This window comes from Coptis chinensis, chromosome 7 (genome assembly GCF_015680905.1).
Source record: "Coptis chinensis isolate HL-2020 chromosome 7, ASM1568090v1, whole genome shotgun sequence".
In the NCBI taxonomy this organism is placed as follows: domain Eukaryota; kingdom Viridiplantae; phylum Streptophyta; class Magnoliopsida; order Ranunculales; family Ranunculaceae; genus Coptis; species Coptis chinensis.
In genome coordinates this window covers 12,572,404-12,716,582 of record NC_141462.1, presented here as the reverse complement: position 1 = coordinate 12,716,582, position 144,179 = coordinate 12,572,404, and the positions used below count along the sequence as shown (strand labels likewise).

At 37.3% G+C, this 144,179-nt stretch overlaps 3 protein-coding genes, 4 long non-coding RNA genes and 2 pseudogenes across 30 annotated transcripts; 6 read left to right on the top strand and 3 right to left on the bottom strand.

The window, feature by feature from the left end:
• The first annotated feature begins 42,701 nt into the window (after positions 1-42,701).
• On the top strand, positions 42,702-62,500 carry LOC147486080 (uncharacterized; annotated as a pseudogene). Its single transcript, XR_015200827.1, has 18 exons — positions 42,702-43,758; positions 44,206-44,461; positions 45,238-45,405; positions 51,171-51,298; positions 52,317-52,454; positions 52,601-52,726; positions 53,852-53,950; positions 54,587-54,728; positions 54,785-54,842; positions 57,154-57,208; positions 57,294-57,418; positions 57,624-57,697; positions 59,049-59,098; positions 59,691-59,777; positions 60,304-60,354; positions 60,430-60,513; positions 62,051-62,101; positions 62,200-62,500. The product of XR_015200827.1 is annotated as an uncharacterized LOC147486080 (transcript).
• A 976-nt stretch (positions 62,501-63,476) lies between these two features.
• On the bottom strand, positions 63,477-69,635 carry LOC147486079 (ribonuclease MRP protein subunit POP4-like). The gene is made up of 9 exons (XM_086571735.1): positions 69,579-69,635; positions 68,571-68,843; positions 67,021-67,074; positions 66,831-66,907; positions 65,808-66,058; positions 64,972-65,040; positions 64,786-64,847; positions 64,204-64,305; positions 63,477-63,942 (listed from the first exon to the last, which is right to left on the bottom strand). The coding sequence occupies exons 2-9, from the start codon at positions 68,827-68,829 to the stop codon at positions 63,845-63,847; spliced, it is 972 nt and encodes a 323-aa protein (XP_086427861.1). The 5' UTR covers positions 68,830-68,843; positions 69,579-69,635; the 3' UTR covers positions 63,477-63,844.
• Positions 69,636-77,641: 8,006 nt separating this feature from the next.
• On the bottom strand, positions 77,642-83,152 carry LOC147486078 (ribonuclease MRP protein subunit POP4-like). 3 transcript variants are annotated; one of them, XM_086570616.1, is made up of 7 exons: positions 81,309-82,656; positions 80,275-80,634; positions 79,978-80,174; positions 79,131-79,199; positions 78,945-79,006; positions 78,363-78,464; positions 77,642-78,102 (listed from the first exon to the last, which is right to left on the bottom strand). In XM_086570616.1, exons 3-6 carry the CDS (start codon positions 80,106-80,108, stop codon positions 78,364-78,366), a joined length of 363 nt encoding a protein of 120 aa, XP_086426742.1. In that variant the 5' UTR covers positions 80,109-80,174; positions 80,275-80,634; positions 81,309-82,656; the 3' UTR covers positions 77,642-78,102; position 78,363. The 3 variants fall into 3 exon arrangements, with proteins under 3 accessions (XP_086426742.1, XP_086426740.1, XP_086426741.1); XM_086570614.1 differs by lacking the exon at positions 80,275-80,634 and having other exon boundaries at positions 79,978-80,167; positions 81,309-83,152; XM_086570615.1 differs by lacking the exon at positions 80,275-80,634 and having other exon boundaries at positions 81,309-82,654.
• A 2,255-nt stretch (positions 83,153-85,407) lies between these two features.
• LOC147486077 (iron-sulfur cluster co-chaperone protein HscB homolog) lies at positions 85,408-95,615 on the top strand. 20 transcript variants are annotated; one of them, XR_015201025.1, is made up of 9 exons: positions 85,408-86,905; positions 87,959-87,992; positions 88,121-88,441; positions 88,539-88,635; positions 88,731-88,816; positions 89,477-89,542; positions 93,119-93,190; positions 94,896-94,964; positions 95,176-95,615. XR_015201025.1 is itself a non-coding variant. In XM_086570613.1 (9 exons), exons 1-5 carry the CDS (start codon positions 86,901-86,903, stop codon positions 88,800-88,802), a joined length of 267 nt encoding a protein of 88 aa, XP_086426739.1. In that variant the 5' UTR covers positions 85,408-86,900; the 3' UTR covers positions 88,803-88,816; positions 89,477-89,542; positions 93,119-93,190; positions 94,896-94,964; positions 95,176-95,615. The 20 variants fall into 20 exon arrangements, 14 of the variants coding, with proteins under 14 accessions (XP_086426739.1, XP_086426737.1, XP_086426734.1 ...); XR_015201026.1 differs by having other exon boundaries at positions 87,959-88,011; positions 88,383-88,441; XR_015201027.1 differs by having other exon boundaries at positions 85,408-86,934; positions 88,383-88,441.
• Positions 95,616-97,228: 1,613 nt separating this feature from the next.
• On the top strand, positions 97,229-99,085 carry LOC147486076 (uncharacterized). Of its 2 annotated transcripts, none has more exons than XR_015201020.1 (2): positions 97,229-98,644; positions 98,877-99,085. It is a non-coding gene; the product is annotated as an uncharacterized LOC147486076 (long non-coding RNA). The 2 variants fall into 2 exon arrangements; XR_015201021.1 differs by having other exon boundaries at positions 97,229-98,710.
• A 4,381-nt stretch (positions 99,086-103,466) lies between these two features.
• Positions 103,467-104,917, bottom strand: LOC147486075 (protein NRT1/ PTR FAMILY 4.6 pseudogene; annotated as a pseudogene).
• A 9,497-nt stretch (positions 104,918-114,414) lies between these two features.
• On the top strand, positions 114,415-114,798 carry LOC147486074 (uncharacterized). Its single transcript, XR_015202744.1, has 3 exons — positions 114,415-114,482; positions 114,578-114,640; positions 114,736-114,798. It is a non-coding gene; the product is annotated as an uncharacterized LOC147486074 (long non-coding RNA).
• A 2,107-nt stretch (positions 114,799-116,905) lies between these two features.
• LOC147486073 (uncharacterized) lies at positions 116,906-117,433 on the top strand. The gene is made up of 3 exons (XR_015200816.1): positions 116,906-117,008; positions 117,097-117,261; positions 117,357-117,433. It is a non-coding gene; the product is annotated as an uncharacterized LOC147486073 (long non-coding RNA).
• Positions 117,434-117,446: 13 nt separating this feature from the next.
• Positions 117,447-118,200, top strand: LOC147486072 (uncharacterized). The gene is made up of 4 exons (XR_015200815.1): positions 117,447-117,462; positions 117,734-117,803; positions 117,886-117,981; positions 118,076-118,200. It is a non-coding gene; the product is annotated as an uncharacterized LOC147486072 (long non-coding RNA).
• The last annotated feature ends 25,979 nt before the right edge of the window (positions 118,201-144,179 follow it).

The window sequence follows — 144,179 nt, the reverse complement described above, 5'->3', positions numbered from 1 at the left end:
TGAGCTAGCTACTATAATATGTTAGTTTTGTTTACTCTTCTATTTGTAAACAATTGCTAATGTGATTTCTTTTAGGGCTCTATATTTTGTCTTTGTTTTGATGCATCTGTTTGTGTAAATATATGTATTGTTGTGGCTCACTATATGTTTGGTGTTTTTCCAGACCGAGTGCGAAAGGACCTTTGTTAGTGATTTGTTGTTTTGCTACAAGTTTGTCACTAAGGTCCAGTGGTTTGTTGTATTGCTTTAAGGGGAGCAATTGGCAACATCTTAGGATAAAGTACTATTGTTTGAGCTTAAGGTGCATTAAGATTATAATAGGTTTGTCTTAAACACGGTTGTTCCATTTTTTAAAAGTTGTCGTTGTGCTTTGCTACTTCTATTAGCTTCCATTTGTATTAGACTTAGACCACAACTTGCTTCTCTTCTTTCCTTGATTCCAGCTTCTTTACTGATGCACGATAGTTTTTGTATCCAATATTGTTGCTAAGTTTAATATCTATTTTCATTGTGAAAGCTTCACAAGTTGCCCATGAGTTCTAAAGGTTGTCGTAGGTTGTAATACAATTTTCCCCTCGCTTTTACCAATCTTTGATACTTAATTTTGTTGTGTCCAGTCTTAACAGTTATTTTTAAAATAAATAAATTGTATATATGCATGTATATCGTAAATCAAAACAATTTAATAAACACATCCATACCAAAAGCATCGGCATTAACTAGTATATATATATATATATTTAGGGGAGCGATATTGGCACCCCGATAAATGGGACTAGCACCCTTTGACAAAAAGTAAAACAATAATGGTTATTTCTTATATGTCCTTTTACACCCCACATGCCCATAGTTCTACGGCAGGCAGTTGCCGCGAGATCTCATATCTCACGGCAGGCAACTGCCGCGAGATCGCATATCCCACGGCAGGCAGTTGCCACGGCATATTTTTTTGTTTTTTGTTTTTTTTTCACTTTAAATTTTGTATATTGAACACACACGATATATGGATACCTCATTTTCTTCTTTAAAGTTTCTTTATACACTCCAAGAACAACACCAAAACCATGACAAAAAAAATATACAATTGAGCCATAATTTTGCTATCTCACGGCAAATATTTTCATATGCTATAAAAAAATTTGTGATCAAATTAATGAAGAAGAGTTTTGATAATTAACACAAGCAAAGACTCTATTTTAGTAAACAAAATCATATCGCGGCAACTAACTTTTTTTTTATGGTGACTATTAATTTTTTTTTTTTTTTAAAAAGACCCACGGCAACCACCTTCCATAGGATATGGGAATCTCGCGGCAACCCAATGTCGTGGATTGTGCAATCCCGCGGCAGGTGCTTGCCGTTAATATTTTTGTGTATTTAATGGAGGAATGCTAGTACCGTTGAATTGGTCAAAGGGGTGTCAATACCACGGCCCTATATTTATTGGGAGGGATAGAGCCACTCCCTATTTCGCAATTCATTTGAATATATCATACGGTGGACTTGTTGAATAAAATCACTTGAAGACAAACAAAAAAGGGAGGGTAAACTTGTAATCACCTTAACCCATCATTTTTTTATCAAAAATAAAATGACGTGGCTCTCCCAGATTCACATGTGTCGTGGCTCAGAAGTCAAAGACAAAAGAAAGAAGCGTCTCTCACCTCTTTTAAGTCTCACTATTACTTGTTCCCAAAATTTTCTCATGCTCTAACTGTTTCACTGACAATAACAAGCACTGGTTATCTTACTATTATTCTTCCCAGAAAGACCAATATTATATTTTGATTCCACTCCAATTTTAACAAAACGTTATTTTTTGGGTGTATTAACTGTTTTTAAAAAATTTTATTTCTCCTTTTTACCCTTTCATTTGTAACTGTCAATTTCTTCTACAAATAAATAATATGAAAATCTAATGTGCGCAGGCTATAGGTGTGTGTGTCAATCGAGGCCACTCATCAAGCAAGGGATGTGTGTGTATTGCTCCAAGATGTCTTTGCAATCAAATAATACAATTGTCTTATAAAAAAAAAATCATTTGTCCTTTCACAATTTCACAATTTGAATTACATCAAACAAAGTTTAAACATGTTATTCAAAATGATCATAAATGCATTTTAAATTGTTAAAGCTGTATTGAAATTAGTTGTAATCAACATACATTTTTTCCGTTTTTGAAGTTGATGTTTTCCATATTGTTTTGGTCTCTCCAGAAATTCATCTCACTTTTAATTGGAATTTTGTAAATTTCTGATGAATTTTAGTTATTTTGATTAACCCACTACTTTTTTGGCAACTGATTTAGTTCGTAGTTTTTTTTTTGTTGGTAGTTGGCTTTTTTAGTTAGGACTAATAAAAGAGGTCAAAATTGTAAAAGTCAGTCTGAAATTTGAGACAGATATCAAATTTCAGTTTTTATGGAAAAAAAAAAAAAAAAAAAAAAAAAAAAATTGCTATTTCCTCTGAACTTAAGAAATTTGGGTCTGTGTACCTATACCCAATTTTCTGATTATTCTTCTGTTAAATATTTTGTTCCCTGCAAGTTAAATGATTGTAAGTGTATTACCAATTTTAACAGTTATGGTAAGTCCAGATTTGAAAACATGAATGTTAAAAAAAATGAATTCCCTCTCAACCTTAATTGAATATAATATTCGACTCAAATATAAAAAAATCTGGTGGTTATTTACTAATTTTTCCATCGTCTTCTTCCGATTAGTAGTAGGAAGTTGAAGAACTTCATAAACAACATGTTTCTTCACTCAGAAAATTATAAAATTGGACTGAATTTAAGTTTATACTGATTTCTTTTATGCTCTTGTACTGAAAATTTGATATTGTTACGATGATTTGAGATTGGTTGTACGGAACCATTAAGAAGCAATGGATGAGAGAGAGAACGAAGGGAAATTCTGAGAGAGTAATCTAGAGAGATAGAACTTGCAAATATCAACTTTTTTGAGATAGAGAAAGTAATGGAGCTGCTTCGAAAGAAGGATATAATTTTTTTGGTGATTTAATTGGGAACTCGTCAAATTGGATTGGGCAACCCCAAAAAAAAAAATTTGATAAGTTTGCCATGTTACAAGTTTACCATCAAAGCCCAGGCCCAACAACTAATTCAACCGGTCTCGCCAAAACGAACCTCTCGGGCCATTTGAGTGTACACGCAAACGATACCGTCAGTCCGTCATGTCGTTTGAGTATACACGCAAACGATACCACCTAGGGCTGGCAATGGGTCGGGTAAGAACCGAAACCGATCCGGTCTGAACCAATAAAAGCGGGTCTGGAACAGGTAGTTAGCATATTGGACCGGTTCTGGGTCTTGAAAATCAGAACCGGACTCTTATTGGATTGGTTCTGGATTAAGTATGTACCGAACCGTTATGGGACTAATCCAATTAAAATTTTTAGTCTTATTCTTTCTAATTTTCCTCCACCATATATTTCTATTACCTTATACAACATTGCAATATTTAAAGTTCCAAAATAAGATATGCAAAATACATATGTAATATTACGATATTTTTTTACATAATAAAAAGATGGTTTCTATTACAAATTTGGATTTCAAATCATTCATTATGCCTTTTTTATTTGTATATCTTGTTTTTGTGTTTAGCAAAAAAAAAATTATTTAGTATTTATATAACAAAAATTAGGATCCAATTATTAAAAACTCGGTTCACCGGGTTGAAATTGAGCTTATTGGTTCGGAACGGATCGGATTCGGAATCAAAAAAAAGTTTTCAGTTCGGTTCTGGTTCTCTAACTCAAATATCCATTCGGGTCGGGTCCGGTTCTAGGTCTATATTGTTAAAAAGCGGATCGGTTTTGGATTTGCCTATATCCGGACCGATCCAACCCATACCCACCCTAATACCACCATATCGTTTGAGTATACACGCACTCGGTCTGAGCCTATCGTTTGAGACTTGGCTCTCTGGAATCTCCATGGAACGGTGTGAGCATGTTGTACACTCAAACGGTACCACCATATCGTTTGAGTGTACACTCAAACGACTTGACCACATCGTTTGTGTGTGAATTGAAATGGCTATGCCATGCCGTTCGGTATTACATGAAAGCGGTATGGCTGGGTCGTTTGGGGCTTCTATGAGGCTTCTATGATGAAGTCGTTTGGACTAAAATAATTGAGAAGTTCTCAACCAAGGAAATTCCTAATTAACCAATGATTAACTCGATTAACCAATAAAAATTGATTACATAAACACCAATTACACTTTTCTTATACATAAACACCGAACACTTTTCTTATAATACAAATCACTAATCGATCATAAGTGTACAATAATTTATTTAAACAATTATCATTGAATTAGTAATGATCAATTATCAACACATCCCAATTGAATTAGGAAAATTGAAATCCGATTTAAAAAATTGGGTTAGGAACAACACAATTAGTTACACCAGCACAATTATATGCACTCTGCACTATTTAACTGTTATGACATAGTATCTATATAACCAAGTTAAAACATATAATCAAAATGCCAAAATCTAAAATAATGTAATCAAACATGCCAAAATATAAAATAATAATTTGTTTTATATCTAAACTTATTATTTTTCATTTTTTTTTCAATTGTGAATCATAAACTAGTTTGGGGTTCAGGTTTCAGGGTTTACAAATTTCGTACCAACATATTTCACTTAATTATTTGAAACAATAATTTGTTTTATATCTAAACTTGTTATTTTTTATTTTATTTTTCAAATTGTGAACCATAAACTAGTTTGGGGGTTTGGGGTTTGAGGTTTAGGGTTTAGGGTTTACAAATTTCATACCAACATATTTCACTTAATTATTCGAAATAATAAATTGTTTTATATCTAAACATGTTATTTTTTATTTTCTTTTTCAAATTTTGAATCATAAACTAGTTTGGAGGTTTGGGGTTTGGGGTTTAGGGTTCAGGGTTTACAAATTTCATACCGACATAAATTTTTTTTAATTTCAAATATATTTCACTCAATTATCGAAATCTAAAATAATAATTTGTTTTATATCTAAACTTGTTATTTTCCAAAAAAAAAATTCAATTGTGAATAATAAACTACTTTGGAGTTTAGGGTTTACAAACATATTTCATTCAATTATTCAAAATATATCAAAATTTCAAATATCTCTACATAGAATACTCAAGTTTCTCATTTACTTCTCCTTACTCATTTTTTCATCAAAATCCTTTACTCCTTACATAGAATACTCAAGTTTCTCTACATAGAATACCCAACCAAAATCCTAAATGGAACATGAAGATGAAGAAGAAGCATTTGAGGTAATGCTTGAGGTGCAACAACAAATTAGAGAAGGAGAAAATAGAATAAATGTTGAAAGTGAAGAAATGGCACAAAATATTGAAGGTGAAAGTGAAGAATTTGAAGAATTAGAAGATGTGACTAGTCGAGCAAATGAGATGCCGAGAAATCGTCGACGACAAAGTACAAACCTAAATAATGAGGTAACACTTGATTATAATGAATACAAAAACACTTGATTGATTGAATTTAATGAATGAATGAATCTACAAGAGAGCATTGATTAGAATGAATACAAATCACTTGATTGATTGAATGAATGAATGCAAAACCCGACCTCAAACAACATGGCTGGGTCGTTTGGGGACACTATAGAACTACATGGCTGGGTCATTTGGGTACACTAGGGAACTACATGGATGGGTCGTTTGGACCCTCTATGGAACTACATGACTAGGTCATTTGGACTAAATTTAGTGAGAAGTTCATTTTTTTTGGTGACTTTGAAATCCCTCATTACTTTAAATGCAAATTGTTTGAGACTCTTGTTTTATTATATATGTAGGATTCTTTGCCGCTATCCGAGAACCGATCCTTTACAAACTTGAATGACGTGAATTGTCAACCGATTTTAAGTGATACAACATAAATTTTTACTACGGAAGAGGTATGATGGAGTAGGCATTGATTTCATTTTTTTTAAAAAATTCTAAATATAATTTTATTAGTGTATTAATAATAGTTGTTGTTTTTTATGTGTTTAGGTCTTTCATGCACGTAGCGAGGTAATCGGTTGGGGAACCGCTAGAGGAAAACAAGTTAATGTTGTTGTGGCCATTGAAAAGTCGGAGTGTGCCAAGGGAAACCGAGTAGCAAGATTGAATTTGGCTTGTGAGTGCTCGAGTCTGTATCGATCACACAAGAAGGAAGCCGAAGGGATGGCTAATAAGAGAAGGTCAGGAACCAAGAAATCGGGATGTCCATTTAAGTTAAAAGGTGTTTTCCAACGCGACACTGTTGATAATTGGAAAATAGAAGTTAGAAATAGTATTCACAACCATGTATTGGTGAAGACCCTTGAAGGACATGCATTTGCTACTCATCTGACCATTTCAGAGTTCGAGTATTTGTCAAAGATGAGTGAGTGTGGAATAAAGCCTAAACAAATTTTGGATTCCATCAAGAATAGGTATCATGAAAACATATCTAGTATATCCCAAGTCTACACTGCAAGGCAGAAGGTGAGGAAATTGGATATGAACGGTCTCACACAATTGCAGAGATTGCGTGAGTTGCTAGCAAAAGAACATTATTTTGAGGAGTTGAGAGGATGAGAATACCGAGGAGATAACAGGGTTGTTATGGGCCCACCCAGAAGGTGTTAAGTTGGCTCGGACTTTTCCAACAATTTTCATGTTAGACGTTACCTACTAAACTAACAGGTATCGGTGGCCTTTCGTACAGTTTGTTGGGGTGAGTTCAACGTGAAAGTCTTTCACCGTGTGTCAAGTGTTGCTTTAGTCTGAAACAACAGTCGACTATGAGTGAGCCCTGCATTAGTTTAGTGGCTTGCTTGGTGACATAAGCTCATTCATGATCGTGTCTGACAGGGACTTGGCCATGATGAGTGTCGCTGACAAAGTTTTCCCTAACGCACACAAGCATCTATGTAGATAGCATATCGCGACGTGGGTCCTTTCAAAATATTACGATATTTTTCCAACTACAGAACTTGTAGAGAAGGCCCAGTTCTCGTGGAACACTGTAGTCAAATCGAAGACAGAGGTTATTTTCCAGCGTAGATGGGATGCTTTGGAAAAATATTACAGGGTTGAGTACTCCAATTTTGTTAGTTATTTGCAAGAGACTTGGTTTCCTCACAGGGATCGATTCGTATGTTGTTGGACTAACCAACACATTCACTTTGGGAGTATAATGACCAATAGAGTTGAAGGGTCTCATGCTCAGGTGAAGCGTGTACTAGGAAATACAAATTGTCATGATTTTTTGAGTATGTTTAGCTTAATCTACCCGATTCTAGAGATCCAGATGTCAGAGATTAGAGCTACCTTCAAGAGGAGTATGATTGTAACCCAGCACCACCACCAGATTCTTTTGTTTCATGAACTCATAGGCCTTGTCTCACGCAAGTGTTTGGACTTGTTATTTGAAGAAATAGATACCCGCATAAAGCGTGTTAAGATGGAGAGATCAGGTGTTGGTGCTATTTGCACACGAGCCATGGACTACCATGTGCTAATAAATTAATTGAGTTTGGAGAGCAAGAGCGGTCCATCCCTTTGACTGCTATCGACCCCTTTTGGAAAACATTGTCTGTTTCTCCCAATGTGTCAGTGGGTGTTGGTCCTGATGTTACACCTTCGATGGACTTGCTCATGAAAAGGTTTGCAATGGTTTCTGAAGAAGAGCAGAGGGTTATGATTAGGAAGCTTATGGAGATTGCCGTACTAGAAAGTACATGGCTAGTACTGCCTCATGAGGAAGCAAAAACCAAAGGTCGGCCGAAAGGTAGCTATAGGAGAAAGCTTCCAACTGGAGATGAGAACTCTTCAAAGCGAGATCCATCTCATTTTGAACATTCTTAACGTGACCATGAGGAGTGGGTCTCGTCACAACCAAACATTATGCCCACCCAAAACACCCATACCACACCAAGAAAGAAGTCTTCTCCAAAAATACGAACCTAAAACACCCACACCACACCAACAAATAAGGCTTCTCCAAAAACACAAAAAACAACCACACCAAGAAATAAGCCTCCTCCATAAACACCAAAACAACCACACCAAGAAATAAGGCTTCTCCAAAAACAGCCACACCACGAAATGTGAAAGATGGGTTAGACTTTGGAAAAACAAGGGATCCTAAGGATTACGGGTTGGATATTCCTGAAGAAATGCATAAATACATTGTTAGAGTAGATGACCCTGTTGGCGATGGCAACTGCAGTTATAGAGCTTTCTGCATTGCATTAGGAAGAAGTCAAGAAGAATGGTCACAGATAAGAAAGGACTTGTACCAAGAGCTTATTGACAACCTCCCCCTTTATTATACTTTGTACAGTCAAAGTGAGGTTGTTTATGCAATGAAGGAAATTCTACATGAAGAAGGTTACACACCCTTAAATAAGTGGATGAGCATGCTCTTTGTTAGATACCTATTTGCTTCAAGATTTAATATTGTCCTCCTGTATTTAGGAGCTCGTCAGTGCTTCCTTACCATGCCGCTGAGAACCCAAACAAATCCTGAGAGAGTGAAAAAAGTGTTGGGTAGCACACATGTTGGTGGAAATCATTTTGTCAATGTTGAACTTATTGAAGATTAATGTCCAGTTCCTCCAGTAATACGCCAATGACTTAGAGCTCGATATGATATTGCTGAAAGTTGAAATTTGGCATTCACAATAAGACAATTGTAATTTATGGTATTGAACATCCACAATCTAATATGGGAAAAGCGAGCCCGTTGAAGACCCAATAGTACATGTTATCGACTAAGTTGTTCGTATGTTGTCGATATGATATTTTGGAAATCGGACGGCAATCGAGTAATTTGGAAATAATGTTGTCGATATGATATTTTGATGTAATTTGTAAATTCATTTTGACATGTTATTTTGGTGTAATTTGGAACAAGTATAATTTGATTTGATTTTTATGTTATTTTGAAATAATGTTAGGGCTTTTATTTAATTTGATTTGAAAATCGAGTGATCGACTAAGTTGATTCAGATGGCAATCGAGTGATTTGGAATAAGTGTAATTTGATTTGATTTTTATGTTATTTGGAAATAATGTTAGGGCTTTTATTTTATTTGATTTGGAAATCGAGTGATCGACTAAGTTGATACGGACAACAATCAAGTGATTTGGAATAAGTGTAATTTGATTTGATTTGATTTGTCAATATAATATTTTGATGTAATTTGGAATAAGTATAATTTGATTTGATTTTTATGTTATTTGGAAATAATGTTAGAGCTTTTATTTGATTTGATTTGGAAATCGAGTGATCGACTAAGTTGATTCGGACGGCAATCGAGTGATTTAGGATAAGTGTAATTTGATTTGAATTGATTTGATTTGATTTCAATATGTTATTTTGATGTAATTTGGAATAAGTGTAATTTGATTTGATTTTACTTGATTTTACCCAAAACGACATGGTCAAATCGTTTCACCTTTGAACCAAACGATATGGGCTGGTCGTTTAACCTTTACACTAAACAGTCTGAGCTGGTTGTTTGAGACAGAGCTCTCTGTTTTTACACCAAACGGTCTGAGCTGGTCATTTGGCTTTTATACCAAACGATGTGGCTAGGTCGTTTGGCCTTTATACCAAACGACATGGCTGGGTCGTTTGGACAATTTTTTTTTCGAATTTCATTTTGTTTTTACAACACTTTCATATCCAAAAAACAAACAAATTTCATTTTCCAAACATCAAATTCATATACCAACACATTAAATTCATATAAACTTTTAAATTCATTTTAAAACATCAAATTCCACTTCAAATTCAAATACATCAATTTCCACATCAAATTCAATTCCAATCATCAATTTCCACTTCAAAAATACATAAATTACATCAACATCGGAGGAAGCCGCACTCAAAAATTAGTTATGTCTGTACCGCCCACTACTATACTTGCACCTAGTCAAGTTGTACACCTCCTCGAACGAGGACCTTGCTTATTCGGGAATATTATTCCCACCCAATTGCATACCTCTCTCTAGCAATTGACTCGTTTCATCAATGACGTTGTTATGTCGAAATAAGAATACAAAACAATTATTAATTACCATTTTAAAAGACCGTAACCAAAACACAATTAGAAAATCACAATACTCACAATCGGTGCATAAGATGGAAGTGTCTCCAGGGAGAAATGGATAGGAAGCTGCTCGCGATTTATCTATCAAATGTGAGAATGCCTCACATACCACTCCATGTACTCTGAATAACACTCTCATAGGTAAGTATAGATGGGTCCTCGATTGTTGGGTTGGATCACGTGATTCTGCCACAACTCCCAATATACAAGTCCAACAGTTGTCAATGTCCATTTCACTTCATACCCGCGTTACAGTCCTGGTCGTGTAATTTGGTGTTGGAGGAGCTGCATGTATAAACTGCACATGACCCAACTGACGCATGACCCTTGCAACACAGTAAATCTTCACAAACGTCAAAAAAGCATATTACTCCCTTAAAAAAGGCAATTTCATCGACTGGGCATATAGCTCTGACATTCTCGTATGGACACCAATCAACCTTAAACAAAATAAAATGTGTCATTAACCACATACTCAAATAATCAATTACTATATAAAAAAATTGAAAAAAATTGAAATACTTACATTGAACACCGTCATATCATCAATTATCGCTCAGTAATACTACAATGCATGACATGAGATCTCATAGTGCACAGCGCTAACTGCGTGTCTAAGAACACGCGACCCACCCAACTGATACTCCAAGTTTGGGATTGGCCTAAATAGCGGGAAATACTCATAGATCCACGCCTAGATATATACACACACAGTTAACATACTAATAGAATAATATAATTAACATTAAAAAAATTTGCAAAATATTTAAGTTTTACCTGTAGAAGAGTCAGGAAGCCCGAAACACCTTTCACCTTCGCACACATGGCAGTCCGAAGTCCTTTATACAAAAAGGCCAAAATTGCTGCACCCCAAGAATACTCGCCGATCTCTTTGAATTTCAGCAACTTGGTCAAATAATAAACAGGCACTCCAGTCCCAGACTTGTCAGTGAAGATGGTACATCCAAAGAAAAACAGTAGATAAGCTCTTACAGCCCTCTGTACCTTTTCCAAAGTCGACACCTTCCCTTTTATCGCGGACCTTCCTAGCAAACTGGCTCCACAGGAATTCCAGCCTTACCTTTGAAATGATCCGGCTCGCGTCCATCTCTGCTTTAATCACAGGCTCTGAGACACCCAGAGCACGGTGTAAGAGACTCTTTGATTGTGAATGGGTTAACTCCGTGTTCCCTCTCACTGCTCTGCCTCTAATTGCAACACCTAGGATTTGGGAGACATCATCCAAAGTCACAGTCATCTCCCCAAATGGCATATGGAAGGTGTTGGTCTCTGGATGTCATCTCTCCACAAACGCAGAGACCAACACCGGATCTTGATGTTTGTAACACCCAAATACCAGATCATAAAACCCAATCCTCTTAAGTTGATTTTCAAATATGGAAGATCTTTTGAAATCATTCTTGAGATCCCATTGGCTTAACTTGGATAGATGCGGAACATACTTCAACACTCCACACTCCGTCTAAAACAACAAAGACTCAATGAAAAGAAGCAAAAGGTTTTGTAAAGACAAAGGAAAATCAAGATACTAAGTCTATGATAATACCTTATTTTCCCAAATATCATGAGCCACATGCACCGAATAGTCATACAGAAGCTCTGACTCAGTAGGGCCATCACTATATACACCTCGTGTGTACTCCAAATCATCCTTGTATTTTTCTCACATAATTTACCACTGGAGGTGCTTCGACTTTGACCGGTGCTTCAACTTCCATCAATTCTTCTTCTTCCAAATCATCATCCTCCTCCTCTTCATCACCATCATCATCCCCATCACCTCCATTCTCACCATCATCATCCCCATCATCATTAACTATACTCTTCCCATGATCCATTGCTACATTTACATCTACATCTAAATCTTTATCTACATTAATATCACCCTCAATCTCAGTTTCACTCTCACTCTCACTCTCAAGATCTACATTACTCGAAACAACCTCATTGTGGTCCCCTTTACGCACTGAGGCCGAGGTGCCCGCACTCCTTTTTCTCTCCTTTTACATCACCTACATTTGTAGGATCATCATCTGCTTTTCTATCGCCTCTACGTACTGAAGCCGTTGTTTTCGACCCCTTTTCTCTCTTCTTCTCAGGCTCAGGCGCGTCACCGCGACCCAAAGAGGAACCACCGCCACCAAACAACTTCTTTACACCCTTGAATGTAGTTTTCACTACATTTTTGACATTCTTTGATCGAGAACTCATTGCTACAAAGAAAAATAAAACAAATATTAGTAACTATAATAAGTTTAATCAAATCTAAATCATAATTCTGATTTTTAACACTACTATTACTGTTCCAAAACCTCCATAGTCTTCCATGCATGCTGGCATAGCATGCAGGCGGGAAAAACAGGTGAAATAAGGAATACTTCATTTAGTCCCTCATTGCAATACAATCATTTTGCAAACTAGTGGTATCATTCCACTGCTTTTCCCCAATCAGTAAAATAAGATTTCATTAATACAAGAACTATCAGCACGATAAACGACCAGCAGCAACAAATGTATACCTTGCCTCCAAAACAACCAACTTATTCAATCTTCATCTTGAGCTTTACATTTTAGAATATATCTTCAACCATTATACCCACGAGAAGTATATAGCTAGACGTGTTTAAACCATATATTCTAAGTGTCGGGGCAAAAACTGATCTACCTAGACACTCTTAAAACAGAAACTGACCTTCTGAATATCACCACCTTCTCTAAAACAATTTCCAGAACTCGCGCACCTTGTTGAACTTGTTGCTTAGGAAAAAATGTTCTTGTTGTTGAGACTGAACCACTTTTTAGTTCAGTGGTTGCCTACATACCCCAGAGGGATCAAGTCTCTAAAAATCTCCGGAGTATAGAGTTTTTTCATGTAGTTCTGTTGTTCAAGACTTTTCAATATGTAACCATCCCAAAAACTAGGGAATATCTGGATATGGATCCTTATCCCTTGTTTTCAGTTACATTGGATAGAATCAAAGTATATCCCTAGTTTGGAGCTGATTATGGGCTTATAGTGAGGCTTAGCCCACATGCCATGTTAGGCCTCGGCTCTGAACGGGGCTAGGCACTAGATATGTAGGGTCCAGTCTGAGTGTCATGTCCAGAGATCATGCCCAACTGGTCCCTAGCGGCATTGTGCTGTTGAGCATTCCGTCGAGTTGGATGTCTCACTGCACAAGTCGATCCAACGAGGCCACAAAAAAAGAAGATCAGGTAATGCCATGTGGACCATTTATGAGGGTCCACATTATCGCCCATCTCTCATCGCTGAGCGGGCCACCGTGGCGAGAAAAGAAAAAGAATCCAATAATCTTTCGAACAAGCATTCCGATGCTGATATACCCGTAATATATTCGATAAGCTTTTGTCCGATGGATAAAGGTCAAAACTCAAAATATATCCCTATCATAACTAAGAATAGTCATGAAGAATATTTCTATTCTTAGAAGATGTGAATGATATCCATCTAATGGAATTGTCCAGTGGTTACTTGGAGTGAAGACTTTCACTTAACAAAAACCCAAGTCAAAAAGAAAAAGGATTCTCAGGGGTATGTTCATCTCTTCCCAAAGGCTTAGACTTCCATGACAAACACAATGGAAATCTTAAGAGACATGAAAGGTGGTGAAGGTGAAAATATAATGATTAGAAATGGGGTTGTTAATGGAGGAAGTGGTAGTGTTAATGGAGATAAAGGAAAGAGGGTTGATGGTGGTGGTGGGCGACATGGCGGACATGAGGTGATAGATCTACCTCGTCGGAAGTCTCGGCGTCTAAGGAGGACCAATGGAGGCCATGGTGTGGCTGAAAAACCAAGGTATGGGGTCGGAAATTCGTTTCCAGCACCTTCCCCTTCGTCACTTAGCCTTTTCATTCCGTAAGTAGAAAATAGGAAATAATGATTCCATGTTTCTCCTCAATGATGCCACACGGTCTGGCTTGATCCATCTACCATCAGATCTGCTTCTAGATAAGCATGTATCTAGATGAATAATGATAATGTAGCCACCCTAGTCATGGATGGACCACTTAACCCTTTTTAGACAAATGATTTGGTGCTGCTCCATGTTGAGGCTGGATGGTCTTCCCACGTCTGACTTTGACCCGTCAAAGATTGACTTTTTTTTTTTTTTTTTTTTTTTTTTTTTTTTTAAAGATTCTCATAGACTTAGAGAATACATGGTGTTTGCTTGATGCTGGGAACATGTTCACTCTAACCGATGACATGTTGCTTTGTAGGGCTCAGATCCCGAGGCATTGATTCGATGATAGCGGTGAGGATGATGATGAAGCTAAAACCGAAGCGAGCCCGCCGGGCAACGCGTTATGCCTATGCTTTCGGGTGGATCTTTGGAAGCAATTTACCACTCAACCGGGTCCTTCATTGTTCGTCACGAGCGCCTTTACAAGAGTTTTGGTATACCCGAGAGTGTTGTTATACATAAGCATGATGACTTGGCACTCCCGGTTGTCGAAAATGACATAGTCGTCTCTTATGCTCAGCTACAGTATGGTCTGAGACTTCCCTTGGGGAAGGTGATGTCTAGATTGTTGAATTGGTGGGGGCTTGCACCTGGGCAGATGATGATCCTGTTTTACTTGGTAATGAGCCGAGTACGCTACATCCGTCAATCTTATGGCATCAGACTTGGATCAACAGAGATGTATCTTATGCTCAGGCCTAAGAAAAGGATTTTGAAGGACATTCCTTTCTTCACCATCGACTTTGTTTCTTCGGATAGGAAGTTCACCTATCCCCCTACTCATTACTTAACATGGCATACACCAGCCTACAGAGTTCAGGGCTGGGCAGGCCGCGGAATGGATGTTCCAAATAATTTCTCAGGTGAGCTCCTTAAGAAATTATCTTCTTCGTCCACAGTTTTCTTTGTTCTGCAGCTCAATTTAGTTCTTTCTCTAATAGATATCTAGATTTCTGATGATGTGGTGAGTGAAGTTGATGAGAATGCGGTTCAGCATAACCTTCAAACCTTGTTTGGTCTCCCAGAGATTATTAGGGACTTGAGTTACCCTGATATAATCGTTACATGGGCTGCCGCATACCTCGTTCATCCTCTTCAGTCTGTGATGCCTGACACTGCTAGAGCTTCAGAAAAGGGAAATGAAGTACGTGTTAAACCTATGGCATCGAGGAGTCTTCCACGTATTGCTCCTTCAAATATTATCTTCCTTGGCTCATTGGGTGATGGCACTCAGAATTCTAACATAGGTGATAGAGTAGAGAATCCTGCATGGCATCGATGTTACATCTATTATTCCTCTGACAAAGACGATGTTCCACCGACTATCATGAGGCATCTTGATCCTAGCTTGAGATCCCGTAGCTCGGGTTTGCATTCTCCACGAGCCACCATTTCCAAGTCTACTTCTATTCCACCTTCTCCAGTTGTTATGCAAGGCTCTAGAGAACATCCACATGCTGAGGGTGTTGTTAAGGTCACCGCCTCTGGTGTCGTCGCTGAGCAGAACCATGTTAGTGTCGATGTGAATGGAGGGGGCACTCCTTATGTTATTCCTGATACTGCGGATGATGTACAGTGGCTCACTCTGTCCATGTCTCTAGTCACTCCAGGGACCACAGAGTGAAAGACAAGTCTACACATAATTGCTCTGCTAAAAGAGTTAGAAAAGACCCTTGTTCCAATTCGGTACCATTTTCACTATCTTTTCAGCATGCCGAGGAGGTCTTGCTAAAGTCCTCCACCCTTTTTCGTGAGGCTTGTGTCGAGGCTGAGCTAGAATCTCAACGTTCACGAGACCACGTTACCACTTTGTTAGAGGAATGTCGTCGACTTAGAGAAACAATGTTTGCTCGGGATGAGATGATTGTGTCTAAAAACTTAAAACTGATTACTTTAGCTGATAAGCTCAGGGAGTCCTAGAATGTTGTACGAGCTATGGAAAGTGATCGTCGTCTGAGTGAGGAGAATACAGGTTGTGTGGTGCAGGAAAACTAGCATCTAGTTAAGGAGTTGCGCCTGCTTAAGAATCGTGTTACAGACTAGCCAGCTTGACATTTTGCTTTTCTTATTATGTATCTTCCGTTTGTAGTTGGACATTTTGAAGGTTCCTGCACTTTAGTTATCTTGAATTACCGTGATGTGGCATGTAAGGATATTCTGAAGGCTCCTGTACTTTAGTTATCTTGAATTACCATGATGTGTCCTGTAAGAATATTTTGAAGCCATGGACTTTTCTGAAATGAAAAATCTTCAACAGCGGCTTGGCAATAAAATAGAACTTGAAAAGTATTGCCCTGAATATTAGCAAAGATATATACTACCGCCCCCCAACATTACATGTGGATATGATTCACTTGTAGTGTTGAATAAGAAAGTTACTGTGTATACTGGTAAAACTGGGGATTTTCACCAGCATAATGTGAAAAGAAAATAGAATTGATAAGGAATTGACGTTTGGCAATTCACCAATAGAATTCCATTATAGAATAACTCGGTTGAACAAATACAACCGGGCTGAGCATGTCGCCATACTCAGAATATATATCGAACGATATTGTGCTGCATTTATAGAATGACCCGATTGAAGCGTAATCGGACTGAGCAATTTTGTAGTAATGCTCAGATATAAATTAGTCCATATAATCAAACCTTTGAAGGTGTTATCTTGGACAGTTTCAGAAAAGATTATCGATTAGCTGAAGCGTAAATTGGCGAGCTTTTGCTATGAAACTTCGAGATGATGGCGTTAATGCCGAGTCTGATTCTATGCATATTGTTTTCGGTTGAGAGGATCAATGTCATTCAACCGTACCAAGAGATGTTCTCTATCCAAACTTGGCAGCGCCTCCAAGGGATAGATTGCATCCAGCACCTGGGTTTTTAAAGTCCTAAAAGTTCGGAGTTATCCAGTTCACAAATAGGACCGAGCCAGAGGGTTGACGCCATTTACTCGGACCAACACATAGTGCGCTTCTTTATGTTGGCTTTTTGAACTTCGGGGATTTGTGTTTCACGCCGAAGCCAGGTAAGAGGGTCAAAGCCATATACCTGGACCCGATACTTTAGTCGTACGGGACATTTTTCAAGCCTGGCACACTCGCAGCACTTGCCTTATCACTGGCCTCAGTCAATTATAAGGATTTGAATAGGCGAGAGGGACACTCTAGTCTATACCAAGCTAGACAATTGATGCCATTCAGCTGGGCTTCGGAGTATGCATTTAGTATTCAATGCACTTCCAAGTGCAAAAATGTTGGAGCTTGGAATTTTTGCAAGCAAAAATGAGGCTTTTTCACTTGACCGGGCATGCTGAGCATTTGAACCGGGTTTTGTAAAGTTGATAGAGATTTGATACGAAGTCATCTATACCAGCTAGGTCCTCTTAGGTTTGAACCTGCAGTGTGTCTAGTTGGAGGGGTTAACCACCAGTCCGAACTTGACCAGGCGCTGTGCGCTTGAACCTGGATTTCGTAGTGCAAAATTGTTTGTGCTGAAAATTCATAAAGACGTTAATAAGAGTATCACATTAACTTCCAATGAGGCAAATAAGGAATGACAACAAATGATCATTAGACTTAGTGTTATTCAATGACTCTGTACATGATGTAAAGAAAAACTTGCTAAAATGAGAAGCCATGCTTTACTCGGGACATTGCCAGGGAAAGATTTTCATGGCATTATTAAATGATTTTAGTGCATCATTTATTTAAAAAACTTCCTAAGATGAGAAGCATTCCATGTTTTACTCATGACATCGCCGGCTAACGATTTTAAGTAATAAGAACCTTTAGATGCCAACCTATCCACAATGAATGGCCCCTTCCAATTTTCAGAAAACTTACCCGCGCTTGGGTTATCAAAATTCTTGGCTTTTCTGAGGACCCAGTCACCAGGTTTGAAGACACGTTCTCTGAGTTTTCTATCATGACTGCGCTTCATGTTTTCTTGATATTTGACTAATTGCTGAAGAGCTATATCCCGGCGTTCATCAATAAAAGCTTTGTCATAAGCTAAGACTTCATCTTCAACCCCGGATCTTATTGCTTCAGTTCTAGCTGTTGGTGCCATGATTTCTGTTGGGAGTACTGCTTTTGCACCATATGCTAAAGAGTATGGTGAAAAACCTGTGGACCTTCTAGGAGTAGTTATATATGCCTATAGGACAGCAGGCAGCTGACGAACCCAGTTGCCTTTAGCTCCAGTAAGCCTTTTCTTAAGGGTATCCAGGATTACCCTATTAGTAGCCTCTGCTTGGCCATTTGCTTCAGGATGGTAAGGAGCAGAAAAATTGTGCTTTATGCTCATAGACCCACAGAATTGTTGCATCTCTATGGAGCCAAATTGGGAACCGTTATCTGATACTAATTCTGAAGGTACTCCGAACTTGCAGATAATATCACGCCACAGAAATCGCTTTACATCAGCAGTAGTTATTGAAGCGAAAGCTGTGGCTTCGACCCACTTTGTAAAGTAGTCGGTAGCCACCAACAAAAAAGGAACTCTTCCAGGCACCCTAGGCAAAGGTCCCACGATGTCGAGCCCCCATTTTGAGAAAGGCCAAGGGCTAAGAATTGGGTGCAGTTCTGTGGCTGGTAATTTTCCAACTTTAGCGTGTTTCTGGCACGGCACACAAATTTGAGTGATTCGTTTTGTGTCTCTTTGCATATACGACCACCAATAACCCTGCGTTAAAGCTTTTGGGCAAGACTACGACCTCCCGAGTGATTCCCACAAACACCTGCATGAATTTCTTTAAGTATCATTTCGCCTTGCTCTGGGGGTAAGACATCTTAACTGTGGCCCGAACCCCATTGGTCTTTTGTAAAGTCGAGCGACTCTTTCTTTAGTGAACAATACTGCGAATTTCCATGCCTCTCGCTTAACCTTCTGAGATAAAGCTTTCTTTATGGGGAGATTTCCCGAGTTCAGATACTCGATGAAGGGCAACCTCGAATCAAATTGTTCTAGTGCCAAGATTTCTAAGTCCCTTATCTCCAAATCATCAAGAGTTTCCTCTTCAGATTTTACTTCAAATTCAGACATTTCGCTTTCAGTGGGGATGATGTCGCCCCCAGTATCTTCATGGTCGCCCCCAATACTGCCAAGGTCACCAGGGTTCATTCCTTGATCTGAATCATTTAATGTGGGATGCTTTCTTTTGAGTTGTTTGCGTAAGGATGCCAAAGTCTGACAATCCTCAGCATCAACTGGATCTATAGATTCTGAAGATGCCCGATCTGCCTGTTCTCTTTTTCTTCGTCAAGTGTTAACAACACAAACTTGCAATGCGTTACACTCTATAACATATGCCTCATGAAGTCTCATTGGTTTTAAATTGATAATCGACTTTTGCTGGAAATCAATCTGGATTTCTCTTGGTTCATCTAGCTGGACAGCTGCAGAGATAAGCTAGTGCATCAGCGTGCCTGATTTCATTCCTTGGCCTTTGACTGATGGAGATTTTGTCGAATTGCACAGCCAATTGGTGAATGACTGTCAAATATGATGCCATCCTTTCATCTTTTGCTTGAAAAGTACCACCAAATTGATTAGCCACCAAGTGAGAATTTGTTAGCATTTGAATGTTCTTTGCTCCCAGCTTAAGTGCGGCATTCATACCATAGATAACAGCTTCATATTCGGCTTCATTATTAGAGGCCGAAAAGCCTAGTCTGACTGACCTTTCAATTTTTTGTCCTTCAGGGCTAATAAGTACACAACCTAGACCAGATCCGGATGCATTTTTTGAACCGTCAGTGAAGATGGTCCAGAGAGCTTGATTACTGTCAAGAATGCGCTCGCCCCCAGAATCAGATGTTCTGGGTGAGAATTCCTCAGTTTGTGCAGGGAACTGAACAGAATGATCAGGAAATTGTTCTATTTCTGCTAATTCTGGACTTAGTTGGATGTCATCCACAGGAAAATCTGCCATAAGAGAGGCCAGAGCATGCCCCTTTTCTGCAGTCCTTGGGTCATAAACAATATCATATGCGCTGAGGTAACTCGACCATTCAATCAGCCTATTTGATTCCTCCTGTTTGCCGAGGGTCTTTCATAGAGGATACTCAATATAAACCCTCACCATTCTCCCCTAAAAATACGGCTTCAACCGCCAAGCTACATGTACTAAGGCCGACGTGACTTTCTCAATTTTGGAGTAACGACTTTCTGCTGCGGTTAGTGTTTTGCTAACAAAATGAACCGGCTTTTCTTCAGAATCATCAACAAAAATGACTGCACTGGCTACAGAGTCAGTTGCAACAAGATAAATTCCTACAGGTTCTCCAGCCTTTGGACTAACCAAAATTGGGGGAGAAGTAAGGTAGGCTTTGACTTCAGAGAAAGCCTTTTCACAGTCTTCATTCCAGGTGGATGCACCTTTCAGAATCTGAAAGAACGGCCTACATTTATCAGAGTATTGAGATATGAAACGACCAAGAGCCGCAAGACGACCTAAGAGCCTCTGTACTTCCTTTCTGCAGGTAGGGGGTGGCATGTCGAGAATAGCTCGAATTTGCTCCGGGTTAGCTTCAATTCCCCTGTGGGTCATCATGAACCCTAAGAATTTGCTTGAAGATAGGCCAAATGAACATTTGGCGGGGTTAAGCCTCATTTTGTATTTCTCTAGTCGATCAAATACTTTCTGCAGGTCAGCAAGATGATTGCATTCTTCACTTGACTTCACAACCATGTCGTCAATATAAACCTCCATAATAACCCCAATAAGATCAACAAAGATAGTATTAACAAGCTTTTGGTATGTGGCCCCAGCATTCTTTAGGCCGAATGGCATAACAACATAGCAATATAGGCCTTTGTCTGTGATGAATGATGTATACTCCTGGTCATCATAGTGCAGTACAATCTGATAATATCCTGAGCTTGCATCCATAAAAGATAGTTTATTGAAGCCATATGTCGCATCCACCATATCTGAAATTCTGGGTATAGGATAAGGATGCAGTGGGCAAGCTTCATTCATGTCTGTGAAGTCGACACAAATTCTGAGCTTCCCATTCTTCTTTGGTACTGCTACAATGTTGGAAACCCAAGTTGGGTATTCAATTGGTCGAATAAATCCAGCCTCCAATAACTTGTCAATCTCCTTGTTCACTAAGAGTTTCCTGTCTGGGGCCATTCTCTGCGGTTTCTGCCTTACCGGTTTGACTTTTGAGTCTATGTCTAATCTGTGACAAGCAAAGATAACTCTGTTACTTTTCAATAAGGCCACCAAAGCTTCTTTCTCTATTTCAGAAAGTTCTTCAGAGATGAAAGTGGTCTGACTTTCTTCTTCTCCTATCTGCACTTCCTTCAGCTTATCGACTGTTGGAGGTCCCTTGGTTGGTGCCTCCCGAGGTGCTTTGGCTGCCCTTATTGGTGCTCTGGTCCAACCCTGCTGTAATTGCTATTTCTGCTCAGTGTTGAGAATGGTGTGTCCTCTGACCTCAAACTTTTTATAATCATCCATCGCATGTTCATGGCATTTCAGGGATGCAATCTGGTCACTTCGGATCTTACAAGTTCCCTCTGCTGTTGGAAACTTAACAGCTTGGTGATAAGTGGACACCACTACATGCATTACATGAAGCCAATCTCTACCTAAAATGACATTATATGTGGATGGGCAGTCTACCAGAACAAAGTCAACTCCTACAACCTTAGGACCTACTGTGACTGGTAAATTAATTTTACCAACCTTTTTAGCTGGAGCCCCATTAAAGCCGATAATTGGAGTATCATCTTCCTAAATAAGATCATCGTCGAGATTCATGACAGAATAGCATCCAGAGAATAGGATACAGGCAGAGCTACCAGTGTCTATCAGAATTCTTTGGACTCTGCGGATGCCAACCCATGCTGTAATCACCACAGCATCATTGTGAGGATAGTAGACTCCTCGCTCATCTTCTTTAGTAAAAGTTAGTCCTCCTTCTACAATAGTCTCAGCATAGAACCCAGATTTAAAGTTGATACTGTTTACGTGATTCCAACTACCAATTTTTTGAATCTTGCGCTTCATGCTCCATTTTCTTTCACGGTTGGATGAGCAAACAGCCGCCTGAGCATGACATACAGCTATCACATCGTTCTCGATCAGATTTACATGAGCCAGCTTTTGAGTACCCTTTAGATACTCCTTCAGCTGCCCCCCATCTGCCATTCTGGAGATCTCCTTCTTGAATGCATAACAATCATTCAAAGTATGGCCGAAATCATTATGATACTTGCATTTCTTTGACTTATCTTTTCTTCCCTCAGTATCAGGTTTCATAAGGAATGACTTGGAGAGTTTTCCTTTAAGCTTGTCATACAATTCTGAGAGACTGACGCTAAGCTCTGGAAGAGTAAGATCTTTGCTTGGGTGGCCATCTTGTTTTTGACTCTGTGAGACGCCAGTTTTGGCATCTTTGTTATGTTTCTTTCTATCTTTGTCACGCTACTGTTGTTCCTGCTTTCCTCTATCACTTGAAAAATCCCTTTGCTGCTTGTACTTTGAATCTTCCTAAACAATAGCATACCTTTCTGCTCGCACCAGCAAATCCTGAACTGTTTCTAGAGGCTTCAGAGTTAGTGAGTTGTATAGACCAGACTTATCAAAAGGAAGAGCATTTTTGAAAGCTTGTGCAACAACGTCATCTGGGACATTGTTGACCTCCTTAAGCAGCACTCTGAGTTTTCTGACAAGGTCTCGAATGCTTTCTCCTTTCTCCATGTGGAGGTTGAAAAGAGTTCCAGAACCTTTTATGGTCTTCCTGTTGTAGCGATAATGTTTTGAGAACTTGTCGGCGAGCTGCGGAAATGTATGAATTGAATGAGGATGGAGCTCGTTAAACCATGTCAAAGCTTCTCCGCTAAGGGTAGCTTGGAACATTATGCACATCATCGCATCATTGTTATTAAAAAGAGCCATAGACGATCTGTACTTCATCAAGTGCTCATCTGGACAACCATCTACATCATCGTAGGTTGGGACTAAAGGTTGTTTGAAAGAACCAGGGGAAATGTAATCTCTGATTTCATCTATAAAAGGAGATTCTTTAGGTCCTTTGATTGCCAGTTTATGTCGTTTATCTTCCCGAGTAGCTTTGGAATCCATAGCAGTTCTAATGAGTTCTTGGACTCGCTGTTCATTCAAGCTGTCACTATTTTCCTGCAGAGCGACATTGTTCGTGCCGACTCTGTAGGTACGATTTCTCCTTTCAGGGCTCCAACCAGGCTCAACAGAGTCTTGCCTATGTTGCCTGAAATTTACTTCAACCCTGCGTGGGTTTAGCTCTCTGGTTCGAGCGTAACCACCCACAGAATTGTGGAGGGCCCCGGTTCTGTGGTTTCTGGCCCATTGTTGACTACCCCTTCTATCTCCAACCATCTGATAACCTCCATTAGTCCTCCGACGAGTGTTCCTCGAACCATTGTATCCTGATTCTGAGGAATCTGAACCTTCAGGACTACGATCAAATCTTCTGTTACCTCGAGCTGGTCTATATTGTCTTCTTTGTAGTACCGGACTGCGAGAGCGTTGCACGTCACGCTCTAGATTGAATTGAGCCGTAGAGGAATATCCAGAAACTGACATTGATTGTTCCTTGGGGTACTGGGAACGTCTTGACACTGATATGCTTCGGTGACGCTGTGGGCTACGAACCCGTCCTAGTACAGCGTCAGCACCACCTAAACGCTCCACAATTGGAGTTCTGTGGTTTTGGGTGCTACTGGAGGCATGGCTCCTTGGATGAGGCCTCCTCTTTTGAGACCTGCTCTCCTTTGGTGCAGAAGATTCCTGCTGAGAGTTTTCTTCCCTAGACCTTTTGTCGTCATTTCTCCTAAGCTTATTGTTTTCTCTGGTCAGCTTAAGCAACATAGACATTAGAGTTTCTTCATCAGATGGGTGAGCATTGTGGCTTAGATCCTGAAGGCCCGATCCAGGCCCAAGGAGGCCTTGCAAACGCCTAGGCAATATAGACGGTCCAGATTGGGTGGAAATAGCACCCTACCTAGGCCCAAGGCGTTGCTACAGACGCTGAGGCAGCAGTGACGGTCTTTCCCCAGCAGATGCAAATCCGTCTCTGTGTGTGACGACTCGAGTATCCCTAGTTGCATCTTGTTCCCCTGCTAGAACAGTAATTCGCAAGGTCTCCACCAAATCTTCTTCTTCATGCTGGGCGTCCAGATTTTGTGAGGGAATCTGACGTGTATATTTCTTCTGAGCATGAACCTCTTCAACAACTATGTGTTGTGCTGTCTCAGCATTAGGAGGCAAGTTTTGTGCAATTTCTGGAACTTGACTAGTGTCATCCACCTTTTGATTTGTTTTGGGTCTACCAGCAACCATTGATCGTGATATTCAATATAATAAAAGAGAAGAACGTAGTCGTGGGTTGAATCCCCACAGACGGCACCAAAAGATGTCGGGGCAAAACTGATCTACCCAGACACTCTTAAAACAGAAACTGACCTTCTAAATATCACCACCTTCTATAAAACAATTTCCAGAACTCACGCACCTTGTTGAACTTGTTGCTTAGGAAAAAATGTTCTTGTTGTTGAGACTGAACCACTTTTTAGTTCAGTGGCTGCCTACATACCCCAGAGGGATTAAGTCTCTGAAAATCTCCGGAGTATAGAGTTTTTTCATGTAGTTCTGTTGTTCAAGACTTTTCAATATGTAACCATCCCAAAAACTAGGGAATATCTGGATATGGATCCTTATCCCTTGTTTTCAGTTACATTGGATAGAATCAAAGTCTATCCCTAGTTTGGAGCTGATTATGGGCTTATAGTGAGGCTTAGCCCACATGCCATGTTGGGCCCTGGCTACGAACCAAGGCTAGGCCTGTAGATATGTAGGGTCCAGTCTGGGTGTCATGTCCAGAGATCATGCCCAACTGGTCCCTAGCGGCATTGTGCTGCTGAGCATTCCGTCGAGTTGGATGTCTCACTACACAAGTCGATCCAACGAGGCCACAAAAGAAGAAGATCAGGTAATGCCATGTGGACCATTTATGAGAGTCCACACACTAATCAAGCATTTGCCATGAGGGGGGTCATATACCCCTCCATTTATACCAAAAATTGACCCAAATTCGGACAACTTATATCTCCATTTGCAAACAAGTCACCATACATACTCCTACAACATAAACCCTACGAAGTCAAAAGCTTACCTACTCCTACAGCTGGGACTCAAGGCTCAGTCCTTCCACCTAACCCCTAGCCAGTACCACTTGGCTATTACTGCGTAGCTTAGACCTAGCAGGTATTACCTTGTTTAAACCAATGACAACCGATTTTCAATATTCATAGTAATGCTAATTGCACAGACTGCCCAATATTAATGGAAAACACTACAATTATTACAAGGATCGAGATTCTCAATCAGAATAACTGAGAAATCTTCTTAACATCTAATTTCCCTATTGGGAGAGGGATCAAGGAACCCACTGCATTGATTGGTATTCCTATCATAGTACAAAATATCCCGATATATCCCAATATTTGGGGATATCTATCCATATTCCAGAAAAAGATATATAAATATCACGATATGTTTAGAGATATATACGACTGTAAATATCGGTGATATTTCAACGATATTTGCGATATTTGGAGATATTTTGCGATATTTGGGGATATTTTGTGTATATAATAATTTTATTTAATATTTACTATTATATTTCAAATAAATATAAATAATGTATCATGATATATCAAAAATATCTACAATATCCACGATATTTTTCGATATTTTGGATATATCCACGATATTTGCATGTGAAACAATGTCAAATATCCCCAAAGAGGGGGATATATCCACGAAACATATCCAGATTTTGAATATCGATAAATACTCATATCCTGATATTTTGTACTATGATTCCTACTACAACGGAATGGCACATTCTTTCAGTCAAAGGACCAAAACCTAGATGTTACCCCACGCATCCAGCTATCGTGGGATTAATTAGAGACTGTCATATAACAATCAATTTAATCCTTCAAAAACTAATAACAACTATCATTTTGATTAACGGATCATGCGGAATGTTGTGGTTCAGTGTGAGATACAAATGCAACAATCATTAATCATCACACCGCCAAAACAATTTCCAAGATCTCCATATCTCACAATGCTTAGAAATCCTAGCCAAATGTTAGTCTAAAGTCTAAACCATTAACCATCAACAAAAATAAATTAAACAAGCAGATCCCAAAACTAATAGCACCACATCACATAACAAAAACATTTCACAATCAGTAAAAATGGGCAAGACAAACAAGTAATTTTCTAGAAGGCATTTTATCAAACGAATTCTAATTTTGTGTTTTCAAGCCAACAAACAAACAAACAAAACAAGCCAACATTAAAAAACATCAACATTACGAAGCCAACATTCAAACCATATTTAAAGAAACATCAACATCACACACCACACCACACTAGCATAGACACAAAATACCACCCGACAAACCATTCAAAACTCGACCAATTGATGCAGAGGCAGTAAAAAAAAAAAATATATATACAAATCCAAAAACGGAAAAAAAAAAAAAAAAAAAAAAAAAAAAAAAAAAACAATATACTGGGCTAAGTAGATCGATACCTTATAGTGTGGAAGATAGATCTATACAAGAAAACAAAGGTTTGGTTTTGAGTTTTTTTTTGTTACAAAGCTCGAAGGGTTTTTTGGGCTTGCGCGAGAGAGATGATACCGGTGGAAAAGGTTTTCCCAATTTTGCGATTTAGGTGGGGGGTGTACTGGGCTTTCTTTTGGGCTTTGCGTGTTTGGGCTTGGGCTGGAGGCTGTCCAATCCAATTTGTGTGGCACCCAATACAGGACCCTTTTTTTTAAGGAGAAATCGGATTGTAAAGAAGGAAGAATGAAAGGTCAGCTTTGTGGGGCCGAAATGTGTTTTTCATTATGGATAATTGGATATACATAGTGTGACTATTTTACCCCTCTTTATTTTCTTGTTTTAAGTGGTGGCTGACCAACTAAGTTCACCCGTTGGATCAAGGAGAATGAAAGGCCAGGATAGGGAGTCTCTCTCTCTCTCTCTCTCTCTCTCTCTCTCTCTCTCTCTCTCTCTCTCTCTCTCTCTCTCTCTCTCTCTCTCTCTCTCTCTCTCTCTCTCTCTCTCTATATATATATAGCAAGTTCCGTTTACCATACTTTTTATACCATAGTTTATACCATGCCCCACAACTTTGCATACAACATGAATTATAACCTAATTTTTTGTGGATGTGTTCAACCAACCATAAAAATCATCTCTACAAAATTTCAACTCATTTGATAATGTTTAACTATGTTAAAAGATGATTGCAAAATCGAAAAATATGAGCCGTTTAAAAAAAATCAGAATTGAGAACAATTTTTAACTAGGTTAGAAATTTCTAAATGATACGAATTTTTGTGGAGATGTCACCAATGGTTAGTAGATCATATCCACAAATTATTAGCACTTAACTCATTTTTAGAGGGTTGTGGTATAAACTATGGTATAAAAAGTATGATAAACGGAACTTGCTAGTATATATATATATATATATATAATATATATATATATATATATATATATATATATATATATATATATATATATATATATATATATATATATATATATAGTTGGGTTATAGTGACACTCTTATTGTGTCACTCTTATCTCACACCCCTCCTGGTCCGTCAGATCTAATTCTGTTAAAAAATGCGAAATTTTGAAATTTCAAAATATTTCACATGGGGGTATTCACATCATTTCGTAAATTCTTCTCAAATCCAAAATTAGATTTCGTAGCTTCTTCTCCAACAAAATTAGATCTGAATAGTACCGTCTTGCATATTGAAGACACCTTTATCCACACCAGATATAATCAAGCCCACAAACGTGGGGGATGGCCAACGAATAGTTTTTGTCAAGTTTGCAATAATTTCCCCAACAGATGCTAAGATGGTTCCAGCATCATCAATTCACCATTTTAAAAGAAAAAAAAACGTATAAAAATGGTCGACAAGTTCTATTCTTCAGCCAAAGCGTCTGCGCATTCTGAATGTGTATTAGAAAGGCACATGCGCGCTTTGTCTGTACAGCAGCAGAGTAATATACGGACATCTCAAAAGTCCAGGCCAACAAGTTTGGAGACTTCTTGGAGCAATTCTGTCTAGACCCAATTCTTACTAATAATCAGGAAACAACCATTCCCAAATAAATTTAGTACATAGAATGATAACCATTGACAATAAGTTAACAATAAAGACAGAACAAATTCAATTATTTAGTTTTATCAGTCTGATTTGTTATCAATAACAAATCAACCTTCTCATTAGAAAACACAAGGAATGATTATTCCATGGTTCAACATATAATCTGAAAGAACAACAGGAAATGATAGACGCACTACAGAGTTGCCAAAGCCTGAAGGATATCTGCTTTCAGATCCTCGAAGTTTTCAACAATGCAATACCTCACAACAAATCATAACACAACTGCTTGATTTGGGTTTGTTTAAGTGGAGATCAGGTTTGCTGGAGAGAAGAAGGGTTGCTGGAGAAGAAGTCGACCAAAATTTTGGATTTGAGATTTTGGTATAAAATGACCGATATACCCCCACTTGTTTTTGTATTGGGCCAAAGGTTTTTAGCTTTTAGATCGTTTAAGATCATGATGTAATCTGACGGTTTGGGAGAGGTGTAAGATAGGGATGTCACCCTAAGAGTGTCACTATAGCCAAACCGATATATATATATATTGGCATTTTTTTCAATGCGCCAAAAGTTAAATGCACTCACTGTGCACTAATCCACACCCCTCATCCACTCAAATCAAGGGTTGATGATGTATTGCACAAAGGACAAATTTTTTTGAGTGAAAATTTTCACAAAAATCCAAATCTCAATGAAAGAGATGCCAAATCAAAGGCAACGAATTGTGCTCATTAAGTCTACTCAATGTGATGCACATTGAAGAAGCACTCATATATATTAGAACTAGTGTTTGCCCATGCTGTACGACACTACTGTAAAAAGCCCTGCCCAAGTCCACCGACACAGAAAGCCCATACCAAATGGTTAGAGTGTCTAGTCACAAAGTGTAAAGGGGCCCATCGTTGTAATAACCCAAATGGTATAAAGTGGCCGGATGTAAAAAGCCCAACCCAAAGAGTTAGTGTCCAGTCCATGCAACCTTTGTTGACCAAGAGAAAGATATTATAGGCCGATTTGCGTTAACTAAAACAACATACCACCAAAGAGCCCTACATTCCGCCATGTCACAAGCATCATGAAAACCTACAAATCTGTTTCAGCCATAGGATGGGAGGCCCTACGGGCCCTACACGTACTTAATTTGTTATATAGATTTAGAAATTTTAGAAAAGCCTTATGCACAAGGCAAAAACATTTCAGATTGGATTCACTACCAATGAATGCCAAAAAAGTTATATTTTGGTTACAACTTACAAGCCATGCAAACTTTAGTTCAATAGGAAGACTTCACAATTGGATTTTTTGTTTTTTTTTTTAAAGATTTTTTTACTTTTTCTTATATAAGGAAACTTTAATCAACAAATCGTAAAACAAATGTCATATTCTTCCAATTGTTATAAAAGGTGTGGGCCTTATGTGGATGCTCACCATTGAGTCCTGTTGATGTAGAAATAGAGGAGTTTGAGGTTCACCATGGAATGTTCAAGATGAAATAATGAGAGTTTTGATGAAGGGGGAAAGGTAGTTCATTGAGTTGATCTTTCTAATTCCTACTTTGATTGGTTTTGTAAAAGAAAATGACTTATGCTAAAGTGAAGACTTGAATGAAGAAAATGAATTGAAAACTTGAGTTAGGATTGAAGAACTTGATAATAACAAAAATGAAATAAGCAAATAAAGACTTGAATTGAAATTTTACACTACTCCTAATAACCATAGATTAGTTCTAGGTAGCCATGATCACAACCTTGGGTTGTCAAGCCAAGAATTGGATCCCCCTCTCTCTCTTTACTTTTTGGTTTATATACCACACCTTTTAGGGCATCTCCAATAGGGGGTGTAAAATTACACATCCACATAGGCTCCACCTAGGTGCCATTAAGATTTTACAACTCCAATTGCAAATTATTGTATAGCTCATAAATATCCATTCTCACTACAAGAATACTGAGTATTTGCCACGGCCATTAACAGTGGCTAAAGACCTTTTGCCACGATCAAAAGTCGTTGCACGACCGTACCTTCTACCACAGCTGATGGCCATGGCCAAAGCTTGCCTTGTTCCCACGGTTTTGAACTATCCCAAGAGCCGTGGTAAATACTCCTTTTGCCGCAGTTGATGCCCGTGGCTAATCCTTACATGAATCGTGGGGATTTATTTTTCGATAACTGAATGTATTGTTTTGCCATGGTTTAAGGCCGTGGGGAATGTTTTAAATTATTTTAAAAAAATTTGGTCCCACACTTTTTTATCACACCTGTTGTTCATACAAAGTTCTAACAATCTAAGCAAACCCACAAGAACAATAATTATCCACAATTAAACATGGGTTTCGTACACAATATGTATTGTACATCATAGAACCCATTAGCAATCGAAACTTGAATAAAAACATATATAAGAAATTGGTAATATACTATTATGAATGACTCCCAAAAAATATGAAAACATCACCACTCCCAAAAAATATGAAAACATCACAAAAAACGACACCTAAACTTGTTATACTATGTTTCCAGCCATATATACACAATGCATCAACTACTCGATCAAAGTCTACATATTTTGTTTCGCTTCTCTGTACCTCATCATGTATCCTGCCTTAGAGAGTAGGCTTCGAGAATATATCTACATCCATATAAAAGAAAACATTAGAACTTGAACTACATATATTCTCATAGAAAATCGTGTGATATAACAATTCAAATACAAGGAAAAATCACTAACCATTACGTGTTGTAACCGCTGCCAAAGTCATAATCGTAATCAGTCGTTGACACCAACTTCTTTGCTCAACTTATATTTCAAACGGCCTGGGCAAGTAAATCCAAATGAGATATAATAAAAGCCACAATCATGGAATATTAAAACTATAAAAGCCATCCTTATTTATAGTTCCAGTTGGGGGAGAGGAAATGAATGTGCTTAATTCAATCCAAGTTCTGTTACAATACCATACTAGCTGGTATTGTTCGAAGGTACATACTCTTTATCTTATAGTTCATTGGCACACTCTTTTTGTGTGTGTATGAGATGGTATATGGAATGTGTAGATGGATGATGGTCGTTGAACAAAACAGAAGCATATCAAAACCTAATTATCCCTCAATGAGTAAAGGATGAGTAGGATATCGTTCCACTTTTAGGTGTATGTTATATGAAGGACATGACTGGAAAGGGGGATTGAGAGATTAAAAACTATGATTATAGATATTATAAATTGTTTAACTAAACTAAACTAAACTATTGAGAATTTATAAGAGAGGGAATTCAAGAAATTAGAATCCACCGATACCTTAGCTCTGTGACATTCTGCTTCATAGTTGTTCTCACAAATAAACTATACTTAGGCAATCGAGCGAGTGCTGATGCCCTCTTGGACAAAATATCGTTAACAAATAACTCTACTTAAGGTTGTTCCTATGTTTATGCTATTAATATCTTCTTTCTTTGAGTTTTTTTATGTAAGCTCAAAGCAGCCATTCAATGTATTACCAAGAGCAACATCAAGGAGTACTTCCTAATAGGGCTTACCATTCAATGAATCACCACTTAAGGCAAACACAAAGAATACTTCCCCTAGGCAGCCACTCCCTGAGCTACCCCTTCTAGGGCAACACAAAGAATACTTCCCTAACTCTAAAGAACTACACTACTAGAAGAAAAGTAAAGAACACTAGCATGATATTAATATTGCAAAACATAAACCCTATTCTATACTTTCATCCCCTAGTGTGGGCAATGAAACTAATAACTAAAAACATAAAGAACTAACCTGATTGGATAACACCATGAACCAAAAGAATCATCAAGCACTGGCTTCATCTCATCCCTTGAAGGAGAAGATTAGGATCCCATGAAGAAGAAGAAATACGAAGAACGAGAAGAAGAAAAGTCGAAGAACATAAGACTAGAAAGACTAATTTATTAAGACTCGACTAGTGAAAACCGAATACTTTATTATTAATCTCTTTCTGCCTCAAGTTCTAGAGACAATAATGTAAGTGAATTAGCGAGTTTCATGAGGCACTTAGGTCCTCTATTTATAGAGGTTACAATGAGTTCTAGAAACATCCCAAACTGTGGTTTATTTCCTAATACAAATCAACTTCTTTGAGAGTCCAACTTCGTTTCCAAAACTGTGAAAGAAGTGGCTATAGTGTCGGTTCATGCGCCTGGACGCACGATCCTTACGTTTCAGATGCGTGCGTTGCATCTAGACGCACGATCCTTGAGTCTTAGACGCTAGAGTATATTTTTCCTTTTTTGCTCCATCATTATTTCCTCTTTTGCGGGCTTTGGTCCAAGCAACTAATCCTTTTGCCTTGGGCTTTCAAATAGGCTTTAAAATAAGTCCAAATCGCATCTTTAATAGCTTTAATTCCTTAGCCTTCTCCATGATTGTCCACGGGCTTCCCATGTGATCCTTAATGCTCCGAATTGCTCCGTTTTACCCCCTTTTCTCTAATATTCTACAAAACTCTCTTTTTCACCTGTAGAATCATAAAACATGACTTATAAGTACTATTAGTCTACTAAGATGGCTAAACAAGAGGTATAATCAAGGGTTAAAATACACTTGTTAAGCACTTATCACAACCCCCAACTAGCCTTTTGCTAGTCTCTTAGCAAATAAGATAAAAAGAGATAAGTGATCAAAATCGCATCCTAATAACAAAAATTAAATCCTAACTCACTTTTCCAGGCATTGTGATTGCATTTACCATATGCAACAAGGCTTTAAACCTTTAAGTTCCCAAAAAAGGACGAGTTATAGTCTCGTGAGGGTTTTCAGGTAATATATCCACAAAATCAATCAATAACATGTTCAAGAATGATAGTATTTTTCAGAGAGATAAATTCCTTACCCACTTAGTGCTTACTCCAACAGCCGGTCTCCATTGCTAATTACATTGTTGCAAAGACTCATAGATTATGGTGGGAGATAGTAAAAATTGACAAAATTCTCAATCAAGGCTTATGTGTGTACTAAGTCAATCTCTTATACTTTCCTATCCAAGAAACGGAATCCCTACTTTACCATAGGCAGATAATCTCGACCTTCAATCCTCACCGGTCATACTCTCATAAAAGAATCTCTCAAAAGATGGTCTACTATTTTACCTCATATATATGGGGAAAAAAATAATGAATACGAACATCCCACATACTACCTTGAAAAATGGATTTCTAGATGACAGTAGTCTCATGGAAAGAATGTCAATCACATATGAAGTGTCGAGTCCTTCACTTTAGCATCCTCTCACCTATTCTAGACTTCATACCATACTGTAATGATAAGTCATGGGTTGCAACTTGGCTTGGGTATTGGTTTATGAAGGAAAGGTAAAAAGGATTCAAAGGTTGTTTCTGAAAACACTAAGGGTTTTGCTTTTTTCTTTGGAAAATTTCTTCAAATTCTGTATTGCAGAGAAAATTCTTCCTTTGTCTTAGCTTTTCCATCCATTTTGTTAATTTTTTTTCTCTTTAGCTCAGTGGTATATCCTTGATTAGTACTGGATATACTTGTTTTCCACTAGCTTCTTTCACTTAGAATAGAATGATGGTCTTCATTGTATCTCTCTGGTATTTCCTTGTAAGCTTCCTTTGTGCTCTTTCTTCCTCCTTGTGCCCCTTGTATTCTTAGAAACATATGGGTATGGCTGATAAAGATTTTGGGTTGTACTCCTTATATAGAGTTGGCTAAAAGATAAAGGGTTTTGAAAGAAAATGGCTAATTGTAAGGCTCAAAAGGGTTTAACATGATGGTCCTACTAGGTGGGATAAAGGCTGAATGGGTTCACTACTTGACTTATCAGTATGATACTCTATTTCGAGTAGACTACAAGGCCTAATGGCTATCTCCCCAGCTGATGTCACTTCGTGATTAACCAAATCAACGAATAATGAGACTATATTACAACAACATAAAGAACTGAAAGGTGTTGAGTCACTAAGACTCAGATTTTATGTAAGAACTCTCCAAAGAATGGGTATAAAGCTCAAGTCTCATGGGCTAAGTCTAAAAAATCTACTTCCAGTTTACTAGGGGTTTAAATCTCTCTTCTAGCAAAAGTACACAAAACTGACCAAGTACTATGGTGGTGCCTTGATAAAGAATTCTATCAACAAGAACTATGTCCGAGCATAATAAATAGTCTAAGCGGTAATGAAATCAATAATATCAACTATCTATCAAACTCAACACTAAGCAGTATAGAATCTATATATATCCTAGACTTATCATTAAAATTTATTTTTCTCATGCTACTGATATAGAAACAAAAATTGTTTTTGAAAACTAATTTTCGAAATTCATTTCTCAAGTACACCCTCTCCCTACTTATGCATGCATTGACCTCAATGTATAAAGAAGTAAATGAAATAGATGAGAAAAAGGTAGGATATTACCATTGATGCCGAATATCAATATTTTGATCTTTCTTTGTCATATAAAGGTTAAACTCACAAAATAGAGAAAATCAAATACAATTAGTTCAAATCAAAATTAATCCTCATAATCAGCATTAGTCCTCAACTCCTCATAATCATGTATCAGTATTTTTTATTTTTTTTATGTCTTTTTACGTCAGATCCCCAAGACATAATGTGAGTCTTTTAAAGTCAGATTCTCAAGACTTTTGAGTCCTTTATAGTAAGATCCTCAAGACTAATATTCCCACCCACTAGGTTTCACTTTGTAGGGTTTCTTCCGATCTCTCTCAGCAGGTGATTGACAAAAGTATACCTTGTACCAACAATTTTCTCTTAATGGTTGTAACCCAGGACAAGTTTCAGAACGGCAATTCCTACACCAACCTAGCTTACGCACTCTCCTCTTACGTGCAAATGAACTTTTATCGAACCCTACACGAACGATAGAAATAATCTTCCTTTGAAGGTCAACGGGGAGTAGATCCCACAAACTAACAGGTGGTGAACACTTGGATTTCTATCTCAAAACTGATCTCTCAACAACATGGTTACTTCTTGTAGACATTTTATACTCGGTCTACTAGAGTTATGGGACTTTGACTGCGGCACTTGCAACTCCTCTCAGTAAAGAATAAAGTTATGAAAATCTGATGGCCCGGCTATTATAAGAAACAGGGTCTTTGGTGACAAAAAAAATGTCACTAAATATTGCAAAAACGTCGCTAAATATATTTCGTAACGTATTTTGGAGTGTCGCGCCAACGTAGGTAATGATATAATCAGCAAAGATACAGAGTGACGATTTTACAACGTCGCTAAATATGAGACATCACCGACGATGCAAATCGTCGCCATTGCTTCCATTTTGTCGCTAACTCATTCTCTTGTTCTCTATACAATAACGTCGCAAAAAAGAAGTCGTTCCTAAAATATTATTAGCTATGTTTTTAACGTCAGTAAAGATCCAAATTTTTTGAAAATTTGAGTGTTATTAGCGACGCTATAATCATCGCTACTTGTTCAAAAAAAAAAAAAAAAAAAATTCGAAAGTGTTCTCTCTCCGACCCTCGCAAAGCACTACTTGTGCGCACCACCACCCACCGTCCACCACCCTCTCCCCGACCTTGTCAGCACTACACCACCCACTATCCACCACCCATCACCACCACCATCCAAAGACGGCAACGCCACCACCGTTGGCCTTGAAAACGGATCTACACACAAACAGAGCACCACCACTCGTCTTTGATCCCCACCATTCACCACCACCGCCACCACCCACCGCCATCACCATCGCCATCATATACCGAAAACCCAACCTCGCAAACAATAAAGCACCACCACCATCCTCGACCTTCCACCCTCCCGATCCCCACCATTCTCGCGACTTCAGAACCACCGCTTTTCCACCGCACCACCGGTTCAAAACGCCACCTAATCCCACCCACTATCCACCACCATCCACGCACCGCACCACCATCATCACCATACAAACATTCGACCACGCAAACACCCCAGAGCCACCACCATTTTCAGACCTTGCACCCAATCGAATTACACCATTTTCAGAATTTTCAATCACCGATTTCCACCACACCACCAGTTCAAACAGCCACCAAATCCCACCCCTTCCATCACCATCCAACTACCCACCCAGCTTCCAAACAAAAACGAAAACACAACCCCACAATTCTCACCAGCACCTTAAAAAATTAAAATAAATTAATTTAATTTAAAATAAAATAAATTAAATTAAATTGTTGGTTGGTTAATTGATTAGCTATTGGTTGGTTGTTGGTTTTGATGGCGGTGGGTTTGCGTCAATGCTCGGTTTGTTAGTTGGTTTTGTTGGTGTTGGGTTTGCTTCGATGCTATGGTTGTTGGTTGGGTTTGATTTATGGTAGTGCTCTTGGTTGTTGTGGTTTCTCACTGGTGTCGTCTGTTTTTGGGTTCGTTCGAGTATAGGGTATAGTCATCATGCTCTCTCAGAAGAAGCATGTGCATTGTCCTTTTCGTGAGTTTGACCAGTGCAAAGATGGGGCCAATGGTGGTGGCGGCTTTGCGGTTTCGTATATCGAAACTCACATTAAGAAACAGCACTTGGGTGGTCAGGGAGATATAGATAACCTGCGAGATAAGATTAAGAAGGACATAAGTTTATATTTATCCCTTCTTAACTTTTTGAAAACGGTGAACAAATGGATGTGTGGCCACTGTCTCAGCTTGCATGCATTAACCATACCATGTCGTCATTCAGGAGACATCACAAAACCACCGGAAATGACTGATAATGGAGAGTTGGGATGCCTTATTGTCGGCATACCAGAACCACCGCCTATCCCTATGACTATGCAATCTGCACTCTCATCACAAGGAGACGCTAGTGCTATCCTGAGGCCTCTGGGGGTTGTTCCCTCTCTTGATGAGACGTTACTTGATAGGGCATTTCGTATACCCTTTCGCACTGTGAAAAGTATACCACGTGCATGTCGGTTGGCATTTTCTGGTGCATTGAAGTCTGCTCTCTGGGATATTATGGCTGATCCTAGTTCAGTTTTGTCATGGGTTCGTCTTCTCCTTCTCCGTCTCAGACTTTTACGGGTTTTTTCAACCACGTAATCGTCCGGGCGTCGATCCGGTACTAGGAAAACCTTCGCCAGCGGAAAAACAGATACTCCATGCATTGATGATATGGAACGAGCCCGGAGGACTATTTCGCCTTCTTAGAGTCCGCGGTAGAGAGCCTCCTTCAATCCAGCCACCCGGCCGACTGTTTTTACTCGACGCGCGCCGATGCTTTCTGAAGGTTGTTGATGGACATTTTACGCCAGCCGTAAAAGTGTTGTCATCATCGTGGGTCATACTAACTTCGGCGGAGACTATCCAAGCATTAGAGGAGAAACACCCGGTCGACAACCACCGCGGAGACCAACTATTCCCTTTCTTTGAGCCTCCTTTATTTTAGAGAGAGATACCCTTTTGTCATGCATTAGGTCGCTTTTCCGAAAGGCACTTCTTGTGGTCGGATGGTCTTCGAGCTCGGCATTTGTTGGATGCTATGAGTGGAAGCCGCAGCAGCCTATATCGTCGATTTGCTAGATGCATTGACCCACGTGGTGAATCTTTGGTTCTGAGGGACGATGTCCACGACCTTTTTAGCGAATTCATAGCGAGTGCTCCGCTTTTACTCCACTTCTTAAGCCGGATAACGATTCGCCCTATAGCCGCATGGCATGGTCCGGCGTCGTCCGGTCTCCAAGATTGCAATGAGAGGTGTTTCCAGAGATGGGTTGGGTACTTACAGGATTTCCGATTATGGGGTGGGTGTTTCGGTGGAAGCGGAGGCGATTTTACATCGCCAACCGTATGGTGTATGCTAAACGGCGACAATAGCTCTCTTTTCTATGTTTGGTAGATTTTCGAATGCTTTTAACATGGTTGATCGAACCATCATGTTGAAAGAGGTTCGTGATATCGATGCCCACTATATCTCCTTGGGTCGAAAGTAATTTGTATTGTCACTGCGAGGTTATACGTGGGGGATGGCTATATATGGTCTGCTACTGGGGTCCAGCAAGGCGACCCCCTGGGTCCCCTTCTATTTGCACTGGTGTTGCATCCTCTTATTCTACGGATCCAGTCCAGTTGTCAGTTATTGCTACAGGCGTGGTACCTAGATGATGATGGGACTCGATAGGGATACGAAAGTGGTGGCATGACTTTGGGTATGATTCAGGAAGAAGGACCTTCTTATGGGTTGGTTCTTAATGTGGCTAAAACTGAGATATTTTGGCCATCACTAGATCCACGTCGCTCTACTCCTGGTCTCTTTCCTTCAGATCTGTCCCATCCTCAGCAGGGGGTCAGGTTGCTTGGAGGTGCAGTTAGCACTGATGCATCTTTTGTCATGGGTCTTGCTTTCATGGCGTATTGACAAGGCTATGACTCTGATGGACCGTTTGGCCGTATTAGAAGATCCACAGTGTGAGTTAGCGCTCTTACGAGCTTGTGTTGGGCTCTCTAAGTTGGTCTTCGCGATTCGTACTTGTCCACCATCCTTTTTCAGAGAGGCAGCTCAGATTTTTGATCGGCATCTCCGCAGTGTTCTCCAGGGTATTGTGGTTTTCGATGGTCCCGCCGGTAATTTACTGATGGCGGTTATCGACACTCCCATTACGCCTTGGTGGTTTAGGTATTTATTGTGCCATCGATGTCTCTACATTTGCTTTTTGTGGCCTCCATTTGTCCGACTTCGAGCTTCAAAACCACATTCTTAGGAGTTGTGGCCCATTACCTTCGGATGAGATTCTTGATGTTGCTAGCGGTGCATTGAGTCATTTGTCACCCGATTTTGACCTCGAGTTCTATGCTTCGTGAGTGCTACCGCCCCTCAAAACCACAAAAAGTTTTGGCGGAAGCGTTCTATGGTAAGATTGTTGCCGGTCTTGAGAGGGAGTTTGTGTTATCTGCTTTCGCCGAAAGCAGTCATGGATGCTGCTGGTCGTAACATGCAAAGGATTTCCTACTTGCTATTCCGATGGAGGGACTTGGACAGCATATGTCGCCGGTAGAGTATCGTTCTATTCTCCGGTACCGTCTCATGATTCCTTTGTACTCTGATGGTGGGCTATGCCCTGTTTGCAAAAAGAGCAGACTAGATGCTTTTGGGGACCATGCAGCACATTGTAGATATTTCCCAGGTTTCAAATACCGACATGATCATGTTAGAGATATTTTATGTGATGCATTTTGGAGGGCTGGGGTACAGGTGAAGAAGGAGGCTCCTGTGAATTTTCTCACTGATCCGAATGAGGGGAGATCGACGCTTCGGCCTGCAGATGTATTGATCTACAGTTGGTCTGAGGGGAGGCATCGTGTGTTGTTGATGTAACTGGAGCCTCCATTGGTAGGGCTTGGGAATGGAGTCTTTGAGGTGGGAGAAGCAACTAATAGAGCAATGGTAGGGAAAATTGAGAAACACGAGGAGGCTTGTAGAGCTAACCAAAGATTGTTTCATTCCTTTTCGGTTTTGACACTTTTGGTTTTTGGCACAACAAATCATTGAGCTCCTTAAGAGATTGCAAAAAGTTATGGACTGCAACGTAATGACAGTTGGTTCTAACGAGTTTGTTTTTAGGAGGATAGGATTTGCCATTCAGAAAGGACTTGCGGCGCAGCTTGTTGCACGCTTGTCCTAATTATTTGTAAAACTCGTTATCATTATTAATAAAATTTCCACTTTAAAAAAAAAAAAAAAAAAAAAAAAAAAAAAAATGGTGGTATTAGCAACGTTGCTACCGTCAATAAAAGTCTAAAACATTTTGAATTTTTTGTGTTTTTAGTGACGTTTTTATCGTCGACAAAATTAAAATAAATTTAAAATTTTAGTATTATATGCATCGTTTTGATCGTTGCAAGAAGCAAAAAAAAATCGATAGTTGTGTTTGTATTCCAACATTTACTACATTTACTTACATCGCAAAAGACTATTTTTCCAACATCACTAATATCGTCGCTAAATGATATTGTACTACAATTTTTCTTCTCATCCTTCACCCGTTTTTTTCCCCACTACCATTCACCAAATAAACCTAAAAAAAAAGCAACCATAACATCAATTATTTTTTAATATGCAATAAGCAACAAATTTTTAATAAATAAAAATGAGTAAATTCACTCAATTTTATACAAAGGAGTTGCATAATTCCCGTCATAAACAAAAGCAACTCTAAACATTCCTTGAGCAGCTTGCAACTAAAATCGTCTTAACATAAAAACTAAAATGTGTCATAAAATAGCATATAGATTCATTTGAAGCCTCTTGCAATTCGAAATCACCCTTTCTTCACAAAAACACAGTACCAACCCACTTCTCTTGTGACGTAAGATTATCTGTACACAGATGTTATCTATTAGACCACCAAAAATATAATCACGTCAAAATTAAAATTCGGGCAACTATTAACAATTATATTAAGTTTAATATGTATCCAAAGAAGTTATCAAAATCTATTATGAAACAAATGATAATCTCACAAAAACACTTATGTAACAATCCTTGGTATCACTAGTAGTAGGTAATTTAAACCTCTTTTCATCCAATACCAAAAGCAATACCACCATCCACAATTATATCATGTACTCGCACCCACATACCAATCAATGATATATAGCTATTCTTTTAATGTTGTTTCATACCTCCTTCTTTGTTGCGGTTGATCATCCCAACTTGTATAATTCTCCTGAGGTCTTTTGCTGTCTGATCTCGAGGATTCTCGACTCTCATGTCGATCTCCATTATCTCTTTCTTTCTTTCCTGACTCCGATACTTGCAACACACTTTGCACCATGGCTGCTTATACGCTTCTTCCACTTGAATATCTCTGTCCGCTTTGTCATACAGCTCCTGTAGACTTTTAACTTTCTTGCACAAGAGATACTTATGCATATCAGATCCTGGGATCACACCTGTTTGGAAAGCCATGACAGCTGTCATTTCGGAGTCGTCAAGCCTTTCCACGGATTGAGTTTCGGCCTTGAATCAGGCCGAAAAATCTTTCAATGATTCCTTCTTTCCTTGCTTTACTTGAAATAAAACCGATACCTGCTTCGGTTTTACCCTTTGATGACCATAATTCGTGAGAAATTTTTCCTCAATCTCTCGAAAACAAGAAACAGTCCCTTCAGGTATCGTACAGAACCATTTCAGTGTTTTTCCTTTTAAACTTGAAAAGAAAGAGCGACATAGCATCGAATCCCAATATTCAGTTTCATGATATATCGAGAACTGGTGTCGATAGTTGAAAAGATGGTCCATTGGGTCTGTAGTTAGGGTAGGGAATCGGGTCGGGTAGACTCGAATCTGACCCGACCCTATTACCAAATACATCGGGTTTGGGTCGATTTTCATATCTGTATTCGGGTCGGATTCGGGTTCGGGTATGTCAGGTTCGGATTCAGATATAATTTTTGGGTTTTTTTATTTTTTTATTTTTAGTGTTATCCGATCGGGTTCGGTCAGGTTCGGATATTAAATTTCAGATATAATCGGGTTCGGGTTCGGATACTGTGAAATTATTTGGATTTGGATTCGGATATAGCCATATCCAACCCAATCCCTGCCCTATCTGTAGTTAGGGCTGGAAATGGAGCGGGTTCGGGTCGGATCAGACTATATCCATGCCCATATCCATTTTTTCAATACAAAACCAGATCCGGATCCATGACCCGAATGGATCCAAAATGGCATACCATATCCGAACCATTTCTGTAAATGGGATAATCGGATCCAACCCGACCCGACCCGACCCGAATTGCGAACCACAAGTTCTCAATCACCCACGTGTCTACAAACAAGAGAGACCTATTATTATTTGGAAGATATATTAACAAAATTTTATATTTTGGATTCGGATCTAGGAGGATCCGAACCGTTTAGAGTAAAACCATATTTGAATCCGAATTAAAAATGGATAATCCATATCCGACCCATTTTTTTTATTCGGACTCATTATTAAGGTCCAAACCCGTTGAAATGGGTTTGGATCGGGTCAGATTCGGGTCAAAACCCGCACCATTTCCAGCCATATCTGTAGTCCCATCATATTGAGTAAATTTGGGAGTTTTGAATTTTGGGGTAATAATACCCTCTCTATCTCCTTTATCTCCTTTTTCGTAGGGTTTTCGACCCACGCCATCCATCGATTTTCAAACCGATGTCGACACTTTTTCCAAAGCAGCTTGATCCCCGAATTGTCTCTACATCATCTCTTGCACTATTTCTTTCGTGATCGGTTCTTGTTTTACTTCTTCCTCTTGTACCCCAGCGGTGTCGTTTTTCCCACTAACTAGACCTCGCCAAGATGGTTTTTCTCACTACCGGTGCCGAACTTCGACTCAGCCCCATCTTTTTGTATAATTCTTCCATAGCACGTCTTTCGTTCTCTTCCCTTACTACTTTGTTTTCTGCCATCAGAACCTTGTTTTGCTTTTCCAGCTCTTTTAATTTCCTTGTCAACACTTGCAAAGAAACATCTTCCTCCTGTCCTCTACTTCCTCCAATAATCTGCTCCCTGAACGTCTTGTGGCTACTTGAGAAGTACTTCCCTCGTTTGCTGCTACTGCCTTACTTGTTGCAGCACGCTTTGGAGGCATCGTGAACAAAAGATGAATACTCCCCTGATCTCCCAGAAAATTACTTGAACACAAGCGATTACTCTTTACCACAAAAAACTACAAAACGGATTCGATCTTCAAAGAAAAAATAAATTAAAGAGATCACTTTTCTTGTCTTTGATTCACAGACGGCGTCAATATAATGTTCAAGAGATCTTCTCTCAATAACAAGTTTATGATGTTTTTGAGATGAAATCAGTCTAGTTTATTGCTTAACAATGGTGGTTTATAGATCACTTTTTTGTTGCATCTGTTAGAGGAAAAAATCATCTCTCTCCCTCTTCTGATCATCCTCTTTATATCTTCTTCCAGTGGTCTTTCCAATTGTCTATTTTCCCCTTCCTTTCTTCTTCCGGAGAAAAGGTAATTCAAATTATCTCCGTATTTTTCTAAACGGACTGGTTCATAAAATGGACCGGACCAAATACTAAGGCCTGCTATATCAAGGGCTTATTCCTTGTACAGGTTTTGGCCTACCAAACAGGAAGTTGAGGGGTAATACCGTTTTTTTTTAACACCCGATTTGTCTTAGACCCAAAATTAAGACCCACTTCTGTCCTCCGTTCTCAAATCTCAATTGATAAAAAAACATATAGGGTGAGACCTAAAATAGCCGAATTCACTTCTACCTGACCCTTCAAACCGGGAAGAGAAAAGGACGAAATTAAGGGAGAGCGAAAAGAGAAGGTATGGTGACAACGAGGGCTTCCAAACGAAAACTTAAAGAGGTAGAGGGAACGGAAAAGGTAGAAAATAAAAGAAAGCTACGCAGTGGATCTAAAGGTAAGGTCGGCTTTGTCTATGAAAATTAAATTAATTTCTACAATATATGGTGACTAGTCTTAAATATTAAAAATACATGAAAGTTGTTTCTTTTGACACCTTGCAGTGGTCCACATTTAGTTTCATAGTCAGCAAAAAATTACTATACATTTGATTTCATAGTCAGACGAATCTCACTATTTTAAATGGGTAATTTGTAGTACGATTCATGAACACATAAGTTATTTACTTGCATACTCTGATGGGGTAAAAAAAAATTCTTGACCGAAGATCACTATATATTTTTATGAATGAAATAGTGTTAATTGCTGAGTTTTATGGTTTTGCACTACCAAGATGAAATCTTAAGAGTTGTGTTTTATGAATTGTCTCATTGTTGTTGATGATCCTGTTTTTATAAATGAGTTCTATAATTTGACTTACCATAGTTTCCACTGATATACACAGGGACAAAGGAGGGCAAGATGGAAACGAGGGCTTCCAATCGAAAGCAAGAGAGTGGTACCAGAAAGAGAGCAAAAAATAAGGAGAAGATGGAAAATAGTACGACATTCAAACAAAAGCAAGAGAGAGAAAAAGGGAGGGAAGAGGGTCAAATGAAAAAAAAAATTGGACAAGGAAAAGGATAATGAGGAAACAGAGGAGGAGAAGAGAGCGTGGCAGATGCTAGAAAAAAGAATCAAGCGTTGTACTGCAGCTAGAGGTTAGCTTCATCTAGGAAAGCTATGTTTCTTTGATAGAATCCAAATTTTTTTGTCGTTCTACTACAATGCTTCATCTAGGAAACCATTGGTTTTTTTAGAAAACCATGTTTCAACATATAGTTCTAATTTTGTGCGACAAAACTTTGCTGTTACATGATATTATGATACCATATTCTCTCTTTTGTCCTCTAATTATCAAGTTGGTTTGATAGCTACCTTCCTTCTTGCTGAACTTCTTTTGGTCCCAGTCAAAACTTAAAACAGTAGAGAGATTTAATTATGTTTATGAACTTTCTGATTGTTCATGATCTTATTTTTTAATTAAGTTCTAATTTGACTCTATAGTTTCAACTGATATACACAGTTTAGGATTTTGTTTTTTGCTACCAAGTAGTTGTGTAATTTCACTGCATCTGTTTTTTTGACATTGCTCGTTAATATCTATATTGAAAAGGAGAAGTTTAACTGGAGATGACAAATATTACACCTTAAGCAGATGAAGCGAGCAGCCAAGCACTATATTTGTTTGAGATATTTAGAATTCAAAGCTATCTGCTATTGTATTTTTTGTAATTAAAACTTGGAAGAGATTTTTATTTTATAATTGCTTACTATGTTATGCTGTGTTCTTGAACTTGAAGAAGTTGATTTGTTATGAGTCTGGAATTCCATTACAGATGTCATAGTATAATAGAAGTCCAAGTCCTTTTTTTCTTAACAATCTTGTAGTATAATTGAAGTTGAAGTCCTTTTTTCTGTTAATTTTCTTATTTAGACAAAAAGAGGAGAAGTGCAAAGGAAGAAGCAAAGAAGATAGAGGAAGCAGAGACAGAGAAAAAGAACCTGAAATTGTTTATTGTGAAATTGATAGAAGATTCTGTGGGACAAACAAATGACCTTGGTTGTGCTTGGGCTGCTCTGGCTGGAGGTTCTTATGATCGTGGTATGTTCATACATTCCTTCCCCCCTCCTCTTTCATCGTGTTATCTACACTAGTTATTATTATTTGACCTGAACCTGCATAGATACTTATTCTTATTTAGACTGAACCTGTATAGACTCGAGTCTTTACATTTCTCAGTGTGTAGCAGTCCTTTTGTTTATTGTTTTAAAGTCTCTTTCTTGAATGGAGCTCACAGGTTGATAAGGTTTACACGTATCTTGACTACATGTTTGGTTATCATATAGCAGCCGTGCACTAGTTCAAAATAATCCGTAGTTTTTTAAAACTTTATCTCCAAGTGTCTCAAGTCTGTATCAAAGTAAAAAAGTACGCTATCATTGTGGAAGTGGTGGCCCTTTTTTCCGGAGTTTCCAAATTTTCCAAAAATTGATATGATATTTTCCCGATTTTGAATTTTGGAAGTAGTTTCCAGATTTATTTTTTTTTGGAATAAACTTTGTTTTCCGAATTTCATCGGGCAGGATACCGATAATAGTTTTAATTTGAAGGTTGTTTTGTGTTTGGAATTGTTAACTTGTTTGGACTTTCTAGTGTTGTTCCCTGAAATGCTAGTCATATTATTGGATTGGAAATTGTTGGTAATTATTCAGTTCAGGTGGTGATTAATATTGTTGCCTTACTTTCTAGCAATTGCTACAATTTGTCTCCTTGGGTATTTCTGTAGGGTTAGAAATGATTTGCCAGCTGCAGGCAATGTTAACAGGTTGTCATGGTGATATAGTGCACTTGCACTTCAGGCACACAGTGTTATTATGGCAATGGGTTTTAGTATAATCAGTTGCCGTAATTAGGTTTGTTAAATAGCATAGGAGGATCTCTTGAGATTATTTAACTCAAATTTTGGGTTATTTTAATGGTTTGTTGTAATCGACCGAAGGTTTCACCACCTCAATAGGAATGATGGAATAGACTGGGTTTTTTGCCTTTAAATTCTAGTTATGTTTTTCTTTTGTTTTGTTAGTTTTCCATGCCTTTATGGCTCAGGTCATTTCTAGTAGTAATCAACTAAGAATGATGGTAATAGAATGGGTTTTTTGACTTTAAGTTCTAGTTATGTTTTTCTTTTGTTTTGTTAGTTCTCCATACTGAAATAGGACATGATAATTTTTTTTTTGAGGGTCATATAGTGTTTGGCATTACAATGCTATTGTATCATTATCTCAATTCGCTACCTAGAAACCATAGGATATATTGTTTGATTGATGTACTGTGCTCCAGATGCTAGACTTAACATTGGTTTTGTAGTATGCTAGAAACCATAGGCATTATTTTTATTTTATTTTTCTGTTATTTTATCTTCCTACCCTCAATCTCTCTTCTTATAAAAACTCAACACCAAATCAGTGTGATAAAAATCATTCACCGAATAACTTTGTAGGGTTTCTTCCGATCTCTCTCAGCAGGTAATTGACAAAAGTATACCTTGTACCAACAATTTTCTCTTAATGGTTGTAACCCAGGACAAGTTTCAGAACGGCAATTCCTACACCAACCTAGCTTACGCACTCTCCTCTTACGTGCAAATGAACTTTTATCGAACCCTACACGAGCGATAGAAATAATCTTCCTTTGAAGGTCAACGGGGAGTAGATCCCACAAACTAACAGGTGGTGAACACTTGGGTTTCTATCTCAAAACTGATCTCTCAACAACATGCTTACTTCTTGTAGACATTTTATACTCGGTCTACTAGAGTTATGGGACTTTGACTGCGGCACTTGCAACTCCTCTCAGTAAAGAATAAAGTTATGAAAATCTGATGGCCCGGCTATTATAAGAAACAGGGTCTTTGGCGACAAAAAAAAATGTCACTAAATATTGCAAAAACGTCGCTAAATATATTTTGTAACGTATTTTGGAGTGTCGCGCCAACGTAGGTAATAATATAATCAGCAAAGATACAGAGTGACGATTTTACAACGTCGCTAAATATGAGACATCACCGACGATGCAAATCGTCGCCATTGCTTCCATTTTGTCGCTAACTCATTCTCTTGTTTTCTATACAATAACGTCGCAAAAAAGAAGTCGTTCCTAAAATATTATTAGCTATGTTTTTAACGTCAGTAAAGATCCAATTTTTTTGAAAATTTGAGTGTTATTAGCGACGCTATAATCATCGCTACTTATTAAAAAAAAAAAAAAAAAAAAAAAAAAAAAAAAAAATTGGTGGTATTAGCAACGTTGCTACCGTCAATAAAAGTCTAAAACATTTTGAATTTTTTGTGTTTTTAGTGACGTTTTTATCGTCGACAAAATTAAAATAAATTTAAAATTTTAGTATTATATGCATCGTTTTGATCGTTGCAAGAAGCAAAAAAATCTGATAGTTGTGTTTGTATTCCAACATTTACTACATTTACTTACATCGCAAAAGACTATTTTTCCAACATCACTAATATCGTCGCTAAATGATATTGTACTACAATTTTTCTTCTCATCCTTCACCCGTTTTTTTCCCCACTACCATTCACCAAATAAACCTAAAAAAAAGCAACCATAACATCAATTATTTTTTAATATGCAATAAGCAACAAATTTTTAATAAATAAAAATGAGTAAATTCACTCAATTTTATACAAAGGAGTTGCATAATTCCCGTCATAAACAAAAGCAACTCTAAACATTCCTTGAGCAGCTTGCAACTAAAATCGTCTTAACATAAAAACTAAAATGTGTCATAAAATAGCATATAGATTCATTTGAAGCCTCTTGCAATTCGAAATCACCCTTTCTTCACAAAAACACAGTACCAACCCACTTCTCTTGTGACGTAAGATTATTTGTACACAGATGTTATCTATTAGACCACCAAAAATATAATCACGTCAAAATTAAAATTCGGGCAACTATTAACAATTATATTAAGTTTAATATGTATCCAAAGAAGTTATCAAAATCTATTATGAAACAAATGATAATCTCACAAAAACACTTATGTAACAATCCTTGGTATCACTAGTAGTAGGTAATTTAAACCTCTTTTCATCCAATACCAAAAGCAATACCACCATCCACAATTATATCATGTACTCGCACCCACATACCAATCAATGATATATAGCTATCTAACAACCATCACAACAACAACCCTTAGTAAAACATCATTCTCTTGTCTCATATGAAAAGTTCTATGTTTCACTTCATTTATTGTAAGCTTCTTAGCACCACAAAAGAAACCAAATAATGGGTAAACACCACCATACCAAGCTATCTTCATATATAATACTCATTTGCTAAACAAATTATGGACGTACATAAAGAATGTTCTATTCTTAGATAGAACCTTAGTTGAGTTTGGTGTGGGGTTTAAATATCTCTAATGTCAGATTGGGGTTTGATTTACTAACCCAATTCAACATGTCAGAAAAACTTTCGGTGGAAAGTTCAAGTGTTCTAACTTATTTGATCAATAATGAGCAAAAGACCAAAGGAATTAAGTATTTATTGGGTGTTTACTTAAGCAAATATCAACTTAAGTTAAGAGAGCTCTAAATTACTCACCAATAAGTGATGGTAGATTGCTGGAAATTTTCTGCCGGCCAACTCCAAATATTTCACACACACTACCATAGTAGAAATAAAGATGAAAGGAATATCAGCAAACAAACAAACCCAAAATAGTCTTAATAAGGATGAGATATAAAAACATATTATATTAGGCGAAGAATTGGACCTAGTATAGCTGAGAGAACAACTGCTCCTGATGAACCACTTTATTTAATTAGCATGCTACCTTGAAGAATAGAAGCAGCCTCCAAACCAATCCCCAAGATTTATATCAACCAACATAGCGAGATGCTTCTCCTCCTAAAGAAAGTATATAAACCTAACTGAAATTTTTTAGTTTATGCATACCAAAATTACATAAGTCTAAGCACAGCAACCACATTACCAAGTGAAAGGTTTAGTTCCTCTAACCCCAAATCGTAATATGTCTTATGTTTTGGAGACAATCAAGAATATGAATAGATCTCCAAATGGTAAAATTTAATAATAGCTATGTTGTTAGACGCGAGGCGGTGGGCAAATTGTTATGATTCTCAACTAACACCTTGGGTTGCCTTGGTGCCTCATTATAAACGGCTTTGGCAATGACATTAAAATTTCACTAAAAATAAGGGTAAATTTTCCAATCAGCCATGATAATGTCATTTTGTTCCTAATCCAGCCATTGTCGGTAACTCAATGCAAAAAGTTGCTGACAATACCCCACTAGTTGCTAATAAAATGTGCTCTGTTGATATTTGTGGCCGAATTGGGAACACATTGACATTATCATGGCCGAATCAAAAATTTACCCTACAAATAATAGCCTTGATTGCTGCATTGGCACAGGGGCAGATTGGTCATCTTGGGCCGTCTATTTGGACCGCTTTGGACCTTGGTGCTGCCTTTGACAGCATAGAATAACACATTCACTAATTGCGAGGGAGTTATGTGGTGGGTAGTGGGCAAAAGGGCACATAAGGAATGCCCTAAATTGATATGAGGCCAAGGATGATGGAATTTGTGCCCTAATGTGAACATGAGTTGAAAAAAGAAAAAGTGTCCGTAGTTACAACTTACAACAGGTTTACTCCAAATGTCAAAAGTCAGTGTCTCAACCATATTTGTCTTCTACACTATAATAGAAAATATTGGTCACATCCAAGAAAGGATTGGGCTGTGATGTCGCTTACGTAAAATTAATTGATGCAAACTTATTTTCTTTCTATAGATTTAGTAACTTTGCACACCTAAGGAGTCAAAATATGTATTTGAAAATATTGTGGAATTAGTCCTAGAGGCCGATTAGTCCGCCGATCCCAGCTAATCGGTCTGCCTAGACCCAACTAATTGGCCCACCGTATTTTCAAACCGATTTAGGCCTGGGGACCACCTAGGCGGCCATTTCATAGAACACTGAGTTCAACCATAAGTTCAAATCATGCTCATTCCAAGCTCAAAATACCCAGCTTCCTTGTGAGCTGTGATAGTTGCCACATTGCTCAGGAGCATTGTAGTCCGGTCTATAACAATTAAACCTATAGTCAAAATACCATACCTTTGTAACTCTTTCAAAAGCTCCTAACAAAATCAAAACAATTAACAGCATTACATTTCAAAAACCATACCTTAAAATCCTTCCTAAATTCTCGAACAACAGCCTGCCAATTCGGGCTCAGTATCAATAACCTTCTTAAAATCCTTCCTAGCATTCTCCCTCTTCTCATGCCAATTGTCTAATTCACAGCCTTATTAGCATAATTAACAGCAGTGGACCATATCCTAAATTCCTCTCAGGATTCTCATACCCTTTTATTAATATCACATTTGTTGAGATTTCTGCAAAAAAAAACCTAAACCTTAAACTTAACAGTAACGCATAAATTGCAAACCGAACTTTAGCTGAAAGAATAAAAAAGGTAAATAAGCTACTAGAATTCTTGACATAAAGGTAGAGTATATCAAACATAAACTTAACTATCATTAGTATTTGGATCACATAGTTTTCCGGTTTTGTTACATCATCTGTCCTGTTTTTGTGTTGTGGATCTCAATAATAAAATATTGTGTTAGCTAGAAAAGAATTTTGTTAGTGTAAACAGAAATATCTCCTTCAGTTGCTCATTGTTCTGTTGACGCAGTTTCTGAAGAGAGATGTGATGAAGTGGAAAGTCTGGTGTTTGATCTCTTTGCAAATCTTGGTGCTACAGGTGCAGACTCAAATGACTGATCAGGCTTTCTATCTTTTGAAACAGAGGAACAATTAGATTTTCCAGTTCTTTATGCTTCTGATACTGCAAGGAATATGTCGCCGTTGCTAGATGCCATTGTAAATCATGTTCCTCCACCGACACCAGACATTGATGCGCCTTTTCTGATGCTGGTTGGTATTGCTGTTCCTTATAAATAGGTTGCAGATACATTCTTTATTAGTTCTGCTCTACTTGGGCATGTTTTGCACAAAATTTATTTGACATTTCCGCGTGGAGTGTAGTATGTATGTTTTGCCACTGGAAACTTTTTACATATCTTCTATAAGTTCAGTTTGAGTGCAATTTAGTGTTATTGGGACCAAAATGATTATCTAATTTTGTCTTGTCATCGTCATAGTTATCAATATCTTCTCTCTACTCTGCGTGGTATTCACTCCCCACTGCTCACCAAAATCTGGAATTCCTCTTCATTGCCCACCATACCACCGGTCCCAATTACCTTTGCTGTCCCTTTTACTTTCTCCGTTTGGTGAGGCCCGATTTCCTACCACCATTAAATCTTCTTCCACATCCAGCCTCTTCATTATCTTCCATCCTGCTGGCTTCCTATTATGCTCCAAACTCTTGGGACATCTGGGTGGAGCTTCAATGGCATTGAGGTTTTCTTCCAACCTTCCAACTAGTCCCGTTGTCATTTAAGCACCTTCTTTTTAATCATGATAACAATCTGTGTCTTTTGTTTGTTTGGGTATTGTATATGAATTTCATTTGGATGGGTATATGGATTCGCACTGACTCACGTACCCGTACTTATGCAACTGAGATAAGAACATATAGGGTACTTATCTTTTGGTCATAAAGTACATCTTATCTCTTCCAAATAGATAACATGCAGAAGTTGCAATAAATAGTATGATTAGTATCTCAAATTGCTTGTTTACTCTTTTTTTTCCATTTAGCAAAAGTGTAAACCTGGGGAATGACATAATTTCCTATGTCTATATGACTATCTTTAATTTATCCATTATTACTATGCCTTTACCATTTCTTCTATATTTGAGAACTTCAAGAATGAAGAATGTCATCCATAAAAGAGAATATTTATTTTTTCAAATAAGAAAAAAGAGTAATTTCATAATAGAGAAAGGAAAGACCATATTATGTGAGATGTTTGACAGTCCTTTGCAGGTTTCCATGATGGAGCGTGACTTCTATCTTGGGCGAATATTGACCGGACGCATCTCTTCTGGAATTATTCGCGTTGGTGATAGAGTACATGGTCTTCGCCATAAGGATTCTGGAGTTGAGAAAATTGAGGAAGGAAAGGTTTGTCTATGTTACCATTTGTCTGCTTATCAAGGTTTTGAATATCTCCTTTCATGTCTTCCTTTTTAATCTGTTGTTTATATTTCATTATGTGAATTAACATAGATTTTCTTCTTCTCTCTCTCTTTTTTTTTTAATGTGCTTAGGTTATTAAACTTATGAAAAAGAAGGGTACAAGCATGGTTTTGATTGAGAGTGCCGGGGCTGGTGATATTATATCAATGGCTGGATTGTCAAATCCATCAATCGGTCACACTGTGTCAAATGTGGAGGCAAGTAGCGCTTTGTTTATGTTAAAATTAGAAAATTTGATTTGTTTTGCACTTGGCAAATGTGACTGAAATTTCATCTGAAATCACTTGCACCAGTTGTTGCCTATCCTTAGCAGCTTTTTTGACATTCTTATCTGACATAATCAATCTTTCTTTGTATCACATTTTTCTCTTTGTACAGTTATAGTTGACTTTTCAAACTAGGCTCGAGGCTTCCAATCTTTGCTTCAGCCTTCTAGAATATCCCTTGACCCCCCCTTTCAGAAATTTCATATGTAATTAATGTTTGATTAGAAATTCTATATTCCTGGCTAATCATTACAGAAAATATGACATTTTAAGAATTAATGACTTTTGGAGACCTAATCTTGCATTTTGCCTGTAAAATTCTAGTTGCAACTCCAGAAAGAAGACACCTACCTGATTTCAAATATTAAATGTTTAGCATTCAATATCGACTATTGAAACTGAGAAGTGGAGCTTATTTCTTTCATTTGACAATTGACACTAAGCATAGATAAGAAATTATATGCTGTGAAAATTGAGAAAAAAGATATGAAGAAAGAAACTTAGTTCTCCCTTAGAAAAGAGGGACTAATTCTCTAAAGTATAGTTTTAAAATTTCACTAAATTTAAATTTAGAATTATGTAGACGAGAACTGAAGAGGACGGGCGGTTACTAGTTATATGAGGAGTGTTGGAGAGAATAATGGTTGAAAATAAGAAATATATTTCATTTAAAGTGATTTCAGTTGGGGTTTTCCCTGTGGTGCATATAAGTTCTAGGAAGAAAGTTCTTGTGCAGACACTATTGTAAAATATTTTACTGATAAAAAAAAGAGTATCTATTTCAAGGATATGTATGTTAAGTTTTAGGCTTGTAGCTTAATAGTAATCTAGTATATTATATCCCCGTGAGATATATTGTGAAAGGCCACGTCTTATGTTTTGACTTTTGACATATTCTTATTTGCTTGCTATTCTTTTGGTTTCTGTGGTTTAAATTTAAGTCTTTGCTGCTTGTCATCTTTGGTTGTCCTGTTGTTATTTCTTATTTGTATAATCTCTGTTGAAATAGTGGTACTTGTAGCTTTGATTCTAAACTGGCCTCTTATCATTTATCAGGTGATGACTGCGTTGCCCATTGTTGAGTTGGATCCACCAACCATTCCCATGACTTTTGGTGTTAATGACTCTCCATTGGCTGGCCGTGATGGAACTCATGTAATGGGGCAGATGACAACTTTTTTTTTTCCCCAACTTTGGTTTTCATTATTTTACTTGTTATTTTCATTCCTTTTTATCGATAACAAGTATTTTTTTTGCGTGTGTGTTATATTCTTAAATTAATTACAGGGTGATTACAAGCAATAAATTGTCATCTCCCTTCTCAATTTCATGGGTTTAAGATACCGGAATCCAAGATAACAAGTAACATTAAAATTGAAAAGGGAGATAAAAATTTATTGCTTGTAATCACCCTGCAATCAATTAAACAAGAACACACAGACATAGAAAACTTTTCCCTCAGACAAACCCAATGTTTATAGACAACTGATGAATTTAGAAGCTAGACTTCTAATTCAATTTGAGTAATAAAATATCTGAAATTTGTAATTAAAATTAAACCTAAAAATAACCAATACCAAAACGATCAAATTGACAACCAAACAATATTCCATAAACCAATTGTGTACTAAAAAACCATAAAATTGGAACCCTAGAATGCATTTTTTTTTTTTGGTGGTTAGGTGTGGAAAAATAATCCATTTACTCATTATCACATGTGAGATTCGGACATTGTCTTAGTACATATTACTTACCTTCTATCCACATTTACTAGTTCCAATAACTGTACAGCTGACGGGAGGAAAAATTGGTGATCGACTGATGGCAGAAGCAGAGACAAATCTTGCCATTAATGTCCTTCCAGCAATGTCTGATACGTATGAAGTACAAGGGAGGGGCGAGCTTCAATTGGGTTAGTTTCTTTTGAATATCTGTTTATGTTTATGCTTCCAAAATCTAACTGGCTCTGCTGATATACATTCTGTGAAGTATAGGTATCTTAATTGAGTGAAGGATTTGAGCTTTCTGTTTCACCGCCTAAAGTCATGTGAGTATTTTAGCATGATGCAGTGAATAGAGTCATTCTCACTTCTCAAGATACTTGATAATATCATGTCATACAGCAGCATTCTGTTGTTTTAGTAGTGATAGAATTTGTATATCAACAAAATGTGTATTCTAAATAAAATATTGAAAGAACACTTATATCAACAAAATACGATTCCATTCCTTGGATCGTGCTTTTTAAATTGTATATACAAATAATCTTTATAGATATATTTTGATTATCCCCACTTCGACGGTTGTGTGATATATTAGTTTGAAGCAAATATTTTGGTGGAGAATATGTATGCTGCTATATATTCTCTAACAATGTGGATGCCATAGAGGATGGACAGAAGATGTCATAATCAATGAAAATTGGAGGCATGTTCAAAATACAAGAGATGGTCAGCTAGAATTGTTTTGATGGAGGTGGTGTGCATTTGCTTATCCAGATGGTCAGCTAGTGTGGTTGGGGAGGTGGTGGATGTTGATTAGTATCTATTACTTCTGTTGGAGGGCATCGAAGCAGCTAAAGTTCTTGTGGAGTTAAGAGTCCGGAATCTGATCTAGGAGAGGTATTGGCTAAGGAGGGCATCAGCATTCCTTGGGTAAAAATTTTGACGGAGATTAGACCTATGGAGATCGGTACTGAATGGGCTGCCCTGGTTGTTCGATGGTGGAGAGCTTGGAGGCCATTCTCACAGAGGCTAAAGACTAGGAGGCAATGAGGAGAGAGGAAGAAGTAGTGAGGGATTTCTGGAAATATATGAAGGCTAGGAAGTTCCAAAGAGGACCAACTAGGGAAGCCAAGGAAAATAAGATTATGTTGGAGGCTGTGGATTTGGACAAAAAAGATACGGTGGAGGAGAGAGTGTAAGAAATGGACATGGGCGTTGCTATGAAAGGTAAGGAATTGGTTGTAACGAGAATGATGAATACAACAAGAACTCGATAACTGGTACCATTTAGAAGGGAAAGAGGATCTGCTGGAGTATGGGGCAAACATATACCCAAGTATTGCGACTGTTGGACGAGAGGCAGGCTAGGGATCTTGAAAATTGGATGGGTGATATCATATTTTTTTAACTATTTTTAGGTTAGACAATGTGTATTTTTGATACGACCAACGGATTACATCAACCTGAAGGCATTACTGTAATGTCTTATGCCCCATAGCCCCGTACACCACCTAAACTAGATTACTAATATACCACACCCCTGACCTCCGCTGTGCTCCCCCTAAGTACAGCTACCCGAGGGAACCTCAATAGAAGCTTCCTTCCCCGCTGTATTCTTGTTGTCTCCAGTATAGACATAGTCCTACTGCCAACTTGTTCGGTTGTTGCCCACCACCTCGCTAATTGTCCTACTCCCCTCTGCATCTTCTCCCTCCTTGGTGCAATAATTGTCTTTGAGACATGGATATAGAAGACAAAATAAGAGCTAATGACCCCCTACACGTTGTTCCATTCAGTTTGATGGACCGTAGCTGATACTACAATGATCTAGATGAGATTGGTGAGGATGGAGATGATGCCAAAATCAACTTTGAATTCTCAGGAAGGGAGGAAGAATGGGAGATGGAGTAGAAGATGGTGGGTAATTCCAGTTGGGGTGAGGAGGTGTCTACTGGTGGTGGCTGTTGTGTTTTGCTTGTTGCTGTCTTAGATGTAATGCCTTGGTGGTGGTACTTAGGATTCGGTCTCTTTTTGTTTTTTTATCTTTTGTTTTGGTTCTATCCTTTCTTCTTTCAGGTGGGGGTACTTGGGTGTACATGAGTTTTGGGTGATCCTTGAACAAGAGCTTTGGCTACAGTTCTTGGTTTTTGTGTAATGTATCATACATCAATTCAGTATATTTTATCGATAAAAAGAAAATTTGTTTTGATGGAATTACCCCGAAGGAGAATATTGGCTACATCGGATGTATTAGAAACACCATTTATGTAACAAAATGGAACCAAAATGGTGTTGACGAATTTTAATGTTTTGTATAAGTGTATAGTGCCCCAGAATTTTTCGTAGCTGAATTATATCTTGGTGAATAACTTGGGTGGGTAGGTAACAGGAACTTATAGGATCCAACTCTTTTCTGGCCTTCAATTTTTTTTTACACAGACCAGTATTTTTGCCTCTTTTTATTTCTCCTCTCATTTGATTGCTTTTCTTGTGTTGATTACTAAATTATGTTTATACAAAAATTGTTCATTTGGTATACATTTACCTACGGATTGGAATGGTGTAATATGTCTCTCTGCTTTTCTCTCTCTCTCTCCCTCCCTTTCTCTTCTTATTTTTCAACCATTTAATCAGGTATAAACTGGAGAAAGGTCAAAAGCTTGAGCCATTGGAAGAAGTCACAGTTGAGGTATATATATTTATTCGAAAGAGGAATTCTATATTTTTAGTTCACTAGAACACAGAATTATGACAGTTGATAAATGAAAATTTAGGTGAATGAAGAGCATGTGGGGGTTGTCATGGAAGCACTATCACACAGGCGAGCTGAGGTTCTTGACATGGGTCCTGTCCCAGGGGATATTGGGAGGACTAGAATGTCTTTGAATTGTCCGTCAAGGTAGGACTTGGTTATGTTTTCACCTTTCTTTTGCCATATTCATTGATCTCATTAAGTTTAGGGAGTTGCTCCACAGTTGTTTCTGTGGCACTTGAATAGTTGAATCAAGTTAATTGTTAAAAAGGGAAAAAAAGTTAAATCAAGATAACTAAGCATAACAATTTATCTGTTTGTTTGTTTGATTTTTTTTGGTATTTGTTTTCAGAGGCTTGGTTGGCTATAGGAGTGTGTTTAGCAGTGATACACGTGGCACAGGATTTATGCACCGAGCTTTCCTAAGTATGTTTATCTTGCTACATATACATCCCATTTTTATTTGCGCTGGAGTACGATTTGTTGCTATCGTGTTCAAGAATAGTTCCATATAAGACACTTTCTCTTTCCATGAATTCAATTGGATGTTTATAGTAAGAATGGATTTAGTTTGTGGTAAAATATGATTATTTATTTGGATTTATAATTCAATTTCGTATCATCCTTACGTGAGAAACTCCATCTCGAATTCCGTTACTTTGTGATTTTCTTGCATGAAAATTCATCTTGTTCCAAGGATATCCTTTCAGCTCTTGAAGTCTCTGTGTGGTTTCACTACCAACCCGATTACCAATTCTATGTCTTACTAATCACTATATCTAAAACATTATGTGATACCCCTGTTCTAATACCCTTAAAGATCACTTATTATATCTTTACATTGCAGAGGGATAAACTTGAAACCAGAAGGTTCTTACTTGGAAATATGAATTAGATTCCTTTGTAAATCCGTCTCATAGTTGAGAGTTAAAACAGTCCCATCGTGTGAGTATAACTAATCCCCTTATCAACATCTTGGAGTTAAGATTTCTAGGCACACTAAGCAAGTTTGATTGCATCCTGAACCATATTACCAACCATGTTCATTATATGGTTATATTGTATGCAGCCATGTAGAGATTGGTGACTGTTTACCCTTATAGTGATCACCTGAAAGTTTATATCCTAGCATGGCAATAGAATGGAAAGGAACTTATGCCAACCCAACAAGTCAATGATGCTTTGTGAATTGAGTTTGATACAATCAAGTATCTTGTTGTGCTCTGAAGTAACACATCTTTCTTATTTCCTTTCCACTTAGGATCTTCCTGTTGTATTTTGTATATAGGATAGTCACCCAAGATTCCGCAAAGAGGAACTTAGGATCAACATGGAATAATAGAACACCAATGCTCATAAACTGGATATGGTAGTTTACTTGGTTTAGTTTAAGTAGTCATTTCATTGATTAAATTAGCTGGCCACAACATGCTATTGAATCTTAAGTTCACTTTTTCGCAAAGTTGTTAGAAAGTCATAGCCTACAGGACCAGCATCAATATACTTACACTTATTAGTTATATGATTCTGAAAATGTTTTAGCTCTTCAGGATGGGAAACTTATTGTCACTATTTTTATAGAAAGCAGAGTGAGGATTTTCACTTTCGATGAGATTTTTGTAATCACCGATTAATACGATGGATAATGTCATCTCTTTTACTTTTATAATTGTACATGCTCTGATTTCTCTGACGGTATATCTGTTTTTATTTACTGCAGTTAGATATCGGTTCATGATAAACTTTCAATCATTTATTTTAATATTTTACTTTTCAGAGTATGCAAAACATTGTGGTCCTCTGGGCAATGTCAGGAAAGGAGTTCTGGTATGTTCTATTCTGCAATTGCTGTTTTATAGTTTCATGTCAAGGACCAAAGTGGATAAGCGCTTTAAGCACCTAACAAGGACCAAAGTGGATAAGCGCTTTAAGCGCCTAGCATACTTTCCTCTTCGCACTTGATGTATGAATGTATCATATGCTAACTCATATTTGTTGAAGTTCTTAATTTAAATTCCTGTTGGCCAGTTGCCCAGTTGGTAAATAGGTCTAGAACTTTAGATGAAGACACTGTTTGGTTCGAGGACTCGCAATGATTATTATTTTTTTGGCTCGGTAATGTTTATTAAACATACATGTGCTTATAAACAGCAGAAGTATGATAGACTGATTGGAGGATGTGTGCAGGTCATCAAAATAAATGGGATCGGAGTTGTCCTTCGTGTGTGTTAAACAGTTTTTGTTCTTCTGAACAACCGAGATTTATTTTTGTGTTGAAGTGAGATTCTATCGGTGCTGTAGCTTTAAGAAGGAATTATGTGTTGCTTGGAAAATATGTTCTCGTTGATGAATTTTTTTGCCAATATTGCAACTGTATTCTTAATTTTTTGTTATATCTTTGTTATGCTATGTTGGACAGGTATCAGTGGGCTATGGTGCCATTACTGCACATGCACTTGTGAGTTTAGAAGCTCGTGGAACACTTTTTGTATCCCCTGGAATGGAGGTTGGTATCTCTTCATTGAGCATTTGGATGCACCATCTCTTTCTCCTTTTTAACTAGCTTATATGATCTGCGGCATTGTGCTGAGTACTGCAAAAACTTTAGTTCCAGCCATAAGCCTTGCCTTTTTTCGCCATCTGGACCATAACGTTGATGTCTGGACACCCCTATTGGATGAGTCATAACCTTGAGTTTTCATTGAGCAAAAGGAAAGGGAGTTGTATAGTAGGGGAAGTGAAGGAGATTCTTTTTAATTGGGCATGTGTTAATCCATCATTTAAGAGTAAAACTTGTAGACGTTTAAGTGTAACTGGGATGGGCTTGTAAGATAAGAGCACTTTTAATCTCTTAGAGGAAAACTATGTGGATCAGTTGGTTGATTCCTTATCCATGATCAATAGGGTATTCGTGGCAATTTCTTAAATCTGTGTTTTAAAGCATTGCTTCTTCGGGAGGAGCTATACAAATAGGTCGGTAATATTTATAAATGTATATGGCTGATGGACCTGTTTTATCAATATGTTTTCAGACTTACGACGGTATGATTGTTGGAGAGCATTAACGTGATACAGACCTCGATGTGAGTAATCTCTTTTAGCAAAATTGTTTTGAGAAAGGCAAATTGTCTAATGTTTTAAATTGTGTCTTATCATAGATCAACCCTGTCAGACAAAAGCAACTGACTAACATCCGTTCTGCTAATAATGACGAGAATATAAAATTAACTCCACCCCGTCTGGTATGTTATCTTCACTTCAAGCTTCTGTTATGTGAGGCTCTTAGTTCATCTCAGAGGGTTTTTCTCTATTTGGTTGGTACTTGCAAGTAATTTGACTGTAGGAGAAAAGAACACGCAGCTAAAAGGTAAGGCTAGGCATAATAGTATCACCGACATTGACAACACAAATTTGTGAATTGAAGTCCATTGTTCAATAGGAAAGTTGAGATAAAACTATGTCTCAACACAAGAATTGGACTACACATTATTCACGAAAGAAGAAAATAATAGTTGCACGAAGACGCTTGAGCTACGTTGGGTTTAGTCTTGTTAAATGAGGTAATGTTCATGTCCCTACCCTCTTGGCTACATATGTTAGGAGCACGATTTATGACTATGACATTTGAGTTTTGTGTAGTTTTCTATTTGTCAATGTGTTAGGATATATTTGACTTCTATTACTCATTGATATATAATAAAATCACCAATAATATTTTAACTATTGTGCCCTTGTTGTGTATGCATCCTACTTCTTTAGATGTGCATCTAAGTTACATTGACACGGACACGTGTGTCCATATCCGACACGGATATGGAGTGTCTGACACGGAGAAATATCAAAAACTAAGGTATATCACACACAATATGTGTCCGTGTATGTCCGATATGGACATGTGGATACGTATCCGACACAGATTATTTTTGAAATATGGTGTGTCCATGTAACATAGATGTGCACGTGTAGCCTAAGTCGCATCCGATCTGTGTCCATGCTTCCTAGCTTATCACGATTCATTAGTTGGGCATTAAATATTGGACACCGATTGCTTTGAAAGCTTTAGCTTGTTGCACAACCACAATGCACATCAAAGGGATCATTGATCAAGCCTAACCATGGACACACTGGTTCGATACACAGTGTGAAGACCCCGTCACTACTAAATTAATGTTAACCCACAATGTGAGACAAGTGGGTTAATATTAATTTAGTAGAGTACTGTTAGCATTACAACTATGAAACCTTTCATGGAAGGATAGGCCACCCTCCCCTGTTCCTGTCTCAGATGTGTACTTTTGAAATAAATGTTCTGGGGAGGTGGAGTAAGGGCATTTTTGTAGTGAAATATTATTCTCATTATGGGGAGAACCTTGAATAGAATGTTTGTCAGGCAGGGATGATTTTGTTATTTACGTTAAAATTTGGTGCATGCCCATGTATATGACGCATAATTGGAAGCTACGAGACATTTATGTGCATGTCTGTGTGCTAAAATATTCTATAATAACATGGTAGGCGTTTCTACACGCTACTGTTAGCTTTACAACTATGAAACAAAACCTTTAAAGACGGAACGTGTTGTGTTGGTATCTAGTATGGTGGATGTATGGTACTTGCATTCTGCTTATATGTGAGCAGTATAAGTGTATAACTATTGGTTTCTCGATCCAAAGTAAAGACTAGGATTGACATTATTTCTACTTGGTGCTGATAATGAATCCCTGTAAGATTGGATAGAATAAGGGAAATTTGTTAACAACTGAGAACTTTTAATTGCAGATGACACTTGAAGAAGCTATCGGCTATGTTGCTTCTGATGAGATGATTGAGGTGAGATATTTGTTTTAGTTGTGCTTTCGTAGGTATTATTGCAATTATTCCCAGAAAACAAGTCTTATTATCAGTATTGTCTTGTATGGGTGGTGCAGGTGACGCCAAAATCCATTCGATTAAGAAAGAGATACCTGGATGCCGGCAAGCAGAAAACTATGAGCAAAAAGCCCAAAGACTGAGTCTGCCAACTTATAAAGTTTTGTAGCTTTGCACCTTTCCGGAGAGTATAGTTTCATTGATAATTATGATTATTATAGTTGCATTCTTTGTACGTGTTACTATAGAATATTCATTGTTATGCTAATCGCAAATGATACATTTCTCGTTGTATTTAAAAAGAAACAATGTGGCAATAATGAAAAATTATAATTATATACGTGGATGTCATCTGGGGAAGAATTGTTTTCTTTTGATCTTTCATATGTATTGACATTGTTAAATTCTTCAACGAAAATACTGTGTACTGAAAGTGCAGAATATAAGACTATTAGTGTCTATTCACAGCTGCACAGGTAATAACTCGTTTTGCAGAAAGATTAGTGGCTAACTAAGGTGTGTAGTACATTGTTAATTCAAGCATTTCAGCTTTCACAACCTTATGTACTTGGAGGAAACTGGGCAGCCAGTAGAGATTACAATGTTCCTTGGCGTCCAATGTCTATTCGTGAAGTCTCTGCTTTTCAATTAAAATGAGAGTTTATCTTGTTTCCTAATGCCCTGTAACTGCGAAATCAGGAGATGATACTGCATTTCTCCTGGGACACAGCAACACTCATAAATCATAAGCCATAATATACTCGTTGAGCCCAAGCTGACTGGAGTACAGAAGCTGATAAATTTGTGAAGATGAACAAATTGTATGTTGTGCATATATGTATTTTTTTTTCTGCTGATTGTTGTGAAGTAGAGAGAAACTAAATGAGAACTGGAGATTAATTGTACTTTCAGGAAATTCAATCATTACACCTGTGACCTGTACGGCCGTTGATATAACATATTAGGCTTTTATCAGAATTCCGTATACTTGCAAAATTTGCAAAACATGCGTCTCTTTTAGAAATACCGGTAGCACATAAGCCACATAACATAAGTTTTGTTTTTGAAGCAGTCGTTAGTGTTTGACTGAGGCCTAGGTTTCTGATTCTTGTGTGAATTGGGTTCACCTGGAACTGGAATATGCGTCTAATACTCTAATGACCAGCTAAAAATCAGAATTTCACTGAAAAATATTGGAATATATCATAAATATCAAGAAAATCGAGATTCACTGACTCTGCATTTTAGAAGACAAATTACAAATGTGTTTATGAAGTAGAAGGGAAGTTTAATGAGTATATTAAACCTAGACAATTCATTGTGTGAAACATTTAAATTGGGGAAACAAAACAATGTTTCAATTTATTTTATTTTTCTCATAACTCAAGTAGCACAATACAAATCTCCATGGTGGCACAAATAGTATGTGAGTCCTATGAGCCACAAAGTACAGCTACAAAAACTTCCTCGAGTTGGGATTGATAATTTCTTGTCTTCCAGATTTCCTGTCGAGTCCCACTTGACGCCAATATACACCGGAGCTTGGCATTCCCAGACAGGGCTTCAACGACTATGTCCCTCAGTCAGTAACCAACAATAAAAAGGAACAAGGGCAATGCAAAGCTTGAGATCATACATGGCGGTCTTTGACATCTGCTTGAAATGTCCTGGATCCATTACAATAGACGTTCGTCTTTACCAACATCATTTATCATATTTTCTGGAAACAAGTTCGTCTCCATGCAATGTAATCTTCCAGCAATCAGCTTGAAATAAGAAAACAGAACCCCTTTTGGGCACAACTGCAAAAGATGTACAGAAACACCTAGTCAGCAAGAGCTCCCACTCTCCACAAATTCCATTTAAGTATAAAAACATACAAATAAACAACCACAAAGGGGAAAAGGAAGTTTTTGAAAAGGTGAAAGTAAAGCAATATGCATATACATGCAAAAGAAACTCATGTCAACTGAAGCAAGAAATGAATCACTACAGATGAAGGCAAGTTTCTTTTTGCAGTGGATATCATTGGTTTATTCTGACAAACTCGAAATGCAAAGCACCTTGAAATTTATTATCACATGTTATTATCCCAAAAGTCTCTGCTGTTTCTCGAACCATTATGCCACTAACTCCCAAGTATGAAGTTACTTTACACTCGGCAACTGCAAGAAACAGTAATCAAATCAATATTTGCACAATGGATATATTGAGGTATAAAATGTGGGCATTCTTCTAGTAATCATGCAGACAAACATAACAGACACTAAGAGGACTAACTGAACGGAGCTCAGCTAAAGGTCCAAGCATAATGAAGAGAGGGGGTCTTAATAATAACAACCTAAGCAATGAAACTTTGTTCCAGGTGAAATCTCAGTTAGTTTTATTCAAATTTTGAGTCTGTTTCCCAATAGTTAGGATAAAGGTAAGGATAGATGTGAGGATAATGATTCTTATTAGACCAAGAGTTCATTTCTTTGAATTGGGACATCTAAACCAAGAGTTCGGCCACCAATCAGGAGACCTCTATCAATCACAGTGACATCTAGACACGTGTATACTACAAAACAATGACCAAAACTATGCAAGCAAAACCTGTCCACATAATATACTAGGCCGGGAAAAGGATATGTTTCTCATACAACCTCTAAAAATAGCTCCATATAAGTCTGCGTGGAGAAGACATCGAGCTATATTTTGAGTGTTCCTGCAACAATGGAAGCAACATTTACAGAATATTAATATACACGAAGAACATAAAATTGTCATTGAGCAACATGACATATGAAACAAATTGTCACAAATATCTCTGGTTTCCATCTAAATCTCACCCTGGATTTTTGATGAGTTTTAGCACATATTCTTTCCACATTTCATGCATCGGCTCGAATATTTCAAACCTGCAACAAATAACCAGTGTTAGGCATCAATCAGAATCACCAATATTCATTATTATGTATAGAAAACCTTGTACGAAGAAGACCCTAAACCCTTAAGCTTTGATATATAATTGACTGCAATAACAATAACAATAACAATGCAATATATATCTATAACTAATTTTTATTCAATCCCAAAAACTAACTTGGCCAGCCTTGGAAGGCTTACAATTTAGAAACTAATGGAAACGGAAGCTAAAAGCAATACCTAAACTCGTAATTAGAAACAACCTAGAAAAGAAACTAGACTAATTAATGATTATGAACCCTAACTCACATCAGTATATAAAAGGGGTTTGTAGGTCTAACACAGGCAGGCACATGTTTAGCAACACTAATGATGGCACACATCCAGCATCAAAGAATAATCACTTTACTTCTCCAGCTATAGTCTACTGGTTCCTGTTTGAATCCACTGACTAAACAATCCAGATTAAACACAGCTGTGTAGAAAAACCTTAAATCATGTACGCATTTATTGTCTAGCTCATTAAAGCAGAAGGTATCTTTTATGTTCTACCGGTCATTCAGTCCACTTATTAAATCTAGTAACTAAATGATATCTATTTTAGTACATTCCCAACTTCAAACACTTTTATCTATAGAACAAGCCTGATGAGGTTCATAAACTCATATGCCACCAACAAGTACAAGTAGACCATACTTATATCTATTTGAACTTCCAAGATAAGGCAATACATGAGTGTCCTGAGAGCTACAAAACTTACTTGCGTGACTCCGGAGGAAAATCAAATGAACCACATTTCCTATGCTGTTTCATGGACATGTGCCTTCTACAACGCTTTAAATGACCCTGTTTCGCCTTGAAACGTGCAACCGATGCACCCCGTCCTTGTACAAAACCATCGAGTAGAAACCGATTATCAATATTTATGACTTTAGACCCATGCATGTAATTTTGTGCCACATCGCCCTTTTGGAATAGCTCGTGCAGAGTGTTGTCAACCTTTTCTGAAAGCTACAAAACAGTCATTCTCAATCTTAGCATAAACCAACTCAACTTTCACCCCTACAAACAAAGTCAGCATTATGTTATAAAGAAGAAAGGAAACAATCACCTTAACCCCCTTTACTTGTTAAAGTAATTTCAAGGAACATCTTGTTATATTTGTCCCTTTGGTTTGTCGGATGATGAATTAGTGAGTCATACCCTCGCAAACAATTACCTTAACCCCCTTTGTTACTTAAGGTAATTTCAAGGAACATCTTGTTATTTGTGTCCCCTTTGTTTGTCAGATGGTGAATCAGTAAGTCGTAACCTTATCAGTTGTCCCTTACTAGGCGGATTTGGAACTTCTTCAATTATTGGTCAAATCTCCATTGAGGGTTTCCTAGTTCGGTGAAGATCTTATTAGCTTCTTGCTTCTTAGTTCTCGAACGTCCATTCTCATAAGGGACGCAGCATTTGGAGAATTTGGCTGGAAAGGAATAGGAGGCTTTGGAAGGAGTGGAAGCGACTATGGAGATGGATAAGTTGTTAATTAAGGGATTACTCTTCTTTTTGGCAAAGGTTGATAAGGAGATGTTGGACATACCCTTTGAGCACTTTGTGTGCCGATGGGAGTCTCACATGTTTTTATCAAAATCTTTGTAACCTTTGTTTTTTTGTCCTTATTATTATTTTTTTCTCTCTTAGGAGATTTCTTGTATAGCGGGATACCTCATCCTACCCTCTATGTAACTACATTTTTCTAGAAAAATATATCCATATGAACCGATAAAAAAATTACCTTAACCCCTACTTTCAACAAATTCTCGTGTACTGACTGAGGGATCCGATAATATGTAAGATTATTTGCTTCCATATCTGTCAAAATATAAATACCACAAATCTACTATTACATTAAAATAAATTACTACACAATGAGTAATTGTCAAGGAAAACTTTATGAACAAAAATTGAATTCAGGGAACAGTCACCTGACTTTCCAGAAGGACCAGCCCCTGGTGTATAACCAACGAAAGCAAAACGCCCTGAGGTTCAGTCAAGACAGAAGGGCTAATTAGGATTTAGGGTGGCAGAGTGAAGAAAATGCTTATTTTCAAGATTTGTATTAACAATCATATTTGTTTAAACAAACATACAATCTTGATATGCCATTCACAGTATGGTACCAAGAGAATTGTCAATTCTACTAGATAAAATATAATTTATTTAAGTGAATGCTAAGGTAATCATGTATTTATCACACACACATACACAAAAACACAAGTTAGGGTATCTATGCAGTTCCATAAGGTTAAGAGATGTATTAATCTACTAGAAGTATCAATAAAATTTAGTGGAAAAGAACAACTGCTTCATACCAATTTTTTTACTTTGATAAGTCTCCTTAATACCAATAATACTAACTACGCTAAACTTTTCTCATTCCCTTTTCACTTTTCCAATCCTACTTTTTGTTGACTGACGTCTCTCTTTTACAAAAGAAAAATCACAATAAAGAAGAAATACTATTGTACAAAAGAATCCCCTAACAACTATTCCAATCATGAGTGTCTCTGTCTAAATATTCTGCAAAGATTTCCATGTCTGCAGGCACTCACAAGTAAGGCGTGCTTGGTTAAAGTTGCAAGTTTAAAAAGTTTTTGGAAGGGATTAGTTGTGTCTTGGTAAGTCTTCCAAAACCTGTCCACAATCAAGATGATATTCATCCAACTCTGCTGCCCCTACCGAACTATAAAAGCATGAGAGATTTTAACCTCTATTAACTACGGAATGAAATATATAGACAAAGATATGACTACTCTATAAACCCCTTGAGACCAATTTCAAACAAAATCAACAGAAGGAATTTGCTCCCCAATCTCCGCTTTTGAAGAAGCAGACCTGAGTAGGTCTGACAAAGAATATGGCACTCCATATTCATTAAACACTCTTTATGTATCTTTAACACCTCAGTACACTCTACTCTCCATGCCTCAATGGCTCTATCCCACAGTCAAGCACCACCTTATCAAATATACAGTCTCTCTATATCCCCCAAAATATGTCGTCTTCAACACCCAATTGCACTCTAAAAAAGATAATAAAGCATGTTGCATGCTCACCCCAATGTAAGGCACTTCTTGGTGAAAAGTCCAAAGTAAGTTCGGGGAAAATGTTTCAAGGGCTTAGGTTACGTCAAGCTCTGTCGTTACATAACCACATTCACTATCAATAATTACACAAATTCAATCAAATTTTCTACAGCCACACCCTATCGCATGACATGACAACCTACTAACCTACTTAAGGTCCAATATTAAAAACACAGCAATCAAAATTCACACTCCAATCCTTTAATTTACACCAAACTCATAACCACCCTACATTGTATCTCACACTACATTCAACATTCCCTAATATGCCTCTCTATAAGCACTATCATCAAACCATAACAAAGTATCCCTAACAACTCTCACCATACATATTTTTCCCCTAGTGGATAAAGTATCACTATTTCACTCTCAATATATAAAAAACATACCTTTCCTGAAAGATGGTGTTTTGGGTGTATCTTTTTGAGGAGAAATATTTGAAGGACCAGTTTCAGCCCCTGCATCCGCCACAGTAGTAAGTGAAGTAGAAGGAGTATGAGTATGAACCTGTTGTTTTTCTTCTTGGGGTGGTTGTTGGATATGTGTCTTCTTCTTCTTTTGATGTTGTTGTTGTTGGACTTCAGTTTTAACAAGTGCGAATCTTTTTTCTAATGCTTCTAAAGTTCGTTTCTTTTGATCACTCGCCATGTTTGTTTCGACAACTGAGGATGCATTAAGCTCATAAATTAAAAGAACAATACTACGTGTACTCTAATATTAAATCGAAAAGGTCAAAATTTTCAACAAAAACCAAAAACCAAATTAAATTACCTCGCTAGCTTGAGAAACTGGGAAAGTAATAGTGAGTGGTATCAAAAGCTTTTAGTGTTAGCTTTGGAAGTGCACAATAAATGTGAATTGTTACAGGATGGAATCAACCAAAATACATGTTGTGTCAAAACTTTTATTCAAAGTGCTTCATCTTGTTACAATAGTCCTGCTGGAAATCCCTTATCTTGTATGACCAAAAACCGAAATATTTGTGCAAGTTCGAAATCAATGTTCTAAAAAACGCTAGGCGGTAGCAGTACAGTGAGGGACCGCCTAGCGCCTAGGCCTTCTAAACGGTGCTAGGCGGTTTTATTTATCTATTTATTTATTTTTAAAATATATATATAATATAAGTTTTGAATTTTTAGTTCTTTACTTAGTGTGTTTTGTAGCAAATTCCAGGGTAGAAGCTGTGAAGATGATAGTCGTCAGAAGTTAAGGCGTTTAGAGGAGTAATGTAGACATGTAGACATGTAGTAATAATGTAGTTAAGGCGTTCAAATGTATTATTGATAACAAAGAGTTTTAGTAGAGGATTAATTTCTTAAGAACTCAATCAAACAATCAAACATAGAGTGATACAGAGTTTGAAAAAAAAAAAAAAGATGAAGAAGAAGTTTACTTACCAATGGGAATCTTCTGCGCGAGTTTTTTTTTTTTTTTTGGTGGGAGTTTTTCTGGTGCGAGTTCGATAGTTTGATGCCCTATTGGGCTTAATTGGGCTAATATTTGGGCTTAATAATTGAATTGGGCCGAACTAAAGTTTAGACTAAAAAACGGTCCAGCCCCGCCTAGACCGAATATCCACCGATTTATACCGATTAATCGGTCGACCGTTTTATACACCGCCTAGCGCCTAGCCCGCAATTTCGTGTGAACTTCTGTACCGTGGACAAATGCAATTATGACTTTTGAGAATGCTTTTTGCAATCTCTTGCTAGTTAATATGATCAAATTTAGCCATCAGAAAATTGTAGTCGGTAAGGAGATATGATCAAGTTCGCAATTTAAACATCTAGACAAGTGAAAATTTTATACATGCACTTTTGTATATGGAGTAGTTCTAAGGAGATAACACTTGGAGAGAAGCACCAAGCCATCCCTCTTATAGATTTTTTTTTTGTGTCCCAGAGATAAACAAGACATTTGATGGGGACGCACGTTAATTCTAGTGGGACTTTCCTCAAAGACAATATAGTAATTTTTTCTGCAAGTGTCCTCAAAGACAATGTTATACGTTACTTAAAAAGAAAAAAAAAAGGTCAAGCAGGGAATGTTACTCAAGACTCTTTCTCCCAACATACACACATAGGGGACTGAATGTGCCAACACTACTATAAATCTAAAGTAAACAACTACATAATCGACCCATGCAAGTAAATGATTCTCACAGTCACACATACAGAATCATACGAAAAACTATTCCATATCAAAAACCCAAACAAAATGTCAGAGTAGAAACCAAAAATATCAAACAGAACACAAATGGAATATATTGGACTCCATTTCTAAGTTGCAACAAAATCATAATTGCACAAAGCAAATATGGAAAAGCCAACGCACCTACATTCCACAACAACAAATTATGGCACTTAACCATTTGGGCAAGGAGGAAGCTAAGACTGAAAAATGAGGAGGTACATGATATGACAAAACGTTTAATGAATTTTGGTACCAACTTTTGAACCACCTCAAAAAGAAAACAGAGGTTTTAAAAAGGAAAAGACGAAGTAGTAAAATTTCAGGTCAAAAGGATTAGTGCATAAATCCCAGAGTCTGTTGTGTATTCAATCAGAAGAACTAATTTAATAGGGAAAGGGAAAAACATTACACCTTAAAAACCATACCCCAACCTAACCTTCCCTCCCCCTCCCCACTTCAAAAAAAAAGGACTGAAAACACTTACCGAGTTTTACGTGTCACAAACACGTACCAAGAAAGCACACCCAAAAACCAAGAAACAAAAGCCTCATGGGCCCATATATGTATGCTATCCACCTCTACAAATCTAAAAAGAACGTGATAGCAAACACAGTTTCTCTACGCATGGTGTTTTCACAGTTCAGCTCTTATGGTGGTTAAAGGTTGCAATAAAATTAAAAATTCACAGCAAACAACAAACAGGAAAACTTATTTATAACATTGATCCTAGGCACATTCTAAGCATATGTCAAACCTACTATCATTACAATGATCAATGAAGTTTATCAGTAGAATTGGTTATCTGCACATTTAAAATCATGTAAAGGTGGAGAATTAGCAGCTAAAAATACAAATCAGTTTTAAGAGATAGTCATCATTGGACTTTATGAGTAGAATTGGTTAGCTCAAATTTCAAATAAGTGATGGATCAAGAGTTTAAGTTTGCAAAACATGGTTATGTTGTTAACCTTTAACAATGAATGACCCAATTAAAAAACAAAGAAGAAGAAAATTTGTAATAAACTGACCTTATATATAATATAATTGATCAAGTGATGTTAAGCTAAGCACTAGTTTGAGATCGACCAAGCTAATTAAGCAGACCGCCACAAAGAAGTTATGGAAATCTCTCTCTGCTGTTTGTATATAATAAAGGTGATGAAATGAAAGAAGCAAATTACTGCTCTAAGAATCTCCAACCTTGTCATTACAACATATTAGTTGTTAAAGAGTGACGATACCATACCTGAATCAATCATAGGAAAAGCAGAACAAGTAAACAATAAACAAAATATCTTTTTTAGGATCTTCTTACCTTTAGAAATCGAGTGAGAGATGGCTATTCAAGTGAGAGATCGAGAGATAATAATAAAAAAAAAAATAGTTTTATTTGGAGAAAATAACCGGGCCGTCACTAAAAAAACCGTTGACCCATGATCCACTAGGGCACCCGGTCTTCACCCCCACTCAAACCCACACCGACCCGAAAACAGACCCGCCCCGCCACCATTTTTACGTGGTCGGTCTATGGGGGTAGGTTATATATTCAAACCCGACCCGTCAAGCCACCTAACCCACACCGTGTCAAAAGCCGTTGACCCAACCCCGTTGACCTGCACAATTTCAAGACATTTTTGTATTTTGTTTATACTTTCTTTTAACTTTTGTAGGAATTTAGGAGATATTAACACAAATGTAACGCCCGTATTTAAAATAAGTATTTATTTATTTATTAATTAATTTAATTATTTATTTAAAATTCGCTAGATTGGATTTGGGATATGTGGGCCTGATTTCTGGGCCCGAGTCTGTGTTAGGCTTAGGTTTCAAACCCGAGTATATATTCATATTTTTCCAGAGAATAGGATTTTTGAGATAAAAATATAATAAAAATGGAGGCAGAGATAGAAACTCGATTGCTAGAGTGTTGGAGTGTGACAATTCGGACGATAAAGATTCGTGAAGCTTTGGATTAATGTGAGTATATTAGTTTTCTATTTCATGTCCAACTTTACTGTTAAAGGTTTCTGCTCATGTTTTCAGTTCATTATTCTGCTATTATTAATCGTCATGTCGTTGTTAAAATTGGTTAAACTGTCTTTTGAAACTCTGTTGGACTGCTCGAACTCCGGAGGCCGTTAATGGCGTCGCGAGCCCGAGATAATGGAATCACCCTGTCTTTTGGTGGTTTGAACTCTTTGTTTTATGTTGGCTTTGTATCGAGTTGTTGATGTCGGGGCTGTTGAAGCTCTGTCAAAGCTTGAAACAAGCTGTTAATGGCGCACGACCCAGATCCCATTTAAAGGGAGGGTTAGCAGTGTAGGAAATCGAGTTTGGGTGTGGTTGAAAGCTTCAAGGACGTGACAATGCCGGCGCGAGCCCAAGAATCGTCCTGTCTATTTTTGTTTGAACTTTTGCTGTGGGTGGTTTGAACTTGTAGTGTTGTGGTATGATTGAAGAGTGTTAGGTTGTTATTGTAAAGGGTTGGGTATGTGAATGGAGGTTTGGTTGGGTTTTGTCGAAGCTTCGAGAAGCTATTAATGGGGGCGCGAGTGTGGTACTGCGATACTGTGGTGGTGGTGGTAGATTAATTGAACTGTTATATTTGTGTTAGGTGTTGGTTAATTTATGGTTGGTGGTCGTGGGTGTGTGTGGGTATTGATGGAGAGTGTTGTTGAAGCTTGAGGTGAGTGTTAATGGCGGTCAAGATCTAGATTTGGGAGTGATCTCGACAGTGGATGAAAGGGAGTGGTGTGTGTATTAAAGTTGGTTGGTTTTTGACAAGGGTCAAAACCGCTGGGTTGAAAAAGGGGGAGGAGGAGAGTTGGTGGCCGGAAAATTTGGGCTGGTGGTGGAGAAGAAGCTGGAGAAGACGACCTGTTGGGTTTGGGCTTGGGCTTTGGGCCAAAGCCTTGAGTATTGTTTTGTTTGGGCCGGACCAGTTTAGTTTAGTCTATGGGCCAGTTTCTTTTGTTTAGTTTGGGCCCGGTTTAGGTTAAGTTGTTTGGGCCAAAAAACTAATTAGTTTTCTTGGGCCGGTTTCTAAGTTTTGTTGTGGGCTTAAGTAATTTTTGTGGACTTGTGGGCCGGAACTAAGTTGTGATTCTTTGGGCCCATTTCATTTTAAGTTATGTTGGGCCAGTTAATTTCTTTTTGGTTTGGGGCCAGTTTCTATTTTTATTCTGGGCCGACCCATTTGACTTAAAATGGGTCAAAGTGAGTCTTTAAGGGTTTAGACTTTTGGGCCTTGGTTTCGGGCCCCGATTTTGGGCTTTATTTTGGTTAGTTGGATTAGGACCATGGGTTGAAGTGTTTTACCTACGAGTTTGCGTTAGGACCTGTTTGGATGAATGCCGAACTGGTGACTGTTGGGTTTGGACCTTTGACTGTTGACTGTTTATTGGGTTATATTGTTATATTTATTGTATAGACAAGTCCAATGATAGAATATTGCGAAAGCCTGTATAAATTGGTTTGTCATTATCTAATTAAGATTTGACGTGAGTAGTGTGTAAAGCATATAATATATTGGCACGTAACAAGAGGGGAATTCTTATATACGTTTTTATAAGAATTAAATTATATACAGACTTAGATTCATGGACTTTAGTTTTGGGCTTTTTGATGGTTGATCAGTTTGACCTGACTTGTGATTTGAACTTGAATAATTATGCGTGCCTTTGATGGGGAATTTGAGTTCACATAAATATATTGAACGAATACGTTACATGATTGATTACTATTATGAGTTGATACTTAAATGAATTGTAGTATTTATGAAGGCTTGAGATATTCCATATGGTATAGTGCAATATATAATTAGCACGTGAAATAATAAGTTTCGAGATTTGATATATAGATATTTGGATATCGTGCAATGAATAGTATTGACACGTGATAATGTGGATTATATTATAACGAGAAACGTTGAGTTTCAGTACAATTAAGTATACTGGCGCAGTAATTTATTAAAGTGTCTTCTTATTCTGAGATATAAATGTATGACACTTTAATAAATTACGTAACGAAAATCCTATAACTTAACTACCACAACTCATGTGATTTGGCCCTTGTGATGGGCGTATGTGATATGATTGGCCCTTCGGGCGTTTCAGTGAATCTGAATGGCCCTTCTAGCGTAAGTAATGTGATTGGTCCTTATGGCGTAGCCGAATGGTGGCTTGATTATTTCGTTCACAAAATTAGAACGAGATGCGCGATATTTTATGCCGAATAGTGGCAGTAATTACATAATGACTTTCGTGTGAGGGTTACCTGGTGTGCAGCATCCCGCTTAGGGTAGTTACGCACGGAGTGGTTCATTATGTGAGGGGAGGCGTGTGGATGTACATGTTCGGCGTTGGAAAGCGATTGTGGTAGCCAGGGAAACTAGGTAAGACATAGATACGACGTGATTTTAGGGACACGCAAAGAAATCATTAATTAATATAATTATGGTAATATGTTGGTAAATGATATATCTTTAGATAGATGATTGTATATGGTTTTGTAGAAGGGTGGGACAAACTAATTACTTGTGTAGAGACGACCCACTCTGTAATTGAGCATGAAATGTGGTAAGTATAGAATATGTTTGGCTGGTTATTAGTTTAGTTAGAACCTAAGGCGCCTCGTGGAGAAACTAAATGCCTTTTATTATGCGTATGGTTTGTTGTGTGGTTAGTGGGAAGTTAAAGGCCTCGATTGGAGGAACTACCGCCTTTACTTATTATAGTTAAGAATGTCAGATTAGTTGTTGGAAGTTAAAGGCTCGGTGGAAGAACTAACTGCCTTATGGATTGTGTATGTATATGTATAAATATATGTTGTATTTTAGAGCTACTCACACCACCATTTTTATAATGCTGACCCGATTTGCATGTTTGCTTATCGGGTGTGTTCATTAAATGAACATAGTTGATAAGTCTTGACAAGTTTAGTGTTTAAGAAGGTTGGTTGCTGCTTGTGGTTTGCGTTAGCGTCGCATTTCAAGATAGATTTTGTTTTCCCTTGAGGTGATATAGATTTTTAGTTGAGACAATGTTATTTGTATTTTCATTTGTAATTTTAAATAAAGAGTTATTGAAAAGAGATTTGTAACCTAATATTATTTGTTAATTTTTGTAATGAAGATGACTTTTGTTTAATTGAAAAATTTTATTGGTTTTTAATTATCCGCATATTTAAACTGTTTATGGATTTTTAATTATCCACATATTATCCGCATATTCACACCTCGAAAATTGAAGAGTCGGGAACAAATATTGTTTTTCCGAATTCTGTCGAAATTGAGGTGTGACAACAAACTTATGAGTTCAACATCAATTTCAAATATTTAAGTTTGAACATTGGGCAAATATCAAAAGTTCAAATTCAACTTTTGAATTTTGGAGAAGATGAATTATTTATCATTGTATTAATTTCGAATTCTTTTAGTTTATATTTTATTGTTTTGTACTATAGATCCTCGCTCCCATCTTCAATTTATCATGCTATGGAAAATAATCAATTTACAAATGGTAAATCACGATAAAGAAGTTTCAAATTTGCTGATATGATTTTGGGTTCAAGTTCAAGTTCAATTTTTTTTTTTTTGTTTATTTTTATTGATTGATTCCATTTTTTTTTTATGTATGTTGTGAATCGGAAATATATTACTTGCAGAATTTGAAAGTGTTTTTTTTTTGTGAAATTGGATTAAAATGATAATTTCCACCCGACCTGGATGACCCGCCCAATAAGCTGACCCAACAGGCCGGGTCAACCCGCCCCACCCCATCGGGAACCACTAGATTTGTATCCCCTAGACCCGCCCCGACCCATCACTATCTATCTGACCCCCGGTTAACCCACCCCGCGCCGTATTACACCCCTCGTCTAGAGTGGGCAAGGTGTAGCGGTGCGTAGGCTTGAGAGACATTGATTACTAAATTTTTTGGTGCAATACACCCTCTCTCCTCCTGATGAGTGTTCTAGATTTACTCACACTCTCTCTCTCATGGCCACACTAGCTTTACTAAAAACGAGTTTTCCGGACCAATAAATATTTTTTGGATGAAAAACAATTTTTAAAAAAAATAGAGACCAAACACTTTTTTTTTTCTTTCAAAAAACGTTTATTTTTTACTAACACTTTTTACAATAAATAAATAGGATCCAAACACCCCTCTTTATTTAATGATATTTATTGACAATTTTGATTTCCATGGTTGCGTCCCTATATATTGAAGTGAAAAACTAAATTATATGTGCAATTTCTTTTATCAAAAAAGGAAGAACATGAATAGTAAAAAAGTTGTTAATTGCCACAAATCTTGTACAAAATGGTTATCGAATTTCAAGCACCAGAACATTTTATTTGCCTCAACGGAGCTGTTATTTGCATCCTTACTGGTTTTTCCACCACTTGATGTAAAACTGAAATAGTTCATAGTTGATACTTAGAAGAGGATAAAGCCTACTGGCTTAAAAAGTTAAAATGCAAGAGAGAGCCGATGTACAAATGAATAGATGATATATACTCATATCCCCGGCAGGGTTAGGTTTTATTTTAAGGATTTGTTATTAATTCAGGATTAAAAGTAGAAAGCAAAAACTCCTAGGCGCCATCCTAGATATGACGTTAAATCTGACACCCCTAATTTATTCAAAATTCTCCTAATCAAAATAAACATCAAGACACTAAAATAACAAAGTATTAATTCCCCAATTACCACTCCACAAATATGAACCCATGTGTCTTGTGTCTTCCTTGTTCCTTGGTTTCATGTGCTAGCACTTTGAACTCTTGAAGTACCACTCTCCCTAATTAATTTCCGCCACCCCACCAGCAACTTTGTGAAGTATAGCCGCAAGCTAACTTTTCTCATATTGATAGGTGCCTTCATCCAATAGTTTCTAGTATAACATGGTATTCACTATGAATATTAGAAACAAGGCAACTACCATCACACTTCTGTGTCACTCTCCATATCAGTTTTGGACTTTTGGTAAAGGTTCATCTTCCCTTTACGAAGAGGAATAATAGTTTGTTCACTTTGTTGTCTGTCAATATTCCACAGACAATCATTTCACAAACCCACGAATATTCCACCAGCAAAAAATAAAAAATCCACTGAAAAATATTGGAATATATCATAAATATCAAGAAAATCGAGCTTCACTGACTCTGCATACTAGAAGACAAATTACAAATGTCTTTATAAAGTAGAAGGGAAGTTTAATAAGTATATTAAACCTAGACAATTCATTGTGTGAAACATTTAAATTGGGCAAAAAAACCAATGTTTCAATTTATTTTATTTTTCTCATAACTAAAGTAGCACAATAGAAATCTCCATGGTGGCACAAATAGTATGTGAGTCCTATAAGTCACAAAGTACAGCTACAAAAACTTCCTCGAGTCGGGATTGATAATTTCTTGTCTTCCAGATTTCCTGTTTCCTGTCAGAGTCCCACTTGACGCCAATATACACCAGAGCTTGGCATTCCCAGACAGGGCTTCAACGACTATGTCGTCATTCAGTAACCAGCAATAAAAAGGAACAAGGACAATGCAAAGCTTGAGATCATACATGGCGGTATTTGATATCTGCTTGAAATATGTCCTGGATCCATTACAATAGACGTTCATCTTTACCAACATCATTTATCGTATTTTCTGGAAACAAGTTCGTCTCCATGCAATGTAATCTTGAAATAAGAAAACATAACCCCTTTTGGGCACAACTGCAAAAGATGTACAGAAACACCTAGTCAGCAAGAGCTCCAACTCTCTACAAATTCCATTTAAGCATAAAAACATGCAAGTAAACAACCACAAAGGGAAAAGGAAGTTTTTGAAAAGGTGAAGGTAAAGTAATATACATATACATGCAAAAGAAACTCATGTCAACTGAAGCAAGAAATGAATCACTACAGATGAAGGCAAGTTTCTTTTTTCGGTGGATATCATTGGTTTTTTTTGACAAACTTAAAATGCATAGCACCTCAAAATTTATTATCACGTGTTATTATCCCAAAAGTCTCTGCTGTTTCTCGAACCATTATGCCACTAACTCCCAAGTATGAAGCTACTTTACACTCGGCAACTGCAAGAAACAGTAAGAAAATCAATATTTGCACAATGGATATATTGAGGTATAAAATGTGGGCATTCTTCTATTAATCATGCAGACAAACATAACAGACACTAAAAGGGCTAACTGAACGGAGCTCGGCTAAAGGTCCAAGCATAATGAAGAGAGGGGGTCTTAATAATAACAACCTAAGCAATGAAACTCTGTTCCAGGTGAAATCTCAATTGGTTTTATTCAAGTTTTGAGTCCGTTTCCCAATAGTTAGGATAGAGGTACGGATAGAGGTGCGGATAATGATTCTTATTAGACCAAGAGTTCATTTCTTTGATTTGGGAAATCTAAACCAAGAGTTCGGCCACCAATTAGGAGACCTCCATCAATCACGGTGACATCTAGACACGTGTATACAACAAAACAATGACCAAAACTATGCAAGCAAAACCTGTCCACATAATATACTAGGCCTGGAAAAGGATATGTTTCTCATACAACCTCTAAAAATAGCTCCATGTAAGTCGGCATGGAGAAGACATCGAGCTATATTTTTAGTATTCCTGCAACAATGGAAGCAATATTTACAGAATATTAATGTACACAAAGAACGGAAAATTGTCATTGAGCACCATGACATATCAAACAAATTGTCACAAATATCTCTGGTTTCCATCTAAAACTCACCCTGGATTTTTTATTTGTTTCAGCACATATTCTTTCCACATTTCATGCATTGGCTCGACTATTTCAAACCTGCAACAAATAACCAGTGTTAGGCATCAATCAGAATCACCAATATTCATTATTATGTATAGAAAACCTCGTACGAAGAAGACCCTAAACCCTTAAGCTTTGACATATAATTGACTGCAATAACAATAACAATAACAATAACAATGTAATATATATCTATAACTAATTTTTATTCAATCCCAAAAACTAACTTGGCCAGCCTTAGAAGGCTTACAATTTAGAAACTAATGGAAACGGAAGCTAAAAGCAATACCTAAACTCGTAATTAGAAACAACCTAGAAAAGAAACTAGACTAATTGATGATTATGAACCCTAACTCACATCAGTATATAAAAGGGGTTCACATCAGTATATAAAAGGGGTTTGTAGGTCTAACACAGGCAGACACATGTTTAACAACACTAATGATGGCACACATCCAGTATCAAAGAATAATCACTTTACTTCTCCAGCTATAGTCTACTGGTTCCTGTTTGAATCCACTGACTAAGAAATCCAGATTAAACGCCGTTGTGTAGAAAAACCTTAAATTATGTACGGATTTATTGTCTAGCTCATTAAAGTAGAAGGTATCTTTTATGTTCTACCAGTCATTCAGTCCACTTTTTAAATCTAGTGACTGAATGATATCTATTTGAATACATTCCCAACTTCAAACGCTTTTATCTATAGAACAAGCCTGATGAGGTTCATAAACGCATATGACACCAACAATATATCTATTTGAACTTCCAAGATAAGGCAATACATGGGTGTTTTGAGAGCTACAAAACTTACTTGCGTGACTCCGGAGGAAAATCAAATGAACCACATTTCCTATGCTGTTTCATGGACATGTGCCTTCTACAACGCTTTAAACTAACGAGTAGAAACCGATTATCAATATTTATGACTTTAGACCCATGCATGTAATTTTGTGCCACATCGCCCTTTTGGAATAGCTCGTGCAGAGTGTTATCAACCTTTTCTGAAAGCTACAAAACAGTCATTCTCAATCTTAGCATAAACCAACTCAACTTTCACCCCTACAAACAAAGTCAGCATTATGTTCTAAAGAAGAAAGGAAACAATCACCTTAACCCCCTTTATTTGTTAAAGTAATTTCAAGGAACATCTTGTTATATTTATCCCTTTTGTTTGTCGGATGGTGAATTAGTGAGTCATACCCTCACAAACAATTACCTTAACCCCCTTTGTTTGTTAAGGTAATTTCAAGGAACATCTTGTTATTTGTGTCCCCTTTGTTTGTCAGATGGTGAATCAGTAAGTCATAACCTTATCAGTTGTCCCTTTCTAGGCGGATTTGGAACTTCTTCAATTATTTGTCAAATCTCCATTGAGGGTTTCCTGGTTCGGTGAAGATCTTATTAGCTTCTTGCTTCTTGGTTCTCGAACGTCCATTCTCAGAAGGGACGCGGCATTTGGAGAATTTGGCTGGAAAGGAATATGAGGCATAATTTATTTAAGTGAATGTTAAGGTAATCATGTATTTATCACACACACACACAAAAACACAAGTTAGGGTATCTATGCAGTTCCATAAGGTTAAGAGATGTAATAGTCTATTAGAAGTATCAATAAAATCTACTGGAAAAGAACAGCTGCTACATACCAATTTTTTTACTTTGATAAGTCTCCTTAATACCAATAATACTAACTACGCTAAACTTTTCTCATTCCCTTTTCAGTTTTCCAATCCTACTTTTTGTTGACTGACGTCTCTCTTTTACAAAAGAAAAATCACAATAAAGAAGAAATACTATTATACAAAAGAATCCCCTAACAACTATTCCAATCATAAGTGTCTCTGTCTAAAGATTCTGCAAGGATTTCCATGTCTACAGGCACTCACAAGTAAGGCGTGCTTGGTTAAAGTTGTAAGTTTAAAAAGTTTTTGGAAGGGATTAGTTGTGTCTTGGTAAGTCTTCCAAAACCTTTCCACAATCAAGATGATATTCATCCAACTCTGCGGCCCCTACCGAACTAGAAAAGCATGAGAGATTTTAACCTCTATTAACTACGGAATGAAATATATAGACAAAGATATGACTACTTTATAAACCCCTTGAGACCAATTTCAAACAAAATCAACAGAAGGAATTTGAGACCTGAGCACTCCATATTCATTAAACACTCTCTATGTATCTTCAGCACCTCAGTACACTCTACTCTCCATGCCTCTATGGCTCTATCCCACAGTCAAGCACCACCTTATCAAATATACAGTCTCTCTATATCCCCCAAAATATGTAGTCTTCAACACCCAATTAATGAAAATCTCTTAGGCTTTGAACTTCATTTTGAAGCAGAGAGTTCTCTTTTCTTCATTTTCCCATTCAATTGTGTTTGAGTTCCGCAAATCGGACAACTGGTATCAGAGCATTTCGATCCTTGGATTAATTGATTGATGGTGTTGGCACTTTCTCAAAAGAATGCGAGCTTCATGAAGACTTGAAACAATTCCGAAAATCTCGCGATGATGTCGATCGAAGAACTGAAGAAAGATTTGAAAAATTGTTCAAGCTAGTGAGTGATGGGTTTGAGAAGTCAAAAGGCAAACAGATGGAAATCGACAAATGACTTTCCTCATTTTGATGGTTTTGGGTAAGGAAATGTAGGAAGTTTTTTCAGATTTATCATGTTGATGAATGTCAAAAGGTGAATATCGCATCTCTTTATTTCGAAGGGAAGGCCGATTCCTGGTTTTTGGATTATCAAGAGGGTAAAAATTTAATTACATGGGAAGAATTGATTGTTGAGTTATATCAAAGATTTGGGGATGTGAGGAGGAATTTAACTACATCTAGTTCTTTTACTAAACAGCCTATCAAAAGACTTACACCCGCTCAAATGAGAGCCAGGAGAGAGAAAGGACTATGCTACAACTGCGATCAACAATATAAGCCGGGTCATTTTTGTAAAAGTCAACAACTGTACATGTTAGTGTCCAGTGAAGAAGATCAAGACGAGGTGGACAAGGGTTGCTACAAGAGATAGAGACGAATATGAAAATTTCAGTTAATGCCTTGGGTGGAAATGTGAGTCAAAACACCATTCGAATACAAGGGTTGCTCAAGAAGAGGCCTATCACTATCTTAATTGATAGTGGCAGTACTCACAATTTCCTAGATCTTGAATCCGCTAAACAAGGTGGTTGCTCGGTGGAACCTATAGCTCATATGTTAGTAACAGTTGCTAATGGAGAAAGGATAGTAAGCAAAGCCATATGTCCTAACTTAAAATGGACAATGCAGGGTCATCACTTTGAAGATGAGATCAGAATACTACCTTTGGGTGGTTGTGACATGGTTTTAGGAGGCGATTGGCTTAAGAAGTGTGGGGATATTTTGCTCAATTTGAATAAGTTACAAATCAGCTTTAAGAAGGACGGGAAGAGAATTACCCTAATTGGAGGAGAGGAGAATGCCTCTTTTAAAATGATGTCCGGAAATGCACTTAAAAGGTTCATTAAGAAAAACACCCATGGCCTCATGGGCTAATTATTCTTAGTGACAACCACTCCAATAGATTCCACACCCCCACATCTGTGTCCAATCTCTTGCATGAGTTTTCAGATATCTTTTCAGAACCCAAACATCTTTCACCAACAAGAACCTTAGACCACCATATCCCACTTAAGCCCAATATAGAACCTACTAACCAAAGACCATACAAATACCCCTATGTGCAGAAAGCTGTAATCGAGAAGCTTGTGCAGGAAATGCTTGAATCCGACCTAATACAACCTAGCCATAGTCCCTTTGCTTCCCCTATATTGTTTGTTAAAAAGAAAAATGGCAATTGGAGATTTTGTGTGGACTGCAGAAAGCTTAATGACATCACTATCAAGGATAAATTTCCGATTCCGGTGATAGATGAATTGCATGGCGCCAAAGTATTCTCTAAAATAGACCTCAGGTCTAGTTATCACCAAATTAGGGTGACTGAAACTGATATCTACAAGACTGCATTCAGGACACATCATGGACACTATGAGTTCAAAGTCATGCCATTTAGCTTGACGAACGCCCCAGCAACTTTTCAGGCCTTGATAAACAAGGTGTTTCAGCCCTATTTGAGAAAGTATATACTTGTTTTTTTTATGACATATTAGTATATAGCCCTAATATGGACATGCATGTAGAACACTTAAGGGAAGCACTAACAGTACTAAGGAAGCATAGTTTGTTTGCCAAAATGTCCAAGTGTTCCTTTGCACAATCTCAATTGGAGTATCTAGGTCATTTAATTACACCGAACGGTGTAGCTATTGATCCCGCCAAGGTTGAGAGTATGGTGAACTGGCCTAAACCTGTTACATTGAAGGGACTTAGGGGATTTTTGGGCCTTACGGGGTATTATCGAAGGTTTGTTCAAGGTTACGGCAACATCAGCAGACCACTAACTAATATGCTCAAGAAGAATAGTTTCAAGTGGAACATGGAGGCAGAAAAGGCTTTCGAACAATTGAAAGTGGCCATGACTTCTACCCCAGTGTTGGCATTACCGAATTTCACACTACCATTTGTGGTTGAAACCGATGCATGTGCTAGAGGAGTTGGGGCTGTTTTGATGCAAGGAGGAAGGCCCATATATATCCTTTTTCAGCAGGCCTTAGGTCCTAAAACTCTAGGTCTTTCCACTTATGAGAAAGAGTTACTTGCAATAGTCATGGCTGTGACAAAATGGAGACCATATCTCTCAGGCCATCACTTTGTTATACATACTAACCAACAAAGTATCAAATATTTTTTGGAACAACGAATGACAACTATGATGCAATAGAGATGGCTGACCAAGTTACTTGGTTTTGATTATGAAATCAAGTATAAGAAAGGCACTGAAAATAGAGCTGCGGATGCGCTCTCAAAGGTTATGGAGGAACAAGCTAGCTGGCAAGCAATGTCCATGGTGCAACCATTGTGGCTCAAAGAGGTACAACAAAGTTATGAACAAGATGGGTTGATGCACACGCTCATCTCTCAGTTGCTACTCAATCCTTCTGGAGTAAAAAATTACACGTACAACTCTGGCATTGTGAGATACAAGAACAGGATTTATATAGGGAATGATAGTGACTTGAGGAACAAAGTGATAGCCACGATACATTCCTCTGCTGTGGGTGGACACTCTGGAATGCAAGGCAGTTATAAGCGAGCCAAATCTTATTTTTTCTGGCCAGGACTCAAGAAAGATGTAATGGAGTTTGTTAGTACATGTGACGTGTGTCAAAGAAACAAAAATGAACATGTGTTTCCTGCTAGTTTACTACAACCCTTGCCTCTTCCTGAGTATGCGTGGCAGCACACACTATGGATTTCATTGAAAGGTTACCTAAGTCAGAAGGGAAAGATGTGATCACGGTGGTTGTCGACAAGCTTACAAAGTATAGCCATTTCATTGCATTGGCTCACCCATACACTGCCACAATGGTAGCGAAGGAATTCATGAACCACATATATAAGTTGCATGGACTTCCATCCTCGATCACTTCAGATAGAGATAAGGCGTTTATCAGCTCTTTTTGGCAAAAATTCTTCAAAGCAATGGGTACGAAGATTCACCTTAGTACATCCTATCATCCACAAACAGATGGACAGACGGAAAGAACCAACTCTTGCCTAGAAAACTACCTGAGGTGCATGGTGGGACATAAGCCTCAAACTTGGCATAAGTGGCTTTCCTTGGCGGAGTGGTGATTTAACACTAATCACCATAGAAGCTTGAAGATGTCCCCTTTTAAGGCCTTCTATGGGTATACACCACCTCATCTGGCATTACCAATGGCAATAACAATTTCAGTGGCTGCAGTGGAAGATTATATGAAGCAAAGAGACATTATGATTGAAGTAATTAGAGCAGGCTTGCACAAGGCACAGGAGCGGATGAAATGGTATGCTGACAAAAAGTGAACTGAACGATCTTTTGAAGTGGGAGACTAGGTTTACCTCCGTTTACAGCCATATAGACAAACATTGGTTGATCTTAGAAAGAACCTTAAGTTAGCCGCTAAGTTCTATGGGCCTTTAGAAGTGGTTGCTAAGATTGGAGAAGTTGCTTATAAGTTGAAGTTACCACAAGGATCACGAATTCATCCGGTTTTTCATGTCTCTTAGTTTAAAAAGAAGTTGGGCAATTCAGTGACACCAATGCCTCTGTTGCCTATGGTTGATTCTAAAGGGCAAATGCTAGTGGAACCAATTGCAATTTTTGGGCAGAAAGATGATCCCTAGAAACAATAAGGTGGTTACACAAGTGCTTATCCAGTGGTCGAACACAGTCCCTAAGGATGCTACTTGGGAAGACTGGTCTCATATTGCTGCCAACTTCCCAAACTTTAATCCTTGAGGACAAGGATGTTTAAAAAGGGGAAGGTATTGTTATGTCCCATAGGGCAGTTGGGTAATATTTAGCATTAAATAGGGACAGTTGAGTCATTAGCTCCTGTCCATTAAGATTTTGTTAATCCTATGATTACGTAGAGTATGCAGGTTAGGTAATCTTTGTATTTCAGAGTCGGTGTGGTCTATCGTGGAGAATGAGAGTATATATGTTGTCCCTTGGAATGCTTTATGTCAGAAATTAATGAAAAAATCTCTTAGGCTCTTTTCTTCATTTTGAAGTAGAGAGTTCTCTTTTCTTCATTTTTCCATTCAATTGTGTTTGAGTTCCGCAAATCACCTGTAGAAGCAGCTATGAGTGATGAGATTCTAGAAAGAGATGCCCAAGAAGATTGGTGAGTTAGAAAGGGTGGAATTTGGGAGCGGAGAGGGTTTAAGTTTTAATGGATTTTACTTTGCGGCCCAAAGTCCAGTCCAAATAACAAAATGGTCAATACTAGTTCCATTGCCTACGAACACGATATCTTGCTCAGTAGTGGTAAGCACTTCACTTCTTTGTCACTGATTTTGGTCAGCCCTGTTTTCATCGGTCAGTGGATAGCTCTTAGGGCAAGATTGGATACTTATGGAGGATGAACGTTTCTTGACAGTTAACTGCCTTAGATGTTTTCCTAAAAAGACTAAAAAAAAAAAAAGTTTTACACAAAATAAATATGTTTTCTGAGATAACCCTATAACTCCAGCCTGACATAGTCTCGTGCTCCATCATCCGAATAATCTCCCCCAAGTTGCTCTCCAAAGTGATGCATTCACACTTTTTTTCTTTTGTTGTCCTCAACACAATCTCAGCTGCTAGTAAACTTGCATGTGTCTTACTGCTGAAGTTTTGAATTTTTGTGGAAAAGCCTCTTGTCAGTTCGTAGAGAATAGTTGGAGGGTACTCCATGTATTAGATTTGTTGAATGAAAGGGGGAATAACATTTGTTTATCAGACGTTTTGGAGCATTTTTCAGTGAAGAGGTCGGCTGCCTTGAATTTTAGTTTCCAAGTGATGAAGGATAAATCTCCTGTAATTGTAGGTGTTAGTAAGGAGATTGGGGGCGTATAGTAGGCCTTTGTTAGTTGTTGGTAATTATTGTGTTCCTGGATGGGAGTTGGAGAATCGTACTATAAAAATGGATGGTAGGTTGTTGTGTTTATAGGTCAGTTTATATGAACACGGGGGCTATAGAAAAGTTTGCGAGGTTGAGTTTTGAGGAGAAACAATCTATCTTGGGAGAGGTTGCGCATTACTTCAAGAATTGAAATTGTGAAATTTAATGGGTGCTTGTTTGTGATGCCTTGTTTGAATGAGAGTGTATGATGTATGTTTACTCTCTCTATTTTTGGAATGGTATGGTTAATTTTCAATTTATTAGAAATTTGATCTAAAATGGTTTTGTGAATCATATCAATTTAAGTGATAGCCACCAAAAATCGTTGAGGATAGTGATGGTATTTAAATGCAATGGCAGAAGCTAACAAAGTAACAAGCTTTCACAAGTTGCTATAACAAATTTTATTCCTAAGTCACTAACGTACTGCAGCAAACAATGAGTGTCTTAGGATTAAATTTGTGGAATGATGGTGTTTGGTTTTATATTTTTTTGTGTGTTATCGATGGTGCTTGGTTTTACATATTTGTTGTTTTAAAATAAGTTTTTCCCCGTTCTATTTGTGTTATCTAATTTACTCTGCTAGTCAATCTCACATATACAAGTAACTGGATCAATTGGTTCTTAGAAGTCAAAACAATAAGTTTATTTAAGTTTATTTATATCATTCTTGAGACGAACGACTGCATCACCTTTTACAATGAACTGTTGCTTGGTAATGTGAGTCTCCTGTTAGAAGTAGAGGTGTGCAGCCCAAAAGGACCGTACCTAGATGTGCCATGTGAGATAGGCTTCATTCAGGTCTTATAAGATCTTATCTTAGATAGAAATTTCCTATGCAGCGCAACTATCCTTTTTATTGCTTTGTTATTAACACACAACTCTATGAAGGATACGTGCTTTAGTAGTCATGGATGGGATACACACTTCAGTAGAAATGAAACTCATCAGTTTTAAGGTCCACTTTTGTTATAAATATATCCATATCAACTTCTCCACTATATTACGACACCAAACATCAAAGTATCAAACTAACTCATGGAAAAATCACATGACTGATCACCCACTCTGTTTACACAATCCTTGTATGAGCAACTAAATGGGATTGAGCAGGAAGGAGAAAAAAAGACAAGGACTTATGGGCCTTCTTTTATGGACTAGCTCTTCACCACAATCCCACTATCTTGTGTGTTAATTAATTTTTAGTGTGGGTTTTAGATAAAAGAAGTAACTCACGGAGTTTAGTTTGGTTCCTTTTGCTAGACAGGTGGAAGTGGATTGGAACCTCTTCAATCAGGTATTGCTACTTCAAACAGGTATTGCTACTTCAATCATGTACTCTTTTGTTTTGTTTTGTTTATACATGTTCATAATTTGATAATTTTTGTCACATAAATTATATGTGTCATTTTATTTATTAGCCAGAAAAATGAAAATGTGGAGCAAGAAACTGTTGATTTCAATTCTACGTACCTTGGGTAGTTTTTCATCTATTTTGGTTCCAAACCAAAAGTTTTACAGAGTTTTGTATTACTCTTCTCAAAACTTGAGAGAATCCAAGGGCTGTGGAAATCACTTTTTGGAAAACTATAGCTATTCCAGAAAGAATTTCTCTTCCAATGTAAGCAGCAGTAGATGTTGGAACTGTAATGTTGTTGCGACGTTGAAGCCTTTTCTCGCTTGTCAGTCTTGTAGAAGCATTCAGCCGGTTGATCCTTTTGTTGATTACTTCCAGATATTTCACTTGTGAGTGTTCAATTTTTATTATTATTATTATTTTTAATTTCCGATTGTGTTTACTTTACGTTTAGATAACTTGATAAGCTTACTTTGATTGAAACAGGGAGAAAATTTATGGCATAGACGATACTCATCTTGAAAGCAAGTACAGAAACTGGCAAAAGAAACTGCATCCTGATTTGGTTCATACAAAATCTGAGGTAGTTTAATGATTTTATTTATTTATTTATTTTTTTGTTTTTCTAAGTTCGACTGACTTTTTTTTATTTATTGTTGTTGTATTTCCCTCATAAAGAAAGAGAATATGCTGCTAAACAATCGTCTCTTGTCATTGACACCTACCAAACACTGCGGAAGCCGTTGCTAAGGACAATATACCTTGTAAGAATATACATATACTTTTTAATTTATGGTTTCCCTTTTCTAGGAATTGTTATCTCCAGGTGTTAGTTGTTGTACCTTAGCTTTTTAGGTCTTCTTGTTGAACATGAATGTTAGGCTTTTGTAGTTTCTTTTCTCTGTTATCGTCTATATTGTCTACATTTGGGTGAAGAAAGGATACTAGTTCAAATATTGGCTGCATATTGTTCAACAAGATGTTTTAGGGGAGCCTCCAGTTGGTTTATACTGTGAATATCCTAGGGTTATTATTGCAAAAATGATTTTTGTGTTTCCGTTGTTTTCCTATTATATTCATCCACTTAATGGAGAAGAACACAAGAACTTATTGGCTAATGGATTCTACTAGTTAGGCCTTTATTGAAGAGTGATTTTAGGTTTACCTTTTTGGCCATATAAAGGGCAAAGATTGATTGGATCCATGCCAGTACACGCACTTTTTGCCTACATTTTTCCTTTTCTCCTTTATTGCCTCTTTCTTTTGATAGATGATTGTGATAGTGGTGTTGCTGACTTCATGGCTACACCTCCTCTCTGTTACCCTTGTTTATGTGTTTTCATTTTCTTTCTTCTAGTTGTTATTGTCATTTAAGGCTTTAATAGTGTCTAGAATGCTAGTTCTGATGATTTGGTCATTGACAGTTGCAACTGGAAGGTGTTCACGTGGATGAAGAAAAAATAGTGTCAGAACCGGAATTGTTGACTGAGGTGAGTTCTATAGCTTCTTTCCTGTTCAGTGATGCATCTGTATCTGAATGCTTCTTGTTGATCTGAGGATTAGTAATTCGCATATCATTGTATCAAAAGCTTTTAGTGTTAGCTTTGCAATAAATGTGAATTGTTACAGGATGGAATCAACCAAAATACATGTTGTGTCAAAACTTTTATTCAAAGTGTTTCATCATGTTACAATAGTCCTGCTGGAAATCCCTTATCTTGTCTGACCAAAAACCGAAATATTTGTGCAAGTTCGCAATTTCGTGTGAACTTCTGTACCGTGGACAAATGCAATTATGACTTCGTGAGAATGCTTTTTGCAATCTCTTGCTAGTTAATATGATCAAATTTAGCCATCAGAAAATTGTAGTCGGATCCATTATACATCTAGACAAGTGAAAATTTTATAAAGTGCACTTTTATATATGGAGGAGTTTTAAGGAGATAACACTTGGAGAGAAGCACCAAGCCATCCCTCCTATAGAATTTTTTTTGTGTCTCAGAGATAAACAAGACATTTGATGGGGGCGTGGGGTGTGCATCCATCATACATTTGCCACAACTGGTATGGACGGTTGAATTAAATCAAAGAGAGCCTTAGATATTGTCACTGAGTAGTGGTGTACATTTTGAATGACATATGCATTTATCTAATATATAGAATACATATAGCCATATTGGTGGTAGCCTAGGTAGACTAGACCAATATTTTACAAAGTTACTATCTTGGATGATTGTCAGAGTCTTCCATACCAAAATTTACCTATTCTATTACAGTACTCATTTACCTTGTACTATACCTTGATGTTCAAATAAGGTAAAAACTACACAAGGAAAGAGAGGTGGTAAAGTCCAGTATAGTATGCTGGTTTTCCATGTTGTCAACATGACCCTAGCATCATTTTGGAAGAATCCCTGCAACAACGTGTACAACTATTAGGATCAACTCTTGTGGAAAATCTCAACGAGTTCTCATTGACTTTCATAGCACAGTGATCGTATAAAACGAAATTAATAAGAAATATTTAATTGTATTCATGAAGTATAATTAAACCGGTGATTGCAGTCTGATTATTGAGATGTATCCCATCTATAAGATGTCATATTGGTGGCATTTAGTAGAAACTTTCATTCACAAACCAAATTATGGTTGTGGTGTACTAGGAAAAAAAAAAAACAACTAAGCAGTTGCTGATTGTCAAGGTTCGTTTATTTATTTTTTAGTTTTCTTTTTTGCAGCGGCATTTAGCTCTATGCCAGAAAAATATATTTTGCGGAGTATATCGTCTAAATTTTTTGTTCAGTATGTTGAGATGTATGTCTGGATGGCCAGTTAGGTGTTGGAAAAACAATATAGATCTCTAAATCCTTAAAGAAATGATTGTGTTTTCATACACTAGTTTCTATATAATGGAGGAGCATTTGTAGGTCTGCACTGATCAGGCCCTGATCCAAATTTTTAGTCACCGTAAAGGTCTGGTTGGGAGTTGGGACCGATACCACCATTTGGTTGCTATAACACCCAATTTTTTTTAAATATATATATATATATATATATATATATATTTTCCTAGTACCATAATAATAATAATTATAATAATAATAATAATAGATAAAACAAAAATAGGATAGGAAACTCCATAGGTAAAAAGATAAATCTTCATCCTTGTTTTTCGGGGGGTTTTAAAACAAAAAGGAGTTAACACGTAGAGATTTTTTTTTACACAGAGAAGAAAAAAGAGAGTTTTTTACATAGAGAAGAAGAGAGGTCTCTTGCTAGAGATTTACTGATAGCTGATATCAGCGGATAGCAGGAGCGTATCTCGAGTGAGTAGTTATATTTTATTTTTCTATTTCACCGAACCTAGAGTTTTACGGGTACGAAGAAAAAGCTAGTTTTCCACTCAGTATTTTTGTTATGCTTATTCTTCTGTCAATTTGTTTTATCCTGTCGAATTGATAAACTGTTAAATGTTAACATATTGATTTGCTGAACTGTGAAACTATGAAATTGATTTGTTAAAGCTTTATGGGCTGTTAATCGTAGCGTAAGCCCAAAAGAAGAAATCGTCCTGCATTTTGTTTGAACTCTTTTTGTTGTGGTTTTGACTTCTTATTGTTGTGGTTTTGGTTGGTTTATGATTGGTGGTAGTGGGGGTGATTGAGTGCTGGAGAGTGGGGGCATTAATGGCGGCGCGATCTAGTTGGAGGGAGTGTGATCGAGGTAACGAAATCGAGTTTTTGCTATACCATTATGTTGGGTTTTCATTAGGGATTAAAATAGAGCGGTTTTGGTGGGGTTTGTTTGAGTGCTGTCAAAGTAGCTCAGGGACGTTAATGGCGTGGAAACGCGACTTTTGACGAGTGATGGAATTGGGTTTTAGTGGTGTCAAAAGATTGGGTTTTTTGTGGAGTAAAATCAATGGGGTTAGAGTGGAGGAGGGTTGGTGGTTTGTGTTGGCTAATTGGTGGAGGTGGTGAGCTGTGAGGAGGAAGAAGAAGAAGGTACCGATCCTGTTCATTTCTTTTTTGTTGGGCTTGGGCCGAAATAAGTTATGTGGGCTTGAGTGTTTTATTTTTTTTTAGATTTCACTTATGGGCTTAAGTTTTAGTTGGGCTTGGGAAAGGCTAAAGATTTTGGGCCTTAGTCTTTGGGTTTTTGGGTTAGATGAGTTTAGGACTGGTTGACTGTTGTTGACCTTTAGCAGGTTGACTGATGTTGACCAGGCTTGACTTTGACTAGTTGACCAAGCTTGACTTTTTACTCGGATTATGATTTGGTCTATTAGGATATGTCTAGGGTTATTAGCGTGCTTGGCTTTAGGCTAAGACTTTATATATATACGTGTGTACGTGTATTGACTACTATGCGATATTTCAGTCTTTTATGATATACACGTGTCACCCATATCTTTATAACTCTCCACGCCTCCTGGTTGAAATAAAAAGAAATGTTTAATTATGACTAGTGAAGTCATGGAGGAAACCGCCCTAGAGAGGAACTAAGGTATTCGCCTTGCGGGTTGGTTCTATTCCTTTAGTGTACGGGAATATAGGTCTGGATTCCTTGAATGTACAGGAATGACTTGTTAGTTATGAGCATTAAAAGCCCAGAGATGGCTGTGACTCACAAATACGAGTTTACAAGAGGAATATATGATATTTATGCGAGACAAATAAGTCTAAGAACTATGAAGGCTTGATTCCAATCTTGAAAGATTTGGATACGTAGGCAGCTTTGAGCTAAAGTGCAGCAACCATATTGCATATTATATATTAGTTTTAGTGATAACTATATGTGTACAATGTTAGTATTAAATTGTGTACGTGATAGTGGTGGTTTAAAAAGGTATTCATTGAATGTGGCGGGAATGACCCAATCAGGTATTCATTGAATGTGTCATGAATGACCTGTTAGTGTAATAATAATTGATATTTCCTAATATGCGGACGAACTATGTGATATCAATTAGACTTCAATGTCTAAAATGAGATTTTGATTATGAATGAAAATTTGACTGGTTGAGATAAATCCTTTTATTGTGATGTCTAACTCTGTTTTTGTAGGAGGGTAGGATCCGTTAATCTTGTATGCAGGGATGCAAATATCCTATTCTAAGATGATGTGCTGGCTTAAAGGTAAAGTGTATCAAACTCATATTTATATAAGTTATCATATGTGTATGTAATAAGTGAAATGTAAATGATATTTATATTCTAGAAATTTGGAAAATGGGTTATTAGGGTTTCGTTTCATCCTGAGTTTTTAGATGATTGAATAGGATGACGATTGAGATATTTATATCTTGGAAAATTCCCTATTTTAAATTTTCTAAAAATTTGGAGTGTGACAGTTGCTATAACCAAATTCTCGTATGCCAGCCTTTTCTCTTCCTTTCCATTATGAATATTCTATATTTTAGTTTCACAGTGTTCTATAAATTAGGAATTTTAGTTATTCCATTTTGATAAGGTTCCCCAGTTCCTCTAGCTTTTCTCATTTCCCACTAACATAAAACCAACACACATTCACTTTGCCCACTTCTAGTTCCTCCTATAAATAGTCATGCAAGTATGCAACTCTCTTCAATTCATCAACAGGAGCAAGAAGTTCATAGTTACTAGCAGACTGCTTCTTTCGCAAAATGTCCATCATTCCCTCATTCTCTGGTCCTAGGACCAATATCCATGACCCATTCGGTTTAGACTCCTGGGATTCTTTTCTCATTAGTAATTTCGCATATCATGGTATCAAAAGCTTTTAGTGTTGGTTTTGGAAGTGTGCAATAAATGTGAATTGTTACAGGATGGAATCAACCAAAATACATATTCTGTCAAAACTTTTATTCAAAGTAACCGAAATATTTGTGCAAGTTCTCAATTTCGTGTGAACTTCTGTACTGTGGACAAATGCAATTATGACTTTATGAGAAAGATTTTTGCAATCTCTTGCTAGTTAATATGATCAAATTTAGCCATCAGAAAATTGTAATCGGATCCATTATACATCTAGACAACTAATTTTTTTTTAAAGTGCACTTTTGTATATGGAGGAGTTCTAAGGAGATAACAATTGGAGAAAAGCACCAAGCCATCCCTCTAATAGATTTTTTTTTGTGTCCCGGAGATAAACAAGACATTTGATGGGGGTGTGGGGTGAGCATACGTCAATAACGTCATACATGTGCCACAACTGGTATGGACGGTTGAATTCAATCAAAGAGAGCCTTAGATATTGTCACTGAGTAGTGCTGCACATTTTGAATGACATGCATTTATCTACTATATAAAATACATATAGCCATATTGGTGGTAGCCTGGGTACACTAGACCAATATTCTACAAAGTTACTATCTTGGATGATTGTCAGAGTCTTCCATACCAAAATTTACCTCTTCTATTACATTATTCATTTACTTTGTACTATACCTTGATGTTCAAATAAGGTAAAAACGTACTACACAAGGAAAGAGGTGGTGAAGTCCAGTATAATATGCTGGTCTGCCATGTTCTCAAAATGACCCTAGCATCAGTTTGGAAGAATTCCTGCAACAATGTGTACAACTGTTAGGATCAACTCTTGTGGAAAATCTCAACGAGTTCTCATTGACGAGGTCAAGAGATGAATTTCCACACTGTTCCGGATGATTAACCTTTTTTTCTTGTAGGTCTGGGGTTCTGGTAAGACCTAGCAATCCATGATCGAATAGGTCTATTGTTGTTATGTTACCACTGTGCAGCAAGCCTGGTTGTGTATTACAAAGTTTCTTAATTTTTTATTTTCTTTGAGCAAAAAGATTTTGTTACTAATGTGACATTTTACTTCTTGTAATTTCTGATACAGATGATGGAATTCAGGGAAGCTGTTGAAGAGGCTACTAGTCCTCAAGCACTTAAGGAAATCGAGTATTAGGTAAGACAACCTGGAAGCTTGCAGATTTGAACCTTTGGTTGTCTCTGTATAACAAATGCATATACACATTGACCTCATAAACCTGATGTGCATCGATTTGAGTTTTGATGTGTTTGTTATTGGCAGAAGCTAGTAGAAAATAGGTGTCCTTGCTGCGTTGTCATATGACCAACTATGTACACATGATTATATTGTATTTTATTTTTTCAAGGTACAAGAGAAGATGAAAACTTGGTCTAAATTGTTTGACAATGCTTTTAAGAATAGGAAATACGAAGATGCCATCTCTTCGTTCCAGCGAATGACATACTACCACCACATAAATGAAGAAATTACAAAGAAGCTGTGATAGATTTAATTGCTATTAAATCTTTTATTCACCAAGTTACTGAGTCAATGAGAAGATCAAGCTCGCCAATTACCCCATTGTCATAGAGAAGCTGGGATACTTCTGAAAGATTTGAATATCTGATTGTACTCACCTGGTCTTCCCAAGGATTCTCTTGAGGTGTAAAATAAGTATTTTCCAAGGATTCTTGTATGGTCACCAAGAGTATTTTGGGGGCTCGCTTGTCATTACTTCAATGAATACAATTGATTTTAGATACAATGAATACAATTGATTTCAATGAATATAAGCTTTTATGGTCACCAAGAGTATTATGGTAGATTTTGATGCAAGAGGTCTCTCAATGTTGAGTAATATAAGCTTCAGACTGTCTGCAACTTATGCTAGGTATGGCTAGAAAATAAGTGACTATTTAGTATTATTTACAAGATATTTTTTATATTTTGTAACTTTCACAGCACAGTGATCGTATAAAACGAAATTAATAAGAAATATTCCATTGTATTCATGAAGTATAATTAAATCGGTGATTGCAGTCTGACTATTGAGATGTATCCCATCTATAAGATGTCATATTAGTGGCATTTAGTAGAAACTTTCATTGACAAACCAAATTAAGGTTGTGGTATACCAGAAAAAAAAAAAAAAAAATAAAAAATCAACTAAGCAGTTGCTGACTGTCAAGGTTCGTTTATTTATTTTTTAGTTTTATTTTTTGCAGCAGCATTTAGCTCTATGCCAGCAAATTGTATTTTTGCAGAATATATCGCTAAATCTTATGTTCAGTATGTCGAGATGTATGTCTGGTTGTCCAGTTAGGTGTTGGAAAAACAATATCCATGACCCATTCGTTTTGTACTCCTGGGATCCTTTTCTCATTAGTAATTTCGCATATCATGGTATCAAAATCTTTTAGTTTTAGCTTTGGAAGTGTGCAATAAATGTGAATTGTTACAGGATGGAATCAACCAAAATATATATTCTGTCAAAACTTTTATTCAAAGTGCTTCATCATGTTACAATAGTCCTGCTGGAAATCCCTTATCTTGTATGATCAAAAACCAAAATATTTGTGCAAGTTCGCAATTTCGTGTGAACTTCTGTACCGTGGACAAATGCAATTATGTTTTTATGAGAATGCTTTTTGCAATCTCTTGCTAGTTAATATGATCAAATTTAGTCATCAGAAAATTGTAGTTGTACCCATTATACATATATGACAAGTGAAAATTTTATAAAGTGCACTTTTGGATATGGAGGAGTTATAAGTGACAAGTGAAAATTTTATAAAGTGCACTTTTGGATATGGAGGAGTTATAAGGAGATAACTCTTGGAGAGAAGCACCCAGCCTTCCCTCTTATAGACTTTCTTTTTGTGTCCCAGAGATAAACAAGACATTTGATGGGGGCATACGTCATACATGTGCCACAACTGGTATGGACGGTTGAATTAAATCGAAGAGAGCCTTAGATATTATCACTGAGTAGTGTTGTACATTTTGAATGACTTATGCATTTATCTACTATATAGAATACATATAGCCATATTGGTGGTAGCCTGGGTAGACTAGACCAATATTCCACAAAGTTACTATCTCGGATGATTGTCATAGTTTTCTGATAAGAGTCTAAAATTGTAGTTTTAACCCCTTAACAATAATACTTTTAGACCAATTATGTGAGTAATAAATAAGAGTTAATGGTGATTACGTGTTTTTATATATTTCAGACATTGAAGTCAATTATGTGAAAAAATGTGCCACTTTGGCGAGATAAAGGAGCAAGGGTTGGTTGCTAAGGAATTATGTGATTAAAGGCCAAAATTCAATGAGAAAAAACCTTTGTAAAGCCCGGTCAAAAATTGAAAAGTCAAAGTCAAACGCGTAAACAAGATACAAAAATCATTAACTTCCAAGATCAGATCTTTGGACTCTGGCCTCGGAATTGGGTCTACCTTATGTCAAAACGACCGGCTTCGAAAGAGCTTTCCAATGGTCTAAACATTGACTCAATCAGAGAAGCAGAAATGGATGAAAAGTTTGTTGAAGTCAAAGCCACCTGAAAAGAGCTCTATAAACTGAAGAAATTGGGCTTTGGGCTCGATTTTTAGGCCCAAAACAGAGCTCCTCAGCCCATGCACGAAAATGTGGATCTGGTCTCCTCCATTTACACACACAAGACTTAGCTATTAAGAGATACTTAGTTTAGGTAGAAGGTAGCCATTAGAGAATAGTTTAGATCTAGATTTTTAGATTCAATTAAATTAATTAGTTTTCATACCTTGTTTTAATTTAGATTATTGAACCAATTGTTATTTATTCATTAGATTAATAAAGTAATTTAGTTCTTGATAATATAGTTTTATTTCATTAATCATTGTAATTTCGATTCTTAGTTGTTAATCATTTCTTAGTTGTTCATTTAGATTTGAATTATTGTTAGTTCAATTTGGTAAAGTTAGAACCTTTATATGATGTATTGTTTAATTTCATTGGGAAATGATAGTTTTATGAATCAAGGCTAAACCTCCATTAGAGGGGTTTGATGAAAACTTGATTGTGTAGTGTAGAATCGTTGTAAAAGTCTATTCCACTCTAGAAGGTAGTTGATTCGCCATGAGAATAGGTAGAACTTCCTCACATGCTAGTCATTAGTTGGTAAAGATTGCCATGAATGATTAAGGATTAGAATAACCAATTCTTATCGTAAAAACGGAAGAATTTGATTATAACAATCTATGCTAGTTTATTAAGTTGGATTTAAGGTGGAATCAAATTCCCCTAATTTTTATTCTAGATTCAAACCTTAGTATTTTCCGTCATTTCGTTATTCGTATATTGTTAGTTGAATTCACATCGTAGTATAATTCCCACCATTACTCTCACTAACTTTGGATAGACTCACAGTCGTAGAAAACATTGAATGCTAAAGAACTAGGAGTGGAACAAATCTTTTACTCCACTCTATTTCGATAGATTCGAGAGTATAATAAATCTTTGATAAATAGTCTTCGTATAAGTTTAGTTCTACTTCTGTTTAAATTTCTCATTTATTCATGAGTAGAATTGTCATTTTTACGTTTATCATTTTCCATCCCAAAATTTACCTCTTCTATTACAGAACTCATTTATCTTGTACTGTACTATACCTTGATGTTCAAATAAGGTAAAGACTACACAAGGAAAGAGAGGTGGGGAAGTCCAATATAGTATGCTGGTCTGCCATGTTCTCAACATGACCCTAGCATCTGTTTGGAAGAATCCCTGCAACAACGTGTACAACTGTTTGGATCAACTCTTGTGGAAAATCTCAACGAGTTCTCTTTGACAAGGCAAGAGATGAATTTCAACACTGTTCCGTATGATTAACCTGTTTTTCTTGTAGGCCTGGGGTTCTGGTAAGCCCTAGCAATCCATGATGGAATAGGTCTATTGTTGTTATGTTACCACTGTGCAGCAAGCCTTGTTGTGTATTACAAAGTATCTTAATTTTTTATTTTCTTTGGGTAAAAAGATTTTGTTATTACTAATGTGACGTTTTACTTCTTATAATTTCTGATACAGATGATGGAATTCAGGGAAGCTGTTGAAGAGGCTACTAGTCCTCAAGCTTTTAAGGAAATCGAGTATAAGGTAAGACAACCTAGAAGCTTGCAGATTTGAACCTTCGGTTGTCTATGTATAACAAATGCATATACACAGTGACCTCATAAACCTGATATGCATTAATTTGAGTTTTGATTTGTCTGTTATTAGCAGAAGTTAGTAGAAAATAGGTGTCCTTGCTGCGTTGTCATATGACCAACTATGTACACATGATTATATTGTATTTTCTTTTCTCACGGTACAAGAGAAGATGAAAACTTGGTCAAACTTGTTTGACAATGATTTTAAGAATAGGAAATACGAAGATGTCATCTCTTCGATCCATCAAATGACATACTACCACCGCATAAATGAAGAAATTACAAAGAAGCTGTGTGATAAAACGTTAAATTGTCACGTTATTGGTTTTTATTCTTAACTCCGAGGTCCACAGTCTGAAGGCGAAGTCTGAAGACTAAAGTCCAAAGTCCGTATAGTTGTCCGTTTAGTCATACAACTTACTCACGTGAGTTTGGTAGGATAGGTCGAGTAAGGGATCGCCCAAACCTTAGGGCACAACAAGGTTCACAACTGGAATTACAATTTTTGGTGAGTAGGATTTTAGGTTTTTTAGTTGGTTTAATTAAATTAACGGTAATATAAATAATGTAAATTACTAACGGTGATTTTGATGTAAATAAGCAAAGATAGAGAAACAGGGAGATGGTTAATCATACTCATGCAAGAATCATTTTTTAACAATTTATATTACCACATCACTACAGCTCTAATTCATCTCGAGTTAATTAGCAAACCCGAGACGACGTCGAGTATTGATCTCTAGCAAAATGCGCACATCTTTGAGTCGCATCGCACTAGCATAAGAAGTTGAACTAATATTTCATCTCTGGAATATCATTTCAGCTCCTGATTCGATTCTACATCAGCTGGATAAATTGGAGAGTCATTCGACACTGAGAGTCGCGGCGCTTGAGACATTTTGGGTCTCGCGAAGATCGTTTCGAGCATCAAGATCTCAAATTTGTACAGCCTCGACCATTTTGGGACCGGATGTCTAATCTACACCTAATTCATAAGTAGTAATTCTAGAACATTAAAGTGTCAATCCGGATTCTCACACGAAGCAAAGATAACCCTCTTTCGGAGGGGATTAGCTCATGGTCATTGAAGGAATAATTAAATTTGTTGTATACATTAAATAAATAAATGCAAGACAGGAATTAAACTTGAAAAGAAATGACTTTTATTAAGAAGAAATAACTTACAGTATTTAAGCTGTTGGAATGAAAAGGACGGAATGTAAGTGCTGGAATGAAAACTACAGATGATAAACTAACTAACTAATATATAGGTTAAAGTATAAAATGACTCATATATATAGGCCCCCCCCTCATATATATAGGTTGGAGACCCTCCTGAAGGGATTTTATTTGGTTTTGTCTTTTATTGAATTGAGACGTTCAAAACTTTGAAAATCAAAGTTTACCTTGTTTAATTTGCCTTGTCTTTTCCTTATTAAGGTTTTGTCTTTAGCCAAATTCAATTCAAACCGCTTGTTTTGAATTGGTACGTGTCTTCCATATTGTGAGGTGACACAAAATTGTGACCATCACTTGCCACCTGCCTATGCTGACTCGTCATGCCTTTTGGGCTCGCAAAGTGGGTTCACGTGGTGTGTCCAATGGCGGTGCCGATTTTGGCGTTTTTACAACTTTCTGTCCTTGTGTAGAACTTGTCGCCCTAGTCGCTCTGGCAGTTCACTAGCCAACATCGGCATCTAGATTTATCAGATGTGAGCTTCAGAAGTTTGCTGCTTCTTTATATATGGATCCGTTCTGCACTGGTTTTGTTCTTTTGGAAACTTCGGCTCTAGTCAGGCTTTGTTGGGCTTCACTGGGGTTGAGTGGGGAACTTCAAATATTCCAGTATTCCCGTACTTTGATGCATGTTTTATCATTATATTCCTGTTAATTGCGGAAACCTGCAAAAGTACGAAAATATAATTATTATATGATTATTAAACACATAATTGACCAAAATGCTATGTCTCGGGGGTTTAATATTACGACTTTGGGTGCTTATCACACCACCCCCAAACAGCACTTTGCTTGTCCTCAAGCAAAGAAGAGACATGAAAATGATAAGTGGCCAAAAATGTGTTGTCCTAAGTTAAATCTCATTTCGCAGAGTGTGGTTGCATTGACCGTATGCAACAAGGCCTTGAACCACTAGGAATTCCCTAGTGGATGAGTTATAGCCTCGTGATCCAGAGAAGATACTCACAAACTTCATTTATACTACAACGACTCAGTAACAAAGGCCCGTTTCCTTAATTAATCTCAGATATCTCTATACATCTCACTAGCGGGGAAAACAAGGATTTAATTCTTTCGAAATTCAAGTTAATAAACATACAATAATCAAAACATCTATGTATGAGCATGCATGCAGTGATCTTATAATGAAATGTACGAGCAGGGCCGTTTCGGATCCTTTGGATAACGTCCTTAAGTAGGTTCTTACAGGTATGTGTTGAAACACAATTTCTCTTTTATTTTTCCACTCAAGTTTTGCTATCTCCAGTGTGCAGTGGGCACACACTACTAAAAAAAAAGGTTTTTATCTCGGTTCTAAAATTAGCCTTATCTCGGTTCTGCTGATAAGAGAGATAATATGTCCTGTAAATGAGATAATATGTCCTGTAATTTAGGTACTAACTATGAGTATAAATCTGTTATCTCACCTCTTACTTAACCGAGATAAAATATATGGATTTTACCACTGGTGGATAGGAACTGATATAATAGGAAATTTCATTTATCTCACCATTGTGGAACAGATATAATAGAAAATTTCATTTATCTCACCATTAAAAACCGATATAATAGGAAATTTAATTTATCTCACATTGAACTGATATAATTGATATTAAACCAAATATCTCGGCACTCAAATGATATAATAGCTATTATACCAAATATCTCGGCACTAAAATGATATAATAGCTATTATACCAAATATCTCGGAATAAATTAAAGAAAACAGAAATCCTAAAAAAAAATAGAAGTCCAAAAAAAATTGAACTCCCACTCTACAGTACTCTTTATCTCGATCAGGAATATCGATATCCTATCATTCACGAACTCATGATAATGGCAACTGCCATTCTAATCCCAAGTATCTCGCTCTTTGCTATCTGTTCGTTTATTTTTAATCCCAACTATCTCGCTAACTATCTCGCTCGATCTCCACTATATATCTCTTCAATTCGTGTATTTTTAATCCAGCTATCTCGCGCGCTCTCCACTATCCGTGTATTTTGCCCTCTTCACCTCTCATGACGACTTTTAAATAATTCAAGTTCCACTACCCATTTCAACTCGCCAGGTTTAACAACTCTTACCGGTTTTCGTGTACTAAAATTATCTTAGATTAAGCTAGGAGATTATATAGTGTTCAAAACTAGTCAGATTTTTGAAAATTCATGTATAAATAAGTTAGTGCCTAACCTTTATAAACCGATTTGCAGTTTTACATCAGCTATTCATTCCTTGTTAAAACAAATTGGATCGAGGAGGTTCCGGTCGTCCCTGTTGCTTTCAACTTGATTTGCTTTTGAGCAGTGTATTACTCTTTATCTTTTTCAGATAAGGCCTTATTGTACATAGCGAGCTTTTTCTTGTATCTATGACTATATCAAGCTAGTGTTATTATTTAAGGTAACGTGATTGCACACAAATAGTCGATGAGAGTATGAGACCAAAGCAGATTCTTCCGATTAACCGAGTTGAACTTATTCCACCGGAATTTGGATTGTCTTCATTATTTAAAATAAGAATCATTCATTCTATTTCGGTTAAATGCGTGCCTTTTCCTTGGTATTTGAACTCGCAGTTTCTGTAACACCCCATCGGAGTTAAGAATAGATCCAGCTCCGTAGTATTAGAACAAATAGTGCTATCGATAAGCTTGTTAACGAGTTGCCCTCCATAAGGCCTAAAACGAACTTTGTATCTAATAACATGATTAACGTAAACATTGGTCGCTAGTGGAAGCAATGAGGCATTGATGTACAAATGGTCGGTCACCGAGAATTTAGAGTTCCGCCACCCAAAGTCAAATACTACTTTTAAATGTCGAAAGCTACCTTTTGCACAACCCCTAGTCTTCTTATGTGGTCTTGGATTTCAGACCACACAATGAGGCTATGGTTCTTTTGGCAAGTATCGGACCCCTTCATTTGATATTCAAGACAACTCTAATGTCTCGATTATACTTTTATATATAGGCTCGGACAAAGTGGGGAAGCAGATCCGGAACTTGACTCTAAACTACTTGTAGGACTTGTCATTTCGGTACAGTTTTACATTTGATTTTTCAGAATAGTTTTATTGTAGCATCAATGATGGATTTCGAAACATAAAAATCTTCATTATATGGTAGTAATCAGTTTAAGTACTTCCAAGAAATTAATGTTTGAATCTGTAAATTGAAAACTTATATTTGAGATGGAAATTGGACTTATGAGATCATCCCCAATGGTAAATCTTAAGCATAATTCCAGTGGTTCATACTTGCTAGAGACCTATGCCTGTACCATCTTGCCGAGAAGAGATAGTGTAAGAAATTTAATCCACTTAAGACACACATTAACCAGTAGAACCGCTCGAGATGGTAATGATTCAAGTTGCTACCAGATAGCCATGGTGTGTTCTTGGAGGTACCTGTGATGCTGCTGACTACCAAAACAAGAACTGAGCTGAGGTAGTACCCCATTGCCAATGAAGCCCATGACAGTGCCATGGCCAAAGACCGATTCTTGCGAGGTGCCTCTGTGAAGAAGAATTCCAAGATAACCGACCCAAGGTGAACAAGTCAATTTGAACCAAGAAACAAGTCTTTCGCAAAGCCACCTAGAAGAATGTGATTGGTAATGGATCATTGGAGTCAAGTAGACTGAATGAGTAGCCACCCTCTTTTCGCTTGACTTCAACCAAAGCTGTGATTGCCATTGCAATGATAGATAGTACCAACCAAGCACCAATTAGTTGCAAGTGAGATATTCCCATCTCGGTTTTCGTTGCTTTCCTAGCAAATGGGATGATGAGATGGTCATAGAGCGTGTAGCGAGGATTATGATGAATAGAATAGGGAAGATAGGAAGGAGGCAGGTGGAACCTTCAAGGATCCAACCTTTTTGTGTCCATTGTCACTGCTTGTTCCACAGAGAAGGTGGATAGCTGGGCTAGACAGCAGTTAAACATGATGGTGCAAGCAAAGATGGGAAGAATTTTGACCAATACTTTAACCTCTTCTACATCCTCCACAGTGCATTCTAGTACCTGGTAAATAGGCTTGTTTTTTCCTGCTTTTTTGAAAAACTTGAGACCTTGGGTAAGGGAGTGAGTTTGAAGATTTTCTTTTCGTCTTTCGTTCTTCTTCTTTCCCTTCCGGGCTGTGTTGGGTACATTAGGTGTGTGTTCATGCTTCCAATTGCATTACTTGGACTCCTACTTAAGCATGTTGTGGAAGTTGCTGCCAGTAACACCTATTCCAGTGAAGTGTGGCATCATTAGAACTTGAAGAAGGATGCAACTTAAACAACATGGTATGCATAAAATGGTAATGGTTTCGGTAAGAGCTTAGTAGAAGAGCAAGATTTGTTCAGACGATCTCAAACGTTAGTAATAAGGCGGTATTGTAGTCTTACACTCTTACTACATGATGTAGTACTAGCTTTGAATGAGGCTTACCTTGGCTATGGTTGTTAGAGGACTTCCTGTAGGAATCTTATTATTGTAAGTAGTAGAGCCAGCAAGGAAGATAGGTATTGACAGCAATATTGTCACAGTTGAGATTCCGAAACCCCATTCCCATCCTTTATTGTCTTCAATCCATACAACCAATGTTACTGCTACTGTAGCGACCCAATTTGTGATTACCGGGGGTCCGGCGGCCGATGGATCCGGAAATAGGATATACGGTGGAATGGTAGGCATTCTAGCAGGGCCACGTCCACATGAACTGGGTAGGAGGGGGATGAACACCGTGAACCGAGAGTCGACAAATGGAGGGGATGAACATCTTATTTGGGAGCAAAGAAGATTACCCTTTCTGTAATATGTTTGCTTTCATTAATCTTCTCATTGGAATATCAGTAGTTTACCTCATTTTGCTTGGTAATTCATAGCTTTGCAATCTATGTTACTTTATTGCAATCTGTTAAAATTGCAACCCTCATAAGTTTAGCTTTCAGGGTAAACTTCTGCCCTTGCAACTTGGTTTTACGTGAAGTTGAGAATGCAAGGTTTTCGTCATGAAATTTTGTATTTGGGTAGTAGAACCATTTGATATGCTTTCTCAATTGTAAATAGGTTCACTCTTGTTTTTCAGCTTGTTTATTGCCATTGTTATATCCTAAGTAGTGAATTAGCGGCTAAACATTTTATTTATTTATTTGCAGATCTTTTATCACTTCCCCAGTCCTTGTTAGAATCGAATTGGACAAGAGAAGGTCCTGATTGCTTTGCTCCAACTTGGGTTGCTTTTAGAGTTGGTACACTTCTATCTTCTTTATCTGATTAAGTTTAATCTTTTTGGGTTAACCTTTGTTCATGTGTATATGACTTTATCAATTTTGTTTTGTGTACATGAGTGTGAGGAAACATGTTTTCTGTTATGCACCTTTGTTTTGGATAGTACAACCATTTTTTATTGGTCAATAGTCCATACATTTATAGTTTTAGTTGTTACCGCTTAAAATGTTGCACTATTGAATTCAAGTATTGTTACTTTCTTTGTGTATATGCATGAATATCTATTAATTCAGTAAGTTAACTTTGATTCTCATAGCATAGGTTTTACTTTCAATGATGTTGATATATAGTTTTACCTTAAAAAAGAGGAAAACCTGTTTTTGTCACGCCTAGTTAAGCTATAAAATGAAGAAGTAACATGGTTACGCATGAATTCTAGTTTGTTCACCTCGTTATTTGTCCGTATGTATTAAATAGCTAGTATCGAGCAACCCCCGACCATATAATACATTAGCATTATTAATGTTTTATTAGAAATAAAGCTGGTCATGTAGTGTTCTTGTTAGATTTCATATCCGCATATTCGTGGGGATTAAAAAATGCCTTTTGATTACTTTGTTAACTGAACAATACTGTTTACATTCAGATTACTCTTTGACACCTTCAAAATGGATAAGGATGTCCAAGGATAAGTTATCTATTGAATTCCAAGTAGGGGTTCAGAATTTTCTATTTTTGCGGGGCCATCTTTGGTGAGGGAAATCCTATCGATGTCCATGCAAACTATGCGGGAATGTCAAGAAATTGATGGAACTTCGGCGTTAAAAATCATTTGTATTTCAATGGCATGTGCCAAAGTTATACTACATGGACATGGCATGGGGAAAGAACAACAAGTGCAGCTCCCTCGTATATGGATCTGGATGAGCCTTCCCATCATCATTTTGAGTGGGGAGCTGTAGAGAGGATGCAAGTTGAAACAACAAAATTGGTTCAGCCGACGAGATCGGTATCACGGGTAACCACGAAATGATTAAGAAGTTGCTTGAAGATCTTTGAGGAACCTTTGTATAGAGGATGTTCAAAGTATATCTGGTTATCTCGCCAATCGCTAACTTGTTCAATCTGAAAGCGAAGAGTGGGTGGTCCGACAAAAGCTTCACAAAGATGTTACAAATGATGAGAGACATGCAACCAAGCGAAGAGAATATACTGCCCAAAAATATGCGTGAGTTAAAAAGACATTGGCAGTGTATGGAATGAAATATGAGAAGATAGATGCGTGTCCCAATGATTGCATACTATATCAGAAGGGGTTTAGTGGCAGAAAGACATGCCCTACGTGTGGACTTTCAAGATATAAGTTGAAGGATAATATGATTGAGCAAAGTAATGGTTCGCCTGCAAAAGTTTTGTGGTATTTTCCACCGATCCCTAGATTCGAAAAGATGTTCCAATCAGCAGAGACAGCGAAAAATTAAACATGGCATGCCAATGAGAGAGAAGTTGATGGGCAACTACGTCACCCAGCAGACTCACCCCCGCATGGAAGCTAGTGGATGATAAGTGGCGAGTTCGAGCGTAACCAAGAAACCTTCGCTTTTAGCACTTTCGCGCAGATGGAATCAACCCACATAGCTCTCTTAGTAGTAAATATAGTTGTTGGCCTGTTGTATTGGTCACTTATAATCTTCCTCCGTGGTTGTGCATGAAAAGGAAGTTTATGATGTTGACAATGTTGATTTCGGGTCCACATCAACTGGAAATGACATTGACATATACTTAGCACCTTTGATCGAGGACTTGAAAAATTGTGGAAGAAAGGGGTTAAGATTTATGATGCTTTCCAACGACAAAAAATTTACACTAAAGGCTATTCTCTTATGGACAATTAACGATTTTTCCTGCATTTAGTAATTTGTCCGGTGCTTGTGTTAAAGGCTATTACGCTTGTCCGATATGTGGTGAACACACAGATTCTTGCAGATTGAAGCATTGCATGAAGAATGTGTACATGGCTCACTGAAGATATCTTAGGAAGAGCATCCGTGATCGAAAAGCAAAAAGGCGTTTAATGGTAAATGTGAGTTTCGATCCGCACCAACACCACTCACGGTGTGCGATAATGGAAGAAGGTTAAAACACTTGTAACTTTTTGGGGCAAAAGTGACGAAGTCAAAAAGGTTAAGAGCAAATATTGTTCATGATGATGTTACACGTTGTTGGAGGAAGAGGTCGATTTTTTCAGGCTTGTGTATTGGAGACATTTACTTCTCCGACACAACTTGGATGTCATGCATATTGAGAAAAATGTTTGTGATAGCATTATTGGGACCTTGCTTAACATTAAGGGAAAACGAAGGATGGGGTTGCTTTCGTCGTGATCTTAAGGAGATGGGTTTGAGAAAGGAATTGGCACCGAAAAAAAAAGGATTGAGAACATACCGCCACCGACTTGTTACACATTATCAAAAGCGGAGAAATTACGAGTTTGCAAAACCTTGCATGAGCTAAAAGTTCCCGAAGGTTACTCATCTAATTTCAGGCCACTTGTTTCAATGGAAGATTTAAAATTAGGTGGTCTGAAATCCCACGATTGTCATGTGCTGATGCAACAATTGCTTCCGGTGGCAATAAGATCTGTGTTGCCAAAGCATGTGAGATATGTAATTATTAGATTTTGCTTCTTCTTCAATGCCATTTGTGCGAAAGTAGTCGATTTGCAGAAATTACGTGAAACTCGAGAAAAGAATTGGTAATCACATTATGTCTTCGGAGAAATACTTTCCACCATCTTTCTTGACATTATGGTTCATTTAACATTACATCTTGTGAGAGAAGTCCAACTTTGTGGTCCAGTTTTCTTCGATGGATGTACCCATTTGAGAGGTAAGTTTGCTGAATATCATTTATAGTTCAAATTATACCAAGTTAAATATAGGAAATTCCATCAATATTCCTTTTCTTTTGTTAAGGTACATGAAGGTTTTAAAAGGCTATGTAAGAAATTGAAATCGTCGTAAGGTTGCATTCTTTGAATGTTATATTGCGTAGGAAGAAGCGGTTGAGTTTTGTAGTGAGTTTTTATCTGATTTGGGTGCTTTGTTGGTACTCCACATGTTGAAAGCAACACGACCCAAGGAGATTATTTCGGAAAGCCTCCATCGGTGGTGATTTGGTAGTTGTCGGCCGGAAGTCCTTAGAGGAAGCACATGGTTATGTGTTGCACAATACAAATGTTGTTGAACCTTATATCGAAAGTAATGACATTTCAAATACATTTGAGGAGTTCAATTTTTTTTCTAATTTTTCTGTCATATCTAACCGTGAGTTGGTGTTCATAATTTGTAGGGAGCATATGAACTACTTAAGGCAAAACCATCCCCGCTAATAATCAAAAAGCCAAAAGTGGTTACATGATGCACATATTAGCACTTTTAGTGATTGGTTAAGAAAAAGGGTGAGTTACTAAACAACTTGAATTTTTATTTACTACTCTAATAAAGCGTAACTAATTTTATAAAGAACACGGGTTTCAGATGAAAGGAGCATCCCTGGTAACAATGTCTCGAAAACCTTACGTTGGATAGCTCAAGGTCCTCATATACATGTATTGAAATATCACAATTATGTGATTAATGGTTGCCGTTTCTCCACAAAGGATCGTGATGCGTCACGAGTCAATCAGAATAGTGGAGTGAGTTTAGTTGCCAGTGGAATGCAGATAACAAGTGCAAGAGATAAAGATCCACTCTTTTTAGAAAGTTGCTACTATGGTGTTATTACCGAAATATGGTTGCTTGATTACACTAAGTTCAAACTCCCAGTATTCAAGTGTGATTGGGTTGAGAATCGGAATGGCATCAAGGTAGATGACTTGGGTTTTATACTGGTTGATCTTGGTAGAATTGGGTACAAATCTGATTCTTTCGTCTTTGCCTCTCAAGTGAAGCAAGTTTTCTATGTACCGGATCAGATCGATCCTAAATGGTCAGTTGCCCTAGCAACTCCTCAGAGATATTATGATCATGATAATGAGAATGAAGATGATGACTTCATTGATGATGGTATTGGAGACAACATTCGCAATGAAGTATTTCCAGATATGGAATCTCTGGATGTGAATGACGATGAACAATCAATGTATGGACGTGAAGATTGTGAGGGGATCTGGATTGCTCACAAGCCTTCAAAGAAAAGAAAAGCCCATAAATGAAACATTTCAGCTCTATTTATTTGATTATTGTATCTTTTATTTTCTTTTTTCTTTTCGGTAGTTCTAATAGTGTAGCTTGAATTTTTAGTGATTTAGGAGAATCTTGAGATGATCGAATAAAACTAATAAAGCTTTTCGGGCCTTTGTTTATATTCAATTGTCTTGTTTATCTTGTTATTTTCATGTCATTGCTTGGTCATAATTCTAAAGCGAGGTTTTTATTTTTAATTTTGCACTTCTCTCTGCCTTTGCTGTTTTTTTTTTGGTAAAGATAGTCTGCCTTTCTTTGTTGGAAATGCTTATGGGATGCATTAGTTTCCTATATTTTTGTTTAGATTGTTGATTCATCATCCCATTTTCTTCGAAATTAGAAAATTGACCGTTAATCTCATCATACCCTAAAAATTTCTACATAGATTTAACATGTGTTGTGCATTTTTATTTTTGCCATGTAGGTTATCATGGGTACAGAAAAGAAGATGGCCAATCAAATGACAACCCGAAAAAAGGAACGATGCAACTGAAAAATCGAAAAAAGGGAAACACAAAAAGAGGAACAACAATAATGATTGAGCTTAACAAGAAATGGGATGGAAATAAAATTAGAGTTGCCTATGATGAAAAAAGGAAGGCCAAATAATCGGGTAGTACGGAGAAAACTTGCTGGTATGGAAGGTGCATTGGCAAGGTCCAAGGTACCATTGAGTGAATTTGAAACTTGGCATGATTTACCGTAACCTTTGAGAGATGATTTATGGGAAGCAATGCAGGTGCGTGAATCGTATAATTCTATGCACTTTATATTATGAACAATTTGTTTTTGCTCTTCTTCCTAAAGCTGATGTCTTACATGCTTTTTATGTCTAGCAAATATTTGATATTGATCCAAATTGTATGGATAAAGTCATATCATCCATTGGGGAAAGATGGAGGACTTTCAAGACCAATTTGACTAGGAAATATGTTACTCCTTACATAAATGACCGTAGCCCTCTTTGGAGAAACCACCAAAAATTTATGATTTTATTCGTCAAAATGATAGGAACAGGTTTGTGAAGTCAAGATTGACGGATGAGTTTCAGGTATGTATAGTAATTGTTTAAACTTCGGGATGAATGAAATTCAAATTGCATAGTGATAGTTAGTTATGTATGTTCATCCCCTACTATACTTAGTTATTGTTGTCTTTTGAATTCAAAGGAGTATAGCAAGTGCAACCGGAGGAGAAAGAAGAATGTATAAACCACCATTTCGATGAGATCGGGGCTATGTTGGTCTCGAAGAAGAGATGGTAATCATTTAGTTTTCTAAATTTTCTGTTATTAATTTGTTTTTTTTGTCGGTAAGTTGCGAGGTTTTTACTTTCTCTATATACATGGTTGATCTTTGAATTGCTCCATTTCTTCCTTCATATTTTGAATTTTTCCGATCTTCTCTCTGCGCCCATGGGTACTTGGTTTTCTTTTCAGCCACGCTTATAACATTTGTTGAGTCTGTTTGTACCGCTATCTTACTTACTCCTTGTGTTAATGCCATCCTCATTCCTTGCTCTATCATTACGTGAAATGCGCTGCCCATTCTCCCTCTATTCCTTGTAGAGTCCCGTCAAGATTCAGATTTGTGTATCTCCTTCTCTGCTCTCATCCACTTATAGTACTCATACTTTTTCTGTTTTACTCCAACCTCTATCTCCCACATTTCCATGAAATTATGTGCTTCCGGTCCTTGCTCCATTCTTATGTTAAGAGCCAGTAGTCGTCTTCTTACATCTCCGATCACTGAGTTTACTAACTGGTCTGCGTCAACTTGCTTATTCTGAAAAATCTTGTCATTTCGCGTTTTCCAATCCTGTATACAAAAGCATTCCATGTAAACCTGTGACTATCTTGTATGCAGCCTTTACCTCGTGTAATTTTTTCAGCCCATTGTACCTCTTCTTGCCACATATGGGCCATGGGCCTGCTGAATCCTATCTTCTGAAGCAGTATACTACATAATGTTTGCGCAACTGTACATGTATGAAAGAGATGATCTACGGTTTCAGTTTCCTGCCAACACAGCACACAAACATCAGTTGCTACTTTCTTCCACTCTTTTAGTTTCTGCAACGTCTTGAGCCCTCCTTTCAATGCCATCCAGCTGATGAAGGAATTTTCTGTTAGTCAAATTGTCTTCCTACTAGAGGAGAATGATCTGAGCAAAGCCTACCAAGAACTTTATATGACCAACCTGGAAATTTTCCATGCTATATTCATGAATGCTCTGTCTAGCTTACCCCAAGTTCTGCTGCTTCCCGGTTGCCTATTGCACCATGTGAAATGATACCCTTTTTTGGGGGCCTCAAGCATCATATTGTGATTTATAACTTCTCTGAATTGAGTCATTGCTCTGTTAGAGGGGAGAGGCCACCCCTCTTTTCAGAGGGGCTTAAGTAAGTATTGAAATCACCAATCAATAGCCATGGCAAGTTAGGACCGATTAATGAGAGTGAGTTCTCTCCATAATTGTCTTCTACCAAGATACAAAGAATAAGCATGAACAATTGTAATCGGACAACCATTGACTTCCATTTGTAATTTCTTTGAGGAGATTGGACAATGAGGTTAGGTGCAGGTATATTGCTCTTCCACAAAACAAAATATTTTGGCGGTGAGATGGATCTTTGATTGACATGAAGGCTAACTTTGTATCCCGGATTTGTAAAGAAATGCAAGTGAAACTGATTAGGGTCTACTAAAGGCTCGGCAATCCCTATGAAGTCGGGATCATGATCTTTTATTAGCTTAGGCTGACCTATTTATGGTTTTCTCATTTGAAATACCTCTAAGATTCCAATAAAAGCACTTCATTAGAAACTAGAGAGTTTATTGGGTAAATTGAGCGAGCTCGATTGAGAGATATTTTCCCCCCGACCTTGGACCTCAAGGGGGAAGGTAATTCTTCTTTGCCTTGTGAGAAGGTGTTTGTTACCTGTGCTTGCTTCTTTGCGATCACTATCAATCATGTCTTCTTGACTCAATGCAAAGAATTCAGCGACTTTATGAGGATCGGTGGCTCTGATCTTGATTTGGCATCCCAGCTTGTAAGCCCGCAAAGGTGGAGAATGTGATGATGCTTCTTCATTCACTTTTGCTCTCGAGCTAGTGCCTAACCATCGATTCTGTAGGACCAACTTCTTCTCTAACAATCTAGCTGAAATATTTGTTTCAGTGACTCTAGAAAGACAACAACTTTCCCTCTCTATCCATTTCACTAACAACTTGTGGTGCTTCGTCACACTAGGATCATTATGGTGCAAAGCCACCTGGCTGAGATCTTCAACCACGAGAACTAGGTGCATCGACCACATGTCTAGGTGCATCAACAACCCCAAGGTGAACCATCGAGCAAGTTCCCTAGCATTCTTGCATTCAAGCAACTTGTGAGCTCCTTTGATTTTTCTGTTTGTCCTTCAAGAGTGTTAGCATTATCATGTTCCACTTCTCTTGCTAGAGCTTGAAATCTATTCACTCTTTGTGAGGTTTTCGAACATTAATCGTAATGATGAGGCTTAGGAATCCAAGAGACCTTTGGATCAACATGAGGCTTTCTTCTTGTGTGCGGTTATCAAATCAATTCTCGTATGTCCGATTAGGTGGCTGTAGGTTCAAGGTTTATCACCTCACCTCTTGTCCAATACTTTAGGTCCTATTATATATTCTTGTTTGTAGCAATGAATATACTCTAGTCTAATACAGTTTTTGTTTATGTTTAATAGAAAGAAGAGTTAGGTTCCTCGGTAGAACATGATGATCGGAGTGTCAAATGGCTAAGGGCTCGTCAAAAGAAGAATGGTGAATTTGTGAATGATGCTACTATGGAAATTGCAGAAAAGAATTGTCAGTTTTCTTGAAGTTTTTGTTAATTTCTTTTTACTTTTATATATAAAATATTGAAATGTATTAACATAATTCTGTCATGTAGGCTCAATTGAAACCCAAAGAGAAGGAGGGGAATTTAGTAACTAAGGGAAAGAATGATATACTTACTCGGGCTTTAGGAACCCCGAGCATAGTGGTAGAGTTAGGGGAGGGGAGGTTTGTAACTCCAACAACATACTTTAAACTTCCTAGGCGTGCTTGGAAGAGAAATAGAGAGGAGCTTGAGACCCAACTACATGAAGAAAAAGCAAGAAGGATGGAAGCGAGAAGAAAGGGTGAGGTTTCTAGAAAAGGAAAGTGCATTAAGGATGAAAGAGATGCATAAGTCGCCACCACCGAGAATGTTGGATCTAATAGTGGTAGAAGTGATAATAGAGTAAACCAACAGGTATCAACTTAGTTCTCAAGATCTGATTATGACTTGTTTGTGTTACGATTCGATTTCTTTCTTTTTTTTCTTTGTGGGACTTAATTAGATCATCAAACATACAGGGTAGAAGATGGGGATACATTTAGCAAGATGTTGCCCAATCTTGAAATCAAGATACACCCAAGGTACTTATCCTTTAAATTGATATGATTCTTATCACGATATATGCATAAGCTCTAACTCATATCCATGTTTCTTATAGGCTATTAAGTGTTCTCGGCTTTGAGATCCAAAGGCAACATTGTTGCTAAAGGTTTACTTTTCAAGAAGACTGGACCCGTAAGAAAAAGTCCACAACATTCCTTTGGGAGAACACAATGTGTAACGAGTACAGATTGACTTAATAATGAAACCGATCTCCCCCTCCCAATACCGGTACCAAGTGGTGACTTGAGCGTTATTAGCGATGCATGGCACAGCTTTGTGGCATGGCCAAAAGAATTTGTCATAGTCGGCGATGTGGTAAAGAATCATAGAAAGATTAATGACGTATTTGGTTGATTTACACTTGTTCATTCATTTGATTCATTATGTTGTTTTCCCACTCATTTATGTAGGAAGGAGATGGTGATTTTGATGCATCCGAGAAGGCTAGAAACTATAAAAAATCAAGGAAACAGGTCAACATTTTATGTTTTTCACCGATATCTTCTTAACACTTAGCACTTAGTACTTTTAGTGTACATATATTGATTTATTTTTATTAAATATGCAGGTGAAAGATGCTATCCCAAAAATGAAGAAAACTCCGACCAATCATGAATTCAGTACACCCAAGGTACTTATCCTTTAAATTGATATAATTCTTATCACGATATATGCATAAGCTCTAACTCATATCCATGTTTCTTATAGGCTATTAAATGTTCTCTGGCTTTGAGATCCAAAGGCAACATTGTTGCTAAAGGTTTACTTTTCAAGAAGATTTGGACCGGAAGAAAAAAGTTCACAACATTCCTTTGGGAGAACACAATGTACGAAAGTACTGATTGACTTAATAATGAAACCCTGATCTCCCCTCCCAATACCAGTACCAAGTGGTGACTTGAGCGTTATTAGCGATGCATGGCACAACTTTGTGGCATGGCCAAAAGAATTTGTCATAGTTGGCGATGTGGTAAAGAATCATATAAAGATTAATGGCGTATTTGGTTGATTTACACTTGTTCATTCATTTGATTGATTATGTTGTTTTCCTACTTATTTATGTAGGAAGGAGATGGTGATTTTGATGCACCGAGAAGGCTAGCAACGATAAAAATCAAATAAACAGTCAACATTTTTATCTTCTTAACACTTCATTACTTTTTAGTGTACATATATTGATATATTGATTTACTTTTTTTTTTGTAGGGTGTGAAGTGTAGTTTGGCTTTGACTTTGAAAAGCAACATCGTTGCTAAAGGCTCAGTTTTCAAGAATACTCGACCTCAAGAAAATATTAATGATATTCCCTTAGGAGAAGCCAATTTTCGAGTACAAATTGACATTTGTAATCAAACTGACCTCCCTCTCCCAGTACCGGTTGGTGACTTGAGATTTGTTAAGGATGCATGGCATAGTTTTGTGGCGTGGCCAAAAGAATTTGTGATAATCGGCAATGTGGTAAACTATTAGACAAAAAGTAATGATTATTGGTGTTGACATGCATATACTAATTTTTTTTTCTCCTTATTCATGTAGGAAGAAAAACATGATTTACTTGGATCAGAGAAGGCTAGAAAGGATAACAAAGGCAAACAGGTCAAAGTTTACATTATTGTATTTTTATATGCATTTTATACTTTTAATATATGACTTAGATTTATTACTATACTCATGCAGATAAAAGATTTTGGTGTTGTGGCAAAAAGTAAGAAGGCATTGCCTAACTTTGAAATTAGTACTCCACGGTATTTAGCTTATTTCATATGATCATAATCCCATATATTTACTAATTGTTATTTATAGACTTTTGCATAAAGAAGAATTGGTTTTCTAGGAACAATCTCATTTCTAGCATTCCCAAATTACAAAGAGTAAATTCACATAGAGGAAGGTACCAATGAAAGGCAGGGGAAATGTTCACACCGCGCACTCATAGCATTAGATAGGTTAATCTAGTAAATAAGTAAAACTAGTACATTGGTAATCAAACACTATGTGCCGTTAATTATTATTAGAGTTTGGTGAACAATCTAAATTGGTTCTAGGACGACTAGGAGGAAAAGTTATTTCATTTTGTATAAACTCGGGTTGTTGTGCCTCTGGGTAGTATTGAGTTTTATCTTGCGCTTATTCGGGAAACAAATCTGTTGTGACTCCCATCTTTGTTTATAAGTTGAAGATACTTGACAAGTTTCCAACCACTTTTAACATTTTCATTTGTGTCAATTATATTAGTGTTTTGCATTGTAAACTTCTTTTTTGAAGATCTTAACTTAACTTAAGTTTCATCCTCATAACCTAATGGTTTTGCGGATGCAACTAGTTTTGGCGAGGACTTTAGATTATTTAAACTTCAATCGATTTGAAAGTATCGTTGATTTTTTTTCTTTCTAGATTTAGCGGTGATGTTTATAATAATAAGTTGTGAAGTTCTATCCATGTGAATTAGCTTATTCAAGTTAAATTTGTGCCCTTGTCCTTTTATTCTCTTCAATTTCTTTGGGTTTTCAATTTCAAATTTGTTTTGTATAGTTTTTTTTTTTTTTTTTTTTTTCTAGTGCGTTAGTGATATAAGTCCATATCTATGTTATGCCCGTCAATATTTTGATTATTTCACATAGGAAAAGGAGGAAACACTTGATGAGATGGAATGTAGTATCAGAGAATATGGCGATATGCTTGACAACACGATGGAATCGTCTGATAATATTGTCATCCCTATAGAAAGGGAGCTTTTAGGGAAGAGATTGAGCTAGGCCATTTTTCCATTGAAAAATCTGATTTGTTGGATATTTGCAGAATGGATTGGCTAAGTGTCAGCTGCATGACTACATACATGAAGTGAGCTAAAGTTGCATGCTGCTTTAAACATTTGTATTTGATTAGTAGATGCAATTATCGTAACATTTTTAATTTTTAATTTTTTTAGATATCTTTATGGGAGTTTCATGAGTTCTCAAGAAAGATACACATTTGCTAATCCTTCTAACTTCACAAACTATGGGAATGATGATGGGGAGAAAATTCAGCATTTGCAACACAGATTAGGTTATGTAAGGCGGAATCAAATTCTATTGATTCCTTACAATTTGGGGTAAGTGTTTTGTTTGTCTCTTAATCATATTTATTACTTAAATGACTATACCCTATACATTATGGATTAATTATTATCTATTTATTTCATTGTAGGAGGCATTGGGTATTGATTGTTATTGATATATCATCACAACAAGTTTACTGGTTGGATTCTTCTGGAAATCCGACTCAATATTCGAATAAAAGTTCTTGTTGACAAGTAAGTTATGTGTTTCATGTATTTTCTTGTATGATTATAATCTTTTTCCTTTAAAATACCAACCCTTTAAGTTCTCGACTTTATTATAAACATATTCAAACTTCGTATTGTCTTACATGATGCTTCTTCGCTAGCATCCTCCTTTAGTATATGTTGTGTTAATCGTGTGCCCTAGCCCGAAGTGAATGCAATGTGAGCTTGGATCTCAAAATGTTTGCAGCAAGGTCTTATATGAATATGTGTATACCCAATTTAATTTCTTTTTCTATAGTGCTATTAGAGCTTTCACTTATGCTGGAGGGAAAAGAATGATGGCTGGACCAAATTGGCAAGTGGTCAAGGTAAACAAAGGCAAATTCGTATATTTTTATTACTTTTTCCTTCCAAGTAAGTATGACTAATCTTATTATTTGTCTTGTGTAGTGCCCAAAACAACCAGGAGGTGTAGAATGTGCCTACTACGTTATGATGTTTATGAGACACTTTCTTAGGGATCCTTCTCAATCTTTAACAAATAAGGTAAACACATATATACTTCTTTGTCATATAATTAAATTAGAATATTAATGCCTTATAATATATTAGTTACGTTTTCTTTCCTTCTCTAATTTAGATCCAAGAGTTGGGGAAGATAGCAGCATATACCAAAGATGAAATAAGAGACCTTCGTTCGGTTCTACTTGACTTTATTCAACAATTCTCATTGAGTACAACTTGAAGTGGTTAAAGGCATTTGGGGGGCGAGACTTTTTGGTGCATGGTGAGTATTTTCTTACATTGTTTTTCTTTTTAGAAATTATTTGCTAAATAGTATGCATTTGTTTTCTTGCGACAATCAAACCTATTATGGAAAAATGATAAAGTCAAACTCTTTAAGGTGTTCATTTTGGCTTTGTAGGTTTTGGATCATCACTTTCAGTTAGAAGATTACGGAGATAGCTAGCTTTCAAGGATTTGGAGATTCTATTAGTTTTCTTAGGTTAAATGTTATTGAAATCACCTTTTGGCTAGTGATTACTTTTATTACTTGGCGTAGTTATTACTTTTATTAAGTATTAGACATATAAGACTTTTTTTTTCTTAGTAAATAAATTCTTGTAAGGAATTTATGTATGCCGTATTGCTTGTATTAATTGTTTTGATGATCAATGTGATCTGGTAAGGGAAATCCTATACTATGTCCATGCAAACTATGCGGGAATGTCAAGAAATTGTTGGACGTTATACTACATGGACATGGCATGTTGATACAGCTCAGTTTCTTCTCTCTTTTGTTTCCTTGGAGGAAGACTGCAAAAAAGCACAAGAAAGCTATGCCGGTGAAGGAAGAAGAAAAAGCGCTTTGCCGCACCCCATATGGCTTCTACTCCCTTCAGCCTTCATGGAGCCCTACTAGAACTATACTACCAAACAGGCAGAGGTCTCAGCCTCTTAGGTATGTTGTTGTAGTCCTAGCATCCTCCTAATCTAATAATTTACTCTTTGCTTCACAAAGACTGGTATTAGAAGCAGTATACTAATGCATAACTTTTCAGGTGTTGCCTATCTTTGCATGGTTCAAGCCGATCTTGGAGCACGGAAGTCGTCAATTTAACCTCGATCTCGCCTTGCATGAGATGTGGCCTGTATATTGATAGCATTTGAAGTGCGTGTGTTGGGTCCATGAGAATTTTTGGCTTAGGTACATCAGGTATTTCTGTTCTCAGATTACCTATTGTTGGAAAATGACGGTTTAAAAAAGACTTCTTATATTTTCAATAATCTTCCAGGCCACGTACACCATTGCAATGTGGGAGGTACCTACTTTTTTGTGCGCTTGGAAGCTTCCAGACTAGCTCATTAGTTGATCCTATTATCATCATCTGAGTATGAAAGTTCTCTTCAATCAGCATTTTTTTCATTAAACACTTATGCTGGGCAGTGAAGGTACACTACTTTTCTTTTGGCTTATCATATCTGTATTGTGTATGCTACTCATGAAAGTACATTGCAAGTCTTGATTTGGGTCCAGTAATATGTTGAATCATCGGAGTAGCTCTCCAGTAGAATCCTTAATTTACACCTACAAAAAGAGTTTCAATGGATTTGCAGCCTGGCTCACAGAACAAGAGAGTAAAAAGCTACTTGGTATGTATTCTTTTGGAAAACACGGGTTTTGATTCATACTCTCTTTAGTATTTGTTATAGTATGTTAGCCAGTATTTAACAACATGAATTATAGGCACACAAGGTGTAATCTCAGTTTTCGCAAGAAGAACACTTGAAACTCAAACTACTAGATCTTGGGATTTTGGGTGCCGAGTACTGTGAAGAGAATACCTGAGGTCGAGAGCGACAAAATTATCGGTTTAATTGACACTGGAATCTGGCCAAAGTTTGAGAGCTTCAATGATATTGGTATGGGGGTTCCTCCAAAGAAATGGAAGGGCATTTGCCAAAATATCACATGCAATAAGTACTTCTTCTATCTACTCATTAGTAATTGTTAAATCTTGTGATCGATTTAGAACTATCTAACTCATATGACTGTCATTGTTAGTGATGTTATATTTAGCTTTTCAAGCAACAAATAGTAAATAGGATGTGTGACAGTTAATTAGTTGTACGTTCTGTTCCTCACTTCCTTGTCTGTATATAAGATATATTATTACTACTTTTTTGGTGTTGTTGTTTGGATAACTTAACATTTGTAAGGTGCCCCTTTTGCAAAACCTGTAATCATGCCGTGGAGTATCGGGGCGTGAGGTCCAAAGAAGAAAAGGGCATCGAACAAGTTGTAAGATATTGTTACAATATGATTATGATTCCTGTTTGTTGGTATTATGTTTCTATGATTAATAATATATCTGAGATATACGGGAAGAACGAGTTATAGAAGCGAAATAAGGATGAACAACAAGAACTTCAAGATGAAGAAGAGTTTAATGTAGAAGACTAGAGACTAGTTCTTCGGTGTAATAATGGCTCAGACATTGAAGTTGGATACGAGGATTTATCTGGGTACCTCCGTCGCGAGGTTCGTCTCGGTTGGAGAATGTTACATTCCATATGCCTTTTCCTTTTAAGTATTATTGGATGGTTGTGTTATGTTTCTGATTAGTTGTTTTGTTACTCAATCTTGCAGTTCCATCTTACAACTTTCCCGAAGAAAGTGATGAAATAGTTTCTTCTCACGAGCCACAAGCATCTTGTGTAAGCAGTCAGCCTTTAAGAATATGGCGGAACAGGTTGATTATGCTCTCTTATTTTTTTTGAAGTAATTTCTTTTTCAATACAAAATCTGTTTCATAATTATGGTTTATTCGATTTGGGTGCATTTTCTTTTCTCAAGGAAATCACAAGGTGTTTGTTACTTTGATTTTTAATCTTCTTTGTACTGATTAATTGTAATCATACACATCTGCTTTATGTTTGAGTGTTTTTTTGTCTGAAATTAAACAGTTTAATGGGATGAATTAATTATATGGAAATCTTAAACTGTTACCGGCCTTTTGTTATCGCAGTTTACATGGTTCCTCCTTAGAGTTAATGGTGGAGGCTGTGTGATCTGGTCATGGAGAAAATATCATAACATAATTTGGTGAATTGGGAGTCTATGATCCGCATGGTCATGGAGAAAATATCATAGTACTAGTTTCTATATCTTGCTATTCTTACCTCCTAGGTGGATGGCAAGAAGTTAAGAACAATACCTAAAAGTTGTGCATTTTTCGAAGAGATGCCAATGACTCTGGTAGCTTGTGAACTCTATCACTGTTGGGTAGGGTTCCACTGGTGATACTTTTCGGTTGATGTTTGTTAAGATCCTTGTTTGGTATTGCTGATTAAATTGGTTTTCAGATAACCTGATGGATATCGCGATATTGGTATTTTTTTTCATTGATCTAAATGGCATGAAAAACAGGCACTTGCCAATAGTCTAGATAGGTTGTCACTTTCAGTAATTGCTTAACTTTATCTGGAAATGTAATCAAGTAATAGATTTATTTGAGACCTAGTTTCAATCTAAACAATGCTGATCCGTTACAATTGATTGGAACTTTGATCAATTGTTTCCCTTGTTCATTGTCAAAGTGCTTTGTGCTTAATAATTTACTTTAGGTGGTCTATATGATTAAAACAAACATTGTAGTTTTTCCTCCTCGACAGGCTATGCTCTCTGTCTAGCTACGTACACTCTGTGCTAGAAAAATGATATTGGAGTCACTGTAGATAAATCTATTTTCAATTGATTTTTGAAGCTCAGAAGTATAGGATAAAAGAGCTCTCAATTGTCTTGAAAATCCTTTCAATATAACAACTTAACATTAATAACCAAATTCTTATTGGAGGGGATAATAACTAATGTAATAAAGTAGTGAGCTCCTTGTGAATCCATCACGAGCTTTCTTGTATTGAAACACAATTAAATGTTACTTATTTCGGTTTGTAGCTATTATCGTCTAATTATTCTTGCTTCCATTCAAATTGAAGCATCATGTTCCCCGCTTTTATCGTTTCCATTACGCTTAATTGAAATATTGACCAAGTGTCATCAGTGCTCCATTCTTTTTTCCTCTTGCACTTTGTACTAAAGGTAAAGGATGGCTTCCTTTCTTAAGAATGCCTTCGGTCATGAAGTAGAGTTGTGAGAACCTGTGTTGTGGCATTGTAGGTTTGCCTGCCAACACCCAGGTCATACTATTAGATAATTCTTTTTTTATCTGTAATGCTAAATTTATTGATCAAAAGTAGAACCGTACAAGTATAGTAAGGGTGGAACGTGGAAGTATATAGGGTCCGACCCACTACTCCATTTGTGAGATACTAAGGTAATTAGACCCAAAAGGGACAAACTATTATGACATCAAACCCTGTCCCCTGTGAATAACCCGGAAATACAATTAGAATCATGAAGAGTAATCCCTTTGACGAGTCCACCACAAGTTCCAGTACACATGAATAGCAACTCCTCTTACTGTTGAGACACTTATTTTACTCCTCTGGTAGCAAGTACTATGGCCAAGTCACCATTGGGACACTTATTGTTCAGGTATTATTTGCATTTTGGTTTCAGACACTGTTTTGCAGGGGATAGTGTCAATGGCAAAGCTGTAAGCTCTTTTCTTTATTCAACTTCTTTGGAAATGTACACAGTCAATACAGTAATACAAGTTTGTTGTCTACTCTCTCTCAGCTATATATTGGGCATCTTTTTGATAATTTGTTGTGATGCATATTGATAGCAAATTGATAACATTCTGTATGACTGATATGATACATAATTGAGAGCAGTTGGTGCTTGCTTATGGTGTAGAAAGTGACCGGGTTGTGGGCATTCCTGGAGAAGTATGCTCCCTACATGCTAAATATCAACATCCTTATATATGTTCTGTCTGCTCTTATTGTTTCGGCGTGTATGGTTACAGGATTTGGAGGGAATTTACTCTGCTAGAGAGTTTGTTTGGTGGTATAATGGACACCCGGACTTTAGTAATTTGGACCTCGACTTGAAGAACACCGATACAACGATCATTCTTGGTCGTATTGTCTAGTTTTATTCTATTTTCAATTTTAGTCAAACAAGTAAAGGAAGCATAAGTAGTATTATATTAGATACTATTTATAGTTATTGTTGGGGATGTGTGTATAAGTTGAAATCAGTTAGAATATTTAGTCCCCTGGCGACCACATCATTTTTTTGTGTTGGTCCTTTGGTGAGCTGTGAGTCTTTATGTTTTTGAGCAGTGGAGTATAACTATATAAGTTCCAAACCTTTAAAGTAATGTTTAGTTTTCATGTTGATGCAAGTTTGTCCTTCGCAAGGAATGTGTTCGTTATTTCTTCCCACCTTAAAAATGCTTTGAAGTATTAGCATGAATTATATCTGTTCAGTTTAGTCTGTGAACAAAATTCATTTTTTTGTCCTTGTGCTTAAAGTGGCACTGTTTTGGTCGTCTTAAATAAGTGCTACAGTTTAAATGACCAACTTACTTATATAGTATGTGTGCCTCATTCATGTATAAATTGTTTCAACTTTCATGGTAATGTAGCTCTTGATGTCGCTCGCATTCTTCTACGACCAACCACAGAACTAGCAAAAATAGATATTGCAGATCATGTTTTGGCTTCTTTGCAAACGAAGCTCTATCGGTAATTCTTCTCATTTGTTAATAGCAACAACTGATTGGTTTTAAACTTACCTTCTTAGGACTCAAGTTGTTGTTCAATTATATGATTATAGGAAGGTATATTTGGTTGGGAGGCCTTGTCCGCAGTCTGCGTGTAGTGCAAAGGAGGCGCAAGAGGTTCTTGGTAATTGTCCAAACTTTGGGTGGAATGTATACAGTGATGTTCTTATTTTCATGGAAAACATCCCAGTTTTATTTACGGCTTTTTAGGTTCGACGTGGGAGGTTGATCGTTTTAAAATGGGCTCAAGAATTGCAATTAGTGAACTATATTGTTGACTTTGAACTATGACTTAAAGTCAAGTGAGAGTCAATGGGGCCTCATCGTCTCACGTGAAGACAAATGTTATTTCGCAATTCCTATCTCTATTATATTATTTTAAATGCACAAAAGCCGTCTATTTATTAGCGTTTTTTTTCACTCTTAAAGGTCGATTGGTTTAAGAAAGATGGGATTCGTAAGTAGCGGGACACGTTTGCCAAAGTTTACGGTAAGGTCACTATTGCAACATTTTTATACTTGTTCAACCCCTTCATTTTTTTGCCATTCTTCTTTTTGTTTATATTCTCTCTTATTGTGTGTGGTTCTATTGCTTAGAAGTAACTTCTAAGCAATGTGAGGACCCTACATCTATCCTACCGTGAGCTTCATTGGGGTGAGATATATAGCTTCCGGTGACACACATAGTAATGATTCTTGAGCAATCAAATAATTACGTTTGAGGCGGGGGCCTCCACTAAAGATGCACCTCAAGTTGAGTCCTCGGCCGCTTGGCGTGGAGATATTCTTATTGACATCAATGACCGATTCCCTCGGGATTTCTGTCGATATATTTTCAAAGGAAAGATTGATCAAGACTCCTCTAGCATAAGTCTCATTTGTACAATGATGGAACTGGATTGAGCATAAACATTGGTCATTCTTTGGGAAGTTAGTCTGGGGATGAGTTTGTTAGAAATGATGTTTCTCTTATGGATCGGGACCATCTTGGATATTCGTCTCCACTTACTAAAGTTGATGAAGAGAGTCTTGGAGCCTATAACTTTTTCACGGTGATGACCGGCGTGAATATATACCTTGGGAGTTGTGGATTCTCAAATTTTTTTTGAGTAGGAAATTCAGCGGGGAACCATATGTCTCTTTTGCATATATAGAGAAAGGTTAAAAAATGTCTTATTATAGTTCGAAGAATAGTAATTGATACAATATTTGAGTTTCTATAAATAATTATATTGATTGATCCCTAGTACTTTTTGAAAGTTACGTTCATGTTCGACATTGTTCTTTCTTATCTTAATGAAATAAGTTCTTCAAAGAATTTATTTATGTTGGGTTGCTTTTGTTAATTGGTGTTGATGTTTATGAATATGAAAGGGAATGTGGTGGTTTGGGACAGGTTTTTATTTTCTGGTTAATTGTTATAAGCAATACCAACAAAAAATGACAAAGGGTGAGATAAAAGGTTGTCCAACAATCTCCTTTTCCAAAAGAATTTATCACGGTTATTTTTTGATATTATCTCGGTTTCAATAAAAAAAACATCTCAGTTTTCTTCTATACTAATTGGTTTCAATCAACAATTTATCTCGGTTTTATTCTATATAATATCGGTTTTATTTAGAAAACCGAGATAATATATTTAGATAAGATGTCAGACTTCTGAGATAATTTAGTAGCTTATTATCTCGGTTTTGTAGAACTCTATTACCTCAGTGGATTTTACCTCGGTTGTTTTTTCCTAGAAAACCGAGATAAAAACTCTAACATTTCACCTTTTAGCTGAGCTTATAAGCCCTTTTTTTAGTAGTGACACGTTTCCTCACATACTTAATGACAATCAGAAGAGTCGAGGTCGAGAAGTCATAAATACTACTTATTATCACACTATCCAACTCCTAATTGAACTATAGGTCTTTATTAGGTGTTACGGGCTTAGGAGGTAGTGTAGAAAAAAATGGAATAGAAAATTCAAAAAAATGATAAGTATGACAGAATAAGGTCTTCGAGATATTTATACTAGAGAAATCTTTATTTTCTTTCCTGCTTCTAACATAGGTTTCCATACTTAGCTTTTTCAAGCTTTTGTATTCCCTTTTGATTTGATTTTGGGGGGAATTCTCACTTTGATATTTCTTTTGATTTTTGGAAACATATTTCTATTTTTCTTTTTCTTTTCTACGAGCAATGTAACTCGATTTTGATTTGTGACAAGTTTTTCTCTTCATTTTTTCGCACTTCATCCTATTTCTCATACTCATCGTCTAGGTAGGCTTATTTATTTGTGGTTAATAGATGGGTAATATAACACCCCGTATTTTATTTCGTTTATTTTCCTAATAATAATAATAATGTAAATAGAATACAGAAACTAGGATATCCAGTTGTTAGAAAAAGCCCGTAAGTAAGTAGATAGGATAAAAGCCCGTAAGTAGTAGATAGGTTTAAAAACCCGGGTTTTTCGGAGAGGTTTGAAAAAACTGGAAAATAGGGGTTTCTCACGTAGAGTTTTTTGAGAAAAACAAAAAACCAGAGTTTAGAAAAAAAAAAGGCGAGAGTTTTACTGAGAGAAAAACAGGAGTTTTGAACGAGGAAGATAATCGGTTCGCGTGACAGTAGACGACGGGGTTTCGATTTCGGGGAGCTGTTCGGGCTGTTCAATTTTAACAGTGAGTAGTCTTTTTTTGTTCTATTTCACCTCACCTTGAGTTTTAAAGTTTTACAGTTTTATGGTACGAAGAAAAGCTTAGTTTTCCAGTTAGTGTGTTTGTTCTGTATCTTCTTCCTTCGTGGTTTTCTGTCGACTTGATAAATATGTAAATCATATGGATTTGCGAGACTATGAAAGGGTATTGGTAAAGGTTTGTGTGCTGTTAATGGCGGCGTATGCCCAACAGCAGAAATCGCCTAGAATTTCGTTTGAACTCTTTTATGGTGGTATTGAATTTGTATGGTAGTTGTTTTGGGTTGTATGAGAATTGATTGTCGTGAGGGATTGAGTGTAGATTCGTGGGGAGGGCTGTGAGTGTTGTGGAAAGCTCCAAGCAACCATTAATGGCGGCACGCCCATCCTCCATTAACTATTCGAACTGTTTTGTTGTTGTGTGGTGTATGTGGTGAATTATCAAACTGTGATTTGGATGGGTGCTATTACTAGGTGCTATTAGAGCTTAGAAAAAGCTTGGAATTGGCTTTAATGGCGTCGGTCGAAATTCTTCAGTATGACAGAACTATGATTTTATGGTATGGGTAGGTGGGGGTTTTTGTGAGGAACCAAACCGCGGGGTTTGTTTTACTGATGGGTGGCCGGTGGTGGCTGTGTGGTGGTCGGAAGTGTTTGTTTGAAGTTAGAGAAGAAGAAGATGAACAGTGCCCAAAAACGATTTTGGGCTTGGGCCAAAATCGTGGGCTATTCTCTTTTTGGTTTTGGACTTTAAAATTTGACTTTTAGATTAGACTATGGGCCTTAGGTTTTGGGTTTTTGGAGTTTAGGCCGGGTTGACCAGAGTTGACTGTTGACTTTGACCAGAGTTGACTGTTGACTTTGACCAGGGTTGACTTTGACCAGTTGACCCGAAAATTTGACTTTTTCCTAAATTCTGATTCGGTCTAATAGGATAAGTCTAGGACTATTAACGTGCTTGGCTTTAAGCTAAGACCTTTCTATATATAATGTGTGACGCGTGTATTAACTAATATGTGATTGTCGCGATTATTTTATGATATACAACGTTGACACTTAGACATCCAATGAAATTAATAACGCTGTAAACCAAAAATAATTGAATCAAGACATTCCTACGTTCTGCGAAATAATATATACTGATAAATTTCAAAAACGCGTAAATAAATTTACGCTCTTTTAGAACTCTCTCCGCCTCAAGTCTTGGGAATTGAGTTTTATGATTATTGATGTCATATGTTAGGTGGGCATTTATTGAATGTATCATAAATGGCCCGTTAGCGTTATATAGGGGTATTCATTGAATGTCTTGTGAATGACCCGTATTTCGATTGAATGTCTTGTGAATGACAGGATTGTTTGGGACTACCCTGTAGAGGAACTAAGGTATTAAGCCTTGCGGGTTAGTTGTATTCCTCGAGTGTATGCGGGGAATGTAGGGTTGGGTATTCCTTGAATGTATGAATGAACCTAAGCGTACATGGGTTGTGAAATATGTGTATAAGAAAAGAATTTGATTAATTGATAAGAGAAATTGATTTGATTACGCGAAGTGTATTTGGGCTTGCATTGGAATACCCATAGGATATCCGCATTATTATATAAAATTGCTAACTTTCTTTTCGGGAGGGTAGGACTTAATAATATTTTCAATGCAGGACGCCGTCCCCCCCTTTATACAAATGGCGGATCGGTAAGTGTAATTCATTTATTTAGATATTAAAACGCGAGTTATTAGAATGAGTTAATAAGATGGAAGTTAATAAAATGGAAGTTTTGCTTTGGGAAGAAACTATGCCGTTTGAGATAGAACGAACCAATTGCCTTCCAAGTGAGAATGATTTGGTGATGATAGATTTGAAGTGTTAGTGGGATAAGTAAGGATTTGAAATGTTTATATGTATTTTAGTCTTTCATACCAAAGAAATTCAATTTTGTCAATCTACGTTTGCTTTGTTTTGTTTTAGCGTGGGTGTGTTTTTGGGAACATAGGTGGTGGAACCGCTGGCGTGGCGTGTGATTGGGATTCGTGCCTGGAGCGGTCCGTTAGTTTTCTGTTAGGTTTGATTTCTTTGTTGGAAGATGTAATAACATAGTTTACCTTTTTCATGGCATGAGGACATGGTAGTGATGAACTTTATTTGGAAAGTTTGTTTGATGTTTTTTTGGAAGGTGTAATCTAAATAAAGAAGTTGCGGATATAATTGGGATTTTGTTATTTAAGTTGTTTCCTTTATGACATGGCTTTTAGGTTTTGACATGTGTTGTATCCCCCCGTCATAGCCTGGGTTTTTAGACAATTGAACCAAGTGATGGTTGAGATATTTATATTTCAATTATTCATTTTTTTAATTGTTTAGAAATTGGCATGATGTAATGAATTTTGGTGAAACGAAATGGTTAATGAAAGGTTTAGTGGGGCTTAATTAGCGGTAATTTTTTACAGTGTGAACTTTGGCTATATCGATCCAAAGAAGGCCTAAATTCGCCAGATTTGGGTAGTGATCAAGTAAGTAGGCGTGTGTGAACTTCTCTATTCGAAAAACTACTCCTCCGTGTTATTACTCACATATCACACATTTCGAGGCTTTTTGGTTAGATTCTTACATGATATAGAAACTAAGTTATCTAACCGTGGGTCCTTAAACTTACCATCTTGTGTACATTTAATGATAGTCGCTGCATGAATGCCCATGAAAAGATGTAAAACTATTGCATAATATTAAATTAAGTTTCTAAGAACAAGTCCTAATTTAATGCTAGGGTGAGATTTCTAAATATTTTTCATCACGTAAAAGGAAACAAGAATTTGTCACTAAACACGTTTATTTAGACATAAAGTAAACTATGCATGCTTAATTTTTTTGCTAAAGATTCTCACCACCCCAAACAAATGGACGTTTGGTCCTCAAAGTGTTAAGAGGAAAAAAGAGTATACCTGAGAGGCTTTGAGCAAAAATATAGCTGACATCTTCTATAGAAATTTATTGTAACACACTATATATTATAAATCATAAAAGTGAAAGCACACTGTTAGGTTATTTATTTATCTCACATCAAAATGTAAAACAAATATGTACATGCATTAACTCACATTGCCCCAACCACGAACTGGGGGATGGTTCATCCTTGCTTCATCTCTGTAGAAATGTCATTCCTTTGCGTCACGCCAATCTATCATAGCTTTCCAGACTTCGCTCCACTTCATCTTCTTTGCAGTGTCTAGATGAGCTATCATTTTGTCATCATGAGGGAAGGAACGAACTTTCTTTAGATACCTTGCAGGGCACCGCCATGTCCGAAATCGCAAAGAATGAATTATCTTGTTTGTTAGACACATAGAGTCGACCTTTACCCAATCCTTAAAAGTGGCCGCAAACTGTGGGAAGTACGTCCTCACTATCCTGCATGCTGTAACTGGCAGGGTGATATAGTGCTGCCGAAAAGACCGAGCCCTCTTAATGTTCTCAATTACTAGGTCTGTGATGTCGAAGGCGGTATGTTGCTGGGCCAGTGCATGGAACGTCTTACAAGCTGACTTTGATGCAGTGGAAAAATGCCAATCCCTCATGATGTTCAGAAGAATAAATAACATAGCAGTTCCAACATTCATGGTCACATTGGCAAGTGGAATAGTAAAGTCTGGCCATCGGCCAACTTCGGCACGTTCACTGACCTGGGCAAGGCCATCGCCATAACGGGCGACAAATTTTTCCCAAGAATAGTCGTTAAAGTTGTTTTCTATCATGTATTGGATGAGGATGTCTAGCTGAAAAGGAGGAAGGTCTAGAGCCAAAGCAATTGTTGGCTCGTAAAAAGAGTGTCGGGTGTTACCAATACGGATTGTAAATCCGTTCAAAGGGAAATCTTGTACAGCAGGTATATCTTCTATATGATCGTAAAAATAAGTTGCCAAATTAAACTTGGGGAATATGTCTGCTCTGGGTGTATAATAAGGGAGTTCCAACCGACTCGAGTGATGAAGTCTCTGAAAAGATGTCCATATGCAGGAGAATTCAGCAACGAATGGAAAAATTGTTCTGGAATCATCTTTGGAGCTGCCATTGCAGAAGATGTGTGAAGAAGATGCCACCTTCTAGACAAAGATAAACAAATATTAGAATATGATGAGAATAATTAAGTAAAGACAAATTACCATAGGGAAATTGCACTATATTTAAAAACTAAAAAGAAAATGACAAAGAACATAAAATTGCAAAATTTAAATTGTGTTATGGGCCCAAGTAACGGCGAGGATCCTTTTGTGAGAGGGATCCATTTATAAGATCTTCGATGCCGTCAATCTTGGCAACAGCTCGTTGCATAATTTCACTTTGTGTCTGGTAAATCTCAGCGTGGTTCTCCATTATGAGAGTGTGATTTGCCGAGAACAGGTTGTGACTATGCAAGAATTGTGCTTGTTCCTCTTCCTGTATTGTCCGTAGGTCGTGAAATTCAAGGAGACTGGTGATGGTAATGTTCTGACGTTTGTATAATGTCATCAGTCCTTGTTGAATTAAACGAAGGCCTTCCATAGGATTAAATACATTGCTTAATGCATTTTCAGTGAAGATGTTGTCAACGGAACAAGCTTCTTCGGTTTTTGTATTGACATGGTTCTTTGCAACGTCGGGATTCCATAAACCGTTCCTACAAACTGAGTGAATGGTAAGAATGTTAGCTGTTCTGAGAGGTGTATTAGGAGAAGTACTAGAAAAACCCCAACACATCATGATAAGTGTCACAATGGTTGGCAAAGGAGTCGCTTTTTCCCCGGCAATACGCGATAGCGTGCCTGCAGAAATTTAATAATGCAAAAATCATTGCAGTTAGTCAGCAAGACCCAGAGTAGATGGAGGAGGGGTTTTATTATTTCGGAAGTCTTAGACGTGCCGAGCACATTATAAGTTAGCCATTGGATCATAGATAATTGGTTATTTTGTAAGGATCGCTGATAAACAACACGGTTTTTCCGGTTGTATTCGCCATGAAGGATAGTTGCAGACATCAGATACCTGATATTGTCGAATGGTGAATCCTGAAGGTGTACCCCTTGGTTTGTAATGGGAATTTGAAGTACCTCGGAGATAATTTCCATAGTCAATTCACGCTCGCATCCGTTTGCACGGACAAATAATTGCCCGTTTTGGAAATAACCGTGTTTATAGAACAAAATGACCAATTCTCTGGGAAAAAAAATGCTTGCTTATGATGTAAAAGAAAGTACCATCCTCGACGTAAAATTTAAGTGTCAAAAAATGGATGAAAAAGACCGTTTTGGAAATTTTCCATTAAATTTTGCTCGGGCACGAAAATTCAAGTGAGGGCCATTAAAGATGGAGTGGTGAAAAAAATTAAGCGGAAAAAGGGAAGTTGGTGTTTAGAGGTGTCTATCCTTGTTATAAATAGGCACCAATCCGAAGATGTAGAAAATACAGATCGAGGTGTCACAAGGTAGTTAGATCACGTGTATCTTTTAAAATATGGCGCAAACGTTGATGTAGTGTGGATGAGAAGAATGGGGCATGTGACAAGGAGTGCCATTTTCTTTTTTGACGTAAATAAATAGCGTAAGTAGAAGGCAAAGGAAGATGTAAATATAATATTACAATAAGATGTAAGAACGTACAGAGGTGTGGAAACACATCATAATGATACGGAAATAAAATACAAACCTAAATATTAGATAGAACTATATGCCACATTAACAACATTACTATAATAAAATAACCGAGCATGAAGACTTGAGTAGCATATTCAATATGCTGCTGCTCAAACTTTTCTAGTGCATTCATAAATCTTGAAACTTGGAACGATCTAAAAACGATTTTTAGAATAAGAAGTGTAGAGGGGAGAAGATGAAAGGAGTGAAATGTGAAGAATGTGTTAAGCTAATTTATAGAAGAAAATTGAGTCGCGTTTTCTGAACGTTTTTAGATGCGATTTCATGACCGTTTTCTAACCGTTTTGCAAAATGTTGGTTTACGGTAAAATTTTGCCGTTAATTGTGCCGTTAAAAATATATGTATATATTTTTATATAGCTATATATTTTTATTACTAATATTATTATATATGTTTCTACTTATATAATATAATATTAGAGATAACTAATATACTATTTAACAAGGCAGAAATTTTGGAGAATGTAGGAATTGACAGACATCCTAAGTTCGAAAATAAAAATGCAAACACGTAAATAAGATATCCGACATAATTAATATACAAGAACGGTGAAAATAAAATCGCTTAATCGAGAATCCTTTTGGGGGCTGCGGGGGAGAATCTCGGGGGCTCCGGGAGAATCCTCGCGGTTGCGTAAGAAGAACCGTGAGTCCCGCGACGCCGCGGCAGACGAGCTCCCCGTGGGAGGCTAACTGCTCCTGGATATCACCCAGAGTATCCAACACCTGGGCTTGAAATTGATGCTGGTTTGCCATGAACATTCGCTAGAACTTGTTCTGGTGAGTAGTCATTTGGTCCTGAAATGCATTAATGGAAGCTCGCGTTTCCTGCTGAAATTAAGCCCATGCCGTCAATGCCGTGAATTCGCGGGAAAGTGGTCAAATTCGCCCAAGGCATGTTTCATCGATACCTAGCGAGTGTACATGTCTCTCATGCCACTGTTCATAGCACGTAAGGAATCCATAGGGCGGCTCATCTTACTCATAGTAGTCTCATCAAAGTAGGGTGGGTGAGATGGGCCTACGTTAGCGTGATCAGTAGCCATTGGTGATGTGGGTTCCCAAGGGGCTAGTATGCATTTCTTAAAGACAAGCATATTCTCATATAGTGGTATAGGGAGTAGCGGGGTGGCAGACAGGAAACCCAAATTAATCATAACTTGCGTTACAAGAACGGCAAGAGGGGCTGACCTGAGGGTGGCATGCATAATAATATCAAAAAGAAAGGTAACTATGCAGAAGTTACCCTTTTGCTCCTAGAGGATCCAGAGAAGGTGGAGGAAAGTCTTGTTGATGTCCGAGGGCTTCGAGGTGCCAATGACGTTCAGTCCCAGCCATTGAGTCACAACCACCGTTTTCTCAAGACCGAGCCGCCGATACGCCGCGATTTCCCATCTATGTTATACTCGCCCTCTATTAGCGTGTCGAGCATTAGGTCGTAAGTCCGTGGGTACACAGACTGCTACTGAGTCAACACGTGGTCGACTAGAGAAATGCCCGTGATCCCGGAGATCAAAACGGGTGTGACTTCGTGGCGCACACCCTCGATGGTAACCCAAAAATGGTTGCCATTAAAGCTCCCATTGTCGTAGAATTTCATCACTAAATCCTTAGAATAAAGCCCGCCATTAGCATATAACAAGTACTCCCATCCTCTAGAGTGAATTTCATTATCAAAGAATGGAGAAAACATCCCATTTTCGAATAAAGTTCCAAAATTTTTCTCCACACAAATTCGCTTATTTCCGGCCATTACTGCTCTTAGGGAGAGGCTGGCTATTAATTTATGATGCGGGGGAGAAATGGGACTTGCTAACGGAAGGGAATTGGATTTGGAGCTGTAGGAGTCGTGTGTGAGACCTGGATATAACGTGGGCTTGTCTCGTGCGAGACTGAATCGAGAGGGGACAAGATCCGGATATTGGGGAAGACGAAATGTGTAATGGTGACACGTGTTTGTCGGGTTTAAATGGACCAAGAATTCAAGATTTGGTTGGGCCCAAAAAAATTTCCCAAGCCCAAATCAAGCCTAAAGCCCGATTTAAGCCTAAAAAATCTAAACGCTTACCCATGACTTGTTTGGACTCCGAATTGGATGAATGAGATATCGAAATGATCGGCATCTAAAAATGCCATCCAAAATGCCATCCAATTATATGAGTCATTCTGAAAAGGTCACAAGAGTTTTGAAAAGAAAGGAGGGTATTTTATTTATATACAAGGGAGATTACGCGGAAAAACACCGGATGTCCGTAAGAGTCAACATCTAAATTCATAGGCAACCGTCATGTCACTCGGAGTGAACCCAATCGCCGATCGCGGGCTTTACCTCTATGTATTATGGGGTTAGAGCGGGGATCGGTACCATCCTGGACCGTGCACGCTACGATCTAATAATATTGCCCTTATTACATACGACTATCCTCAAACTGCCTCAAAGGGAACTCAAAGTAACCAATTCTAGGGATTGGTATGGTAGAATCCATTGCCTGTTTTTGTTCCAAGTATGCAACATCCGAGGTTGAACACGAATCTCTATGTGCACAACTTAATGCACGGGGAATTTGTTTATAAAAGGCAACAATATATGCGTATCTACAAGGTGAGTCTTTTAGCGTCAGATCCTCAAGACGAATCGAGTCTTTTAATGTCAGATTCTCAAGACGTTTGTGAGTCTTTTAATGTCATATTCTCAAGACGATTCCCAACCCGTGGGAGAAACAGCGCGGCGACGAAGATTATCTTGCACAGCTGGTGTTAGACAAAAGTATACCTTAAACTGACTAGTATTGGATAGGAAGTCAAGACCTGGACAGAAGGGTGTTTGACAATGCAAACACCATCCCATCTTTTGCGCATGTCGTTTACGAGCAAAAGTACTACGACCATTCCTTATTTGTGATGAGTGAGACTTACACCAAATGATTAGCTGAAGCTCACGAGGCAGAGAGTAGAAAAGGGAAGAGAAGGAAGGAAGTGAAATTTTAGGTACCCATCTTTTATCGACAGGCACGTTTGCTCGTGTTGCAGAAGACATTTATACTCAGTTTTGAAATAGAGTTTTCGTGGACTAAGGTTCCGGCGCTTGCAACTACACACTTCAAAGAACTTTTGAGATCATAAAATAGAAGATGGCTCGGCTACCAAAATAGTGTACCCTCTATAGAAACAAGATTGAGTACACCAAACGAAACATCTAGTCTATGTAGACTGGATCTTGAAAAAGAGTCTGTTCAACATCTGGGGAGCATAATTCGTGGTAATGTTTGAGGCGTTGTCCATTTACTTGAAATTCATTGTTATCTTGTGGATTAAGCAAAGAGATTGCCCCATAATGGGTCACAACTGACACAATGAAAGGACCATACCATCGTGTTTTCAATTTACCAGGAAAAATGTGTAATCTGGAGTTGTACAGTAAAACTTTGGGTAATTTTGACTTAACCCCCCACAGATGAGTAGCGGTTTGACTAAACCCCCCATTTTTAAAATCATTTGAGTTTGCCCCCCACTCCGTCAATTTTGTGTGTAACAGACGTTGATATTTTAGCTATTGACCATTTTACCCTTATAAAATATTGCCCCCCACATTAACACGTTAAACCTAGCTTTGCGTAAACCCCCCAAACGTTGCCATTATTTAATTCTTTCACTCTCTCTCTCAGATTTTACATAATGGACCAAAGCCACACCGCATCGAAAAGGATTTTCATACTTGCCTTAATGCTTATTTTTGGGCGAAGTTGCTCGAATTAGAGATGCCGGTATTAATGAAGTAGATACAAGTTTATTCTAGAGGATCTTTTGTGTTTTCTAGAGTCTCAGAAATCTGCTTCAAGGTTAAAAAGAGCTAGCCATATCTCGCAAGAAAAATGCTATGAAAGCAGACAAACCCATATTGGGGAACTTGAAGAGGAGCTTGACACCTTTCTACTTCCCTTGGCAAGTGGTAAAGAGGACATGAACTCTACATACCTGGTAACAATTGTTGAAAGATCTCTGTTCATTGGGCACATTTTTATTTGCATTGAGAAGCCACTCAAGTCACATACCACTTATACTTGGTTCGCCAAGGTTATGGGTGGATGAGACGATAACTTCAGATTTTGAAAAGTCGCCACTGTGATTTGGAAACTCGCTTTGATCTTGAGTCCCCTTCACGATAACTTTAGAAGGAGAAGTTTTGATAGCCCCAAAGATGCAAAACCTCATTAGCCCTAGAAGGCAAACATCATCACCATCGCGTTGCGTTGTTTGGGGTGGATGACTCGCCAACCCAAAACTGGAATTACTTAGGAGAGAACTGAACTTGTCCTCTCGTTAGATAAATTTAATCGTGGGGAAAAAGAATATTATTGCAAAAGTCAACTAAAGGAAATTGGTCAATGGTACTTTCGTTGTCCCCATACTCTTAGTTCCCACGTGTCTTTCAATCTAAAGCGTTTGATCTAGGATCTAGCTACTCTTTCTGTTTTAAACGGTTAGGATATCATGCAGAAAAAACACGAAGTTACCTTAGTTACATCAAATTCTTCCGCCTTTATCATTTGTAAGATTTGTATTAGGCCAAAGGCCATGTATGGTAAATTTTAGAGGAGCATAGTGATATTAGTCACAAGTTTACTTTCTGTTAGAACAACGGACATTGGCCATTCCAAAGCCATTTGTAGATCGTGAATATCGGTATAGTTGAAGCACGGGGGGGGCGGTGGTGGTCTAAGTTGAGGAGGGGGTGGTGGTGATCTAAGTTGACGGGGTGGTGGTAAGGCAATTTGGTATATCGTTGCCTTCGTTTGTCATTATTGTTGAACATCTATAGCCATTTCATTAATTCATTGTACAAAAGATTAATTGAGTGTCAAGACATTACTAAGTCATTAAAGATATATATCCTCATTCAGGAATGGATTGGTTTACTCTTGTTTCATAATTATTCATATTATTTGCTATTTCTAGAGAAGATATTTAAATTGTTAACATGCTAGCTTTGGCAATACATGCATGCGATTTGATAAGATTCATGTGTGTGTGCAATGTGACCTGAAGATGCCTAATTGCACGATTGGAAACACGGACCAAAGGGTAGATGGAAGTGGTCTGAACTTGCAAGTAGTAACCATCACATACATTTTAGGATAGATCAACTCATACATGCCGGAGCTTCATATATGTGCTGCATTTGGCGGGTCGTGGAAATGATAGTTGGGCGCCTTCGTTCACCAAAACCGAAGATAATGCCACCGAAAGGAAACTCTGATTTTCCATCATTTTAACTTGCATTTAGACAATATAATATTTTGTCCCTGTATTATTATTTTTAGAATTTATTTGTCCACTGGCCATTAGTTTTTACTCACCAAGTTGATTTTTATAACCTAATTAAAACAAAGAATAAATCACATCAACTGGATCTACTCTATCATGGTCTATGGAGGCATAAGAGGACTAGAGTTTAGACATCAAGTCAATAGATAGGAACATTCCATCATCTTTCATGCGTGTTGGTCCGGTCCGATCCGCGAAGGAATAAATGTAATCTGTTTAAACAAAACTAAATTAAATGTATATAAACGAGAACGAGACTTACCAACAATCTCCACATACAGAGATCGAGAGAATCAAGAGAGAGAGAGAGAGAGAGAAAATAGAGAGAGAGAGAGAGTGTGTGTGTTAGATTAGGGCAATATTTGGGTGGTTTTCCCAAATGGGTATTACGTTTTAATGTGGCGGGAAACCCAACATAAAGGCAAAATGACCATTATGTAAAATACGAGAGAGAGAGTGGAAGAATTAAATAATGGCAACGTTTGGGGGGTTTTCGCAAAGCTAGGTTTAACGTGTTAATGTAGGGGGCAATATTTCATAAGGGTAAAATGGTCAATAGCTAAAATACCAACGTCTGTTACACACAAAATTGACGGAGTGGGGGGCAAACTCAAATGATTTTAAAAATGGGGGGTTTAGTCAAACCGCTACTCATCTGTGGGGGGTTAAGTCAAAATTACCCTAAAACTTTTTGGCCAATTTTGAAATCCTTACGCAAAATGTACTTGTCATGCACTCTTTTCATATTAGCTTTGTAGGATTTCGAGAGATCATAAGCATCACTCTGAATCTCCTCAAGCTCATTTAATTGCAGTTTTCGCTTCTCGCCTACCTCGTTGATATTGTAATTGAGGCTTTTGATGGCCCAAAGGGCACGATGCTCAAGTTCAGTTGGTAGATGACAGGGTTTTCCAAAAATAATGTGGTAAGGAGACATTTCTATAGGTGTCTTAAATGCTGTTCGGTATGTGTTTTGACCCCCACCTACGTGGCAAACGTCTATTAGTAGAGGTCTCTATTTTATTCATTTAATCAACAAGGCTAAAGCCCAATTTACAATACCATGGATCAATGTAATAAAGCCCATTAACTCGTGGTTGCGTGAACCTTAGCCACATGGCTTGCCACTAATGTACATTGATTTATGTCAAGATTCATTTCTTATCAAAGAGATAATTATCAGTTGACAGTTATATTCTATCACAATTACTCAAACAACAAGATTACTTGAGCTACAAGGACTTTCTACTCTACCTATATAAATACCACATTATTTTTCAAAAGAACTACGGAAACTTGATCCCTAGATAATAGATCTTGGCACGAGGCGACCATTATTTGGTTCGGTTTCATCTCCCCAACATCAAATTCCTCTATTTCTTAGTGTGTTCTTCCTTAACAATCGTACTTTTAGACCAATTATGTGAATAATAAGTAGAGTTAATATGACTAGGATTGACTTGGACCATCTAATCGACTGACTAATCATGGATCATCGACTCTTCACCTTTGACTTTGACTCGATAGCTCGACTGGTCGGGCTTGACTCGACTGTGAGATTAGCTTTTGACTTTGACCACGACAGTCAGGCTCGACCTCGACCACGGAGCGTTGAACCTCGACCGTCAGACTTCGGGACCGCTGGATCGACCGCCGACTTTTCCAGCTTTTTCATATGTTCGCTTATACGATATATATAAGAATAAAACACTGGTCTGATAGATAACTTGGTCGTAATCCTATCTTAATTTTTGGATTTGATGCCAAACAAGAAGTAAAGTTCTAAGGCCGCCTTGGCAACACAAAAGTTTCTGCGCTTTGGATACCGGAAAGTTAGGTCAGTTCCATCTCGAAGATATCCGTCGAATCCCATTTTCTCTAAAATTAGATTTCGATCGCTTTTCAACCTAAATTTCTTTTAGACGGGCTAGGTCAGGACTTCAGTTCTACATGAAAAAGCATATCTAAATACCTTAGTTTCTAAATAATTAAGTTACATGTCATTCGATGAATGTAGAAAACTTTAGAAGATTGATGTATTTACAAGAATATTTATTTCCGATTCCAATCTCAAAGATTTCGATCGTGAGGCGTTCTTTTGTTAAAGTTTACCCAATTACACCATATCTATAATATATATATTAGTTGTTTGATAATAATATGTGATTATGTTAAAATTGCGTCATTGTTTTGAGACTACATAAATATATATGTGAGATGGTTGTATATGAATATCAGACTTTAGTATATGGGATAGTGTGTTTAGACATTGAAAAGGGCTAATCGGGCTAATGAACTATTTGCTTCATTTATATCAGATATATGAGTATGGTTATATAAATTGTATTTGTTTGATTATAAGTCCGATTTACATTTAATGATATTTAAGTGTTTTGATTTGCCTTTGACGCTACGAAAGTGACTCTTTCAGATGTGTGGTCCGCTTTGACATGAGTAATGCTAGTATAATTTATAATGATAATAATGTTTTAAAGTGTTAATGCCTACATCTTTAGAACTCTCCATGCCCTCGTGATTTGGTAATGAGATATTATGACTTGTGATGTCACGCGATGGGGATGGGTATTCATCAACGCGCCATGAATGATAATCGGGTATTCATCAACGGGTCACTTTAATCGACCCAATAGTTTGACCGGCCTTCTGTAGAGGGAACTAAGGTATTCGGCCTTCATGGGTTGGTCGATTCTCGGAATGTGATAGGGAATGTAGGTTTCGTATTCCTTGAATGCGCTGAATGACTCGGGGTATTTACGAATGGCCATGAATGTCCGTTAGTGTTATGATGGGTATTCCTTGAATGTGGCGGGGAATGACCTAAGGTATTCATCAACGTGCCATGAATGACGATATTTTGTTATGCCCAAAAGGCTTTGTGATTATGTGTATGGAAAGCCCGAGGACGGCCGCGGACTCATTAAGGATTTGAGTTTACAAGATGAAAGTATGTTTCGGAGGCTGATATCCGCTTAGGGACGTATGTCTTGTAGTAAAATTTTCGGTGTGAGTGACTACGGATATGTGTGATTTGGCAAATGTGTGTAGTCAAATCGTGGAGTAGGAACTAAAAGGTTGGTCCGTATCTTTGAATAAATGAGTCAATCGAGATAAGTAATAAGCAAAAGTAAAATATTGATTTTACGTGTGATGGAGTTATCGGCGATATGATGTTGGAAATGTGAATGAATTTGTGTCCTCGTGGGTTTGAACCCACTGACCTTCAGATTCACTTACACTCTAAATGTGGGGGCTTTAGTCCCATTTGGTTACTAAACTTAAGACTCTTAAGTTTATATTGGTTGCGGTCCTTTGGGGAGGATAGTGTAGAGAGATATAAGGAGGTGCTCGCCAAGCGCACAAAGGCCTCCTTGGTTTGGGGGGCTCGGGAGGTGGGAGCTCGAAAAACCTTAGTCTTGGCGCGGTGCCTTGCACACGTACGCATGTGAGTAGGTGCAAATCCACCCAATCAGGAGAAAAGCGTGGAGTCGGCATTGGGCTTGGTTTTGCATTTTGGTCTTCTTTCCAAAATCAAACCGTGAATTTTCCTTGATTCGAGTCAAACAATAAAGGCAATAATTAAGTTGCGTTTTCGGATCTATAAAACTAAAGGTCTCTCCTGCTTTAGAAAATACAAAACACAACATTATTTTCCTCCGATTAAAACCGGTCCGAGTATCTTCGAGAGTTCCGCAGAGGTCGGTCATTCGTGGCGACACGCTCATCCATCGTTGTATCCCGAAGACGACGCGGCGGAGGTCGGCGGCTACCATACCGGCCGGCGTTTTTAGTCTTAAGGAAATTGTGCGAAGCCACAATCCTCGATTGATAAGTTTTACTTCCTTTCTTATCGGTTTTTTAGATACTAGATTCATATAATCTTAAGATAAAAAAACGATTGTCTAATAATCCATCCGTTATTATCTAGTATCAGGCTCGTTTGTTGTTAATACCGCTAAGATGGAAAAACCTAGTGGTAAGTCCGTCAAACCCGAGATTTTTGATGGAAGAAATTTTAGCTACCGGCGGATGAAAATGCGGTTTTATCCGACTACTCGGAATTGGTTGAATGGATTTCGATTGTGAAACCCGTTTACAATGAAAATGAAGATGAACACGGTCGCTCGTGGGTGTGGAGAGATGGAAAAAGAAAGACTATTTATGTAGAAATTATATACTTGATTGTCTTTCCCTTGATTTGTATGATGTTTATGTTGTGTACCACCTGCTACCTAATTATGGAGTTTACTTGATAAGAAGTATGCTCTTGAAGATGCGAGTTTAAGAAGTTTCTTGTAGGAAAGTTTCTGGAATTCAAGATGGAAGATAGGAAAATTGTTTCTCAAGTGGAGGAGCCGCAAATAATTATTCATGAGATTTTGCGCAGAAGGTTATAAAATCGCAAAGGCTTCCGGGTTGCTTCCATCATTGAGAAACTCCCTTCCCTGGAAGGAGTACAAAACAGTCTCAAAACATGCTAAGAAAGAGATGACACTAGAAGATCGATCGTCAACCTTCGGATCGAGGAGGATACTTTGGGAAGAATTTGAAATCAATGTGGAGACTTGAGAATGAAGGCTAAGGCTAACCCGGTGGAAGGTAACGCCGCTAGTTCTTCTAAGTCTAAATCAACTAAATTCCCGTCAAAAGAAACCATATGCGAACAAGAATAAAACAAGTCCCAACCTCACTTTAAAAGAAACCTTACAATCAAATTCATTGCTATGTATGCGGATCTCGAGGTCATATAGCCCTCGATGTAAATTCAAAAAGGTCCGAATGATGGGAAGAAAGACAAGGCACAAGCAAATGTAGTTCGTGATGGTAACTTTTCTTACGTGGTTACCGAGGTTAACTTGGTGAGTAACATGACCGACCGGGTGGGTAGAGCGGGGCTACCAAACACATCCGTGGCACTAAAAGTGCATTTCGCCCTTCACTCCTCCGGGAGAAGGAGAAAGTCCATTCATGGGTAACCAAATCCGCTTCAGAGTTGAAGGAAAAGGGACCGTTAATTTGAAGTTCACTCTCGGAAATGTTCTTAATTTGAAGGATGTTCTTTATGTTCGATATTAGGAGAAAATCGTTTCGGGTTCCCTTTTAAGTAAGAAGGGGTTCAAACTTGTCTTTGAGTCGGACAAATTTGTTCGACTAAGGGGAGCCTTTGTGGGTAAAGGTTATTTAGATGAAGGCTTGTTTAAGCTCAATGTAACGATTTTGATTTAAATAAAACATCTACTTCTTCTTATATGGTTGAAATCATTTGATCCTCGTGGCATAGTAGACTTGGACACGTTACTAATGTTTCAATTAAAAACCGATGCATCTAGGTAACATATCCAAGAATACTATTCTGAAAATAAGAGATGTGAAGTATGTGTAGAATCTAAATATGCTAGGAAACCTTTCAAAAGGTAGAAAGAAACACCGAAGTTGTTGGCATTGATTCACAATCGACCTATGTGATCTTAAAGGTTACATGACTAGAAAAGGTAATAAATATTTTGTTACATTCTATGATGATGCTTCACGCTTCGTTTGTCATGTTTATCTTCTTAAGAGTAAGGATGATATTTTAGCTAAATTTATTTCCTTTAAAACCGAAGTTGAGAACCGTTAGACAAGAAAATAAAAATAGTTAGGTCCTCGATGTAGGAGGTGAATATTCTGGTCCTTTCAATAAATTTTGTGTGAAAATAATGGTATTGTACATGAGACCATCTTGCCCCTTATGCTCCCCAATCCAATGGGATAGCAGAGAGGAAAAATAGGACTCTCAAAGATATGATCAATTCAATGATCAATAGCTCTGGGGCTTCTATGAACCTATGGGGAGCTTTTGCTAACGGCCTCTTATATTCTGAATAAGATACCTTTTAAAGACAACACGGATAAAACTCCATATGAGATGTGGAAAAATAGGACAATCGACTTATAGATTCTTTAAAGTGTGGGGGGTGTTTGGCTAAGGTATCTATACCAACACCCAAGAGGACTAAACTTGGCCCTAAACCGTAGATTGTGTCTTTATTGGGTATGCACCGTAATAGCAAAGGCCTACAGGTTTTAGTCTTCAAATCTAAAAAAATAAATTTGTTGATGATAATACCATTATCGAAGTCTAGGGATGTCAGTCTTTTTAGGATAAATTCCCATTTATTGAGAGATCGGGAGGGACTCGAAGTTCTTCTACACTTGCTCCTAGAGTTCGGAAGATTCTTCACGAAGATGAAATTGAACTCGGGAGGAGCAAGAGACCTAGGACTAACACCTCTTTTGGACTGATTTCCTTACTTTCTTAGTAGAGGAGGATCCTCGGACCTATTCAGAGGCCATGTCATCTTCCTCGATGCGATTTTTTGGAGAGGCCATTCTAAGTGAATATGAGTCCATTATAACCAATAACACTTGGGAGTCGGTTCGGTTGCCCCGGGTTGTAAAACTATTGGGAATAAATGGTTATTTAGAAAGAAACTTAAGGCGATGGATCCATTGATAAATATAAAGCGAGATTAGTAGCAAAGGCTATAAACAGAGAAGGGTTTGATTTCTTTGATACCCTCTCCGTGACAAGGATTACATCTATCGTAATGTTAATAGCCTTTGCTTCTACCGTAATCTCATAATTCACCAAATGGACGTTAAAAACGCATTTCTAAATGGGGAATTACAAGAGGGATATATATGGATCGACCGTATGGTTTGTCTTAAGGCCTTGAGAGAAAAGTTTGTAGGCTAAAGAAATCTCTTTACGGCCTCAAACAAGCTCCTAAAAAATGGCATGAGAAATTTGATAGTGTGCTAATCTCTAATGGTTTTAATATTAATGAGGTAGATAAAT

Bases quoted from the DNA above. Each gene is read 5' to 3' on its own strand.
- LOC147486079 (XM_086571735.1), bottom strand. From the start codon at position 68,829: ATGGCGAGTGATCAAAAGAAACGAACTTTAGAAGCATTAGAAAAAAGA. The intron at 65,041-65,807 runs GTAAGTTTTGTA...TATTTGTTGCAG, and splicing joins TTTCCTCCGGAGTCACGCAA to GTTTGAAATATTCGAGCCGA. The intron at 64,306-64,785 runs GTTGTATGAGAA...TGTTTCTTGCAG, and splicing joins ATATGGAGCTATTTTTAGAG to TTGCCGAGTGTAAAGTAACT.
- LOC147486078 (XM_086570614.1), bottom strand. The intron at 79,007-79,130 runs GTGAGTTTTAGA...CCATTGTTGCAG, and splicing joins AAACAAATAAAAAATCCAGG to GAATACTAAAAATATAGCTC. The intron at 78,465-78,944 runs GTTGTATGAGAA...TGTTTCTTGCAG, and splicing joins ACATGGAGCTATTTTTAGAG to TTGCCGAGTGTAAAGTAGCT.
- LOC147486077 (XM_086570603.1), top strand. From the start codon at position 85,921: ATGCCCAAGAAGATTGGTGAGTTAGAAAGGGTGGAATTTGGGAGCGGA. The intron at 86,080-87,958 runs GTAAGCACTTCA...TCCTTTTGCTAG, and splicing joins CGATATCTTGCTCAGTAGTG to ACAGGTGGAAGTGGATTGGA. The intron at 88,442-88,538 runs GTGAGTGTTCAA...TGATTGAAACAG, and splicing joins TACTTCCAGATATTTCACTT to GGAGAAAATTTATGGCATAG.